At 32.5% G+C, this 144179-nt stretch overlaps 4 protein-coding genes and 1 long non-coding RNA gene across 5 annotated transcripts; 3 read left to right on the plus strand and 2 right to left on the minus strand.

The window, feature by feature from the left end:
- The first annotated feature begins 1885 nt into the window (after positions 1-1885).
- On the plus strand, positions 1886-72227 carry LOC143059117 (von Willebrand factor D and EGF domain-containing protein-like). Its single transcript, XM_076232608.1, has 31 exons — positions 1886-2311; positions 17707-17877; positions 18856-19081; positions 20092-20151; positions 23219-23451; positions 23917-23988; positions 36819-36951; positions 37737-37945; positions 38365-38438; positions 39522-39585; positions 40942-41139; positions 42823-43001; positions 44800-45428; positions 46101-46414; positions 47120-47254; positions 48055-48153; positions 50751-50865; positions 52819-53081; positions 53620-53725; positions 54143-54274; positions 54957-55091; positions 56705-56830; positions 60658-60753; positions 62854-62949; positions 63633-63728; positions 64177-64368; positions 65867-65962; positions 66731-66829; positions 67445-67540; positions 68667-68758; positions 70809-72227. The coding sequence occupies exons 2-31, from the start codon at positions 17857-17859 to the stop codon at positions 70821-70823; spliced, it is 4401 nt and encodes a 1466-aa protein (XP_076088723.1). The 5' UTR covers positions 1886-2311; positions 17707-17856; the 3' UTR covers positions 70824-72227.
- LOC143059119 (uncharacterized) lies at positions 24228-27858 on the minus strand. Its single transcript, XM_076232609.1, has one exon. The coding sequence runs from the start codon at positions 27829-27831 to the stop codon at positions 26140-26142; it is 1692 nt and encodes a 563-aa protein (XP_076088724.1). The 5' UTR covers positions 27832-27858; the 3' UTR covers positions 24228-26139.
- A 16166-nt stretch (positions 72228-88393) lies between the features above and the next one.
- LOC143058138 (von Willebrand factor D and EGF domain-containing protein-like) lies at positions 88394-134709 on the plus strand. The gene is made up of 28 exons (XM_076231600.1): positions 88394-88445; positions 89553-89782; positions 90458-90529; positions 105868-106000; positions 106553-106761; positions 107435-107508; positions 108941-109004; positions 110709-110906; positions 111229-111407; positions 112044-112672; positions 113358-113671; positions 114364-114498; positions 115312-115410; positions 117071-117185; positions 117992-118254; positions 118845-118950; positions 119428-119559; positions 120345-120479; positions 121392-121517; positions 123375-123470; positions 123819-123914; positions 124619-124714; positions 126572-126763; positions 127488-127583; positions 128116-128214; positions 130375-130470; positions 131122-131213; positions 134113-134709. The coding sequence occupies exons 1-28, from the start codon at positions 88394-88396 to the stop codon at positions 134125-134127; spliced, it is 4143 nt and encodes a 1380-aa protein (XP_076087715.1). The 3' UTR covers positions 134128-134709.
- Positions 96928-100536, minus strand: LOC143059120 (uncharacterized). Its single transcript, XM_076232610.1, has one exon. The coding sequence runs from the start codon at positions 100238-100240 to the stop codon at positions 98558-98560; it is 1683 nt and encodes a 560-aa protein (XP_076088725.1). The 5' UTR covers positions 100241-100536; the 3' UTR covers positions 96928-98557.
- Positions 128770-129931, plus strand: LOC143059121 (uncharacterized). Its single transcript, XR_012973391.1, has 2 exons — positions 128770-128938; positions 129403-129931. It is a non-coding gene; the product is annotated as an uncharacterized LOC143059121 (long non-coding RNA).
- Positions 134710-144179: the final 9470 nt, after the last annotated feature.

Raw genomic sequence — 144179 nt, forward strand, 5'->3', positions numbered from 1 at the left:
CTAGTCTCACAGACAGATAGATTGGTTATCCATCGGTCTAGTCTACTCTCAAAGGAGGGGAGTCTACATAACCTAATAATAACTTCACGGTTCAGCTAGCAAGCAAGCTAACCAAAGATATTACCTGTATCTTGACACTCAATGGAATCGGCTGTAAGAGAGAGCAATCATTAGCTAAGCTACTAATAGCTTTAAGACTAGTCGAGTTATTCATCCAACTGCCACAGTTTCTTTCTGTCTTAACTTATATGGGATGGTAAAGTTAGGTTCTATTAGCTATATAGTAACATTGCTTGCCTTCAGCGCTCTGCATACGATTATATATCTCTAAGTTGATACGATTTTCCGGGGCTTGTATTTTCTATCATCATTGCCTTGATAGAGGATTCCTACATGCTATGTCGTAATTACGACATAAATTTTTTTTTTGAATGGCCCTTATCGGCTTCCGTACCAAACAGCAACGAAAACCGTTTCATCGAATTAATAAAAACCCGGGATTATAGTTGAATGACCGTTATGGAATATCCGTTTCACAGATGATAACGAATACGTTCATAAAGTCGTAACTAACATCCCGTCCCCTTTTTATGAATGTGACCTAACGAATTAGACTTTTAATCGGGTACATGAGCAACACGACGGGTGCCACATGTAGAACAGGTATTGTATACCCTTTCGGGGCATCTGAGATCACACTCAGTTTTGGTGGGGCTCGTATTGCTCAACCTTCAGTTTTCTATGTTGTGTTTTGTGTACTTTTGTTTATCTGTTGGTCTTTTTTTCTTATTTAGCCATGACGTTGTCAGTTTATTTTCAACTCAAAAATTTGAATGTCCCTCTTGATATTTCGCCTCTCTTATTAGAAATATGAATGTGCGTTTAGCAATTAGCCAATGTACATCAAAGAGACATTTAGCAATAGATAAGCAGTATATACATTTGCTTTCAAAACACCTTTTTCCAATTCCACTAAAGATCTCTGTCCTCCATTCCAGACCACATTTTACAGATTGTCAAAATTAACACTATAATCTTGTTTTATTACTTGAAATTACTTTTTATAACACATAATAAAACTACAACTAACAAACGATCTGTGAAATGATTAAACACATAACTAACATATATTAAGATAAAAATGTAAATATTAAAAATATCTGTGGTTATTTGACAAGCACCTGGATTTACACCTGTACATCGACATGTACAATGCAAAATATCTACATCACCAATCTTGGAAATTCCAATACAATGCAGATTTAATGATAGAGGCGAAACTCTATATATTTTATTGTAAAATCAGTTTTATAGATAGAAAAGGGGAGGGTGTTCGTCCAATTTGAATATTTGTTTACGATTAGTTGTTAAAAATATAAGAAAAATGGGAAATTTTTTGACCGTGCGATTTTCTCCTTATCAAATAAGGAAGTATATTCCGCCGCGATCGGCGCTTTTCTTACTGAAAATTATTAGCACAAAAATAAACAATAAAAGTAATCAAAGTAACAAAAAATATATTTATAATTTACTTTTATTTCACGTATCATGCAGTTTGGGGAAAGAAAGGGGAATGGAATCCCTTATTTTGAAAAAAAAAAATAATTAAGGAGACCTCTCCGAAAATAACTTATTATAGAGCACCTGTTTTTCCAGGTTGTTATTCCTCTTACTTCTTTTTTAATTTTTTAAATCCACCCGTGCAACCCTCTCAGTTTCCTCAATTTCTTCCTCAACTTGATCATTTGAATTCATTCAGTAAAGCATAAGGTTAATTTTCTGATGAACCAAATAATCTCCGACTCCTCCTCCTATCCGATATGGATACCTGTGAAATTTGGTAATGTATTGGGACATTTAATAAAATGAAATTAGTGCGATGAAAGTGTACGTTGCTGCACCGGTATATTTAAATTACAGATGAGGCATTTGAAATGTTTTTCGTCTGCCCAGCAGACGGTCAATTCGCCAAACATTTGCGAGTGAACTTTGACTAAAATTTTTGAATAAGATGTGTTAGAATTTGTGATAAATAAACAATTTTGGATTCATAACACTAGTATCATCATTCATAATTTGAGAGAGAATTTGCCCTGCCAATAATTCGTGAGAGAACTTTGACTAAAAATTGTTAGCAATTGTGATTATCATACAATTTTACTTGAAAATTTTGAATAAGATGTGTTAGAATTTGTGATAAAATACAATTTTGGATTCATAACGTTGGTATCATCATTCATAATGGAAGTTTATTTACTTTTATACAAGATATCAATAGTGTTTTTAAACTTATGGGAGTTTTACAAGTGCGGTAAGTTTATTTTTAGTTTTGATATATTTGATATGACAATAGTTTGTAATTAGATTTGTTGATATTGTCAAATTCATGTCAACAGTATAGTTTACAGATGATTAAATTGTTTGAACAACGAATTAAAAAAAATGATTTGAATCTACTATTAAAGGTTATGAACTTTTATGTGATTTAATAGAGTAAATATTTATTGAATGTTAAATTTAATATAAATTATGAAATGCATGCAGTAGTTTTTAAACAACTTTTTTTTTAAAACTTGCACTAACGTTTTGTATTATACGCCATGCGTCCATGTGTTTTTATCAAACCTATATCATTTGAGATTGCATGTTTAAAGTGAATTTGACATGTAGTCGAATAGAAGATATGAAAACATAAGCAAATCATGACTGAATTCAGAGCGAGGGACACGTTTTCATTAAAAAAGGAGAAAATGGGAGGGGATATTTTTTATCGTTTTTATCCTGAAAATAAAAATTACAATATTTGAGATGATTTTTTCGGCCGTTTTATTTAACTTGGCTGTAATTCTGACTGCGGGTTATGCATTTATTGTAATTATAAAAAGAAGATGTGGTATGATTGCCAATGAGACAACTCTCCACAAGGGATCAAATGACACAGAAATTAACTGCTATAAGTCAAAGCCCTTTTAGTGTCTTTTTGTTGACTCAATTACTGCAATCGCTGTGTTTGATGTGCATGCTCTTAATGAACCCCAAAATAAAATAAAAAGATTGAATGTTCTTTTTGCTGTATAGAAATAACAACAGTTCTTTTTTCACTTTTGGGCTAAGTAATTATCTTTTCCCAATATAAAACCAATCTCAAAAACGTTATATAAAAAATGCTCAAAAACATTCACAGAAAAAGAAGATAATAGTATAAATATATTAAAAAACGAAATAAATCCACGTTTTTTATAGTGTTCAATACATTTTGTTTATCAGCAAACTTTTGAAATACGAATTGTTAAAAAAGAAGAAAACGTAAATCGCTAATCATTCAAAAAAATTGTGAACAGAATTTGAACAATCTTAAGATTTCGCCTCGCAACTAGTAAAAAGTTGTCGAAACGGTTGCCATGTATGGTTTTTCCTCTAGGGGACTAATTATATATATTATCTAAAGTGAAAACAGGCTGTAAAATGCACTATTTATGCAGACTTGCTGTTTACATTAATTTTATCATGCATATCAGTGTTCCCTTATCGAATATTACATGAAATTATAATAAATTTACACGGAGTTTAAATATAGCGTTTAATTAAAAGTATGTCAGAAAAATGCTCAAATAAATTAGTATGTACAGAGTTTTAAGTGGTTTCATTAAGTACCATTGTTTAGTTGCCAATTTAAGTGGTCGAGTAGCCAATAATTAAGAATTAAATGCTTCTAGTTGAAATATATTGGGGGTGCACATGCTCGAGGCTTTTACGACCCTATAAATTACAAAAACGAAACATTCAATGCCCATTCAATGCTAACAATTACATTTTTATTCTACAACCATGAAATTTAACTGTCAAATTTTCTGTTTGTTTTCCTTATGCATTGATGTGTACGTTGTCGCGGGAAGCGTGCGCTGTTATGGATATTGCATTTTATTTTTTGGTGGGTGAAAAAAAATTCTAGCTTCACCTTAACCCGAATAATCCAGTCGTTATATTTCACTCACTTCGATCGCTACATTAACCTCCGGAGTCGCCGTAATTATTCGAGTTAGCTTCATCTCCTCTTTTTCGACACACAGGCGCTTGGGGAAATGCACTCCCTCCTTATTTATTTTTTTTGGTGTTTAAATTATTACATCATATATACTAAAAAGAATTGAACCACAAACAATATGAAAACGGGGGATAAAAAAATACCTTGGCGTATATGCATAAAACCACTTTAGTTAAGATAACCAATCATTATACTAATATATCGTTGGAAATGTAGAAAAATCCGTCCGTTCGCGGAACAAATCTTAACTTAACGGGTCATGTACTTGTTCTATTATAAAACTCGTGAGGTTATTATATTTCAAATTCACTGTCATTAGGTTTTATCATCAAACTAACGTTTTATGTATGGGTAATTTAAGATATAAAGTTCATAAGAATTTGAATCTTTTAAAAATATGTAAAAGATACAATTCTCTGTTGGACTTGCAAGAGTTTTACGACCTTAATTGGTCTTAAACTTACGGAAGTCAAATACTTGAGGTTCTGTGAACAGCTTTCACATCATCAAAGTAAATATACCCAAGTTGTTTTTCTTATCTTCAAAGATATACAGTGTATACATAATGTTATTGACCTCCATTCAATAATTTCTTAAATCTGAAATACACGAAAATTTGTCTCTTGAAAGTTTGATAAAGTCATAAATATCAAGTAGACGCCAACAACTTTTGAGATAAAAATCCACAATTTTCAAAATGTAAAAAAGGGGGGAGTCGAGAGTTTGACAAAATAAATACAAGGAAAATTTCAAATACTTATTTAAACATACTACTGTTATTCAAGTTACACACACCTTTTTTTTTACTTGACAAGCGATTTATGTTTCAATTCCATTAGGGTAACAACGTAGCGGCTTCTAAGATCCACGCCATGCATTCTCCGCATAAGATATATATGTGTCAGTCAAGCCATATTATAAGAGGTAGCGACAAAGTCTTTTAAAGTAATCGTGCTCTTTCACTATAACTCGATGATTTCAATAATAAGTAATTGTGGTATGATTAACTATCTACCGAGACCAATGGCGTGGATGTAAGCAAGTATAGAATAGAGTACGCCATCAACAAAGACCAAAACCCATACAATATATTGACATGCATTCGTTAATATTATGGTAAACGTTAATTTTGTTTTCTCGACATTTGTTAATTATTTTACAAAGTGAATTTATAATAACCTTATGAGGTCTTGCAATGACGCTGAACACGATTTCATGACTTAATTAATACGATAGTATTTTGCCTTTGGTCCGTTCAAAGTAACTTGTTCATATTCCTGGGTTCACTGATCCTGATCCTAAGGTAAATATTGAGTTTGACACAACTGGTATCTTTGTGCTTTCTTGTTTCTACTTGTTACTGTATTTTCTCTGGGTAATGTCACATTGTATACTTTAGGTTAAATTGTTTAGGCGCAGGATCGGAATTCTTATGCTTAGTGTTTCTTCAGGGCCGTAACTACCTATGAGGCAGTTGCCTCCCCTGAATTTTCTACACCAAAATTTTTTTTGAAGTAATAAAATGAAATATAGACAATATGTACACGAAGAACTTGAATTTATATTATAAACAACAAAAACTTACAGTTTTAACACTGTTATCATGACACGTGACGGTGATATATCTGTCATTTTCCTGATTTTTGATCGAACGTGAACCGTTTCAGTATATTTTTTGTTCGTGTTGCCGTCCGTCTGTTATTCAGTATTTGTACGAGAACACATACGAAACTTTGCTTTTGACAACTTTGAATAAAACTTAACTATTCACATTTATTAGGGGCTCCATTAAGCAGAGGAAGTTCCCTTTGTATTGTGAATCTTTTGAGATCGGAAATTCGTAACAGGCTGAATCAGCTGTTGGGTAATTTTTTAACGTCTCCCTGCCGATCGTACGAGAACATTATGGTCAATACCCCTCCCATTCGTTGAAACAGATACTTTCTAAACTAAGTATATACTAGTTTTGAAAGTCCCTGGTTGTAGTTATATACATGTCTGTTCAGCTTTCAACCATATTGAAATTCCAGGTCCTCGACAAAAAAAAATATCTTGCTTTCTATGATCTTGCTTTATATGTTTTTTTCAACTTACCAGTTTGATTTCTAACAAAAATATCTTTAAATACAGATAACAATTGATTGCATAAAAAATGCTTCCAGGGTCCGGCAATAATGATGTTTCTTAAAGTAAGTAAATCGAAGGAAAACGGGTAATTTTTAGCCATTTAACTGCGAGGAAAAAAATCGGCGGGGGCTGCTCTCCCTATACCCTCTCTTATGGGCCTCAATCGGTGGCCCCCAAACCCCTGCCTCCCCTGAATTCGAACCCTAGTTACGGCCCTGTTCTTGGAATCACCCCGAACTCTTTAAATATTCTCCTATTGTATTCGCTGTTATCTCGTATGTATCTTTCTTTGGTGGTGCTAGAAGTGTCTGGAGATCTATTGGGATGCTACGAATCTTCAGCTGTCTTTTCATTTCTTCTCGTTCTTGGTTGTATCGTGTACAGTTGTGTAGAAAGTGTACATTCGCAGTATGTCGGGCGGGATTGTCCTATCTGATTGCGGAATTTATGTAGTCTATTGTAGCCTGTTTTAATTTGTCTATAACTGGTTTAGAATAAGTGGATTGGTCTTATACCTACCATATGTATTACTAATCAGGCCATAAAAAAGAATAGGTTTGTTTGCCCAAACGTTACCTACCCAGAAAAAAGCTGCCTACTCAAATTTTTTTATTGTCCTGATTTGAAAAAGTTTTTTTTAATCAGATAGGCATGAAGACTAATAAACACCCGATACTTCAATTTCTCATTTTGAAAAAAAAATGCCTACCCACCTACCCAATGTCTCAACCTTTGGGTAGGGTTTGGGCAAACCAAAATATTTTTAATTGTGGCCTCATTTAATTTACGATAGCCTTGATCCTCTGTACCTGGTCGTTACCTCTCTGGTGTGGTCCTTTCAATGTCACAAATGCGAAACAATTATATAAATATTAAATTGTTTGATTTGCAGTTTGTTTATGCATGTTCAGTGTTAACACTTGAATAAAAATGGTCAAACTGTCATTTAGAAGAACATGAATAATCGCCCACTTTAGCTTATCAGATTTATCATCGCGTACGTTTAGGAACAAAAGGAAAATTCGTAGACCTAACATCTATTTAAATCTGGTAAGAAAGTAATTTTACTTCTTACATATAAAAAAAATAAATAATCGAATAAATTAGAGATTTAATTATCTTGATTTGCTGACCGTTATGCGCCATGTTATTTTTCAAAATATTTATTTAGATTGTTGTGCAAGAGTAATATTTTGGTTGGTTGATCTAAATATCCCTAAATGGCCACGTCCACTTGTATTTTTGTCCATCTAATGAGTTAAGCCTTTTTCAACTGATTTTTATAGTTCGTTCTTATGTTGTACTGTTATACCACTGTCCCAGGTTAGGGGGAGGGTTGGGATCCCGCTAACATGTTTAACCCCGCCACATTATTTATGTATGTGCCTGTCCCAAGTCGGGAGCCTGTAATTCAGTGGTTGTTGTTTGTTTATGTGTTACATATTTGTTTTTCGTTCATTTTTTTTTATATAAATAAGGCCGTTATTTTTCTCGTTTGAATTGTTTTACATTGTCTTATCGGGGCCTTTATAGCTGACTGCGGTATGGGCTTTGCTCATTGTTGAAAGCCGTACAGTGACCTATAGTTGTTAATGTCTGTGTCATTTTGCTTTTTTGTGAACAGTTGTCTCATTGGCAATCATATCACATCTTCTTTTTTATATTAGCATACGAATTAAATAAGAGGTCAATGAAGCAGATTAATTACTTAGTGCTTAATGTCCAGTGGCAAATATTAGAGGTGTATATATATAAAACGCAAACTGATATGCTATTATCAAATGATTATATACTTCTTAGAACACAATCTTATATTAAAAATGTAATTATGATTGTTGTATGTTAATTACATTGCTCTAAACAGTGGCGGATCTTGAAATTTTCATAAGTGGGGGCCCACTGACTGACCTAAGAGGGGGCCCGCTCCAGTCACGCTTCAGTGATTCCCTATATAAGCAACCAATTTTTTTCCCAAAAAGGGGGGGGGGGGGCGGGCCCCCCTAAATCCGCCTCTGCTAAACCAGACCGACACACATGCTTTCTCACAAGATACTGTGACAGTTTACAGTGTAATGCGACACCCGACCAGAAGAGAGAAGTCACTTTACTAAACTTTGTGACTACAAACACAATAGTACAATCGATGGGTAAAAAGGCAAATTTTCAAAATGCTAGCTTGAAACTGCCCCTGGTGCAAACCATATAACTCGGTGAAGGTTTTGGTGATGTTGGACTTTACAAAGAAAACTTATCTTGTACCTCAATTATTGCAATTGGCCACAGTTTCTCCGTTTGATGGGTACGAATTCTCGGTTATTAAATTCGTAGTAACGTCGTGTATGAATGGAGACGTTTATTCTAAGCCTTGCTCCTTTAGGAAAGTGCTTCGCTCTCTGAATGTTAAAGAGCCTTGCAAAAAAAAATATCAATGTTTTTGGGTTTTTTTTTTTTTTTTTGCGTTCTCCTTTATGAGTTAACAGGTAACTCAAATTTTGACATAGCCGTACTAGTTTGGCCCTCTTCCATCAACACCCAACCCTTAAAAAAAACCAGCCACAAATCAATAAATCAATAGGAAACACAGTTAATACATAAAAATGATGTAAACATCGGTCTTTTATAGCTGACTATATACGGTATGGTTTTTTTTACAATGTTGAAGGTAGTACGGTTACCTATAATTGACTACTTCCACTTTATCTTTCTCATTGGCAATCATATCTCATCTCCTTATTTTCATTATGATTAAACAAAATATCACTCAAGTCAGCTCATTGGTTGCGGATAACAGACTAACAGACTCAACAATCATTACAGCGGATTCCATTGAGTGTGTAGCAAAAGGTAATATCTTTGGTTAGCTTACTTGTTAGCTGAACCATGAAGTCTTTGTTAGGTAAGGTAAACTACCCTACTTTAAGAATAGAATAGTCCGACAGAAGGCCCATCTATCTGTCTGTTGGACTATGCTACAATGAAAGGAGGGTAGTAAATCAGATCTTCTAATGACTTCACTGTTCAGCTATCAAGCAAGCTAACCAAAGATATTACCTTTTGCTACACACTCAATGGAATCCGCTGTAATCATTCCCGTTTGCTGAAGTGCTGATACCAATCTACTACCGTCGTTTATTTTCACACCGATTTTCCTTTTCATTCATAAATGAGTCCAACTCTTAACGTCTTCATTGACAATCCATTTAAACTTCTCTTTTTTCATTTTTTATTGTTCAAAATTTATCTTGACATATATAACTCTTTATCACGAATCAGTCATTCAAAAACAGATTTTATGTACTTGAAGATTTGGTTATATTTTAATATGTCACTTTTGTTTAGAATTTTGTTTGCATTTGTACTTTATTCGTGTATTTACATTTAAAAAAACTTAAACTTTTATACCATATCTAATGCATCTATATGTGTCGATTTGTGTTCGGAATAATGGCCCCGATAATGAATCCATAAAAATTGACACGTGTTTAATAAACTGTAAATATTCTAGCGTTCACAGATTGAAAGTGTTTAAACGGGTCATTAACTGCGTCGTTAACAGGTTAATTAACTATTAAATCTTCTTTGAACTAGATTTAAATTTGAACATGTTAAAATGTTTGATTAAGACTATAGATATCATCAGTGAAAAAAACCTATTCTGATCAATGCATATATGGTATTTAGCAAAGAAATTGGTATCGGGTCATTTAATAAAGATTTATTCAGATTCATTGATAACTGAGGGTTTAGATGAGTGTCCTTTATTTATGAATCCTTTATTTATCAAGGATTCAATGTATGCCAATTATTCTCTATTCTATTAAACAAAGGCAAACGTAGTTGACCATGTACCCCCTTATCCCTTATGGAGCTACATGTGATAAATGCATAGTATTTTTTTTTCATGTTCAATTCCTAATTTTGTGTAGTTTCGGAAATGTGTGTGATGTATAAAATTAGGACACTATTATTGCTTTAAATACTTATCTTCATCTTAAAAATCATGTGACCTTTAACATGAGCAAAAGCTCCGCTATATTGTTTTCATGACCGTTTGACGGAATTTCGCAGTTCCTGATTGGTACGCGGACCACGGCCCAACTATGTTTCTAAACAGCCCTTCTGACGTCTGAGCAATTTCGGACTATTCAATTCGAGTGCATGCCAACCCAAGCAATGGTTTGAATTAAATTATTTGCTTAATGTTGATAAGAATGCAAGTGAAACCATAGTTTAATTAACAAATGTATACAATGGGGAAAGAAACCTGCAAGTTTTTTCCTGACTCGCTCACCGATCTCATTGTAAAATACAAAATATAAATTACAAAAAATAGACAAGCACACGGAAATTGATTTATTTTTATTAAAGAACTTGGCAGGACATATTGTATATACATGCTTGAAAAAGTAAGCAAATAAATTTACCTTATTATAACGAGTTTCTCTTTCTTAATTCATCAAGTTTTATTTATGTTTAAAAACGAGAGGGAATTAAATAACATATACACAATTTAGCCATGCAATTCAATAATCCGTCATTTTAGTTTCGTGACCTCGTGGCTTTGATAAAAAGATAAAACATATACCAGTTGTATTTTTTAATGCAACGTGTAACGCTCCTCCAGAATCAAAGGAGAATATGAAATATTATATACACACATTAAAACCAATACTCAGTCAATTAACAACCAGGTTACACGTTACCACGAGGCTCGGGTCAGGAAAGGTCATCTCGATTTACCAAATATTTGAAAGCAATCGCTTTATGCAATCTTGAACATCTCAATACAACCGTATTATCATGGACAGACATGTATAATCTTATATCACTAGAAGAAATTTCACGCATTGAGGTTTTAAAGGGTTAAATTACTTGCCGATTATTACGAAGAAGTCTCTTAATAAGTTTAACCTCTTCTTCGACTTTATGCAGGTGCAAAACTGTTATGTACGTCACTCACAGCGCGTTGAAAAATACTATTGAAAGTTTAAGAAATAATTCCTTCATGTCATGCTCTATGCTCATTTTAACATGGGTAGGCATTATATTTGTCGATATTTTACACTGAGCGTTAGCGAGGTGTAAAATGTGGTCAAATATAATGCCTACCCATGTTAAAATGAGCATAGAGCATGACATGAAGAAAATATTTCGATTCTAATAGGACAAATACCGTATTTTTATAGGTCGAAGCGTACGAAATTACCGTAAAAATGTTTGGCTGTTCTCGTTTCCTCCTCCAGGAGTCTGTGCATTGCATTTCATATTTGATAAGTTTAAAAACTACGATCAGGATAAATATATGTTGTTATATATTATAAGTTTATGTTAGCTGCCTAAATGTATATATTTTAAAGGAAAACGATGGAAATAGCGTTAATTTAAACAGTAAGTTAGTGCGCATGTGTCAAACATATTTTCTGCTCATTAGAACACGGCTTTGTTTTCAAAGCGTAATAAGGACGTCATATTAGAAACGTTATTATATTTCAGGTCAATAGCTTTTGTTTTATTTTTTAACGTTGTTCCCCAATAAATTTCGAACGAGTATTTATGATGCGGTAAAAACAGAATCTTTTGTTTCAAAATTTACATGCAACTTACACATGATGATAAAGTATGGACACTAAACAGCAGATTTGCTATCTTACATTGAGATCGAGCTATTATTCAAGAATATATTATACCCGATATTCGTCTTGACTGCATTAAACTGTTTGTTTTTGCAATATTAAAAAAGTTGGTATAGTCAAGTTCTCCATTATTTTGTTTTTCTAAACTATATTAAAATTGTAAATATTAATTCATTCCAATAACTTTTCCATGTGACCGTTCCATTACACCTCTCCTGGTTTTACCGTTTTCCACTCTGGTATGATAATGAGTGTCAATATCGACTAATTACTTTTCAATGTTTATCTGTGGGTCTGTTTCAACACGTGTATTCCACGTACATATCTGCTTTGTTTTTCTGTTTTTCAAATTATTTGCTGCATTTTACATTGTAGTTCATTGTTCATACATCGCTCATATCTCACTTGAAAACTCGTCATACATTTTGAATATTTAACCAGATTTCAAAAATTGATAAAATATTTAGAGAATTTTACCATGTATCCTATTTATATAAGCAGATGTTGGCCATGTTATTTCTGCCATTGTTTTTGTTTGTTCGGTGTTAAACTCGACCTCTTCGTAATCGTTTTACGTTTGTTTTGGGAGTCATTTTGAAAAATTTTTGAATGCCAAATTCGGTAACATACACTGAGGGTCTGATTGAGGGCATTTCTTTTCTGTATACTTTAATTTTAGGTAATTCTTCAATGTTCTTTATATTTCTACCCACTATTCTATTCTTTTTATATTTTAGAACGCATGCAGTCATTCGCTCTTCTAATTTTTTGCCCTATTTTTTTTTCTCTATTCTTGATCCACCTTTCTGTAGATTTGATCCATTTTATATTCTCTATTTCACAAACCCCATCTACACTCCTCTTTTCTGTAACCCCAATCCAGACATGCTTTTGTCATCAATTCTCGTTGATTTAACCTTTTAAAATACAGATGTATAAATATTATCTTAATGCTGATGGTAAATTAGTGTCTAACGTCCAGTGGCAAATTTGACATGCATATCTGGACAAGGACTTTTAACGGGCTAATTCACAAGGTAGAAATATAGAGGGCATGTCATCCTTTTAGACACTCAGGAGCACAAACTTATGAAGGTGAAAAGCTCCCTCCCCAAAAAACAATAATAAACTTTTATCATCTTTATAGTCTAATAGTGTATTCAGGCGGTGTTCTCTATTAGTTCATTTTTAACCAAAACAAAGTGGAAGAGGGACACAAACAAAGCACCGTTTAATCCCCTGCCTCCCCCGTCTCCTACGCATGTGACAGAAACATAATCGATCCGCAAACAGTCGTGTTAAATAGAATTTTAAAACAACTAAAGATAAGGTGGGATTGCCAATGATAAACTATATCCACCAGAGACCAAAGGACAAGAATATAAACTACTATACAGGACACCGTGCCCACTTTATAAATGAGCAAAACCCCTTATGTAAAGTTAGCTTTAAAAGGTCACAACATGTAGTTAAGATAATATCAATGGCATGATTTATAATAAAATCGAAAAACGGCAAACAGCTACTAACGTGGATCGTTTCTAAATTTACAAGCTCTATAAACAACATCAGTCTTAAATTTAGGCTGATTGCGAATAGCAGAAACTCGTTCAGTCTTATAGTGTAAAGATTGGCGAAAAGTATAACTACATTCTAAATATAAATCTACGATAATCTGTATACATGCTGTATGTGGCGAATAGATTTTAGAGAACAACGGAACAATACAGCAGAAAATGGGTGAAAAAAGGAATAGAGAAAAAAAAAGAATACAAAAATGAAGGACCCCCTTATTGATCCTCAACTATCACTGATATTTTTAACTAAAGGTAAATAACAATTTTATGAGTAAACAAGTTAAGACAAAGACACAGATTATTGTTTGACTTTTCTGACACCAAAAACGTTAAATCTATCATTTAAGAAAAATAATTATATACCATTTACCATCTCGGTGGGGCCTCTAATTTCTTATATCTGACATAATGCCACAATATCTTACATATTTAATAACAGCAAAGATAAAAGTCAATATATCCATTAATATAACACTCATATAATTTGATTTACATTTTACTATGTCACAACATGAACATATCGCAATTAATCTTGATAAAAACTTTCTTGGTGGTATTTGATCTGTTTTCTATAATTATTATACTCAGCATCTACTCGCCGGGATTGAGTTCTACGTAGCTGCTATCAATATCTATGTAACAGCTAGTCTAAAGCTACACGTTCAATAGTCAAAATCTACGTAGCACTACGTAGCCGCTACGATATTGAATGCAACCCAGCTGGTAAATGATAGTTGTATGTGTCCTTGGTTGCGTTCAATATCGTAGCTGCTACGTATAGCGGTACCTATATTTTGGCTATTGAATGTATAGCTATACCCTAGCCGCTTAATAGATCTAGATAGCCTGAAAGTATCATGCTATCTAGCGAATACAAAAAACCCAATCTCATCCCCGTACAGCCGGATAACAGAAACACATGTATGTCCACATAGACATGTACCGTGCAAGGGAGGATCAAGCCACTTTTAAAAAGGGGTTCCAACCCCTGGATAAAAGGGGGGTCCCCTCCCCTTGGCTCCTCCACTGCCATGTTAAAGCAAGTTCATTGTCCCCAAAAAACACTTGAGAACTATTCCTGAAGCAATGCGGAGTGCTGTAGTTGGTGTTGAGAGAGACGCTAAAGTAGCAATTGACCGAATCTCTGAGGACCGAATAGCCATTAAATAAGTGTTTTAGTATACAGAAAGTACGGGAAAAGGTTTTCCTTTAATATAAAAATAGTTCATACCACTTAAATAGCTTTTGAAACTGTAAACCGGTCAATAGTACTTTGAGAATCTCTATTAACCGGTAAACAGTCTTTTTCAGACAATTTCCTCGTAATAGAAATTTTGTTTGTCTGCAATTGTATAGAGAAAATACATAATACAACTTTTTTCAAAATTAAGTACTCTGTTATTATAAATCAAATTTCATTCCAAATTATCTGTTTTAAATTTTAAGTCTGGTATAATTTATTATTATTTTAGGTGTGATTTAAACTTTTCCGACTGTTTACTTTATCTATATCAAATAAAGTGCATATTTTGACGATGAATTTCACCCCAATTGTTATCAATCATAATGAATTGTGTATTGCATAACACATAATTATACATATTTACACTCATAAATACTCTTCGCTCTGTCATTTAATGGATTATGTTGACAAGATAACTTTTTATGAAGTAGCCATTAGTTATAAAGATTAATTGTGCGCAGGTCACGAATTATTTAAATCTTCGTGTCTGTACCTTAAATTACCATGCAGAACCTTTGATCATATAATTACAATGTAACCATCTTAAAAAAATATATAGATATTATGTAAACAAATGTATACCCAAACTGGAAGTGTGGGTGGTAGACTTTAATAACTTGGTAGATCCAGTATGGCTGGTACATTCAATCAGTATGGTAGTATACTGCAATGACCTTCTCCCTCTAGTCCGATATGATAGTATATTGTAATGGCCTTACATTAATAGGGCCGTTAGTTTTCTCGTTTGAATTGTTGTACATTGTCATTTCGGGGCCTTTTATAGCTGACTATGTGGTATGGGCTTTGCTCATTGTTGAAGGCCGTACGATGACCTATAGTTGTCAATTTCTGTGTCATTTTGGACTTTTGTGGAGAGTTGTCTCATTGGCAATCATACCACATAGTCTTGTTTTTATATTGGTTGTACACTGAAATGACCTTGTCCATCCATTATGGTAGTATACTGTAATAACCTTGTCCTTCAAGTATGGTAGTACACTTTGATGACTTTGTCCCTCCAGTATGGTAGTACTCATCAATGACCTTGTCCATCCAGTATGGGTGTTACACTGTAATGACCTTGTCCATTCAGTACGGGGCGAACACCTCAATGACCTTGTCCATCCAGTATTTGGCGTACACTTCGATGACCTTGTATATCCAGTATTGGGCGTACACTTCAATGACATGTCAATCCAGTATGAGCCTGAGTGTAAAACTCTAGATAATGACCTTGTCCATCCAGTATGGATGGTACGCTTCTAGACTATGACCTTGTCCATCCAGTATTGGTGGTACACTTCTATGACCTTGTCCATCCAGTAAGGGTTTTACATAGCAATGACCTTGGCAATCCAGTACATGTGGTAAACTGCGACGACCTTGTCGCTTCAGTCTGGTGGTACATTGCAATGACCTTGACAAACCAGTATGGGTGGTACATTTCAATGACCTTGCCCATTCAGTGTCAATCTAGTCTTGGTGGTACAATAAAGAGCTATACTTCACTAACCCTAAACATTAATCTAACCATACAACTGAAGATTACTGAACAAACAATTTAAAATTATTCCTACAAACCAGAAAGTTAAAGTGTTTGTTGACATTTTATTCCTTACTATTTTGGTCGAGTCGAAATTCAAAACAAAAAAAATAATAAAAAATCTGCATCTTGTATATAAAAATAGCAGTCATATGGAATCATTATTCAGAATAATTGAAAAACATATTGACCATCTATAGGAGTAAAATATAAATAAATCTTAAGAACACTACGTAGCGAATATAAATTTCAATAAGTTAATTATAAATGTAATTAAACAACATTGATTTAAAAGCACAACCTTTCTAAAATGCCATTTATAGATTACAAGGCCAAATATACTACATTTATTTAAATACAACAAATGCATCGGACATTTACTTACTATTTGCAAAACCGTAAAGCTGTCATTCAAAATGTTTGTTGAAATTTACAATGTAAATTGTAATGTTAATTTTGGTAATTAGCGTCACCTTTGAAATTTACATTTGATGAAGATTAATTGCTATAACCCAGCAGTTTCTCCGAGGGATTTATATTTTGTGCATTGGGTTTTATCCAGGTTGAAAAGGGTTCAACATGGGGGAATAATTTAGGTAACAATTATTGGGGGAAAAAAATAGACATTCTAACTTTTAGTACCAATAAGATACTGAGGGACAAAAATAATATTTGGCATCTTTATATAAAATGTACCTAAATACATTTTTAAACTTTTGTCTCAAGCAAATTTGAGGGTCAGTATGGGCAGAGACATATAATATGTTGTATATGTCTGTGGTGTGGGGTTTACAGGGTAAACAAAATAGAGAAAAACAGGCCGGAGATATAAACAATATGGGAACATTGGATGATGCTATGATTATTCAAATGATAGTGAATAATGGGCACAATGTATATATATATAAACTAATAGAGAAAAATGAAAAGACATAATAAGATATACATTGTTGAAGGATACGCCCATCCAGACCCTCACTAAATACTCACACAACTGCATTACACCTCGTTTGTAAATACCGTTGAAAGTTTATTATCATATGGTTTCGATACTTGTTTTCAAGGTAAGCTAGATCAAGTTTATCTTTACAGCCAATTTCAATGAGTGTGTAGCTAAAGGTAATATCTTTGGTTAGCTTGCTTGCTAGATGAACCGTGAAGTCATTGTTAGGTTAGGTGTACTACCCTCCTTTCGAAGTATCCTAGTCTTACAGACAGATAGATTGGTTATCTGTCGGACTATTCTTCTCTTAAAGGAGGATAGTTTACCTTTCTATGTATATTTTATTATGTTTTGTCATTTCATTTTTCTTTATTAGTTTATACCATAGTCTTTCCCGATTCGAAATGGTTTAAGATAACATTTGAATACAACACATCTGATTCAGTAAATCTTATGTTAATTAAGAAAGCGATAAACTTATGATTCATCTTCAATCTGTCAATGATTTTGCAATGTTTCGGGTACGTGGTATATACTTCAGTTTTGATTTGAAAGAGACGTACACTAATCATTTTTCTTTTATTTCTCAATCAAGATAGACCCATGCTCAGAAAAAAGGTATACAGTTATCGACGATTATCGACGATCACCTAACTACAATGCAAAACCTTCCGAACGTCGGCTGTGCGATAATCGAATCAAGCATGGATGGTATCGATTTAAAATTAACGGATCTGATGCAGAAATGCCAACCACATGTATTCCGGTAAGTAAAGGAAACCCTTCTATGTTGGGACAAGAGCAATTTATTTCCTTTCAGCTATAATCCTCATATCGAGGCTCATGCCAAACATCTTAATCATGATTTCTAAAAAGACCATCATCCGAATTTGGTAAAAAAAAATGGAGTAACTAAAATACCGAACTCTGAGGTAAATTTAAAAAAAGAAGAGGTCCACAAAACCAGAAAAAACATTGATTCAAATCTGAAATATTGTCATTCTTAAAAAAAAATCTTCAATAAATACTCTTTCGTGAATAAATAAACCTGACATTTTTGCAGCTTAATGATTTTAGAAAAAGAACACCAAAAATAAATTTTCTTTCTTGACAACAAAAATGTGCATTATTGTTTTCCTGATGACATGGATGATAAGTGGAAATATTTTGTTTTTTTCTGGACAAATAATGATGCCTGCATGATGCTTGGAACTGGAACATCAAATATTGGCATGACTGGACACTTGACAATTGTATCGATTTCATTGTCGTATCATACTTACATTATATTATTCCAAGCTTGGAATCTGCATAAATAAAATCAACCTTTCAAATAATTATATATGAGGGGGGATAGGAGGGGTCATGATCCCGAAATCCCGGGCTTAAAAACACGAAATCCCGAGGTCCCGAATTTAAATAAATAAAAATCCCGGATCCCGAATTTAAATAAATAAAAATCCCGGATCCCGAAATTCGAAATAAAGAATTCCCGGATCCCGAAGGGATAAGTCCCGAAATCCCGAGCTTAAAAACACCCGATCCCGGAGTCCCGATAAAGGTCCTATCCCCCCTCATATATATTAAGCAGCAGATACCTGAATGTCAAATAGACTGACAATCTTCGATTTTGCTTGAACGTGCCAGCTTTTTTAAAATAAGTTTTATTCATTTTAAAAGACTTGAAGTTTGTAAAAACTTTTTTTCACATACAAACTTTAAACCTCTAATAATTTATTTTCAGCACGGTTGTGGAACACGTGCCCCTATTTGGCTCCCTCTACCAGCAGATGGATTACCGTCTCCCGGAAAGAAAATAAGAACGCAAGCATGTGCATCGTTTGAGGTACCAGGGAGGGAATTAGAATGTTGTGGATTAAAATTCCCAGTTACCGTTAAAAACTGTGGAGATTTCTTTGCGTATCGTCTGAGAAGTACAAAAGGATGTGATCTTGCTTACTGTACTAAAGGTACTTACCCAATGAGAAACACACACACGTAAGAATTCCGAAACATACTTTTTGGAAATTGTACATTTGCTCATCGGAAGTTGTTTTAGAAATTCTAATAGAGACTTCCGGTTATCATTTTTGTGATAGAAAATATTTTATAATGTATTGAAGGACGAAAACTGCGATCACAATTCATTTTATTGACATCTCACCCTAAAGAAACAATATTCTGGAATATTATTTCCATTTGGAACTTATAACATGTAGTCTACGTTTCGGAAAATTAAAAACTTAGTCATGTTAGTTGGATTTTGAATTCGGAGAAAAATTTAAGATGGAAAGTCCCTTGCAAATCAATTGTCTAAATCAAAAGCACAAAACACATCAAACAAATGGATAACAACTGTCATATTCCAGACTCGGTACAGGTATTTTTTTTTATGTAGAAAACTGTGGATTAACTGGTTTTAAAGCTAGATAAACCTTCCACTTGTTTAACAGTCACATGCATGCATGGTACTTTTCAGTGAGACCTGTTTAAGCCATCCTAAATACTTCAAACCTGAGTCTACTATCATGACTATAGTCTCAGCCCTAACCGAAATTTGTCTAAATAACTGTTTTTCCTGGAATATTGACAATGATATGTAAAAAACAGACATAATTGGTAAAAATATCAAAACAGGGGTACAGGGTACAGGGCGACAAAGCAGAGATAATTGTGTCAGTTTGTAAAACATCTGCAGAGCGTCATATCATAGCAAAATTGCCCACTAGACATTAAGCAAGCGAAAAAAAGAAAACCAAAAAAAAAACCCTATTAATCTTTTTATGCATTGTATGCATCTGAAGTGCTTCTGTATAAATCTTGACATCTGATTTAAAATTACCTGTGACCTTTAAAAAGGATTGAAACCACTTAAATTGTCTTAAAAGTGGCCTGGTGAACTGAGACTTATTGAATTTTACATCATTTTACTACATTTTTTTGTACATTCCCTCAATGTATTTGAACATTTTTTTTTCAGCGATAAATGTGGTGTGTGAAGTTGGACAGGTTTATCTGCTTCATTTGCAAAAATGTGTTGGTAAGTAATATTAGTACAAAATCCAGTACATGTATTTTGATTGGTTGATTTCTGAGTATAAAAGTCACCAAGGTCCACTCTGGACAGAGCACTGTAAGATAAGGGGGAGCTAACTCATATGTGCTAGAACCAAGGGACAGGGGGTCAGTATATTGCTAGACTTGATGTTCTAATAGGCATAGCTAAAACACAAGGAAGGTTTTTATAATTTAATTACTATAACAATTTAGATGAATGATGATAAAAAATCAATTAGTAAACAATTCCAAATAATAATAATAATCTAATTAAAGTACAAAGTATCAAATCTAAATTTCAAATCCAAAGTAAAACTATTTCTCCTTAAAATGTAAAATATAAAATAAATGCCAAAATTACTAAATATTAAAATGTACTTAATCTCAAATTCAAAAATATAAAAGTCTCAAAATTCAAAAATATAAAAGTCTCAAAATAAAAGTATCTCAAAAGTATTTTCTAAAGTTAAATTCATGAGTCAGAGATAAATTTTGTCTCAACACTACACAGTCAACTGGTAGACTGGTAGACAGTCTTATAGGTCCAGTATAATGACTTGAGTAGTGTGAGGTTACGCTCCTGAAATACTGACTGTTTAAATATTCACTTAAAATAAAAGGCGAGTAAAAAAATACATTTTTGTCTAAACACTACAAAGTCAACTGGTAGACTGATCGACAGTCCTACCGATCCAGTATAATAGACTTAAGCAGTGCGAGTATAGAAATGTATAGGTTTCCGAAAAGGTGACTGCTTTTCCTAAATTTCATAACGCTATTGAGTATACTAAAAACAAATATAAATCAATATGACTCGAAATGTAAATATTACTCTCATTAGTAAAAATAGACTTTAATTAACAAAGCCTAATCCTGTAATGTTTTGATAAAAATCTAAACTTGCAAAGTGACCTGTGTTAATTATACAATTAATTTTTCAAAATAAAGCACTGAGCAAACTGTGACATTTCGAGTACTATTACTAATGCCACAGCATCTATATAGGTAAAACTAAATAAACAAATTAATTACAATTTTTACAAAATACAAACTTAAATTTTCTTTCTTAAAATTAAATAAAACATATTTTTTACCCCAAATAACTCAAACGCAAATATAAGCCAAATAACACACCATGACATAAGTACCAAATAGGGTATTCATTGGTATTTTGATTGTTTAATTTCTGAATCTGAGAACAATAATCATGCTTGAAATTTTTATTACCATAAGTCCAAATATCATAGATACAGAGAAATATTAGGCAATGAGTAATTGACGCAACATATCCACACTGTATCATCTCACTTTCATGTCCATCTGCATCAATTTATCAATGAAATGCTAACAATTTTATTATTCACACAAACAAACATTTTCAACACAAAATGAAAGACACGAAAGATTAACTTACTATTTTATTTTTATGAAATTTTTCAATCCCAAAAAACATATAAATTGCTATTAACAAAATGATTAAAGAATGTGATTGCACTTAATATTTTTTTTATTCTGACTTCAACAGCTCAAGTAGTAGCTTGCCCTCTTAAGCTAACTTGATTCATTTGAAATCTTGCATATACAATGTAAGTAAATAAAAAAAAACATTACTTTTTAACCGGATTTTTGTGACAAAAATGTCGGTTATTGATTTGGGGATGTACGGCGGGCAGTCGGGCGGTCGGCAACCAAATGTTGTCTGTAAATTTACTCATGAACTGTTCAACCAAAGCTTTAAAAATTTTAAAATGTTGTTTCTGACAACAAAATGAAGGTCAAGTTCAATAATGACGATTTTGACTTTTACCGTTCAGGTGTTATGATTCTTGAAAGATTGAAAAATGGCTTTCCTGTCGTGCCTCTGTTCATTTACACATGAACTGTTCAACCAAAGCTTCCCAAATTTTAATATGTTGTTACTGATGACAAAATGGAGGTCAAGTTCAATAATGACGATTTTGACTTTTACCGTTCAGGAGTTATGTACTGTTCAACAAAAGCTTTTCAAATTTTAATATGTTGTTAGGGAGCTACCATTTGATTTTTATGGGGGGGGGGGGGGGCTAGGATGAAAAATTTTGTCCTGCATTTTTTTTTAGTTGTAATCTCTGTCCTGCCTTTTTATTTTTCACTCTATTCGGTCTTGCCTTTTTTTTTTTTTAGTTTATCCTGACTTTCTTTTACCTAAAATGTCATCCTGACTTTTTTTTTTGCAAGTGTCTCATCCCGGAGTGCCTTTTTTTTACTCAAAATTCCTGTCCTGCCTATTTTTTTCAAATTTCATCCTAGCCCCCCATAGAAATCAAATGGTTACTCCCTTACTGATGACAAAATGGAAGTCAAGTTCAATAATGACGATTTTGACTTTTACCGTTCATCAGGAGTTGTAGTTCTTGAAAGATTGAAAAATGGCTTTTCCAGTCGTGTCTGTGCATTTACTCATGAACTGTTCAACCAAAGCTTTTCAAATTTTAATATGTTGTTACTGATGACAAAATGGGGGTCAAGTTCAATAATGTCGATTTTGACTTTTACCGTTCATCAGTTATGGTTCTTGAAAGATCGAAAAATGGCGTTACCATTCATGTTGTTGCATTTACTCATGAACCATTCAACCTAAGCTTTTCAAATTTTAATATGTTGATACTGATGACAAAGCGGATGTCAAATTTGATATTGACGATTTTCACTTTCACGGTTCATCAGTTATGGTTCTTGTAATATTGGCAGGACACAAATAAATGTTAATAAATCTGGTTTGCTGTCATTGTGACAGCCTCTTGTCTCTATTTATATTTAGGCAACAATAAAGAAAGCAATGACAAAGGTCTAAGGTTATAAGTATGAACAGAGAATAAAAAAACCAAATATAATTTCATCAGTAAAGCTAAAGAAAGAAAAAAAAAGGATATTATACAAGCATGTTGCTTAAATTCCTGTTTGATGAAGTTGAAATTTAAGTATTTCCTTATTGTTTAGTCAGAAAATTCTTTAATATTTGAATGGACTTTTGGTATTGTTTGAATTCACATTTTGAGTTATATTTTCAGATGTTGTTGTTGAGATTTCTAAACCAAAGTTACATGTGAAAAAATATCCAGAAAGGGTGTCAGTTGTGTGTTTATTTGATGTGAATAACATCACTGTATCACAACATAAACCAACCTTCTCTGTGACCTGGATCAGGATCAGGAATGGTGTATCTACAGTTATTAAATTCAAATTCCTGTCAGACACTAGGGACCAAGTGGTTCTGGGGAAAGATGTTCTCACAGGGGACTCTGTAAGTATACATACCGAACATTGAATAATTTTATAATAAAATGGAGGCCGAAGATACCAATGAGACATTCAAATCCAGAAATCAATAGAAAAACTGACGACAAAAAAAAAAATGCAACATAGAAAGCCAAATACTTAACAAAACAATTTCCACAAAAAAACTATGGTGAACTCAGGTGCACCAGTAGTGTTGCTCATGCAAATCTGGTACATGTTAAATGGGGGGGATACATTTTCTCATTTAGTTATAAATCTTGTGGCTGAGTATTTATCTAAGAAGTTCATTTACAGTATCACTAGCGTGTCAACACTCACTCAAGAGGTTGTAAGGTCAAACCTGCATGTGGCAAGTGCTTAGTTATATGGCATAAAATTTGGACACCAGTATCATAGATATCCAGAAAAGCAATAAGGTTGACAATTCAATGGTATTTTTAAACTCATTGTATTTTTTTATGCATTTTAGGTTGCATGTGAAGTTATGCCAGTCCATCAGAAACAAAGCAAATCATCAGAGTTACTGTTCTTGGGAATACAGGTAAGAATTGGTGTCAAAGTAGATGAACTGGTAAAATCACATCTTGCATAGAATGTCTTATTACCTAAAAGTTAAGTTTTATCCATCAAGACCTATTTTTGTATTTATAGGGATATATTTTGTACCTTGGAATTAAGATAAACACAAAATTCATTTTGAAGCCATAGTTTATTGGGATAAAAACAAGCTACAAAAACTACCTGTGGCCAAAAATGGTCCAAAACAATTATTAATGATTAAAAAAAACTAAATAAAATGTTGTGTTCTGCATTTACCAGATTTCAAAGGTGTGTCTTCTGAGATGACTGCCACAAAAAATGCAATGAATTGGATTTACATAAAAACAGTCCATTTTTATCAACTATCATCATTGATAATTTTTACGGCAATATTCTTGTACTTTCATTTATAATTTAGTCTTTCATGAACAACACCACCTAGGTAATGTTTGGATGCAGTACGTCCTTGGTTTGTTCCTTGCCCTTGTCAAACCAAAGACTTAAACTAAGTTCTTATCACTTCTTCCTTATAGGTGCAGGGGTGGATCCAGCCATTTTTAAAAGGGGGTTCCCAACCCAGGATAAAATTGGAGGGGAGGTTCTAACAATATGTCCCTATTCAAATGCATTGATCATCCAAAAAAGAGGGGGGTTCCAACCACAGGAACCCTTACCCTGGATCCATCATTGAGGTGCTTGGAATTAAATCATAGACTGATTTACATGATTGAATAGGATCAAGAATAATGACATGAACAATTCGAAGAGATCAAAATCATAACTGATATATATATCTCTGCTACATTCAAGGAAACCACATAATTTGAACAAATTACCATATCAGAAAAAAGTTTTAATAAATGGTAAAAGACCAAATCTTCAAACTAAATTGAATAATAGTACTTGTATAAACCCAAATTTTCATCAGTAATTTATTTACAGCTTAGGTTAGAATGAAAGTAACATGAATGTCAAAGTAGGATCTTCTCTAATATAAATAAAAAAAACAATGTTTGAAAATCAAAAATTAAAACAGCAAAGAATCTTAGTGGGGTTAGACCTGAAAAAAATACCCACAAATATAATCTGGTTACAATATTCCTATGAGCTTTCATATAAATATCTGGTTGGTTGGTTTACTAAGAAACCACCAATTAAGGCTTCCAATCCTATAAATATATTAGGATTTCCTATTTAAAAAAAATAAGCTGCCAAATCTGAGGTGTTTTTTTTTCTTCATTTTACCATATTCCCATCTTCCAAGTAAAGTTGTTGATCAATCTTTTTAAAAAATCTAAATAAATTTGGACAGAGGAATAATGTAGATCAGCTGTATTAATTTTGGACCATACTGTAGAATGCTTAAGGAGGCTTGAGGATACAAAAATTTCAAATAAATTTTCAATATATTTTTGTTATTACAAATTTTTTATCTACACTATTAGTTGTTACTTTATGATATGGTACAAAAATAAACCCCAAAAAATAAATTCCTTTTGCCCCCAGATGACTTATAAAATGTTTATATCATTGAAAAAGCTCCAAATTATCTCCCTTTGGTGCAAAAATGCCATTTTTTTTTGGCATCAATATTGAAATATATCTTTTTTGACTCATCAGTGACCTATATTTTTTTTATTATTTTTTTCAAATAAGCTGTGCTTCAACTAAACAATTGTAAAATTTAAGTGATTTCTATAATTAATTTCTTTTTTTATTTAGATATCATACCTGTAGCCAGGGGTGTTCGGGGGTGTTCGGCCCCCCTGTCAGACCCCCCCTTGAAATCAAATAAGCACTGTTACAGTCAACATTTTGTTCAAATTGTGACTGTTAAAGTCGAGTTCATGAGTCCAATGAAACCCCCTTGGAAATTCATGGCTACGGGCCTGGATATAACCCCTATTTCTCCTATTAGTTCAACAGAAAAAAGTACCTTAACAAAAATGCATGCTTTATTCGAAGGCAGATGGTAAGCTTAAATGAACAAGTGACCCCATTTTTTTAATTTATTTTTTCTAATAAGTATATGATAAAGTTCATTTATTGAGAAAAATTGCAAAATCTTATATTTAAAAAAAAATGGGTTTATACCCATGAACCCCCTTAAAAGGAACTTACACATGTTGGATGAATGCCTTTTGATTTGTTTTTACAAAGAAATATCTACTGTGTGTAATTTACTTAGCCCATCGTTTGTTCCAAAACTAGAACACCCTATTTGTAACTGGCCATCTTGATCTATATTCAGACATAATGGTCTTTCAATACCATGCTTTTCATTCAGACAAGTGACTAGACAACCTTCCATTGATATTATGTGAACAGCATTGCTGTTTCTGTCTGAGACTAAAATTAAACCTTTGGAAGTTGTAACAAGGTCCCGAGGAAAAAAATTATTTTTAGAATTTATGCTAGAATGACTGTTGTATGTCCATTTTAGGTTCCCATGTTTGCCAAGGACAACCACCCTATCTTCCAATGTAACATTATTTGTGATGTCAATAACACATATGTCCTCATTTATATTTGTTGTGATTACAACTGGTAATGTAAATAATCTCTGATTGTTTGAGTCATACTCATAAGTTCTCATATGTCTACAGTTATAGTCATATACAAGTATTCCTCTTCTACTTTCCTCTTTGAGTGGAAAAGTTAGTCCAGCTTCCCTAAATCCAATGAAAATATTTTTGAGAGTTGCATGAATTCCTCTGGCAATAAGTGGTGAGATAGAAGTAAAAGTTTCTATCTTACTGTCAGGTGTAAAAGTTGATAGGCATTTGATTTCTGATGATGTAAGAACTGTGAATAGTAATGTATTGTCTTTTGCTTTTGTCATGTCAACAATATCTACTTTGTCAACCCCTGCTACACTTGTAGTTTCACATTTTGAATTCTTAAGTCTAAATGACTTGATGGTTGATTCTTCGAAAAGACATAAAATATTTGAATTATCTTCAAAAGTTTCAATCTTCCAGATGTCCTCTTCAGACGTAAATGTTTCAGTGACCTTGAACACTGGAATGGTTAATATAGAACCAAACGCTTCTTTGTCATGTTTGTTATCATCGATAATTTTTGCTTCTGAAAATATTGTTTTTTGTTCAGATATTGTATTCACTGGTCTTGTAGGCAAATCATTGTTCAGTTTACCAGAAGCTGTAAAAACAGCCAATGCATTGTGGGATTGGAATGTCTCTTCAATTTGAGCTTTGTTTCTTGTAAGGGCGTCACTTTTTTCTGCAGTTTCCTTCAACTGTCTAGACATTTCTTCCTCCCTTGGCTTCCACAGCTTATCTAACTCTGTGATGAGATTCTCTCTTTGTTTAGTGATGATTTCTTTTAGTTCACTTTCTTTTTTCAAGATCCTTTTTTTTATTTCTGTGTATTGGTCATTTTCGATAGACTTAATCTGTTTCAGTTCTTTTTCAAGGTCAGCATAAAAAGGCAATTCCTGTTGAATTTTATCATCAAACTCTTTCAGTTCTTTTAATTTCCTTTGATACACTTCAGCGATTTTTGTCAGATTATGAGTTCTATGGGACTCTAGTAGACAAACTGCACAAAGCAACACTTTACAATCTTCGCAGTAAATAATGCATTGTTCAGCGTTGTGAATTGAACATTGAATATCTTTCAGGTCCAAATGACGAATAGTTTCACTTGCTCCCAAGTTACTGAATTCTTTCAGATCAAGAACTTGATGAACTTCATTTTTCTTTATTTTTGTGTGAATTTTAATTTTACATCCTTCACACAAAATTAAATCACAATTGACACATTTATATTTTGGTTCATTTGAAGTTTCACAGAATTGACAAACCATGAAGTTCTGAGCCATTTTAATACCAGGTATGAATTGTTTGCTATCAAATGAATACCTTTCAGACTTTGTACCTTACAATCTATACCATTTGATGTAATACAAGGTGAAACAAGTTGGAAAAAATCTTTTTTCCAGTTTCATTTCTCTTTTCCAATAATCTTTTAATTAAGAATTCTTTAATTTTAATCCATATCCTACTAATTGTAGTTGTTTTTGTAACAAACATAAAGTAATTTATAATAACAATAAACTGATATTAAACTGAATTACCCATGGAAAATAAATGAACCAGTCCTAATTTCAAATTTACTTCCTGGCTTAAAATGTATTTATATAACTTCCAGATCAACCAGTTCATAGTTCAGCTATTTATATATTGTTCTGTAGTGAAGTAATTGTGAGATCAGCACAGGAGCATTTTTGTTTATCATATGTAAAAAAATCATTTTAAAATTTTGACATTATTCAGTTTTTATGAATTTATATAAAGAAATCAAAAGTGGACATGGTATATAATAAAAACCAAAAGTATTTATTTTCAAATGTAGAATCATCATTGATTTTCATCATTTGTTTATGTTAAATTTGCACTTTTCAAAAAATTGTGCAGAATTTAATTACTGTAAATTCAGAAATTATTGCAAGCATTTTTTTTTTTTTTGTGATTTTGTCATTTTAGACTCAAATGCGATTTTAATTTTAAATCTGTGGAAATTGAGGAAATTCCTGTTTAATTTATGTAAAAAATTTCAAAATGCTTGTTTAGATTATATTGCGTTTACAACTCTGTTGCATTTTTTGCAATAACAATAACATAGCAATAATTTCTGAATTTAAAGGGATAATTCGCGAATTTTTACTTATCAGCTAATTATGTCCATAATACCATAAAAAACATATTCACCAAGTTTTATCTGGATATGAACAGCAATAAAGGAGAAAATTAAGAATTATTAATTTTATTTCTTCGAACTTCCTGACTTATGTGACGTAGTTTAAGTCTTTAAGCATGCCGGGAGTGGAAATAATCTCATTTTAAATCTTAATCGTTAATCATCTTATAACGCTATTTAAAGTGCATAGACGACGTTTGGTGTAGCTATTAACCAACTAATAATTAAGATGGAACAGCGCTCAGCTTGAAAGTAGAATGTACGATATATATTTTGATATTTTTTGAAATGATTATAGTGATACAAGTAAATCATATAAAATATTTTTTTATGATTTTTTTTTCCGACGGATATTTTGAACTAACATGTATAACTGGTAGTGTTTTAAAAATGCATGTTTGTACTTTTTACCTTTTACGTCAGGCTAGTAAATATGTGCTGCTAGTACATTTGTAGTGTGCAAATACGGCCCCGCAAATACAATGTGTATTGTACTTTGACACATAGTGACTACCTGTTGAATGCGTGGTTAAATTCAAATTAATTAAAAGATTAGCATTTTGTATCGGTTGATCTTTACTCAGTGAATTTAAGCCGTCACGGTTCACTTTTCTAGGTGTGTGAACAACATTTCGTATGAATGATAAACGGGGGAATCTTAATAATTTCCATGAGCTCAGTTTAATTAAATATATTATTGACGCTGAATATTTTTTGTTAAAAAAAAAAAGAAATACTGAATTAATTTAATTGAATAAATTTATGAATAATGATGTCCTTATAAACACGAGTAAATGAATTAAAAATTCTAAATAAGAATCGGTGACCTTGAATTTTTGAAATAGATAGTAATTACCAATTGCAGTTACATAAGTGGGTCGTTCAAAGCGATCTTCTTTTTTTTTTTTAATATTCAGGAAGTAATGTCCTTATCAAAATAATTTAATTCTCACCACGTTCTAATTCTTCAACTATTTGAACGAAAATATAAAAAATGTTGACAGAAAATTTAAAGGTCAACTTTGTCTTACTGGAAGGGAGGGAGAGCTCCAGACGTACTTACTAACAGACAAAGCAGGCTTATGGCTTATCGTCAGTTTGTGTGCTGGGTCAGGAAAGGTCAACCACTTGGCAAGAAACACAGAATAATCCTACCGGCTTGTGTAGTAAACATAATTAGAAAAGAGTTTCCATCGTTGGATGGGGTATACGAATGATCCAAAGAATGTGAAAGTGACACTTCAGACTCTGAATAGTTCTAAAATCATTTAAACGATTTACCAATACAATTTTTCATCGAATGTTTCAGATTCATTTCATTAATTGTGTATTAATAAACCTATTTATGAATTATTTCACTTTGAGGTCTAATTTTATAGATTGCATGTTGTATTAACATGAAGGTTTGGTCTACCACAGTACCACGGAGCGTTGATATGATTTGACCCGAGATCTTCCCGAGATGTTGGTGGGGTTCTTGTTGTGCAACCTAAACCAGTTTTCTATGATGTGTTTTTTATCTCTTTGTTTGTCTTTTGATCGTTTATTGGTTATTTTTTGCTATGACGTTGTCGGTGTGTTTTTTAATAGTACTGAATATGACTATCCGTTTTGGTACCTTCTGCCTTTTTACAAACAAGACCATGAAACTGAATATTGGAAATGTTTCATGCTACTACAAAAGAAAAAGCACTGATGGATTGTCCTAGAAGCATATTTTATGAGAATAATAATGGTCTATAAGCAGTTACATTTATTTCATGTTTGAAGCGGTGCATTTTTTAAAATTTAATTTGACTTTTACCAAGAAATGCATTGTAGCAAAGGGGAAGAGTAATTGTGGTCTAGTGTCAGATACTCGAAAATAATGGAATTTAACAGAAAAGGAAACAAATAACGGACTTTAGCAAAAATGGAGAGGGCTTTTGATACCTTTTCTCCAGACATAAAATCTTTTACAATCAATCATCCTACAACAGCTTAAAAGCTTGAAATGCCAGAGATTTCGCGGGAGTGTTCTCAAAATCTTATATTGATAAAAATGACAACTCCTTTAAATAATTGAATGTACATGTACAGGAAGACAAACGATTACCGCATGTTCTAGAGACATGCCACGAACTATGTATCATCTTCGTGTCATAATTGCGCATGCTTGTCTCTTCACATACAAGTAAACGCAAATTTTCTAATAGGCAAAATATTTCGTAAATTCGCCCGCTCATATCGGAAATAGGACAAGAAAGTATGAAAGATAGTCATCCATAATCTCTCGGTTAAATTCTCTAGGATTTACTCCAAACAATGTTGTAAAATGATGCAGTATGTTTTTTCTTTCTTAAATTATTCATCACAACTCAAGACCGCATAACGTAAATTAAACATTTGCTAAGCAAATAAAACAAGCTGACAAAACATTATGTAAGCTATTGTGTACAAAAGCATTGGCGGATCAAGGGGGAGTGGTTCCGGGTGTTGGAACCCCCGTTTTTTTGGGCCGATCAATGCATTTGAAGTGGGACATATTGTTGGAACCCCCCTTTTTTAATACGGCTGGATCCGCCCCCGAAAAGTAAAATTGAAATTTGAAAAAAAATCATTTTACATGGTACAGTACTAGATAATCTTCTACACATGAATTTTGAAACCGAAGTCAAAATTAATAAATTACGGTCTTATTATTTCTGTCTTTGCACATGTCAGAAACAATCAGCCTGTAGATATAAATTTTAAACTCTTAATTTCATGTTTGGACGGCTTTGTGTATTTCTATCAGGTTAGGGACATACATTGTTAACAGGATGTATAATACACCTGACAGCATTTTCGATGGCACTTTTACCTGTGCACACCTGGGTCAAACAGCTGGGAAGCGATGCATGTACCTGAATTGCGTAATGTCACCAGTTTATTAGCCACTAGAATACCTGAATGTGACACTCTTACATGACCTCTGGCAATAATTCAATAGATCGTCGGTTTTCATATTAGAAGTACCTGAAATGAATAAAATCTATTACATATAAAAGATTTTTTTTTTGGCAAGCATTTCGAAAAGTATAAAGCCGCTACAGATACCTTTTAATCTCATTAAGAATATATTTATGCTTTTACAACTTTCAAATTAGTGTCCTCCCCACTAGATGTGTTCCTATCTATTATCTTGTTATCATAAATTTAGGAAGAAAAAATACTCCTACTACGATTGACCATAAACATTACAAACTTCGCTAGCCAAGCTGTCGACATTTTATATCCCGAAACTGCTCAGCCTTAACTTGTAGGACTATGCAACTGCGTTGACCTAGTAGACAGCTATAAAGCATAACAAGGGGGCGGTAAGATCTATTAAGTTTCCACACGAATCGGGGAAGACATATGCTCCCATCTACCTATCACCTCTTCAACCTTTTATATGGCACAATATGGGAAAGAAAGGGGGGGGGGGGGGGTAAACAGCATCTGTAATTATACTACATGTAAATAAATAAAGTCTTATTCTTAAACCATTATTATATTAAACAAATGACCCTTTAAATGTTTTACGTAATTTTTTATGCATACATAAGTTTTTTTTGCACCTAAAAAATATATACTTGTCACCATCTTACGTTGTTAATTTATCTCAACTTGTACGATTCGCTCGTGTATGTAACAATGTTTTAGATTTTAACGAGAGAAATTTATGTATTACTGAAAAATTATTACACCAGGGTTTTCGATATCACAAACTAGTCAAAACATTTACTAAATTTTATCATCGGTATAAAGACATCATTCGTAAATATAGCTCAACATGCAGACTTCTAATACCTTCAGGTATTTCACATCCAATTTTTTATGGTAATATTCTTTATAAAGCACAAAGGTGTCAGTATTCACCTCAGAAACTTACAAAACCTTTGAATAGACTTATTAAAAAGGGATATAATTACGATACTGTTGTCAAGTCATTAAAGATTGCATATTTTGGCGTTAATATTGAGTCTCTGATAAGGTCTTTGCATCGGAACTAAACACATTTATTCTAAAAACAGTTGTTGGCATGACACGGGTTATGTTCTTCTCATATATGTTATGATGGTATGATACTAAACCCCTAACGGGAAGGATTGTGCCTGATGTTCATATGATGAAATCATAATCTTTCAGTCAGTTTAATTGAGGTCTGGAGCTGGCATGTCAGTTAACTGCTAGTAGTCTGTTGTTATTTATGTATTATTGTCATTTTGTTTATTTTCTTTGGTTACATCTTCTGACATCAGACTCGGATTTCTCTTGAACTGAATTTTAATGTGCGTATTGTTATGCGTTTACTTTACTACATTGGTTAGAGGTATAGGGGGAGGGTTGAGATCTCACAAACATGTTTAACCCCGCCGCATTTTTGCGCCTGTCCCAAGTCAGGAGCCTCTGGCCTTTGTTAGTCTTGTATTATTTTAATTTTAGTTTCTTGTGTACAATTTGGAAATTAGTATGGCGTTCATTATCACTGGACTAGTATATATTTGTTTAGGGGCCAGCTGAAGGACGCCTCCGGGTGCGGGAATTTCTCGCTACATTGAAGACCTGTTGGTGACCCTCTGCTGTTGTTTTTAATTTGGTCGGGTTGTTGTCTCTTTGACACATTCCCCATTTCCATTCTCAATTTTATTCATTGAACTTGTGAATTTACGACAGAAAGACACAGAACAAAACGTCATAATTCAGTTTCGAGTTTATTTTTCTTTAAAGGAGAAAACATAAATTAATTAATTCTTTTTTGGTTTGTTCTTGAAATATTATTTTTAAAGCAAGTTTTAAACAGAATTTATTAAATAAATATCAATGACCTCAAATAATTGTTATAACATCAAAATGCCAAAGTGGCTAGGTACCTTAAATGGCTTCATTGTCCCTAGAAATATATATCCTTTGCATGATTGAAATCACATATCTTTATTAGGGCCCCGCCGACGGCGGGTCGCCCTATAGTGATCAGTCTGTCCGTCCGTCCGTCCGTCCGTCTGTCCGTAACACTTTCGTGTCCGCTCCATATCTAGAGAACCGTTATGATCTCATACTTAATACTTAACATGATTATTAACCAACACCAGAGGGTGTGTCATGTTGTATGTACAACTTCCTAGGTCAAAGGTCAAGGTCAAAAACTTTGGTTTCAGTTGACAACCCCGTGTCCTGTGGTGAAGATCGTGTCCGCTCCATATCTAGATAACCATTATGATTTCAAAGTTTATACTTGACATCCATTTTAACAACCACCAGAGGGTGTGTCATGATGTATGTACAACTTCCTAGGTCAAAGGTCAAGATCAAAAACTTTGGTTTCGAGTTGACAATCCTGTGTCCTGTGGTGAAGATCATGTCCGCTCCATATCTAGATAATCGTTATGATTTCAAAGTATATACTTGTCATACATTTTAACCACCACCAGAGGGCGTGTCATGATGTATGTACAACTTCCTAGGTCAAAGGTCAACGTCAAAAAAACTTTGGTTTCAGTTGACAACCCTGTGTCCTGTGGTGAAGATTGTGTCCGCTCTATATCTTGAGAACCGTTATGATTTCAAATATTATACTTGACATCCATTTTAACCAACACCAGAGGGTGTGTCATGATGTATGTACCACTTCCTAGGTCAAAGGTCTGTCTGTCTGTTGGTCTGTCCATCGCTAACAAATTTGATCCACATTATATTTTGAGAGGACAGCTGTTATTATTTCATACTTTATACCTGACAAACATTTTCAACTTAACATATATATTAACCAACACAAGAGAATGTGTCATAATGTATGCATCCTAGGTCTAAGATCAGTCTGTCGGTCTGTCCATCCGTTCGTTGTTCTTAACAAATTGTGTCCGCTCTACCTCTCGAGAACCATTAATATTTCATACTTTATACTTGGTGGGTCATAATATATTGAAGGCATAATTCTAAAAATATGTGACAAATATCAATTGGGCAGCACCTTTAAACATATTGTTCAAACATCAATCCATATATCCAGAAGTCACCTTAGAGTAGTAAACAATGAGTTCACATCATGCAGTCATATCACTATTATACTATGAAAGTAAGATGAGAATATTTATCAGTTTTAACTTAAAATCTTAGATCAAAATCACACATGAGACTATGTAATAACTTCAAATAATGCTTCATATCAGATTATCCATACAACTTATTTACCCCACGTTATTGACAGCGGGGCCCACAGAGATGGCTCCCATCTCAATGATATCTAGTTTTTAAGGCTCGTAAACAAGTTCATAAACTTAAAATGTAATAAATGTAATAAATAATATAATATTTGAAGATGTTTTTCCTGTATATATTCAACAATGTTTTTGTCTGTGACTTTTTATCCGTGTACTAAACTTCTACTTGTAAACAACAAAAACTGTTACTAATGCATGAATGCAGAAATACTGAACTATATTAATCTGACAATTTCCTTTCAACCAGGCTTGGAACGAAATAGCAATAAAAACATTCATGAGAAAAAAATCATAATTACTATCAAATTTCCATCGAAACAAGATGCTTCAAAATGGTCTGCAGACACTTTCTTGAACTTGTTGTGAGTTGGTTGGTGTTGTGTTAAGGTTAATCATCCACGTCTGGTACAACTCTTTCTTTTTTGCAGGATCTGGGAAAGTGTGTAAGCTTATGCCATGTGAACTCCGAGTGACAATTTGTATCGGAGATGCGGTCAAAATGGCGATAAGTCGAGAAGTGATAGTGGGATTTTAATTTTTATTTTAATCACTTATCTAGAAGAATTGAACAATAATTTTAATGAATATATGATTATTTATATCAAATAAACATAATATAAAATTTTCATTTTTTTGCGAAGTTTCCCTTTAAAGTAATATCTTTGTTTCAAATAAAGAAATATTGGCATATAAGTAAAGTTTTATCCTGTCTAGTAATATAAACAAAATTTAGCATAACATTTCATTGCATATAAGAAAACAACCATCACTGGAAGTTTAACCTATCAAATTTTAACCTTTTTTTCCTGTGTACTTAAGGGGGCTTGCGGGTCTAAATCATTTTTTAAAAATTTAATATAGGATTTCACTATATTTTTCTATAAATGAACTTTATCTTAATAGGAAAATAAAATAAAAAATGGGGTCACCGTTCATGTACGCTCACAATCTGCCTTCGAAAGAAGCATACATTTTTGTTAATGTCCATTTTTTCTGTTGAACTAATAGAAGAAAAAGCGGTAATATCGAAATAAAAAAAAGAACTAAATTACAAAAATCACTTAAATTTTACAGTTGTTTAGTTTATGTACAGCTTATTCGAAAACAACAATAAAAAATATAGGATGAGTTAAAAAAGATATTTCAATTTTAATGCCAAAAAATGTAATTTTTACACCAAAGGGAGATAATTTGGAGCTTTTTCAATGATATCTACATTTTTAGAGTCACCGTTGATTTTTTGGAATGATTTTTGTACCATATGATAAAGTAACAACTACTAAAGGTAATTAATAAAATTTGGAACACCCAAGATATATGGATATATATATTTATGACTCAATTTGTTATTAACTGCATTGATTTCTCAATTTACAGAAAATAAATGAGATGTAGGTGTATGAGACAAAAGCACAACAATTAATTTGACATCTTAATACATAAAGAGCTACATACAAGGGTTATAAAACAGCTTATTGCATCAAGTTAGAGATTTGAATAGAGTATATTGTTGGAAACACCCCCCCCCCCCCCCCCCCCCCCTTTTTTTTACGATCAATATATTTGAATGGGGATATATGGTTTTGACACACTCACACATTTTAACCTAAGTTTGGAACCCCCCTTTTTTTTAAATGGCTGGATCAGCCCTCTAATTTTTTTTATTAACCCTTTAACCCCCAATCCCGCCTGTAGGCGTGATGGCGACAACCATTCTTTGATGGTCCGTATGACCCTCCATACCTTTTTGAAACTGCCCCACCTGAACTGTCATGAATTGCAAATGATCGAAAATGCCTGATTTTCCAAAAATCTCTTGGGGGCGAATGAGTTAACACACTTAAATCTATCAATTAATTTTAAAAACTTTTTTTTATATTAACAGGTGATGGAGACCAATATAGTTTTACAAGAGAATGGACAGCCAGAGACATTAACTTTCGTGTCCACTGTTCCATTTACATGTGAAACAGAGAAGTGTAAACTGGACATGGTGTTAACAGTCAAATATCCAAAAGGTTAGGATCTCTTTTGTCCATTAGAATCATAATAATTTACAAACATACAAATTTATTCTTTACATACAACTTCAAAACATAAAAAAAATTAGAAGTCTTAATGAAAACTATACTTCAATACCATAGGAGGATCCGAGGGGCGCCTTGGGAGACCTGAGCCCCCCTTTCGTGGGAAAAATTTGGTTGATTATATATAGGGAATCACTGAAGCATGACTGGAGCAGCTCCCCCCTTTCCCTTTAGGTCAGTCAGCCGGCCCTTCTTATGAAAAGTTCTGGATCCGCCACTGTAATACACATAGGTACAAGAATGGTCACTTCCCAAACTTCGATAATTAAATCTTAAGCAAACTTTCTTTATATACTGACCTCCAAAACCGGATTACATCTTTTGTGAAAACTTAATATATTTACATATTTCAGAACTCATATGAGAACCTCACATGAATACATATTTTGAATTACATGTATTATAGTATAATAGAAAAACAAAGGATATACATATCCATCCATGACACAGAATCAGAACATTCATAACACAAAAACAACAACACAAAAAGCAAAGGAAGAATATTTTTATTGCTGTTCTTCATCTCACAGTGACAGTGAGACATCAACAGGGAGCCAAAAAAACTCTCACCTTACTGGAAGTTTAAGACGGCACCAACCACCACTCACTGTACATGTACAGACACCTTATCATATTGTTATATTTCTGCATTTTGTGAGTGTTCAAAAAGTTCCAGGATAATAAATCTGTTCACTATATTATTTTTGTAATTCCAGGGAACACACTGTCAAATGTTTTACTATCCCGTTGTATCCTAGAGTTCCGACCTAATGACAGATGTCAAGGTATTGGATGCATCACACAACAGGTCAAGGTTGCAATGACCCCTAACCTTTACACTTTAAATGTCAAGGACATTCATATTTCTGGCTACCTGTATGTGGATGAACAGGTCATGTGGAATCAAGATACTGTACAAGCAAAGGTAAATTAATGTCAAATGTTTTTTCGCAATATGACATTTGAGCTTTATATCAATATTTAGCAGTTTAATAATTTCTATGACCCTTGGTCCTCAGTAGGACACTACAAAATTGGTTTCTCAAGGTCACCTTAACTAAATAGGTTTTTATGCAATATGACCTTTGAACTTTTATCAATTTTTGTCAGTTTTAATAATTTTGATGACCTAATGTTCCTCAGTACATCCAAAATTTGTTTCCCTTCTCTAACATAAGTTTCCCTCTACTAAATTTTATAAAAGTAATCACAATGCATAACCACAAAACTCAGATCGAGGTGTAATTTGAGTGGCGTCACTTTTACCATTATGGAGTTGCATGAATGTTTCTTTAAAATGGAAGGAATGCTGAATAATTGAACAGTTAATATTTTTATTTGTAGATAAAAGTGATAGATCTGCCATCAGCTTCCTGTTACATGACTGCTGGTGTATTTATTTTGTCATTCCAGAACAAGTAAGAAAACCTAAAATGAAATATTTGTTTTATACATCATTGAAAAATTAGTATTCATATGAATAACATGAAATAATTTGCGGTGCAAAGTCATTTAGACTGAAATCAAACAACAGGCAGTTACACAAAAAAGTCATGTTCCGTCTTCAATCTTTGTTTTTATGCCCCACCTACGGTAGTCCGTTCGTCCTGCTTCAGGTTAAAGTTTTTGGTCAAGGTAGTTTTTGATGAAGCCGAAGTCTAATCAACTTGAAACTTAGTACACTTGTTGCTTATGATATGATCTTTCTAATTTTACAGCCAAATTAGACTTTTGACCCCAATTTTACGGTCCACTAAACATAGAAAATGAAAGTGGGAGTTACAGGTTAAAGTTTTTGATGAAATTGAAGTCCAATCAACTTGAAACTTACTACATCTGTTCCCTATAGTATAATCTTTCTAATTTTAATGCCAAATTAGATTTTTATACAGTCCATGGAACATGGAAAATGATAGTGCGAGTGTGGCATCCGTGTACTTTGGACACATTCTTGTTGACATGAATTTTGTCAAGATTTGAATTGCATTAGTTTTATTCTAGTTATCTATCATGAACACCTTTCTTGATTGACAAAACACTTTTACTATAAAAACAAAACAAGCTCTTTATTATAAGTGCATGCTCATTTGCTTGCAGAATACAATTAGTGTTTTCAGACTGACACTCTCCCCCTTTTTAATCCTGAATAGTGGTTCTTAGATATTAGAAGATGTGGTATGAGTGCCAATGAGACAACTCTACATTGATCCAAGTCACAATTTATAAAAGTTAACCATTATAGGTAAAAGTACAGTCTTCAACCAGTGAAAATCAGGTTCCTAACTTAGAACATGTGTATTTAAATGCAGCTGATTTAAACATTTTAATAGGTACCCACCTTCACCCTTACCTGAAACAATAGTGTAACATCACAACATAGAAAGACACATATATGATTTTGGTTTTAACTCTTTAATTTTGGTAGAAAGTTTCAAATAGACTATTTAATAGAAGCGGATATCAATAAATTGTATAATTGCACCCTTTCTTTATGTTTACAGTATGTCTAAATTATCTAGAAGAGGAACATACATCCTTCTGAAGAGCAGAAATAACGAGTTTGAGGTAAGTATATATTTTTTAAGTATTTCGTCCTATTCAAAAAGTCCTGAAATCATTTATTTTTATGCTTCACCTACGATAGTAGAGGGGCATTATGTTTTCTGGTCAGTGCATCTGTTTGTTCGTTTGTTTGCCTATCTGTCCATTCGTTTGTTGGTCTGTCTGTCTGGCTTCAGATTAAAGATTTTGGTCAAGATAGTTTTTGATGAAGTTGAAGTCCAATTAACTTGAAACTCAGTACACATGTTCCCTATGATATGATCTTTCTAATTTTAATTCCAAATTAGAGGTTTAACCCCATTTTCACTGTCCACTGAACATATAAAATGATTGTGTGAGTGGGACATCCGTGTACTGGGGACAAATTCTTGTTTTAATATATTATGTGTATCATTTATATACACCTGAGATTATTTGTGTTTTGAACGAAAAATTCAAACAACCTTTATTACGAAGTATTTCTTTTTTTAGTCCTGATATCTACATGCTGTGGATTTAATTGTTTTGTGGGATAAAAATTTTAATGGATTTCATGAGTACAAGTGAACAATAAACTTATTTACTATAAATGTAAATGCAGACTTTGTAAAAGCCATGAAATCATTTAACCTCCATGAACACGATATGGATTCGCAGTAGGTACTTTCTTTGTAGAAAGAAATCAAAAATATTTGACTGGTTCTGATTGAAAATATGTTCTGTTCTCCACCAAAAATTTGCATGTGTTTTAAATTCTCTTCATTTTACATGTATTGCTTGAAACATTATATTTATATCACACAAGTTGAAGATCTGCACCAATATATGTAATTAAACAGATATATTATGTTATGGATATGTGAAATATCATTCTAGGGACTATTAAATTTCCTGAACTGCTAGGCAAATTTTTCGCAAATACCCCTCCATAACATGATTTATCGGTAATTAGTATATTTTCCCTTTACTGCCTAATATTTTCAAGTATCAACGTACTGGCTGTATCACTGAAAATATTAGGCAATACATTGTGTGACGGCATAATTACCGATATACAGAATAATAGGTAGTTTTGTTTTTGATACTGACTATATCATGTGGAATATCTTTACGGGCTCGTCTAGATATTCCACATGATATAGTCAGTATCAAAAACGAAACTACCTATTATTCTATATATATCTGTTTAATTACTACGATTGGCTTTTGATTTAAACTCTCTGTACTGGTGAAAGGAAATATTTTAGTTTAAGGCAAATTCCACAAGCAGTGGTGAAAAATATGCAAATTTGTTTAAAATGAAAAAAAAGGTTAGAATAAGCGAAAAATACATTGGCTACCAACCAATCAAAATACAGTATTCTTATATATCTTTAACAGATTCAGATACGAGTGACCAGCTGTCCAGATGAAAATTTACTTTGTGTTTGTGGTGCTGCCATCTACTACAAGGAGACAAGACTGATAATAGACAGATGTAGGTCAACTAATAAGGAAGGGGATATATTTATACAATATCGCCCTGCCATGAGGGCTAACATGAAAATATTTGAAGGACGGCATGGGAAATTGATATATGTAAGTATAAGAAAGAAATAAAAAAACAGCCAGTGGTTCTCTCTGGGAACGCATTCTTCCTTCATTAATATAAACCAGTCCACAATATACTGTATATTCTTCATTACTCACTGTTTACCAATTTTCATAGATTTCGTTATACAAGGAAATCACGAATTTAAAAGTTCAACAAATTACATTTTTTCTGAATGGTTATAAGACTTTTGGAAAATTACGAAATCAAATATCAGCAAAAATGCAAATTTTCCTCAATTCACCAAAATGAATCCACAGAAGCCAATGATGCTGAAGGTGACATTAAACACCAAAAATCTATCAAGTAATCAGTCTACATTTTTAAAAGGCTAATAAAAACATGGAGCAAAAACAAGGTAACAATAATCAACATGCAGGATGTTTTGCAAAATATAGACTTGTAGGGCTAAAGTTGAGGCCCCTCATGGGGTTTGTCCAAAGTATAACATAATGTTTTGTCGATATAATTGCATAATCATTAATTTGTTGTTTTAAGGAGGCTCGAGGGTATAAAAATTTCAGAAAAAAATCAAACATTTGTTTTTCATTACAGATTTTATTCATTTCCTTTTGTAGTTGTTACTTCATCATATGGTACAAAAATCATTCAAAACAATCAATGCGTGTTGGCCCCAGATGACTTTTAAAATGTATACATCATTAAAAAAGTTCCAAATTATCTCCCTTTAGTGGAAAAATGCCTTTTTTTGGCTTTAAAATTTGATTATCTTTTTCAACTCATCGGTGACCTATCTCTTTCAATATAATTTCCATATAAGCTGTACTTAAACTAAACTATCGTAAAATTTTTGCGATTTCTGTAATAAATTTCTTTTTTTATTTCGATATAACCTTTATTTCTTCTATTACTTCAACAGAAAAAAAACACCTTTATAAAAATATATGCTTCTTTCGAAGGCAGATTGTGAGCGCAAATGAACGGTGACCCCACTTTTTTATTTTTATTTTTCTATTACCTATAAGATAAAGTTCATTTATAGAAAAATATAGAGAAATCCTATATAAATGATTTAGACCCGCAAACCCCCTTAAGTATCAAATAATCAAAAATACAGTCCTAGATTATCAAATAATCAAATAATCATATATATTTGGTTTGGTAATCAAATGATCACTTTAAAAAAAGCCAAGTAATCACATAATTAAAATTCCATGAGAAGGCTCAAAGTTTACAGAAAAAAGTTTGAAAATGAAAATCTTGTTTATCAAAATAGTATATTTAAGGATGTACTTAGGTGAGGTTAGGGGAAAATTAATAAATCAAGAATTTAAAAATTTATACTTTAAGCTGGTAGAGCATTCTTTAAGGATAAAAATAAGCTAAAAATATTGATAGGTCATGGACCTCCTTTTCGAGGTATTTGAGATTTAAAATATGGCGGGGAAAGGCCGACTCAGACTTTTACCTTATGTTTTGCATTGGTATTAGTGGGGTCTCAAAACAAAAGAAAGAAAATTAAGAATCTTCTAAAATTTTCGTAAATGACCCCACATGAGCTATTAAGTCTTATATGAAAAAATAAATGGGTGTTATGGGGCAAAATATTTTATTTTGTATTGTATGGTAAAACACCAAGGAGTCCGAAAATTTGGCACGAATTCCAAAACCTCACCTAAGTACATCCTTAAACAACTTTTTCTCTTCAGATTGTTTTGGACAATAAAGCTCAGGTACGAATTGACCTTCGACACCAAAGCATGACCTTGACTGTCCAGTCATCAGGATATTTTACAGACAGGATGGATGGATTGTGTGGTCAAATTGGTAATAATACATGGTACCATAGCAACGATGTACAGACAAGTCAGCCTCTTGTTGATTGGAGGTAAGTTACATAGTCTGATCCATATAAGGTGTTGTCATCATTTAATTGTTCTTCTACCATTCCACATACTGTAGAAATGTTTCTTTCCATGGGGTTAAAATAGCAATACAAATGTCAGACATCTTGGATATTTAAAGATCCCATAATTAGCTGTATTGAATGTGCTGGCTTCTATTGAGGAGCATTTGGCCTCTAGATCAAACCAAGCATTTATTTTTTTTGCCCCATTTATTATGCCCCATTTATGTCCAGTATGTTCGTCTGTCCCGCTTCAGGTTAAAGATTTTGGTCGAGGTCGTTCTTGATGAAATCAGAGTTCTGACCCAAATTTCACAGTCCACTGAACATAGAAAATGATATTGCTATTGGGGCATCAGTGTAATATGGACACATTCTTGTTTTTTAATGTTCTGCGTCTTTGCTTAGCATGCTCCAGTTATGTATCAGAAAAGAATTTTGTGAAATTATTCATCTTTTAATGGAATTGATAATAGTATTATTAATTCTGACAGTGGTAACACATGCACCCTTACTGAAAAAATCAGCTGCAAGTCTGCTGCGAACTTGCTGCAGACTTGCAGCTAACATAGAGTCCGTGTTTGCGGCGTGTTTGCTGCAAATACGCTGCAGGTCTGCTGCAAACAATTTACCATGCAAATGAGTGTTTGCCGCAGACCTGCTGCAAACATATTTATGCAAATTAATCTTTCTCCTGCCTGTTTGCTGCAGACCTGCTGCAAACATTTATATGCAAATGAGTGTTTGCCGCAGACCTGCTGCAAACATATTTATGCAAATTAATCTTTCTCCTGCGTGTTTGCTGCAGACCTGCTGCAAACGTTTTTATTCAAATCAATCTGTTATACAATTAACCAATGTCATGTTGTGTACACATCATTTTATCTATATTTCCACAGCAAATTCTTAAAAAGTTTTGTTACATCCATCCATTCATAAATTAATTCAATTAAATTGTACTTTATCATTTGAAAAATTATCATAGCATAAGTTTAAACCTTTTAAATTGTTTAATAAGTTAAATTAATTCCAAGTACGTTCTAAAATGAATTACATGCATGAATCTAAAGTTAAAAAGATTTATTTGAAATTTTCTTTGCGCATGTATATGATTATATATACAGCTATAGTTAAACTAAAATTGTCACAAAATTCAACTAGACTTACATATATTTTGTAAGTTATAATCTCTAAGCATATGAGGGAGTACTGTATATTGCATGGTTACATATTTGAAAATGTATTTAAAACCTCATGCAGATATCTGTGAAGGAAATGAATTTTATAAGTTAACATTCTGTACTTACAAATAATGTCTTTAAAAACTAATCTGATAATTGCCAAACTATAATGCCTCCCTGAACACTAATATATATCATTACACAAACATTACCAACATTTTCAAATTTCAAATCTTTATCTTCCAGGAAGTTACCAATAGGCATGCTCAGTCATTTTATGTAGTTTCTTGCAATGCTCTTGCAAACATATAAAATTGTCAAAGATTCCTGCAATCTAACTGCGAACATCCCTTATATTCTAGTTTTTCCTGCAATCTTACCGCAAACATATTTGTTTCTGCAACCTTGCAGCAAGCTTGCAGCAAAAAGCTGCAATGTTTGCAGGAGGTTTGCAGCTAGCTGCATACATCTGCAAACATTATTCAAAGGGTTCCTGCAAGCATTTTGTTTGCAGCAGACCTGCAGCAAGTTTGTAGCAGATCTGCTGCAAACATTTCAGTTCTGTAAGGGTGGAGATCTTATCGAAAAGTTTTTTTCAGGTTACTTCCAGGTCTTAGTTTGTTTGAGAATTATGAACTTTTATTGATGACCTTGACCCCTGAGATGCCAGAATGTGATTGCTCGCTGTCTTCATATGAGACTTCCTGCCCAAAATCATCTGCTGCAAAACCACAGTTTTTATTTCATCTGAAAGAGACAACATTCTATTGGATAAACAAAACCCAAGGAACCAATCAAATACCAGATTACATGTTTGAAGGAGATTTTGATGATGAAGAAATTGAAACTAAACAGCCTGTTAAGGATGGGCAGCTTGCAAATGACAGTTGTAAAAATATGTTTATGACGTCAGGGATTGCCAAAACTTGCTTAAATAAAATTAGAATTGATATTGATACAGTGATGAATATCTGTGTTGCCTTGGCAACCTCATATCAGAATTCAACATGGATGCCCGAGGTTTTACGTTTGTTAGAAAATTTATGTGAAACACAGTTGAATAAAAGAACAAATTCGACTGATTTGGGAGAACTTGCTGATGTGAATATTGAGGACATTCGTCAAGCAATTCTTTGTCCTGAAGGTTGCTATGGTAATGGCATTTGTATAGAAAATGGCTGTTTTTGTTACCAAGGTTTCTCTGGTATAGAATGTCTCACCAAAACAGGTAAAGTTTTTAAATTGATTTATCTTTTAGATTTAGCATCAAGTATTTTAAAAATGGTAAATTGTCCATTTTAATATTTATTCATCTTTTAAATTTAGCTTCAAGTATTGAAATTAAGATAATTGTCTAGTTCAAACATGGATAATTAATTTTATGATACATGTATATGAATTGTATTTTAAGATTAGCATGTAAAACTAACTTTTACTAGTAAATTGCATTTGACCTAATAGTAACATGTTTCAGAGCTAGGTAAGCAAAAAGTAACAGTAATTAAACTGACTTTTATAAACTTTAGCAAATTTACTTAAGATTTTGTGTTGGTTTTTGTGAGGATTTAAGAAGTCCTTTCTTCAGTTCCACATCTATTTTAATGAAGTACTTCTTGATTAGAACATATGGTACTTATCTTATCTAACTTATTGAAAAAGATTGGGGTAAGATACAAAAGAGATTTTGAAACTCATAAGATGGAAATAAACTGAACAGCTGTAGGACTCCTCCAGGTGCGGGAGTTTCTTGCTGTGCACATTGAAGACCCATTGGTGGCCTTCGGCTGTTTTTTGCTCTATGGTCAGGTTGTTGTCTCTTTGACACATTCCCCATTTCCATTCTCAATTTTATCACTTGCCATTATTAAATAATATTTTGTTGTGAAAATTCCTAACACAGAGGTCACAACAACCACAAGTTCAACTACCATGCCAACGACCTCCAGCACAACAACCTCTACAACTACCAGCACAACATTAGCACTAACAACTACAACAACTGTAACCACAACAACAACAGCTCCACCTACTGTAACCATGACAACAACTCCTTCAACAACCACTTCAACAACAACAACAGAAATGACAACAACAACTGAAGTTCCTGTCTCCATGGTTACCTGTGATACACGATCTTCACATTGTAGTACTGTTCATGTTGATTTGTTACGGTCTGGTGAATTTGTAACAAAATGTAATGTGACGCTAATGCAGGTATTTGATAGTAACATAATTGTAGAGGCTTCAAGGAGTCAGGTCACCACAATAAGCCTTAATGCTATATCTGATAAAAATAGTCACAAAAAAAAAGTAACATAGGTATGTTTGAGTTTGGGAAATTGCACATTAAAAAACTCTTCAGCATGTAGGTCTAGTACAAGTGAGGATTTTAAATCGTGAAATGCATTTAATGTTTGCCACTGGATGTTAAAAACCAATCCAGAAAACTATTCAACAAGAATAATGAGATTGACTTATCTAGTTAACGTGTTTAGGCAATACAACTTGAAACTAAACTTCTGTTGTCAAATTCCTTTTCAATTACTGTAAACTCACAAGTTATTGCATGCATTTATTATTGCAAGTTTGTCATTTTAGACAAACATTTGATTTTAATTTTTGTGATTTTGAGAAAAATCCTGTTCAATGCATATTAACCATTTCAAAATATGAGTTTAAATTATTGCGATTATAACCCTGTTGCATTTTTGGCAATAATAAAAATATAGCAACAATTTCTAAATTTCCAGTAGTTAGTGATGCTATTTGTAAAAACTTGTTATTAGATAGAAATAAAGACACATGTACATGATGTAGTTGAATGCAGAATTATTGCTATTTTTTCATGTATGCTTAAATTGTATGCATTTTAAAATGTTTTATAAGATAGAATTATTATATGATCTTTTAATATTCCAGTTCACACAATATGGCTGGGAACCAGTTGGTGTTGTTTATACAACTTTACTACGTTATGTAGACAGCACAACAGTAGAATGTATGTTACCAATGGTTACCAGAAGTGATGACTTCGTCAACGTGTACAGAGTTCAGGTAAAATTAAAATTGTTTGAAGAATTAAAGAATGACTGTAATATTTTTTCTGTCTGAAAAAATATCACAAAATATATTTAGCACCTGACTGAATGAATAACCAGTTTATTTAAAAGTGTGCATCGATCAAATTGTTTAGGTAATTTCAAATAGACAGAACAAATATAACATTCCTTTTGATTTAATTATAAATTCTATTTTTAAGGAGTATATCATGGCCATGAAAAAAAAGTGTCACATGACAAAATTATGTCTATGAGCTGATAGACAAGAAATCTACAGCTAATCAGAAGAGGTGTTACATTCAAAATTAAACTGTTTTAATAAAACAAAGTGCTGTTGTCAGAGCTGTATCATACATCATGTCAGTACTATAAATTCAGAAATTATTAATTTGATTTTTAAAGAATGAAGAAAAATACATTTTTTTTTTATTTATTTGAGGTTTCAAGATATATGCACCAGAATAATTTTATTATTACACTACTAGTCATATTATTCGCATCACTAAAAATATCACAATAGTTTCTGCATTTACAGCATATACATATAAAAAAGAAGATGTGGTATGATTGCCAATGAGACAACTCTTCACAAGAGACCAAATGACACGGAAATTAACAACTATAGGTGCATGTTAAGTATTACATGTACATACCTTAACACTAACTGAAAAACTTTACTTTGTTTAATGGGGTAAAATTTATCTAAAGGGAGAAAACCCAAATATGTTTACCTGTATGAAACTACATAAAAACAGCTGCATATACTTTGATGATATTTTATATTTCTAATTTAAGATACCAAAAGGTGATGATATGGTTTTGAGTACACAGATAGTTTCTGTTCTTGACAGTCTTTGTCAGATGTGTGATATCTACGGAGGTTGTACGCTGAGAGTGAGTATAGTGTTATACAAAAATCACAGTACAATCTTTTTACACAAATAATAGATAAGATACTGTATTGTGGGTTATTTCCGAGGGTTTAAATTTTCGCTTAGTTTCCTGGATATATTAAAACTGACAATATAAATTCCGCCAATTTTAAAGTACACATGCAAAGTTATTGATAAAAGTTTTGAATCTGCCAAAATATTTCGTATACCTTATTCAATGAAAATCGTGAAATTTTACATCTGCCAAAATAACCGGCTAGACGGTAGTAGGCAAACTATGTATCAAACTGAGAAACTGATTTCTTGGTGAGGCGCAAAACTGAGTGCTGACATTCCCCAGTTTGATTATGTTAAGGTGGTACCCAACACCTTCACTAAAATTAAGTTGGCTCGTTTAATATAATTTCATAAAATTTTGACAAAATATTTTCTTTGACCCTTTGACAAAAATATGAAAATTTAAAAAAATTTGAACCAACCATTTCATCAGAAAATTTCACTGGTTATATAGCAGATTGTCAAACACTAATTTTGATCATTGGGAAGCTCAATATGCCCTTAACCACACAATGTAATTAAAACATTTAGCTGATTTTACAGAGTTATCTCCCTGTAGTGTTAGGTACCACCTTAAATAAGTTTTTTTTTCTTTTTCTTTAAGATTAAGCAAACACTTTTTAGACATTTATAATGAAGGATTTCTCCTCAATATAGATCTAAGATATTTATATCTCACTGTTTTATAGGAGTCAGGGCTATGTTACATTCACCTTGACCTTCCATTAGTTTGTTTCTCCATCAGCCATTCTGTCCGTCTGTTCTTTTGACAAATATTTCTGTCACAATATTCATTTCTCAAATACTGCTGAATAGATAATGACTTTATGTTTGGTCAATATATTGACAGTTGTTCAGATAAGTTATGAACACTCAGAAGAACATTGTAATAAATAAAAAAAATGTTCAAGGGAAACAACTCTTATCTGACATGATAGTTTTGTAAAGTACCATTAGGTCTGAGACCACAGTTATTTTGTAGTGCATTTCTTTTACACAATAAATGAAAATTTGAAAAATCCCACCTGCACTTTCTCAATAATATTTTTACAGTGTGTTGTACTACCTACTTTTGGGACAAATTATATCAAAATTATAGAAAATGTCATCAGCTCGAACTCAAAATATGGACAATTTTATGTTAAGGGAGTACTGAAATCTTGTGCCAGCTTCAAAAATGCTAATTTTTAACCGGATTTTTGTGACAAAAATGTCGGTTATTGATTTGGGGATGTACGGCGGGCGGCCGGGCGGCCGGGCGGGCGGGCGGCAATCAAATGTTGTCTTTGCATTAACTCATGAACCGTTCAACCAAAGCTTTTAAAATTTTAATATGTTGTTACTGACAACTAAATGAAGGTCAAGTTCAATAATGGCGATTTTGACTTTTACCGTTCAGGAGTTATGGTTCTTGAAAGATTGAAAAATGAAGTTTCCAGTCGTGTCCGTGCATTTACGCATGAACTGTTCTACCAAAGCTTCCCAAATTTTAATATGTTGTTTAATACTGATGGCAAAATGGAGGTCAAGTTTAATAATGACGATTTTGACTTTTACCGTTCAGGAGTTATGGTTCTTGAAAGATTGAAAAATGGAGTTTCCAGTCGTGCCCGTGAATTTACGCATGAACTGTTCTACCAAAGCTTCCCAAATTTTAATATGTTGTTACTGATGACAAAATAGAGGTCAACTTCAATAAAGACGATTTTGACTTTTACCGTTCAGGAGTTATGGTTCTTGAAAGATTGAAAAATGGTGTTTCCAGTCGTGTCCGTGCATTTTCTCATGAACCATTCAACCAAAGCTTTTGAAATTTTTATATGTTGTTACTGATGGCAAAATAGAGGTCAAGTTCAATAATGACGATTTTGACTTTTACCGTTCAGGAGTTATGGTTCTTGAAAGATTGTAAAATGGCGTTACCATTCAAGTTGTTGCATTTACTCATGAACCATTCAATCTAAGCTTTTCAAATTTTAATATGTTGATACTGATGACAAAATGGAGGTCAAATTTGATATTGACGATTTTCACTTTCACCATTCATCAGTAATGGTTCTTGTGATATTGCCAGGACACAAATAAATATTAATAAATCCGGTTTGCTGTCGTTGTGACAGCCTCTTGTTAATCTTTTTTTAGCTGGACCAAATCACTACTTCACTTTCAAATTCATGACCCAAATTTTTTAACAGTGTAATTTGATCCCCCTACTTTCTATTTGAGGCATTAAACATGGAGAAATAAATTTGGAAGGGGTAAAAAAAAATTGGCAAGTAACACACTGTCCACACTAGGGACTATATTTGTTGACAATGAAAATCAAAGGACGATTACTGTGTACTCGTACCATTAGGTGTTAACACTTTCAAGGATATTGAAAGCTGGAAAATAATTTTATAAGGCAATTGTTCTAGAAAGTAAATAAATGCAATTGTTTTTTAGTGTACATTATTTTTATTCTTTCCTTTTGGTCATTATAATTATCTTCATTTTGTTCTATTAAATGAAAATAGAAATGATATGAATTTATAATTGTAGACTGGTACCTGTTTCATAGACAGAAGATGTTACAGAGATAAAGATACCAGTCCAAGGAATAACTGTCTACAGTGTCTGGCAAGCAGCAGTAAAAACACATGGTCTTCTAGAACAGGTAGAGTTGGACATATTGAGCAATTATTTACAAACGAAAGTGAACCAACGCCTGGTAAGTCTGTAGTACGGTAGAGTCCATAAAGTGGATACCTCGCCGGGTATGCAGGGTCGTTATGATAAAAAAACATAAAATGTATAGAGTCTTATAACAACAACACTTTAGGGACTGCTGCAGAAAATTTATTGATCGACATGTTTCGGTGCCTATGGCCCCGTCATCAGGATAAAAACAATACATAAAATCATGCTGAAGAACAAAATCGGGTTGTTAAAATTTAAACGTCACAATGTTACAATGGTAGGTAACGTTATTAATAGCAACTGAAACATTTTACAGCATCCTGACGCGATTGGAAGCAGTACCTCTGGCCAAGGGAAGCCAGTCGAAATGGTACGGAATTGCTGATAAAATGTCGTCTATTTTGGGGAAAAAAGTTAAATGAACATTCAGACCACACAACCTATACAGTCTATACACAGCCTGACAACTTATTGTATTATTCTTTCCACGATGCAAGAGGACAAACACATGTTGGCAGAATAATTTTAACAAACATTTTCACAACAAAAACATTTTATTTTAATTTCTTTTTATAGTTTACTTCCATACTTACAATGAACTTTCACTTTCACTTTCAGTTGCTATTAATAACGTTACTTAACATTGTAACATTGTGACGTTTAAATTTTAACAACCCGATTTTGTTCTTCAGCATGATCTTATGTATTGTTTTTATCCTGATGACGGTGCCCTAGGCACCGAAACATGTCGATCAATAAATTTCTGCAGCAGTCCCTAAAGTGTTGTTGTTATAAGACTCTCTACATTGAGCAATTATGTATACATTTTGGCAGAAAAGTGTTGACCCAGGCAGTTGTTGTTACAGCAGAATGCTTTGAGTATGAAGATAAAGGTAGAATCTTTTGTTAGCTTGCTTGTGAGCTGAACCGTGAAGTCATTATTAGGTTAGCTATACTACACTCCTATATTGGTTACCTGTTGGACTAGTTTACTCTTAAAGGAGGGTTGTTTACTTAACCTAATAATGACTTTACGGTATACTACACTCCTTGTGAGCTGAACCGTGAAGTCATTATTAGGTTAGCTATACTACACTCCTTTCAAAGTAGCTAGTCTAGTCCTACATACTATATATTGGTTATCTGTTGGACTAGTCTACTCTTAAGGGAGGGTTGTTTACTTAACCTAATAATGGCTTCACAGTTTAGCTAGCAAACAAGCTAACCAAAGATATATCCTTTACCTGCACAATCAATACCAAATTATACCAAATGGTCATTTAAATTTATTAGTTGAAAAACAAGCTGACAACATCATTACAAAAAAGAAAAAAACAGAATGACAACCAACAGTACACAATACACAACATTGTAAACTAAAGATTGCACAAGTTGCAAATGTGTGAATTTAACCCCATCTCTAGAGTTTAATGCATAGAAATGACAACATAATTCATGTGCACATTATTTAATTTTCCTGAATTTTATCTGAAGGAAAAATTTCTATTAATTCAGTATTGAATAAAATTTGTTCTGAAGGAATGTGTTCTATTCAGCAATCAATTAAATGCAATGGATTCAAATTCTACAATTGAAATTCACCTTGATTACACATAAAGATGTTGACTTTGGATGTTTTTACAAGTTATGATACAAAAACAAAGGATAGGGGATATCCATCCATGACACTAAATCAATATACGCAGAATGAACTTAAATTTGATCTGTTATTCATCATTGTTAACTCACATACCAAAAATCACCCCAATATCTGAAAACGTTTAGAAAAAAGGTCTGTATAATGGTTTGTTGTGGAATGATGGACAAGGGTGAAACTATATGGCACATATTAGTTGCAGGGCCATAAAACACACAAAAAACAAAGGAACTGCACTTCTATTGGTCACTTTTATGTTGATTATATTTTCAGATAATTTTCCTCCAACATTGGAGCGGAACCAGTCAACTATTTCAGTCATTAATGGGGACACAGTAAAGACTAATATCACAGCCAGAGATCCAGAGAACATGGATATCTACTATGGTAGTAATGACGATGGCGCTATGGTCAGTACATCAGGAGAATTCACATGGCATGTCCAGTTATCAGAGTCGACCAAGAGGGACGGAAGATATAATTTTGTGATAAATGTTACCGACAGTTGTGGAGCATCTAGTTCTTTTGTTTTAACAGTGAGTTTTCTTAAGAGTTAGATTTATTATTACTTTGTGAAAAGTATCTTAACTTTTTTGTGAAGTTCGTTTTATAAAATAAGATGGAAGTGTAGTTCGGCATAGCTAAAAATATTTTATTAACCACTCTTAAAGATAATTGTGTTTTTTTTCTGTATTGCCCTTTGATAAGATTTAAACAAAGGAGCTCCCCTTTGTTTTCCAATCCATAGATAATCTGTAAATACTGTAGATTCATTTATCTTCGTGGGTACCAATTTTTCGTGGATAAAAAAAAATTGCATTTTTGTTTTGCAAAAGTCTGCATACATTCCTATAGAAAATTAGTAATTTGTTGAACATTAAGAATTAGAGATTCTTTCTGACCTTGAAATGAATTAATATTGGTATCCAACAAATAATAATCAATATGAGCTACAGTATTCACAAAAAATAAATCAATTGACCTTCTGACCAACAATCAACATAATTTGTATACATAAACAAAGTGTTGTGAAATTTTTGTATTTATGACATTGTATTGATGATTTCATTGTAGGTACTTGTTAAACAGTGTACCTGTCAAAATGGTGGACTTTGTGAAAATCAAGTTGTTACTAAAAATAGAACAGATTATAACTGCAGTTGTTCATCATCTTTCACAGGTAAAGTCACTGAAACGAAGTAATGTGAACCCAATTTTTTATTTTTATGTCCCAACTAGGGGCAGTGTGTTTTTTCAGTCTGTGTGTCCTTCCCTCCTTCTTTCCTGTGTTTATTTTTTTGTTTGTTCATCCGTCCGTCTGTCCTGCTTCAGGTAAAAATTTTGGGTAACAGTAGTTTTTGATGATGAAGTTGAAGTCCAATCAATTTGAAACTTAGTACTTTTATTCCCTATGATATGGTGTTTCTAATTTAAGTGCCAAATTAGGGTTTTTTCGTCCAATTTCACAATCCACTGAATATAGAAAATTATTCATTATTAAATTCTCTTGTAATTTGCCTAGCTTCTCTAATATTCAATGAAGTTAAAATAGCTACACACAATAATATTATAATAATAATACTATTGTTTATTCCAGGGAAATTGTGTGAGACCAAATTAAATGGTTGCCATAGTGACCCATGTTTCACTGGAGTCCATTGTACAGAGACATCTGAATCTTATACATGTGGTAGCTGTCTTGATGGTTATCAAGGTGATGGAGTTAATTGTAAGTACTTGTGGTATGATAGATAGCTTTTATTGGTTGATAAAAGTAAAGTGCTTAGATATAAGAAGTTATGGTATGAGACTATGAGTGCCATTGAGACAACTCTCCATCCAAGTCACAATTTATCAAAGTAAACCATTATAGGTCAAAGAACAGTCTAGATAGGAATGTTTTTTATAAAGAGAAGATATTTCAAGTTGCTAATTAGGTAAATTCTTTTTTTTCTCTTTAAAATTCATGTACTTAATTAGCAATATTAATAGATTGTGTATCAAAGTCCTTCACAAATAATATTGTTTTCAAGTTATAAACCATAACAATTAGATATTTATCTAATATGAACCTTTTTATTGTTCAATAATATTAAAGTCATCTCAATAATTATGATAATTTTACTGAGTATAAATTACAAGCAAAAGATTTTAGAATTTGGATATATTTAAGATAAGCATTAAGCACTGTAAATTATGAAATTATTGTGTGTATTTAAATTATTATTGCAATTTAATTCACTGTCAGGTAAAAATGAGAGATCTAATAAATGCAGTTAAAGAAATTTTTGGAAGGAAAATCACAACTGAAATTATAAAATATGCAAGTTTTATTATTGCAAACCTAATACTTTCACATTCATAAAAACGTTGCTATAATTTCTGATTCTACAATACTTTGTATTTTTCAGGTAGAAAGACTTGTGCCTCACAACCATGTTTTCCTGGTGTAATGTGTAAAGACCTGAGTAGTCCTTATCAAGGCTTTGTCTGTGGTGCTTGTCCCAATTATTACTATGGTAATGGTGAAAAGTGTTATAGAAATGGTAGGTTTAATAGTTACTTCCCTTTATGTTATAGAAATGGTAGGTTTAATAGTTACTTCCCTTTATGTTATAGAAATGGTAGGTTTAATAGTTACTTCCCTTTATGTTATAGAAATGGTAGGTTTAATAGTTACCTCCCTTTATGTTATAGAAATGGTAGGTTTAATAGTTACTTCCCTTTATGTTATAGAAATGGTAGGTTTAATAGTTACTTCCCTTCATGTTATAGAAATGGTAGGTTTAATAGTTACCTCCCTTTATGTTATAGAAATGGTAGGTTAAATAGTTACTTCCCTTTATGTTATAGAAATGGTAGGTTTAATAGTTACTTCCCTTCATGTTATAGAAATGGTAGGTTTAATAGTTACTTCCCTTTATGTTATAGAATGGTAGGTTTAATAGTTACTTCCCTTCATGTTATAGAATGGTAGGTTTAATAGTTACTTCCCTTTATGTTATAGAAATGGTAGGTTTAATAGTTACCTCCCTTCATGTTATAGAAATGGTAGGTTTAATAGTTACCTCCCTTTATGTTATAGAAATGGTAGGTTTAATAGTTACTTCCCTTTATGTTATAGAAATGGTAGGTTTAATAGTTACTTCCCTTTATGTTATAGAAATGGTAGGTTTAATAGTTACTTCCCTTCATGTTATAGAATGGTAGGTTTAATAGTTACTTCCCTTCATGTTATAGAATGGTAGGTTTAATAGTTACTTCCCTTTATGTTATAGAAATGGCAGGTTTAATAGTTACTCCCCTTTATGTTATAGAAATGGTAGGTTTAATAGTTACTTCCCTTTATGTTATAGAAATGGTAGGTTTAATACTTACTTCCCTTTATGTTATAGAAATGGTAGGTTTTATAGTTACTTCCCTTTATGTTATAGAAATGGTAGGTTTAATAGTTACTTACCTTTATGTTATAGAAACGGTAGGTTTAATAGTTACTTCCCTTTATGTTATAGAAACGGTAGGTTTAATAGTTACTTCCCTTTATGTTATAGAAACGGTAGGTTTAATAGTTACTTCCCTTTATGTTATAGAAACGGTAGGTTTAATAGTTACTTCCCTTTATGTTATAGAAATGGTAGGTTTAATAGTTACTTCCCTTTATGTTATAGAAATGGTAGGTTTAATAGTTACTTCCCTTTATGTTATAGAAATGGTAGGTTTTAGAGTTACTCCCCTTTATGTTATAGAAATGGTAGGTTTGAGTGATGATATTTATCCTTCAAGAGTTAAAGATATAACCTGTATAAAATTAAAAGGATGGTGTATGAGTTCTGTAATTTGATTACACTGTCTTCTTGTTTAATAACTTACTAGTGAGATTCCTAGAAAACACACTGCTTTTATACTATGGATTCATCATGTTTGCGATATATCAATTTTTTCGTGGATTTCTTGGATACAGGTTGACCATAAATATAAATGTTATAAAAAGTACATACGGTCTGTAAGCAAAACCACAAAACCAAATATCCATGAAATACGTATTTTTTTCTAAATCCACAAAATCTGGTATACACGAAAAATAATTGATTCCACAAAATTACTATTATTGGCTTCTAGTTTAATGTTTTACTACATTTCTATTTGATTTTGTTTTAAGATGAGAAAGCTTGTGAAAAAACAATGTGCTCAGGCCTTGTTACTTGTGAAGAGAGTTTGAATTACCCTGGATATCGCTGTGGCAACTGTCCCCATGGTTACATAGGCAATGGAACTATGTGTCAAGGTGAGTTCGAATGACCTGCATTTTTTGATTTTCAGCTTTTGTCATATTGATAATTATAATCATCAGAGAGCCACAATGTGAATTTTTTGCAGAAAATCAGATAATCTATTGACATTTTAAAGAATGACTAAAGTAAGCTGGCACCACCAAGCTTACTTTATTCAATCTTAAAAATCACATATTTAAGCACAATTTCACAATCCTGTCTAAGTAGAAGTTATTGGTGACGTCATTTTGTGTGGGGACCGATAATTTTTCCTTAGACATGATTGTGACATTGTGATAAAATAAACAAGTAAAAATTTGAAAATGGTAATTTTTATGTAGTTTTATACTAAATAAGAGTCATGGTTTCACCAGTAAAGATATTTTGCATCTGCATTTTGTTCCTAGTGCATTCCTACTTTTTTCTTTTTGGATAAAAAATGAACTTTGCTTTGCTCATTGTTGAAGGCCGTACAGTGACCTATAGTTGTTAATGTCTGTGTCATTTTGGTCTTTTGTGGATAGTTGTCTCATTGGCAGTCATACCACATCTTCTTTTTTATATTTATACCCCTGCTTTAAAAAAGGGGGGGTATACTGTTTTACCTCTGTCTGTCCGTCCGTCAGTCAGTCCGTCCCATGAAACTTTCGTCACATTTTTCTCAGGAACTACACATCCACCCTTTCTGTAATTTGGTATCAACATTTATATATGAGCCAGTCCATGCGAAAAGGTACAAAAAGTCCTTTTGGTAAACTTTACAGGACACGTTATCAAAGTTTGTTATAGTATTTTTGAAAAACGATTTTATCCGAAAAAAAATTACATTAATGTAAACATTCATAAGATTGTCAATTCTATCCCGAATTTGTCAACTAAAACCGAAAAAGACGTAGAAATATCTGAATTTTTGGTATTTGAGCAAGTGTAAAATCATTTGTTCCCCGGACTAATGCTATACCGACCAGAAACTACAAAAAATTATGACACTACAGAGACAAAAGTCAATAATTTCCGTCAGTTCTACAGGTTTAAAGAAAGAAAGACAACATTAAAACATGAGGGAAAATGCAAATACTATGACATCTTGTGCTTTAGAAATTGAAATTTAAGTTAAGTTAAGTTATTTAATATTATATAAATCAACCTTAGTTGGACGGGATTCGAACCGTTGCCCTGTTTGATTGCATTGATATCCGCATCGTAAGCGAGAGCCTTATCCCCACTGCTACCAGGTTTAACGTTATCAATTGGCAAATCAAGCCATTTAAACTGTACTTTGAAAATGATTGAAATATATGAAATAATTCACTAAAAATCTTGATAAAACTAGGGGGGGGTCTCAACACTCGCAGGTGCGTGAAGCTCACAGCTTGATGATATGAGGGTAAGTAAATGTGTTTTATAAATCACAAGTCTACTACCAATAATTATGCACACTTTTTAGAATTTCGTAAATTTTTCGTTTTTGTACCTTTTCGCATGGACTGGCTCATATAGGTGATATCGGCGAAAGTACCAAGCAAAGCCTATGTATAGTAAAAGAGTGATTTCGCCCTAACTTTTTAAAAAATCAACATATTTTAGATGTGTTTTTAGCAAACTAGATGTTTTGAGAGATGCCGAATCCATTTGAAACTTCAAATCGTTGCTAAAATATTTGGAATATGGACTTTTTGCTGATTGGTGTACGGTTGCTAAGGGGAGAATTTTAGTTGCTAGGGATAATTATATGTCAATATTTGCATTAAATTATAACGTTAGATATGAAGTATTATAAGTATTTCGATATTTCATTGCTTTTTGGCAATTTCGATTTTTTTGTTTTTTTGTGATTTTGAAAATGATATGAGCCAGTCCATGCGAAAAGGTACAAAAAGTCCTTTTGGTAAACTTTACAGGACACGTTATCAAAGTTTGTTATAGTATTTTTGAAAAACGATTTTATCCGAAAAAAAATTACATTAATGTAAACATTCATAAGATTGTCAATTCTATCCCGAATTTGTCAACTAAAACCGAAAAAGACGTAGAAATATCTGAATTTTTGGTATTTGAGCAAGTGTAAAATCATTTGTTCCCCGGACTAATGCTATACCGACCAGAAACTACAAAAAATTATGACACTACAGAGACAAAAGTCAATAATTTCCGTCAGTTCTACAGGTTTAAAGAAAGAAAGACAACATTAAAACATGAGGGAAAATGCAAATACTATGACATCTTGTGCTTTAGAAATTGAAATTTAAGTTAAGTTAAGTTATTTAATATTATATAAATCAACCTTAGTTGGACGGGATTCCAACCGTTGCCCTGTTTGATTGCATTGATATCCGCATCGTAAGCGAGAGCCTTATCCCCACTGCTACCAGGTTTAACGTTATCAATTGGCAAATCAAGCCATTTAAACTGTACTTTGAAAATGATTGAAATATATGAAATAATTCACTAAAAATCTTGATAAAACTAGGGGGGGGTCTCAACACTCGCAGGTGCGTGAAGCTCACAGCTTGATGATATGAGGGTAAGTAAATGTGTTTTATAAATCACAAGTCTACTACCAATAATTATGCACACTTTTTAGAATTTCGTAAATTTTTCGTTTTTGTACCTTTTCGCATGGACTGGCTCATATGTCAGCCATACCGTGTGGTGCGTTTTCAGATTCATCACTTGACAACTTCCTGTTTACCGAACACTTGTCTGATTTTACACATGATAGCCAAGTTGAAAATTTTCGTCACATTTTTCTCAGGAACTACAATACAAGGATTTCTAAAATTTGGTTTCAGGATTTATATAAGTCAGCTATACCGTGTGATGCGTTTTCAGATTCATCAATCGACAACTTCCTGTTTACCGAACACTTGTATGATTTTACACATGATAGCCAAGTTGAAAATTTTCGTCACATTTTTCTCAGGAACTACAATACAAGGATTTCTGAAATTTGGTTTCAGGATTTATATAAGTCAGCTATACCGTGTGATGCGTTTTCAGATTCATCACTCGACTACTTCCTGTTTACCGAACACTTGTATGATTTTACACATGATAACCAAGTTAAAAATTTTCGTCACATTTTTCTCAGGAACTACAATACAAGGATTTCTGAAATTTGGTTTCAGGATTTTTATAAGTCAGCTATACCGTGTGATGCGTTTTCAGATTCATCACTCGACAACTTCCTGTTTACCGAACACTTGCATATTTTTACACTATTAATATTATCCACTTGCGGCGGGGGTATCATCAGTGAGCAGTAGCTCGCAGTTTCACTTGTTTGTTTTAAATAGCTATAGCAAAATGTTTGAAGCACCAGTACAGATATTAACGCCCCAATTGAAAAGTATAATACTGATATCATCATATCTGACAGATTTTATTTCATAGAAAGATTATCCTTTTATTATTTAAATTTTAAGGACCTTAAACATGTTATATACCTTCTTCTTTCAACATTATTCAAAATAATACTATAAATGCAGAAATTTTCGTGGAGGATTTAATTTCGTTTATTTCATGGAATGAATATATCAACGAAATTAAAATTCACGAAAATTTTACCTCCTTATTATATCACTTCCATTTACTGGAAACCACAAAATTAAATTCTTATGAAATTTTATATAGAGACAAAACCACGAAATTTTCACCCAACGGAAATTATTATTTCTACAGTAGGTGGTTTTCAAATATGATTATTAGATCACTCTAAGCATACTAAAGAAATATTTGTGGAAACAAAATTTCAAGATAATTATTTGTAATTTTTAAATTTAATTCAAATGCAAGTCTATTTATAAACTATTCAACTGACACTTTATATTGAAATTTACAGCATTCTGTTTTCCACCATGTAAAGATGGAAATATTTGTACTCAGCCAGGTGTTTGTGGATGTCGTCATGGTTACCAAGGATCAGGATGTAGTCAAGGTATTTCATATAAAATATTGGTGTTAATCTTATGGAGCAAATTGCTGTTAAAAATGTTTTGTTTACTTACTTTTTAGCTCACCTGGCCCGAAAGGGCCAAGTGAGCTTTTCTCATCACTTGGCGTCCGTTGTCGTCTGTCGTCCGTCGTCGTTAACTTTTACAAAAATCTTCTCCTCTGAAACTATTGGGCCAAATTTAACTAAATTTAGCCACAATCATCATTGGGGTATCAAGTTTTAAAAATGTGTCCGGTGACCAAGCCAACCAACCAAGATGGCCGCCATGGCTAAAAATAGAACATAGGGGTAAAATGCAGTTTTGGGCTTATAACTCAAAAACCAAAGCATTAAGAGCAAATAAGACATGGGGGTAAAAGGTTTATCAGGTCAAGATCTATCTACTCTGAAATTTTCGGATGAATCTGACAACCCGTTGTTAGGTTACTGTCCCTGAATTGGTAATTTTAAGGAAATTTTGCCGTTTTTTGTTTTTATCTTGAATATTGTTATAGATAGAGATAAACTGTAAACAGCAATAATGTTCAGCAAATAAGTTAACATAACCTAAATGGTCAGTTGACCCCAATAGTCAATTTTTAACCATTTTTCGTAAATCTTAGTAATCTTTTAGAAAAATCTTCTCTGAAACTACTGGGCCAAATTGAACCAAACTCGGTGACGATCATCATTGGGGTATGTAGTTTTAAAAATGTGTCCGGTGACTCTGCCAACTAACCAAGATGGCCGCCATGGCTAAAAATAGAACCAGGGTAAATTGCAGTTTTTATGCCCCACCTACGATAGTAGAGGGGCATTATGTTTTCTGGTCTGTGCGTCCGTCCGTCCGTCCGTCCGTCTGTCCGTCCGTCTGTCCGTCCGTCTGTCCGTTCGTTCGTCCGTCCGTCCGTCTGTCCCGCTTCAGGTTAAAGTTTTTGGTCAAGGTAGTTTTTGATGAAGTTTAAGTCCAATCGACTTCAAACTTAGTACACATGTCCCCTATGATATGATCTTTCTAATTTTAATGCCAAATTAGAGTTTTTACCCCAATTTCACGGTCCACTGAACATGGAAAATGATAGTGCGAGTGGGGCATTCGTGTACTGAGGACACATTCTTGTTGGCTTATAACTCAAAAACCAAAGCATTTAGAGCAAATCTGACGGGAGGTGAAATTGTTGATCAGGTCAACATCTATCTGCCCTGGAATTTTTAGATGAATTAGATAATTGGTTGTTAGGTTGCTGCCCCTGAATTGGTAATTTTAAGGAAATTTTGCCATTTTTTGTTTTTATCTTGAATATTGTTATAGATAGACATAAACTGTAAACAAAAATAATTTACAGCAAAAAAAGACCTAAAAATAAGTCAACATGACCAAAATGGTCAATTTTCCCCCTAAGGAGTAATTTCCCTTCATAGTCAATTTTTAACAATTTTCATAAAATTTGTAAATTTTCACTAACATTTTCCACTGAAACTACTGGGCTAAGTTCATTATTGATAGAGATAATTGTAAGCAGCAAGAATGTTCAGTAAAGTAAAATCTACAAACACATCACCATCACCAAAATACAATTTTGTCATGAATCCATCTGTGTCTTTTGTTTAATATTCACATAGACCAAGGTGAGCGACACAGGCTCTTTAGAGCCTCTAGTTATGTAATACATGTATTTGTTTATTTCAGTATTTATGAGTAATACCCATTTTATTGGATCTCATGAGTAAAGGTGAACCAGAAATTTAAATATTTAAAGTGGTAAAAAAAAGTAAAATCACAAAAATTCTAAACTATGAGGGAAATTCAAAACAGAAAGTCTCTAATCAAATGGCAAATTCAAATAATATTACACATCAAACAAATGGGCAACAACTGTCATATTCTTGACTTGGTACAGGCATTTTTAAATGTAGAAAATGGTGGATTGAATCTGGTTTTATAGCGCTAAACCTCTCACTTGTATGACAGTCATATCAAATTCCAAGCATGCACTGACTTTAGCAAAATCATGAAATCCAATATCCACAAAAAATACAATATTTACAAGTATGAAACAATTGGTCAACCAAAACTAAAACCTCTCTTTCTTTTACTTCAAGCTATATGTAGAATCCAGTGTCAGAATAGAGGCTTTTGTTACCAACCAGACAAGTGTTTTTGTCCTCCTGGTTATACGGGGCAGTATTGTGAAACAGGTAAAGTTAAAGATTAAACAGTAAATAATAACTTCGGCCATGCTGTCATTTAAATTTCTGGTAAGATTATCGTACTTAGACTCAACATTCAACTGATCAAAATACTGATTTGGTGTTTCAAGCACAGATTTTGTACTACGAGTTCTGAGTATAGTTTTATGACCAAAAGCTTAGGGCACTTAAGTGTATTTCTGCTTAGCATTGCCTGAATAACCATCTGACCAAAATGTACCAATTTAATCTACTGCCTTCAGTTAGCTGTTATTTTATATCTTCAGTAGGAAGATTTCAAGTTGTATATATTTGTGATTTGGAAGAGATTTTTTTTTTGATAAATCTATAAAAATAAATTGAATAATTTATTCTCTTATATGTAAGTTTTATAAAGATTATGGTACATGCATATAGTGTAAACACTTATTTTGTTTATTTTATCAAAACATACTATTGCACAAATAGTGATTTTCAATATCCTATAGTGCTTTAACAATGAGGCTAAGGTCTCTTTATGGTATAAATTGCTAATTAAAGCAGGGGGATTAATTAACAAATGTAAAAATAACTAATGTGTCTTTGTTGAATTTTACAAAGCATTGTTTACATACTAAAGAACTTGATTTAGCATTCTATGAAAGGAAAAAAAGTTTTGGTTTTTGTCTGTCTTCAAATTTTTGTTTTTATAGAGTTATGTCCCCTTGGATGTGCTAATGGTGGATCTTGTCTTGGTAAAAACTTGTGTGTCTGTTTATCTGGCTACAGAGGTCATAGATGTGAAATAGGTAAGTTTCAGGGGCATATAAATAGTGGCCTCTAAGAAAGGATATGGATTAATTATTCAAGGTCACTAAGATAAAGATTACTGCATGCATGTGGATTCATCATTATTTTGCAATACACATTTTCAAGGATTTTGAGGGAATAGATAAACTGTTAAATTAAAAAAAAAAAACAAAAAAAACTGGACAGGTAATGAGGTTACTTTAATTGTCATTCTTAGGAAAATGAGGTATGTTTTCATATTGCAAATTAAATGACACAACTATCCACTAGATTTAAAACTAAGTGGAATAAGTTAATACAGACCTCCTTACAGCCTTCAACAATGAGTGAAAAAAATACCATATAGGAGGCCTCTTGGCATAATTGAACAATTATATGGTAGAGAGGTTTGGACATCCATGTATGAACTCAATATTCCAATTTCTGTATATATTTTTTTCTTCACAGAATCTTGTTCTATCACCTGTCTGAATGGTGGAACTTGTGTTGGATTTAACCGATGTCGGTGTACAGAACAGTTCAAAGGAGTCTTTTGTGAACAAGCTGTGTGTGAACCAGACTGTATTAATGGAGGTGTGTGTGTCCGTCCAGGGGTTTGTTACTGTCCCATGGGATACCATGGCCGTCAGTGTGAAAATGGTTTGTTTTGCTCATTTAACATCTGTTTATTTTGAGTTGATAAATCTCTGCAAACATTAAATGTTAACATTTTTCAGTTAATAAGAGCCGATGAAATTATTTCTAATTTTAATGCCAAATTAGAGTTGACCCTTATTTCACGGTATATGGAACACAGAAAATGATAGTGGGAGTGCGGCATCCATGTACAATGGACACAATCTTGTTAAAAGGATGAAATACAAAAGAACAGGTGAGAAAATTCCAAATGATTGATTGAGTAGGCCTTCAGGCTTTAACTATGGTAGAGCAGCTGAAAATTAGAGCAGAATTATTCAGGTTATAAAAACAGAAGTGCAGAAAAATTAACAAAACCAACTTAGGCCACGGTTTTTTAATTTGTTGGTTTACGGATTTTCTCCATGAAAAAGTCGGGTCGGTCGGTCGGAAAAAAAAAGAAAAAAAAAGATCTTTCAAGACATAAAACTGATATGCAAAATAAATATATATATATTTCACCTTTCTAATAATATGTTTGTCATACTATTTTGTCATCATTCTTAAATTTTAGTTCGATGAAATAGTATTTCTCAGCTGTAATAAACATCGCATGACATTGTCTAATAATTTCCCGTAAAAAAGGGGTGCATGGACATAGACGAAATTAAATCGTCATTTCACAAACAAGAAAAAGAGATTCATGTCGGTAGCTCTTAATTAAAACTTGGTGAATAGTAATTAGCACGAAAACTGATAAAGATAAAAATGTAAAAATGTCGTACGAAAATAAGTTTCAACACGCGTGTCAAAAACGTAATAGACTAGTCCACTGGAAAAACGAGAATATCGGGTTAAATAATAGTTGTCATGCATTCCCGTTTTTTTATCCAAATGGAACATATTTTTTTATTATCTATGAAAACAAGAAAATTTCAAATGATTTGTTAAAATTCAGAACTTTTACTCGGTGTCTTGAACTTCCACCTGTCCACATTTGGACAAGTCTATTTCTATGAGAACAGGCATCTTACGGACTGGTGACAAATAAAGGAAACGAACTTATTGTGTAACTAGTTTTAAACACAGATTTCGTTCCGCAAAATTATTTGCGCAAACAATATTTCAAGGTCATTAATAATTGATTTGTCTATTTTTAGAAACGTAAACTGAAAGTTTCATTTTTTCACAACAGAAAGTGTCATCACTTCTGTATTAAGTGATTTATGCATTTCCTTTCATAAAAAAAGGACATTTTAATTATTTTCAGGGATAATGCATTTGTTAGGGTCGGCGGGAATAAAAAAGCATGAAAAGTCAATTTAATTTTTATTCTGGAAATCGGCAAAATGGGTCGGCGGATCCGTAAACCAACAAATTAAAAAATCCTGGCCTTATTTGTAGAAATTGTTTCCGTCTGGTATTTTTGTGTGGTTTTTTTTATGCATTTATCGATAATAAAATATTTTTACCAATGTCCTTAAAAATCACTGAAACTGACCATTGAAGTTTTGTATTTCAGCATTCTGTTATCCTTCTTGTGAAAATGGTGGTTACTGTATAGCAGGGAACCAGTGTCAGTGTCGCCCAGGGTTTGCAGGATTACAATGTCAGTTAAGTAAGTATTGTAACCATGGTGACTGCTGTTGTAAGGATATTTGGTATGTGTAATCATAGCAAGGTAAACTTATTATAACACGGCTTATAAAAAGTGGAGGTATACTGTTTTACCTCTGTCTGTTCATCTGTTAGTCTTTTCATCAATCTGTTCGTCCGTTGGTCTGTGTGTCCTCCTGTCCCATGAATTTTTTTGTCACATTTCAAGGATTTCTGAAATTTGATTTCAGGGTTTATGTAAGTCAGATATACAGTGTGATGAGTTTCAGATTCATCACGCAACAACTTTCTGTCTACTGAACACTTATATCATGTATATATTTTTACTCTATTAAAATTATCCACTTTTGGTGGGAGTATCATCAGTGAGCAGTAGCTTGCAGTTTCTCTTGTTTTGACAGGATTAATCTTGAATTGATATATTTAAAAAAAGAGTGTGGTTTAATTGCCAATGAGACAACTCTTCGCAAAAGATCAAATGACACAGAAATTAACAACTATTATTAGGTCACCATAAGGCCTTCATCTCATTTTCCTTGTTTCATTATTAAGTATTTGTGATATCTGTAGTAAAACCTTATCTTAAAGACTTTCAACATGAAATTCAATCATAATAAGGAAAGAAGGTGTGCTCTTGTTTTTGCCATTTAAAGTAACTACTAAATGTGAAGGTACTTTTTTTCGAAAAATCACGAAAAATAAGTTCCTGAGAAACAAAATTACTTTTACAGTATTTGTGATCATCGTATTTTATAAATTTATCTTATAGAATATTGCTTGAAAAATATGTGTCAGAATGGTGGCCGATGTGTTGGACCTGGAGCATGTGTTTGCAGGGCAGGATGGGAAGGCAAATATTGCAGACGACGTAAGTTTTTATGAATCGTGTAATTTTCATTTCATAGATATCAAAATATGATGAAATTCTTTGTATCTCTACAATACGACAAGAAAAAATTTAATATGAAAATATAGAAAGCGTTCATCACCACAGAAACATGATAAATGTTAAAGTTCCCATGTTCTGCGTCGTAAAATAATTGAATTTCAGGCAGCTCATAAAAGAAAATTTTAGAGGCAATTAATGGTCAATTTGATATTATTTCACCATTTTAAAATATAATAATCCAAGTGAAGACCGAAAACAGAACGATAATATTAATAAATTTCATTTGGACCAGTAATATATTCATTAAGATAAGTTTTCTTCCATCTTACCAATTTATAGTCTATTTCTATACAAGAAGATCTGTTAGAGAACTGCTGACATTCTCTGGTGGAGATCCAGTTGTCTCATTGGCAATCAAACCACATTTGGATGTTATTAATTCAAAGAATTTAGCACAAATAAATTTGTTAATAGTAATTAAGAAAAGGATTATTATGATGATATTTAAAGTAAGACAGTGACTTGCCTAAAGAATTCCAAGATAATAAACTAAACCTGAGAAATGAAAAATTGTAGATTCAAATTTTATTTCAGCTACATGTCATCTTGGTTGTCAAAATGGTGGTTATTGTTATTTACCTAATAGATGTCGCTGTCCACTTGAGTACTGGGGACCGTTTTGTCAATTTCGTAAGTAAAAGGCAGATGGTAAAAAATTATAAGTAACTTTATAATTTTATAAAACAAAACTTGATCAGGGAATGCAAGCCTCAAATAAAACATTAGTTTCCCATAATTCATGAACAAATCTCCTACAAACCTCAAGTCAAAATTAATCAGGTATTCAACATCATTTATACATGTTAGGTTGCTGTCTTAAAGATTTTAACTTTACCTCTCCTTTATGCTAAGGTATGTGAATGCCAAAACTCTTGAGTATTATAAATCCCTCCCTCCCCTCCTGCCTAAAAAAAAAGAATTCAGGATTAACACTTACAAGGGGACAAAGTCCTTTATTACGGTAGAAAGAAAAAGAAAGAAATCCAAAAAAAAATCTAATGTTTAAAAATTTTAAGAATTTCCTGCCAAAAAAATCATTCTACTAATGAACTCAAAATTGTTAACTTCTTTTTTTCAGGCTTTTTCATTTCCCCCATTTGGCATTTGTGCAGAAATCTACTTCCTTCTTCAGGTCTCATTTGTTATGAGACTTTCATTAAAATATATCTGTCTAGCAAAATATAGGGAGGAACAAAATATTTTTTTTTTATATGAAAAAACAATACCTGATGATAATGTTTCTTTGTTTACATTGAATATGACATCATAACTTAAATAATGTCACTCATTACTTAAATAATGTCACATATAAAATCCCCAACAACAGAAGAAAAAAATACTGAAACGTAACAGTATTTCTGTTTCTTTTTTGACAGATTTTGAAGTTATATAATATGTTTGAATTAAAAAAAAAATTCATATGGACTTCGTCCCCTTTCACAGGTAATGCTTGCCTCATATTAATTAGAAAGAAAAAAATTCAGGGTGTTGGAATGTTATTTTACTAATTCAAGAATTTTGGATTCATTGCTTTTATTTTTGCAATAATTAAGATAGACAATTAATGAGTATTTTTTCAGGATCCTGGGATGAACATTTTAATATTTCAAGAATAATTTGAGATTCAGCATTTATTTGTCTGGGAATATTGAGCTCAAATAAATAATTTCTGAAATAAAAAAGTGTCTCTTTTGCTCAAACTTTTATTTCAACATAATGATGTTTTAAAGTCAGTAAACTTTGTATCTACTTTTAGCCTCATGTTACCCTCCATGTGGATATGGCAGTCTGTGCACCTCAACAAACTATTGCACATGTCGTAAATATTATACAGGAAAATATTGTAGAGTAAGTATTTGGGAGTCAGAGTTTAGTATTTGTTAGGGATGGCATCGAGTTCTGAGTACTCGTATACTGGATTGGAAGGCTGAGTACTCGAGTACAGTTTTAGTACTTGGATACTCGTTTGCCTGTCATACATCTTGAGATATTTCTCTTCACATTTTCACTCACTTTAGTTCCGTTGAAATATCCCCTTTTAACACTAAATAAAATCAGTTAACAACAAAAATATGTTTATCCTGATAATACTATTTTTATGCCCCACCTACGATAGTAGAGGGGCATAATGTTTTCTGGTCTGTGCGTCCGTTCGTCCGTCTGTTCGTTCGTCCGTCTGTCCGTTCGTTCGTCCGTCCGTCCGTTTGTTTGTCCGTCTGTCCCGCTTCAGGTTAAAGTTTTTGGTCAAGGTAGTTTTTGATGAAGTTGAAGTCCAATCGACTTCAAACTTATTATACATGTTCCCTATGATATGATCTTTTTAATTTTAATGCCAAATTAGAGGGTTTACCCCAATTTCACGGTCCACTGAACATAGAAAATGATAGTGCGAGTGGGGCATTCTTGTACTGGGGACACATTCTTGTTTTTATAGTAGTACCAGCAACGTCCTTTCCTTCCGAGGGAATGTTTTCATTTGCACTTCTTGTAACAAAAATTGAAAGACAAACAGTCTTTCGTCTGAAATTGTTGACCAGATGCATATTTCTAAACAAGAATAAAATCAAAGTGACCTGCGGTGAACCCTCTGCAACTGATTAGAGACATTTTAACAGTCTTTGGACGCGGATTAACACTTTCATGGATTAATAATTAACTCATCACAAGCTGTAAAAACTTACCTTTGTTTGTTAATCAGACTTGTATGTAAATGTGATTGGTATGATATGTACATTGAATTAATTTAATTACTCTGTATTTGAAACTTAACTATAATGGTTTATTTTTTACAATTTAAAGATAGGAGAAAGTACGAGAGCGGCATTCAAACCCAAAAAGTAGAAAATAAACGAACAACGTCATGGCTAAAAAAAATTCAAAATATGACAAACGAGATAGTGCAAAAAAAAAAAAAAAACACAGAAAAAGATAAGACTGAGCAACTCGAATAAGATCAAGTAATTTGAAGTCCAATATTGTTGTTGACAAATAAATGGACAAGTTAGTCGTATAATCAAAAATACCAACTCATCAGGAACAGATGATACATAAATTGTCTACTTTGTCAGACTTTATATGCAAATATTTTTGAGTTTATTGGAATTGGGTTCATGAACACATACACAAACAATAATTGCTATTATGATAGGTTGTTAATAGAAACAGCGACTGGTAATTCATTGTTAAATTGACACAACAAACAGAGGATAAAGCTGTGTTTTTAGTATGTTTGTCTTTCGTTAATATGTTTATGAAAGTTAATAACAAAAACACTGCATCCCGCCTAAAATCTTAACTTTTCAATAAACGTATAAGTTTCATCCAGGTACTTGCGAGTACTTGAGTATCATGACCGAGTATCTGAGTATTAAATTTCAGATCTTTTGACATCCCTTAAGTATTTGGGAGTCAGAGTTAGTATTTATAAAAGATGCAAAAGTTTTATTGTTTTAAGTAAATTTTTGGAGTCTTTGAGCTGATATTTATGAAAGCTGGAAAAGATTATGTGAGTTTCGACCAGAGTTAAAGGAGGTAGACCTAGGTTAAGGGAATTAACTCTAAAAATCAGTACGTTTGTGTTAACCATTTTCATAAATATATTCTAAGCTTCTAGGTTAAATAAATTATTTCCAATCTATTTCAGGTTAATGCCTAAAATACATTGATGAAACTTGTCTTTTACAAACACATAACTGATTTAAAGAGTTATCTCCCTCAACATAGATCTACTTCCTTGTCTCATTGGCAATCATACCGCATCTTCTTATTTTTATATTGTGTGCATAGAAATAACATCATACATTTCTTAACTATCAAATCAATTACCAACTGGTATACAAAATCTTCTTATTTTTTCATTAACATTTTCATTTTAATTTCTTCTTTATTTTCATTTCAGAGACGAAAAAGATGAAGTAGCATTCTTATTACCAAGAATTCCAAAACATTCCAGAGTAAACTACATTATGAGAAGCATGAAAATATGAGACAGTTTATATTCTAAGTGACAGAGCCAAGCTTGTATGTCTGTTGGATAATACTCCTGTCGATATTGAAAGTTATGCAGAAGAATTATTTGCTAGTTTGACCATATTGAATGTGTTGGTAAATCGATGCCAAAATGTAAACCTTATACATATCTTGTTTTAAATATTTTTGTCCAAACTGTAATAATTATTATTATAGCTATTTTGTGTAATTTTACTTTGATATTTTTTTTGTGATCATTCTTCATATCATGCTACTCTCTTGAGATGGAAGATAATTGTTGGAAAGTAAAGGTGCATGATGATGTGACATTTTCAATATAAACATCAACAATTTCATATTAGGAAAAATAGCGATAACAGATAAATGGTCTTTCATGTCACCATTCGATGCGACTGTAGCTTTGAAACACGCTCTAATTAAAAAAAATATCAATGATCATTAAAAATATATTCCAGCTCCAAATAAAGAAGGATGTACTGGTCAATAACATATCTCTGTCCCATTTTTCAGCATTTGCAATTCAAAGCCTGTTTTTCTATGGCTACAATCTTTATCTGAAAGTGGCCGATAGACGTATTTACACTTGTATGCAAATTTGTCCTCCATTACATATAATCACACAGGTTCCTGTAAACTTTGACATCATAATTCAAAACATTTGATGTCATAACTAAAAGTGATTGTTGCTTGACGTCAAAAGGTTATTCGGAGGTGATATAATATAAGGTCATTTAGAGGCAAAATACATCTAAATACCAAAAGTGTAAATACGTTTATCAATAAAAATGTCTATGTCAATAACACATCTCAGCTGTCCCATTTTCAACACATTTACAATTTATAACTTCTCATTTTATGTACTTATTTATTGATCATTTGTGTCAACTAGTCATATTCTTTTACTTATAAAACCATAAAATTCAGAATAAGTCTTATTTCCATTGTAAATAAAATACTGTGTGAATGATTTTCATATAATAAGACTTAGGAGGGGCAGGGTTCCTAGGCCCCATTTATAGAGCTACATTTATGGTTAATGCATAGACTTGTGTAGTCCAACTTACCAAGGGGCTAGCCCCCGCCTCACTTTCAAAATCCTGAATCTCTTGATGTGTACCTAGCCTGTTTGAAATATAAACACTTCATTTAAAACAGTAAAAAAATGAAAATCTGTGATAATTCATGTACAGGAGTTACTATGTATAATATACATATATATATGATATTTCAAATTTCCTTATTATATTTGTATTCAATAGTTGATACTTATTTTTACTATGAAAAAGTATGTCAAATTTGTATTTATTAAATAAATTTGTAAAAATGCCATGTCTGTTCATTGAAATTAGTTTGGATTCAGATATTTGACTTTGAATGCAATTAAAAGTTAAAAAAAATATAATGCCATACTTAGGGGCATTTCGTCTCTGCATCCTTTCATGCATTCCTCTGTCCATTTGTTTCTTCTGTCTGCCCCACTTCAGGTTAAAGTTTTTGGACAAGATAGTTTTGGATGAAGTTTAATTCTAATCAACTTGAAACTTGATACACATGTTCCCTATGATATGATCATTCTAATTTTAATGACAAATAAGAGTTTAAATTCCAATTTCACGGTCCACTGAACATAGAAAATGATAATGCGAGTGAATCTGATTTATAATAGCTAGGATTTTCCATGGTTTAATATAAATAGGAGTTTTGATATGATTACCAATGAGACAACTGTTTATCCAGCAAAATTCAAATGCAGTTGTTGTGAATTCTTGAATTGGCATCTGCAAGCAATTTCAAAATATTTTGAAAGGAAAATCACAGTTCTGGAATAATGAATGCAATTTGTTATTATTTTTGCTTTGTCAAATTGTGGTAAACCAATTTACTGGTCTTCACAGAGTTCGACTCATTCACCAAACAATGTAGATGCCACTTCCATATTACCCAAGATTTTTTTCAATTCCTCTGTTTATTTTAAGTAGTTCTGTTGGATTTGGTATTGGTATAAACTCATCCTTTCTTAGTCTCTTGTTAAAAAAAGGAGAGGGACAAAAGATACCAGAGGGAGAGTCAAACTCATAGATTGAAAATAAACTGACAACACCATGGCTAAAAATAAAATAAACAGACAAATTGTAGTATAGTAGAGTAAGTAGACACAACATAGAAAACTAAAGACTAAGCAACACGTGTACGAATCCCCCCAAAAACTGTTTGCTCATCCCTCTTTTTCTGTTGTTTTTGAGTTATTATGTGTTTGTGTTTAGATTTGTCTCCTAGACTATATTTCTGCTTTCAATAATAGGGATTTGGATTTTAAAGTTTTCTATCATGTTCTTGACCTCATGGCAGTGACTTATTGTATATTAAATTGAACTTCACTATAATGTTATGCAATAATGTTAAAACTTTGACCTACTGAAAATAAAAGGATATTTCAAATATCTCAAAAATAAAGAAAAAGAATTAAATAAAATGAGACTCAATAACTATCCTTGGTTTATTGCATTTGATGAATATAAAAAAAAATGAGATTTGGTCTGATTGTAATGGGGTCACTATCAATCAGAGACAGAAGGACAATATTGCCTTCAAATATAAGCCACTTTCATGTCTGCCAATTTAAAAAAATCCCAATGGGTGTTTAGGTGTTCAACCAGTTTTCAAGGGTTTCAATTTTCGCAGTGTTATGCGCAACAAAACATTTTTTTGTTACACTTAAATTATAATGCAAGCTAAATTGAGTGTGCTTGCATGGGATACATTTGACCCAATTGAAGGCATGATAGTAAATAATAGGATGAAGATAAGAAATAAAAGCGATGGTAATGTATCATAATTTGTATTTATGTTGTGTGTTGTATTCCTCCTAGGTTTCTGTTAACTGTGTTCTAGTCTTTTTCTGAATGATTTTTCTATTCTACTCTATTCTGGCTCAAAAGAGTCATTTTGATATTTTTTTACGGAGTATATAATGAAACATTTGCTATACTCCACGGGATCTGAATTGGATGATATTGTCGAAATGCGCATCTGGTGCAAGAAAATTGGTACCGTTAATTTTATTACACTTTTCACTTATTATATTATTGATATAATACTTATTTTTATAATGCACTTGAATGATAACTTAAAACTCACTGATGACAAAAGCTCAGTATATAAGATAACTTTTTTAACCAGTGGAACATATTTCACAGACGAGGAACTTATTTCACCAGGTGAGGAACAAATCTCACAAACCAAGAACTTATTTCACAAGGTAAGGCACAAATCTCATAAACCTGGAACTAATTTCACCAAGTAAGGAACAATTTTCACTAACCCGGTACTTATATCACCAGGTAAAGTGTGGAACTTATTTCATAGAGATGGAACAAATTATATATAAATCATCTGTAAAAAAAGTTCTCCCAGAACATATTTCCTGTGATATTAGTTCCACTGGAACTTTTATCACAGGAACAAATTTTGGCTCATATTTGCATGCACTGTTTTGTATATGACTACAAACTTTTTGAGGTTGTATAATGTTCTCATTGTCCAAAGACATTTGTTTTAAAGACTTGAGTATAAGTGTATGGATATCTATGAAAAAGAATTATATCAACTTATTTTGTCATAATTTGCCTATTTTAAATCAATTAAGTTATACATTTACATTATTTTATCATAGAAGAACAAATGAACCTCCAGAGACAGCTCAGCTACACATTTGTACCTTGGAGATAGCTATACTATAAAATTGAGAAAGGAAATGGGGAATGTGTCAAAGCGACAACAACCCGACCATAGAGCAAACAACAGCCGAAGGCCACCAATGGGTCTTCACTGTAGCGAGAAACTCCCGCACCCGTCACTGAGGCGTCCTTCAGCTGGCCCCTTAAAAAATATATATACTACAGTCATAATGAACGTCATACTAAACTCTGAATTATACACAAGAAACTAAAATTAAAAATCATACAAGACTAACAAAGGCCAGAGGCTCCTGACTTGGGACAGGCACAAAATTGCGGCGGTGTTAAACATATTTATGAGATCTCAACCCCCCTATACGTCTAGCCAATGTAGAAAAGTAAACGCATAACAATACGCACATTAAAATTCAGTTCAAGAGAAGTCCGAGTCCGATGTCAGAAGATGTAACAAAAGAAAATAAATAAAATGACAATAATTCATAAATACAGAAAAGCTTATTCCAGTAAATAAGTGTTGTATATACAGAAAGTGCAGGAAAATGTTTGCTTAACAAACAAAATAGTTATTAACACGTAAATAGTTTTTGACACTATAAAAAGGTAAAGAGTATGTTTTCCAGGATAATGTTTGCTTCCAGTATAAAGTTTAGACCTCATAAATAGTTTTAGAAACTATAACTGAACTGGTAACTATGGTATTTATTTTACAGGAAAATGTTTTCCTCTAGAAAATAGTTCATAGCATGCATGCACATGTGGAGAGTTGTCTTATTGGCAATCATTCTACCTCTTCTTTTTTTTTTATACATAAATAGCTTTTGAAATTGTAAACCGGTTATAAAGTACTTTTTACGGGAAAATTCTTACTTCCAGTAAATAGTTCGTATCTAGTACATAGACTTGTGACCGGTAAATAGTCTTTTTTGGACATTTTCCTCATAATAGAAATTTTATTTGTCTACAATTGTATAGAGAAAATACATAATAAAACACTTTTTTTTTAAATTAAGTACTCTGTTATTATAAATCAAATTTCATTCCAAATTATCTGTTTTAAATTTTAAGTCTGATATAATTTATTATTATTTTAGATGCATGTGATTTAAACTTTTCCGACTGTTTACTCTATCTGTATCAAATAAAGTGCATATTTTGACGATGAATTTCACCCCAATTGTTATCAATCATAATGAATTGTGTATTGCATAACACATAATTATACATATGTATACTCAAAAATACTCTTCGCTCTGTCATTTAATGGATTATGTTGACAAGATAACTTTTTATGAAGTAGCCATTAGTTATAAAGATTAATTGTGCGCAGGTCACGAATATTTAAATCTTCGTGTCTGTACCTTAAATCACCATGCACAACCTTTGATCATAAATAAAATTTTACAATGTAAAAATCTTTTAAAAAATATGGATATTATGTAAACAAATGTATACCCAAACTCGAAGTATGGGTGGTAGACTGTAATAACTTGGTCGATCCAGTTTGGGTGGTAGACTGTAATAACTTGGTCGATCCAGTTTGGGTGGTAGACTGTAATAACTTGGTCGATCCAGTTTGGGTGGTACATTCATCCAGTATGATAGTATATACTACAATGACCTTTTCCCTCTAGTCCGGTATGATAGTATATTGTAATGGCCTTACATAAATAAGGATGTTAGTTTTCTCGTTTGAATTGTTTAACATCGTCATTTCGGGGCCTTTTATAGCTGACTATGCGGTATGGGCTTTGCTCGTTGTTGAAGGCCGTACGATGACATAGACTATAGTTGTTAATTTCTGTGTCATGTTGGTCTCTTGTGGAGAAGTGTCTCATTGGCAATCATACCAAATAGTCTTGTTTTTATATTGTCCATCCAGTATGGTTGTACACTGTAATGACCTTATCCATCCATTATGATGGTTTATTGTAATAACCTTGTCCTTCAAGTATGGTAGTACACTTTAATGACCTTGTCCATCCAGTATAGTAGTCCACCTCAATGACCGTGTCCATCCAGTATGGGTGTTACACTGAAATGACCTTGTCCATCCAGTATGGTAGTCCACCTCAATGACCGTGTCCATCCAGTATGGGTGTTACACTGAAATGACCTTGTCCATCCAGTATAGTAGTATACTGTAATGACCTTGTCCATCCAGTATGGGTAGCACACTGTAATGACTTTGTCCATCTAGTATGGTAGTATAATGTACTAACCTTGTCCTTCAAGTATGGTAGTACACTTCGATGACCTTGTTCAATATTATGAGTGATACAATTCGAAAACCTTGTCCATTCAGTATGAATGTAACACTCTTATGACCTTGCCCATCCAGTATGGATGGTACGCTAACGCTTTTAGACTATGACCCTGTCCATCTAGTATTGGTGGTACACTTCTATGACCTTGTCCATCCAGTATGGGTTGTACATAGCAATGACATTGACAATCCAGTACATGTGGTAAACTGCAACGACCTTGTCGCTTTAGTCTGATGGTACATCGCAATGACCTTGACAAACCAGTGTGGGTGTTACACTTCAATGACCTTGCCCATTTAGTGGCCATCTAGTCTTGGTGGTACAATAAAGAGCTATATTTAACTAACCCTAAACATTAACCTAACCATACAACTGAAGATTACTGAACAAACAATTTGAAATTATACCTTTAAGACAAACCAGAAAGTAAAAGTGTTTGTCGACATTTCTATTAATTTGTTCCTGACTATTTTGGTCGAGTCGAAATTCAAGACAACAAAATTAAAAAAATCTGTAATGTATATAAAAATAGCAGTCATATGGAATCATTATTCAGAATATTTGAAAAAACATATTGACCATCTATAGGAGTAAAATATAAATCTGAAGAACACTACGGAGCGAATATAAATTTCAATAAATTAATTATAAATGTAATTAAACGACATTGATTTATAAGCACAACCTTTCTAAAATGGCATTTATAGATTACAAGACCAAATATACTACATTTATTTAAATACAACAAATGCATCGGACATTTACTTACTATTTGCAAAACCGTATAGCTGTCATTCAAAATGTTTGTTGAAATTTACAATGTAAATTGTAATGTTAATTTTGGTAATTAGCGTCACCTTTGAAATTTACATTTGATGAAGATTAATTGCTATAACCCAGCAGTTTCTCCGAGGGATTTATGGGGCGGGGGGGGGGGCAAGGGGTTTAACTGTTATGCTGTTATGGGGCAATTTAATTCTTTGTTATCTGTTATTTTGAAAATATAATATTTGCTGTTAGCTGTTATTGTCTTATTCATTGTTAGCTGTTATTGGGCTTTTAGTTTTTTTTTTTTTGTTATATGTTATTGTGATAATGTATTTGCTGTTAACTGTTATTGAAAATTGAAATGTTAGCATTTTTTTGACAGCCAATATTCGGTAGAAATTGAAGATCATTGGACATTGGGGTCTAGCACTAGTAATATGTTGGTCCCGTATTCGGAGAAGGATTCCATTAACATATACCCATTACAGAAGTGAGGTCCAGGACAATTCCAGTATATCTTATGATTATCCTTTGTAATAAATTCCATTTTTTTTTGGAACATGCATTTAGAATATCTTATTTTTTTGTATGAGGATAATGTTCCTTGTTTCCCGTACCAAAATATTAAATCAGAACAATTATTAATATGACAAAAAGGAAAACATATGGCCAGGAATATCTGACAATATTCTCAATTAAGGACTAGGTCCTTACAACCAGTTAACCTTTTATATAATATGGTACATTGACTCAGCTCTGTGATTCTTTCCAAAGCAGAACCAAACAATTGTACAATGAAAGTTCCAACCATGTACTATGTCCCGAAGCAGCACATTGCTCATTACAAACAAAGATTTATTTCGTCTTCAAGCCATTGCTCCCCTACTAAACTGTGTATTCTACTTTATACTAGTACACTTGGTCCAATCAATAGCCTGATAAAAAAATGTTCAAATTGAGCCTTTGAAAATAATGGAATAAATTACTTTTGGAGTGTCAAAATTGGTTCGAGGTACTTGATAAATTGCATGCTTATAATTGGTGCTTTTGATTTTCTACCCTATATACTGACCACTTTGCCTCGTAGTCTTATTAAGAAAAATTCACACACCTCATTAAATGGGCCTTTAGAAAAAGTCAGAATGCGAATATATATATTCAAACTCTTTTAGGTCATTTTTTAGTAGCAACAAACACAAGAACTATGTGATGAATACCATAAAAGCCCTTGAATTTTTACTAGATATCATTTTTGTCTCTTTGACATATTCCTCATTTCCATTCTCAATATTATTACACACTATTTAAATTACAAGCATGTGTGAGTTTCTATGATAACTGTATAAAAATAAATGCTGAAAAAAAGTATTCTATAACAAACAAACAGCTACGCCATAAGCGCATGATACGCCCGTCGCCCTTTTTGAAATATTCGATAACTTCTTTATGTTATATCAGATATTTATAAAAATTGAATGGATGCTTTAGTCAATATATATAAACAATACACCAAAGTTTCATGCGAACTGCTGAAAACGTTTTTGAGTTATTGACCGAAAACGGGAAAATACCACCTTTTTTAATGAATAAAACCCAATAACATAAAATCTAAATAGAAAGGGCGCTTACAACAATAGCTATAAACAATTCAGCAAAGTTTCATGAGAACTGCTGAAAACGTTTTTGTGTTAATATCAGAAAACTGGAAAATCCCCCCTTTTTCATTAACAAAACCCCTTAACTCGGAAACATAAAATCTAAAATTTATAAAAATTGAAAGGGAGCTCATATCAATAGATAGTAACAATTCACCAAAATTCCTTGCAAATTTGTGAAAGGATTTTTGAGATATTATCAGAAAACTTTTATTTTTATCACCATTTTTATTGAATAAAACCCCATTTACTCAGAAACTTAAAATCTGAAATTTATGAAATATGAAGGGGACCCCACGTCAATAGATATAAACAATTTCCAAAAGTTTTATGCGAATTGGTTAAAGAGTGCTGAAGTTAATATTCGACATGTTGACGACAGACGGACAACAGTATTCCATAATACGTCCTGTAAACGAGCGTATAAAAATATATTGAGTAGTAAACACATTTCAGATACATAATTTTAAAAACATGTTCATAGAAAATGGAATTCATTACAAAGGATTATACCCGTAATAAGAAATACTGGATTTGTCAAGGTACCGACTTATTTTAATATTTCATTTACTGTTAGCTGTTTTTGTCCATTTTAATTCCTTGTTATCTGTTATAAGCCAAATCAATTTGCTGTTTTGCTGTTTTGCTGTTATTGGGACCCCCCTTGCCCCCCCCTCGTTTATATTTTGTGCATTTGGTTTTATCAAGGTGAAAGGGGTACAACATGGGGAGACATCATATTGCAAGTCAGTCTTAAGCATAAGGGTCAGTATGGGGTTACAGAATAGAAAAAAATCGAACTTTGAATTTCTACAGAAAAATGGGTAAATCTAATAAAGAATGGCGAAAATGAAAGGCCGGAAATTAAAAAAAAATATATTGGAAAATTGGATGCTTTATTCAAAGGATAGGAATAATGGGCACTAGTAAAACAATGGCTTATATTAAATAAAATATGCAGAGCTATAAAAGGACAGCAGACCACCCAGACCTTCACTAAATAATCAAATATACAGCTGAATGCTCACAACTACATTACACTTCGTTTGTAAATACCGTTGAAATTTATTATCATATGGATTCGACAAATGTTTCCAGGGTTAGCTAGAACAAGTTAACCGTAGTATCTCTTTTGAAGACGAGACGTTCGTTTGGCGCAAATACATTTTTAAACCCTTGTATCTATTGTATCTATGATGAGTTTATTTACACCACTGGGTCGATGCCACTGCTGGTGGAGTTTTTTTTCCCCGAGGGTATCACATGGCCCAGTAGTCAGCACTTCTGTGTTGACATAAATTATCATTGATATGGTCATAATTATGAATTAACTGCCGTTTAAAACACTTTACCTTAGTAATAGATTATCTTGACTGTAAATGGCAAAACCTATACAATTTTTTAGTCCTCAATGCTCTTCTACTTCGTTCTTTATTTGGCAATTGCCTTTTAAACTTTTTTTTTATTAAACGTCATTGATGAGGCTTTTATAGACGAAACGCGCCGCGCGTCTGGCCCGAATACAAATTTGCAATCCTGATGATCTATTATGACGGTTTAATTAATGATGTCTTATGTACTATTATATATATTTGTTGTCCGGCTTGGTGGAATATGTTAATATAAAAATTCTGTCTTTCGCAATTAATAAATATAGGATGATGTGGTGTGAGTGCCAATGAGACAACTCTCCATCCAAATAACAATTTTAAAAAAGTAAACCATTATAGGTCAATGTACGGCCTTCAACATGGAGCCTTGGCTCTCACCGAACAACAAGCTATAAAGGGCCCCAAAATTACTAGTGTAAAACCATCCAAACGGGAAAACCAACGGTCTATATATATATATATAGCTAATCTATATAAAAAACGAGAAATTAAACATGTTTTTGGATAAAATTTGAATATAACACACGGCGTATCGTGCGTTAATACGAAAGCGATAAAGTTACTAGTATGATGCAATATATAATTACATTCATCTTTACTCGGCCAATTGATTTAGATATAGGAAGATGTGGCGAATGTTATTAGAATGAAATTCAAAACAGTGTGGCTGTGTTCATTGATTGACACATTAAATTCATCCATTGACTGGGACAATTTAGGTGAACGTTTGTATGTAACGACCACTGCTCACTTTGTACTTTTTAAAGAAACTTAAACTATGGGGTCACCAAAGGTCCTCAACACCTTAATAAAGTAATTCGGAAAAAAAATCAGGAATAACACGATGTTTTGATTTATATCAATTGTATAAATCAAAACATAAAGGTTATTCCTGATTAATTTTTCGAATTATTTTATAAATAAAGGCGTTAAATACCTTAGGTGACCCCACAGTTTAAATGTCTATCGTAGGTACGTCGTGAACAGTGGTCGTTACAGACACACGTTCACGTAAATTGTCCCAGTCAATGGATGAATTTAATGTGTCAATCAATGGCCACAGCCACACTGTTTTGAATTTCATTCTATATGTGGTATTTTATATATTTTGAAAGAGACACTAATCATTTTTCTTTTATTTATCAATCAAGATAGACCCATGCTCAGAAAAAAGGTATGCAGTTATCGACGATTATCGACGATCACCTAACTACAATGCAAGACCTTCCGAACGTCGGCTGTGCGATAATCGGATCAAGCATGGATGGTATCGATTTAAAATTAACGGATCTGATGCAGAAAGGCCAACAACATGCATTCCGGTAAGTAAAGGAAACCTTCTATGTTGGAATATGAGTAATTAATATAGTTTCAGCTATAATTATCAATTCGAGGTCCATTCCGAACACTTTAAAATATGTCTAAGATTATACCAACGTCCTCATTGTGAATTTTTTTTTAAAATCTGATGTTAATTTAAAAAATATTAGATCTCGAAAACCAAACTTAAAAATCTGCATCTATAGTGTAAGCAACCAAATCAGACATCGGACTTCTTTTAAACTGAGTTTTACTGTGCGTATTGTTGTTTGTTTGTTTTTTCTATTTCATGGTTAGAGGTATAGGGGGAGGGTTGAGATCTAAAAATAACATATGTTTAACCCCCCGCCGCATTTTTGCGCCTTTCCTAAGCCAGGAGACTCTGGCCTTTGTTATTCTTGTATGATTTTTAATTTTAGTTTCTTGTGTATATTTCGGAGTTTAGTATGACGTCCATTATTACTGAACTAGTATACATATTTTTTAAGGGACCAGCTGAAGGACTCCTCCGGGTGCGGGAGTTTCTCACTACATTGAAGACCCATTGGTGGCCTTCGGTTCAAAGTTTTTGTCTGCTCTATGGTCGGGTTGTTGTCGCTTTGACACATTCCCCATTTCCTTTCTCAATTTTATTTTGTGGGTGGATAAGTAGTTATGAAATCTGTTTCCTTTTTTGGTCAGAACAATAATACCTTCAAGCAACTGTAACGTGTAACCGGGCGGGGACGTTTAGATATTTTTATCCTCGGGTTCGTACCAGTTTCCTGGGATTTGAAAAGCAATTCAAAAAGTTCTATAGTCAATAAAAAGTTTACACTATCACTATCAAATATGAAACAAATACTATACTACATAAAACGAATTTCAACACCTATCAACTTAACCCGAACTTGTTGAATTGAAAACTGTTTAAAACCCTTTCAGTCCAATACTGTTTAAAACCAACTGTTTGAAACTATAGTCTAAAACCTAAATGTATCGAACTGGTTTGAAACATAAATGTATGAAACTGGTCTGAAACATAAATGTATGAAACTGGTCTGAAACATAAATGTATGGAACGGGTCTGAAACATAAATGTATGAAACTGGTCTGACGGTTTGGAACTATTGTCTGAAACCTGAATGTTTGGAACTGGTCTGAAACATAAATGTTTGGAACTGGTCTGAAACCTAAATGTTTGGAACTAGTCTGAAACCTAAATGTTTGGAACTAGTCTGAGACCTAAATGTTTGGAACTGGTCTGAAACCGAAATGTTTCAGTGGAACTAGTTTGAAACCTAAATGTTTGGAACTAGTCTGAGACTTAAATTGTGGAACTGGTCTGAAACCGAAATGTTTGGAACTAGTTTGAAACCTAAATGTTTGGAACTAGTCCGAGATCTAAATGTTTGGAACTGGTCTGAAACCGAAATGTTTGGAACAAGTTTGAAACCGAAATGTATCAAACGGGCTGAAACCTGAATAAAACGAATGTATGGAAACTATTCAAACTGTTGTAAACTTTCGACGTATGAAACTTTATTAAAATATATTTATATAACTGTTGGAACAGGGTAGCACTACGGTATGGTTTAACAGCAAACACTCACTGCAATAGTGAGAGATGTGGAACGCAAAACCTTAGCACTAACCCTGTTTATACAACTTCTACGGAACCGAAACTATTTATATTTTCTCAACAGGTTTCAAACACTCCACTTTGTTTGACAAATCCTGCTTCTCGTCTTCAAATATTAACGGTCCTACCTTTCTAGTCTTCTTCTATTTTTTTTTCTTTTTTTTTTCTTTTTCTTTTATAGCACTCAGATTGTTGTTGACTTTATAGAAAAAATAACGATTATATGTAAAACAATAGCACACAATTTAACAAAACAAAATATAAAAAAGTAGCAGGTTATAAAAGATTTGAGTTTAGTTTAGCTGTGCATACATATGCTAAGAAAGAAGTCAAAGGATAGAGTCAAAAATAGATTACAACTTAAATGTAATAAAATTCCTATAGCAAAAACACATTTAAAACATCATTTCAATCACCTATATTAAGGTCGATCCTGATGTTGTTTTTTTGTCAACTTTCTCATCATTGTGCTTTTTTTTATTTAAATTTTATTTTTAACAAAAAGAAACTACTGTACAATATTATTTAATTGTTTGTATAAAAGTTCATCTTTATAATATTTTAACATAAGTATTTCTGATAAGTGTTCTTCTACTGGCATATATCTACAAGCCCAAATACTATGAACATATCCATAAATATACGGAAACAAGTCTATATCAATATTAAACAGTATACATGTATTTGTATTCATACTAAAATTTTGATATTTTTTTTTTATTTTGTATAATACTACAAACTAAGGTTCTGAAATATGTCAAAGTTACACATTTTGTAAATAGATGTTCTAATGTCTCAACATGTTCATTACAATAGCTACATTTATATGTTTGCCTGTAAAACTTTCTCCTAGAGAGCCACGCTCCTGTTGGCAATATCATATGTACAACTTTATAAATGAAATCTCGTATATACATATTGTTTACCCTTTGTAAGTTAATCCATATATATATGTTGGAAATTTACATTTGGGTATAATATTTCAATCTTGTTTATAACATTGTTAAATTCTAACAGCTGTAAATAAACGTCTTTAAAACTTTTCTTATTAAGTATAATATTACTTTGATATTTAAGATATATGCATTTTAATCTTTCATATTTCCCTATAGTGACCACAGAATGTCTATACATATTTTCTGCTAATTTTGGAAGTATGGTTCTTGTAGTGATTCCTATGAAATAAATGAATATTGATGTCCATACAGATGAATTTCCAGTTAAAACTTGAGTTATTCTATATAAAAGTAAGGCTTCACATTTCAGTTTAATGTCAGGAACCTGTTGTCCACCATCTTTATATTGTTTGGTAATTGTTGTTCTGTTTAACATCTCAATGTTGTCCCAGAAAAAATCATAAATCACTTTATTTATTTTCTTTATATAAAATTCACTAGGTGGATATATTCTTGCAGTATACAAGAATTTACTAATTATATAAGTGTTTAAAACTTCTTCTATCAACGTCTCCGATAAGAATGACAATTTACACTGAATAGCTACCCACTATTTATACTTCTAACGCAGACCTCGAAGAGAGCACCCTAGCAACAACTGTACAGGTAAAGCGTCTGATAGCAACCAAGGATAAAGGGATGATTTTAGATACAGATTTCAACGATAAAAAGATGATTTTGGAAACTAATAGAGATATCGGAAAATATATGACTGTAGAACTATTATTATATTCTTAAACAGTAAATTCGTAACACAACTGTGACATACTTTATAAATTGACAGGAATTGACACTCGAAAATCGTATCGACTTTATTGTCGTATTATTCCAAGCTTTATGGAATCATAAAATCAAACTTTCAAATATTAGACAACAGATAACTGTATATCAAATATACTATCTCAGATTTTTATTCATTTTAAAAAACATAAAATAAGACGAAGTTTGTAACCCAAACTTTCAACTTCTAATAATTTATTTTCAGCACGGTTGTGGAACACGTGCCCCTATTTGGCTTCCTCTGTCAGCAGATGGATTATCTTCTCCCGGAAAAAAAATAAGAACACAAGCATGCGCATCGTTTGAGGTACCAGGAAGGCAATTAGAATGTTGTGGACCGGCTAAAATTTCCAGTTACCGTTAAAAACTGTGGTGATTTCTTTGCGTATCGTCTGCGAAGTTCAAAAGGATGTGATCTTGCATACTGTACTAAAGGTACTTACTCGAATACTAGGTAAAATGAGATACACAGAATTCCGAAACATCGTTTCCCCATAGAAGTCATAGAAGATCATAGAAATGTTCAAAATAGAGATCAATAGACGTTTAATATTTTTCGGAAATTGTACAATTGCTCGTCGGAAGTTGTTTTAGAAATTCTAATAGAGACTTCCGGTTATCAGTTTTGTGATAGAAAAAAGTAAACGCACAAAAATTCTGAACTCAGAGGAGTATGCTAATTGGAAAGTCCATAATCACATGGCAAAATCAAATGACAAAACACATAAAAAACGAATGGACAAGAACTGTCATATATACCAGACTTGGTACAGGCATATTTTGTTGAATCACAGGAGTTTGAAACCCTATCAACGGGGTAAAAATGAATCCGGGTCTGTTCGCGCCCAATCACGTTCGCACCCTTCCACATTCGCCCCCATTCACTTTCGCACCCCACATGTTCGCACCCTTGTTTTGCGAAAAGTTCGTTCGCACCCCACACGTTCGCACCCAATTTTACCGATTTTTTGGAGGTGTATTGGTATAAATATATATGCCATTGTTTCTAAATAATTCGAGATACTGACAAGTTTTTTTGTGTCATGACAAGTTTATAAAAAAAAAAGACCTTGTTATTAAGTCGGATTATGTTATTCTGGCAACAACTATTTCAATTGTGTGTTGAATAATTCTTAATCGTGTTTTGGTTAGTGTATTGAAATAATTTGTTTTTCACTGTTTCTAGTCAATTAAGTGCGAATCTGACAACATGTTGAACAACTGGTATGCATGGTAAGTGTATTGCTATAATTAATATTTATTTTATTAGTATTTACATCAAAGCAAAATTTTTAAAACAACAATCATGATTTATAAACAACAGTAAACAATAACACCAAATTAGGCTGTTTATAAATACCAATTAGCAATAATCATACATAATCAACATTTAATAATTAATCATCAGATTGATAAAAAAAAAAATCTATTCAATAAATTCTCAAATTTTTTATAAAAAATAGAATACAATTATTTGTTATATTCATATGAATAATTTCTAACAATTTAACTTAAATTTTATTAAAAATTGGGCGCGAACATGTAGGGTGCGAACGGACGTGGGGGGCGAAAATGTGAGGTGCGAACGTGTAGGGTGCAAAACTATATTGGGCGCGAACGGACCTGATACCGGTAAAAATATACCAAACTCGACTATCACAATAGAGCTTCTCTCTGTGAGAGAAGCACCAGGAATGCTACGTATTTTCCAACTTTTTTAAAAAGATGCGTTTTGATTGGAATAAACGCTATCCGTTAATTATTAAACCAGAGACATATATAATAATTGTATTGTATTATATGTCTCTGATTAAACATAGTTTTACTTCAATTAACCATTTAAACTTCTTTGCGGGTCACTAATTCTTCATTAACAGCTTACTTTTACGTCCATGCAGGCCTTCAGAATTTCTGTAAACAAACAGACATAATTGGTAAAAATGTCAAAAAAAGGGTACAGCAGTGACGGCCAGAAATTCGTCACACAATTACTAATGATGGGATATTTCAAGTAATTCAACTTGTATGAAACAAATCCCCTTTTTGTTCAGATACACATGTATACAAATGAATGTACAACTTCAAACTAAAATAGCAGATGCTTTACGATAGCATTTAGATCATGTAGATTCTCAATGGCGGATTTAGGCCCCCCCTTGTTGTGGAAAAATTTGGGTGCTAATATAGGGAATCACCGAAGTGTGACTGGAGTGAGCACCCTCACAGGCAGTCAGTGGGCCCCCACTTAGTCTTATGAAAATTTCTGGATTGGTCACTGATCCTGGATCTTAGCTGAGACTACTGTAACATAGTTACAGTTGTCTCAGCTCTTAGACAAAGTGGAGATAATTGTGTCAGTTTGTTAAATATCTGCAGATCATCCTTTCAAAACAAAATTTGCCCTTAGACATTAGGCAAGCCAAAAAAAAATAAGGTGGAATATACAACAGGTCTATTAGTATTAATCTTTTTACTTCTGCTGAAATAGTACTATATAAATTGTATGTATCTGAAGTGCTTCTCTGTAAACCTTGCAACCTGACATCTGATTTAAAATTACCTGTGACATTTAAAAAGGATTGAAACCACTTAGGCAGCAACCATTTGATTTTCGGGGGGGGGCTATGGTTTTTTTTGGAAAAAAAAGTTTGTTTCCAGTTTTTGGAGAAAAAAATATTGTTTGTTTCACCCTCACCTGCCACTATATGTAATGCTAAAATTGAAAGAAAAAAATTGTTTTCGACTTGTCGTGAAAAAAATAGATTGTTTTTCGCCGCAGGCGAAAAAAAACCCATAGCCCCCCCCCCCCGAAAATCAAATGGTTGCTGCCTTAAATTGTCTTAAAAGTGGTCTGGTGAACTGTAGTCTGTATCCCGGCTGTTATTGAAATTTTTGACAATATTTGTAAATTCCGATGTCATACTGAATGTTTTACGGAGGGGACCAACCTAGGTGAACTGAGGCTTATTGAATTTCACATCATTTTACCACAATCCCTCAATGTATTTTAACATGTTGTTTTATATTTTTTCAGCGATAAATGTGGTGTGTGAAGTTGGACAAGTTTATGTGCTTCATTTGCAAATGTGTTGGTAAGTAATGTCAGTACAAAAATTTTTCTTGAAAAATCTAGTATCTTTAGATTGGTTGATTTCTGAGTCTAAGTGCCAAATCCAGTATTTAGATTGGTTGATTTCTGAGTCTAAGTGCCAAATCCAGTATTTAGATTGGTTGATTTCTGAGTCTAAGTGCCAAATCCAGTATTTAGATTGGTTGATTTCTGAGTCTAAGTGCCAAATCCAGTATTTAGATTGGTTGATTTCTGAGTCTAAGTGCCAAATCCAGTATTTAGATTGGTTGATTTCTGAGTCTAAGTGCCAAATCCAGTATATTGATTGGTTGAATTCTGAGTCTAAGTGCCAAATCCAGTAATTAGATTAGTTGATTTCTGAGTCTAAGTTCCATTTCCAGTATATTGATTGGTTGATTTCTGAGTTTTAGTACAATACATGTAATGTACAGGAAATTTTTATGACCACATGTCCAGATACTGAAAAATGTTAGTCCTTATTTGCTGAAATTGCATGAATATCTAAGAGTCTCAGTAATTGTTTAGTGCAAATAATTCTGAATTCCCTTATGAATTTAGCAAATTAACAAATGATTAACCTATTTGTTGTTATTTCTAAAAAAAATTATCTCAGTAACAAGTTAAGCTACATATAATAAGAAAGATAATTTATTTATAATTGATTTAAATTTATAGCTTTGAACATGTTGAAAAAGACATGCAAAAAAATTTGTTAAAATTAGGTACTAGGCATACAATTTTGTATAGCTGAAGTGTGTTTACTCTACAAATCTGACTCAGCACCAACGGTGTAAGGAAAGGGAAAAAAAAGTTAAAAAAGTCGAAATAAAGTACGAAGTTGAAGAGCAATTTTTTCTTCTGTTTGACAAATTAATGGAAAATAATGGAGAAAAACATAATAAAAGACAAAAATAGGGCTGAAAATTAAAGATTCGGAAATATTGGTGTGCTGAAATACAAAGAACACAGAACAATTTCCAAATGAATACAAAGTAATCAAAGGACCCCCATCGTAACTCTCAAAAAAGGTAGCAGAACTTTTAATCAAATAATTAAGCAATAGTAGTTATTTAAGCACATATTCTAAGATATATTTATAATTTTTCAGATGTTGTTGAGATTTCTAAACCAAAGTTACATGTGAAAAAATATCCAGATAGGGTGTCAGTTGTGTGTTTATTTGATGTGAATAACATCACTGTATCACAACATAAACCAACCTTCTCTGTGACCTGGATCAGGATCAGGAATGGTGTATCTACAGTTATTAAATTCAAATTCCTATCAGACACAAGAGACCAAGTGGTTTTGGGAAAAGATGTTCTCACAGGGGACTCTGTAAGTATATATACCAAACATTGAATACTTAGTCCCCTTACAACAAAGTTGAAAGGGAGTCCCGGGACTTTAGGTTTGCACTCTGTCTGTCCTTCCCTCAGTCTGACAAATCAGTTTTCAACACTTTTTCTCTTCATGCTTGTTTTATAATAAAAATGAGATCGAAGATACCAAAAAGACTTTCAAACTCATAAATCAAACATTGTCAAAAGAAAATCTGAGGACAATGCCATTGCCATTGCAAAAAAATTTGAATCAATGAAAAGATGAAGAAATCAACAAAAAAAATGCAACTTAGAAAACCAAATATTGAACAAAACAATTTCCACAAAAAAACGATGGTCAGCTCAGGTGCACAAGTAGTGTTTCTCATGCAAGTACAAATCTGGTACATGCCAAAAAGGGGGGAGAGTGGTTGGTAACTTTCTCATTTAGTTATACATCTTTATTTTTAAGACTGGTGGCTGAGTTATCTAAATGAGTTCGTTAACATTACCAATAGCCTGTCAACAGTCACTCAGAGGTTATGATGTAAAACCTGCATGTGGCAAGTGCATAGTTATATATATGGCAATAAATTTGGACACCAGTATCATAGATATCCAAAAAAAAGCAATAAGGTTGATAATTCAATGGTATTTTAAAACTCATTGTAATATTCTTTATGCATTTTAGGTTGCATGTGAAATTATGCCTGTCCATCAGAAACAAAGCAAATCTTCAGAGTTACTGTTCTTGGGAATACAGGTAAGAATTGGGGCCAGATCAATATGTTTCAGTAGAACCTATGTCTCTCACCATTAAGGGGTTATGTCCCTTTGTAAATAGAAATATTTCTGAATTTGTCATATGTACGTTTATTTTCTTTGGTTACATCTTCTGACATCAGACTGGGATTTCTCTTGAACTGAATTTTAATGTGCGTATTGTTATGCGTTTACTTTAGTACATTGGTTAGAGGTATAGGGGGAGGGTTGAGATCTCACAAACATGTTTAACCCCGCCTCATTTTTGCGCCTGTCCCAAGTCAGGAGCCTCTGGCCTTTGTTAGTCTTGTATTATTTTAATTTTAGTTTCTTGTGTACAATTTGGAAATTAGTATGGCGTTCATTATCACTGGACTAGTATATATTTGTTTAGGGGCCAGCTGAAGGACGCCTCCGGGTGCGGGAATTTCTCGCTACATTGAAGACCTGTTGGTGACCCTCTGCTGTTGTTTTTTATTTGGTCGGGTTGTTGTCTCTTTGACACATTCCCCATTTCCATTCTCAATTTTATGTTGTACAAGCAGGGACATTTGTCTTTTATTTCAATTTTATTGGAGCATCAAAAATTTATTTTTTATTCTTCCAATTTTATTTTCATTCCTCAATAATAACCTTTAGTTTTATGAAGCTTTTCTGTAGTTTTCATGTGTCTTGTTTTGTTGTAACATTGTAAAGGAAAGCAAGTCCAGTCATGAATATTACATTTATTGGTATCAAAAATATAATTAAGGAATGCCTTGATGTATTCTAATATGAAACATACATGTAATCAGTGTTCTCCCCTGGCCGTTTTAGCATTGCGGTACCGCGACGCTATATTTTCTTCCCGTGACGCTATAATAATTTCAGCGATGCTATAATTATTTTCAGGATGTTATTTTTCTCGTTTCTTTATGGCAAAGCCATGTCCTAAATTTTGAACTTTATTCTAATTACCGCTTATGATCATAAAAAATATATTACCTTTAATTGTAATCCCTTCAAGTCGGACAATAGAGGCAATTTAGAGTGGTTTGGAAGCTGTCACTTGTGACATGATTGATACCACGTGGTCTGCAATCAGAAATTTCGACAAGGAGAATGTAATCAGAAAATCATAAACAAAAAATTCGAAATATATGTTTGCAAAATAAAAATTCAGGAAACAAACAATTTTTCTCTTTTTAAAAAGAGGTTGAGTCGTATCTTTTTATGACTTTCAAAATATTAGTACTTTCTTTTTCTTCCCATGTAAATCGAGAGTGAAAATTTTGATATTGAGCTGAATAAGTTTTGTACTTTCTTTAGAAAGTTATCATAATTGTCTTTAGGTTATGTTTCATCCATTTAATGCATTAAAAACGCCATATTCATTCCAAATCTCTTGTCAAACATTGTTTATTTTCGTATTTTTTATTGCTATCGGCGGCCATTGATTATTTTAGTGTAAACTACTTATCGGAAACAGACCAGATATGACAAAAATCTGCATTTTAGGTTAATAACTACATATAATTGCACAAATGGCACAGTAGACAGAAAACAATGATACCTAAGCATTAACAGACTATTTGTTAAATAACTTTGTTGAAAATAAATATTATTTCGATAAAAAGAAACAACTGGGACTATTTCATTGAGTACCATTAACCAATATATTTAATGGACATGATAAAGAACAAGTTTTTTAATTTAAATGTTATTGCTATATGATACTTTCTCTTCCCGTTTTGTTTGTTTGTAAGAACCAGTGTTTTTTCCTACATATTGAGTGCAATGTATCTATACTAAACCATTCATTCATTTAGCTGGGTAGATAGGGTAACTAAAACATAATATATTTTTAGTTGGCCCAAGAGGAAAAAAAATAATTCTGGAACTATAAATGAATATAGAAAACATAAACTGAAAAATCTGGTATCATGGTTAGTTTAATTGTATTCTCAGTAATGAATTCAACAAAATAGACACAAAGAATAGGGTGGAATAAAATATTTTATTCAACAAATAAGGGCCAATAGCATACAAACAATATAATAAATTTTGTAATAAACAATAACGTATATAACATAAAGGAAATAGAGCATTACCATGACGCGACAAATTACATTGAAAAAATTACGCCAAATGTGATGCTATCCAAAATTTCTGGGGAGAACACTGAATTGTAATGTAATTTTTTTTATTTCCATTTAGTAATGAATCTTTAGTGTGTATTTGTGAGCCAAAATTTGTTCCTGTGAAGAAAGTTCCAGTGGAACTAATTTCACAGGAAATATGTTCTGGGAGAACTTTTTTCACAGACAATTTCTATATAATTTGTTCCATCTCATGAAATAAGTTCCACACTTTACTTGGTGAAATAAGTTCTGGGTTGGTGAAATTTGTTCCTTACCTAGTGAAATAAGTTCCATGTTTGTGAGATTTGTTCCTTACCTGGTGGAATAAGTTCTGGATTTGTGAAATTGGTTCCTCACCTGGTGAAACAAGTTCCTAGTCTGTGAAATATGTTCCACTGGTTAAACAAGTTTTCTTATATACTGAGCACTTGTCATCAGTGAGTTTAAAGTGATTATAAAAAACATGTATTATATTGCATAATGTAATAAAAAAAAGTGTAAACATCCAATTGGATCATGTGGAGAAAAGAAAAAGTTTAATATTAACATTCTCAAGTAATAATACTAAAAATGGCACTTATGAGCCAGGAAAGAGTAGAATAAGAAATAATAATAAAAGTCATTCCGAAAAAAAGTATTATAGTTGAAGATGAATATTTGTACTTTTTTGAAAAGGACAAAGTGGCTGATCAATTATATTAAAAGACATAAAGAAACAAAATACACGCTCTTTAAAAACTGTGCAATGACCATAGCTAAGTACATGTATGATTAGAACACCAATGACAGATCATCAGGAAACAAGGAGGTTGAATACCACATAAAGGATCAAACATAGATACATTATCAGCGCTTTTATTTCTTATCTTTATCCTAAAGTCATTCGTTCAATTGCAAATGTACCCCATGCAAGCACAGAACTTATTTTCTGTGAAATAGGTTCGAGCAGAAGATTTTCATTGATTTCTATAAAATACCTTCGTTTAAAACTAATATCACAAGAACTTATTTCACTTTTATTTTAAATTTTAATATTGGAACAAAATTCATGGTGCTGTGATTTTTGTTCCGGAACTTATTTCCCATCTAGTTAAAAAATTAGTTCCAGAACAAATTTTATAGTACTGGAACATATTTTCTGTGACATAAGTTCCGGTGGAACATATTTCCTATGAAATTTGTTCCGGTGGAACAAATGTCACGCCGGAACAAATTTTTTGTTACATATTTCCTCAAGTACAAGCTTGTATCTATAATAAATTTAATTGTTAGACCACTGGCACATCTGTAGATGAAAGATTTTTTGTGTAATTCAAACATAAATACAAATATCAATTTTTAAAATGATAAAAAATTCAAGTCTGTAATACATTGTAATACGGTACATATGTCTGTAATAATATAAAGATCTCAAAGTGGATGAAGTGGTAAAATAGCATTTTGTATAGAATGTCTAGTTACCAGTTAGTATAAGTTAAGTGTTATCCATCAAGACCTATATTTGTATCTAGGGATACCTTAAAATTAGAACAAACACTTATTTCATTTTGAAGCCGTAGTTTATTGGGATAAAATCAAGCTACAAAAACTACATTGCAAAAAATGGGCCAAAACAATTATTAATGATTAAAAGACTAAATAAAATGATGTGTTCTGCATTTACCAGATTTCACAGGTATGACTGCCACAGAAAAAAAGACAATGAATAGGATTTACATGAAAACAGTCCAATTCTACCAGCTCTCATCATTTATAACTTTTCCTGCAATATTCTTATACTTTCATTTTTATGCAGTTAAGCTGCATTATGCGAACACACTAGATTTGTGTTCTTCCTAATAAATGCTGAAATACTTGCCATTGTTATTATCTAGCTCGCTACTATGTTATATATAACTAATTGAACACTTTTTTAATACTTTTTATTCTGGATTGCAAAAAATATGACCAGAAAAACCTTAAATGATCGTCGATTTATCCAAAAGTTTTGAAGTTACACATAGGAAGTAGTGCTTATTAAGAACCCTTGTGTAGTTCATTGTGACTTGTACTTTCGGCCAAGATGTCAAAGAACAATTGTATGAAATATTTAATCACCGAAAATCTCTTCAGACAAGTAGTTTAGATTTCCCAAATGGCAAAAGTCGTAGGAATATTGTTTGTCATCAATACGTAGTACAACTACGTCAGTAGTCTATTATATAATAAGTTCAACTGTTCATGCTGTTGGCGGCAATTTCAAATTAGAAAAAGAAATTTTCGTATCTTTTCAATTTGGAGGCAGGTGTGCAAATTAGCAGTGGTCCGAGGTCCGCGACCTTCCACTTTTGCAAGCGGAATTTCGCCTAGGATAGTTGGTTACTAGCTACGCCCGACGTAGTCACCTTCCACTTGAAAGAAAATAAGAGTTAACTTTGCAAACCTTTTCACCAGTCTCCAATTAAACGAGCTAAAAACTTATTTTTATCATTATTATTCATGACAGCGATGTTCGTTTTGTTCAATCGCTAGCTTTATACAGAAAATCGCCGACAAATATTGTATAAATTCGAGTAAAATCGTATCTGATTGACAAAAACAACATTGTAAAAACATAACAATGGCGGCCGTGAAGACTAAATTTTACAATATCGGATCCGATCCCGGATAAGGGTAATTCCGGGTTTGGCGATCAATTACGCAGGTGAAAAAAAATACATCTATGCATGGTAAATGAATATAAACACGAGAATTGTAAACCAAAAGATATATATAAAAGAAAGAAAAAGCAGAAAAATATTTTATGCAGAAACTCAAAATTCTTTTTGACAAACTTTAATTTAAAAATCCAATACAACGTGACAGCTGGGAACAGTATATCTAACAATATACATGTTCATGGTCACAGTCTAAATTTTCTTTATCAGTGATAAATGATGATAATGCATGTGAGATGCTTTTAAAGTGTAAACATAGTACTGCAATTTCGAAGGATTATTTTTTTATCTCAATTTTGAAGGGTCAATTAAAGTAGCTGAAAGTTTCTTTATTTTCACAAATAATGCAACTATATTATATATACCTGAATGTAAGTAAATCATATGATATATAGGTGACATCCTTTGGGCCACTCCAGCCCCTCCTGTTTAATAACTTGGAAACGGTCGAGCTCCCCACCCCTAAACCATATGAGGAGCAGATCCAGGATTTTAGGTTAGGAGGGGCGCTAACTTAAATTTTCTCCGAGCAGAGCGAGGCTAAAAAAATATTGAGGTAAAATTATCGGAATATTCTTTTAAGCTGAGAACAATTGCACCCATGTTTTGCAAATTTAAGGGGGCTGCACGCCCCCCCCCCCCCCGACTGAATCCGCCCCTGCATATATTCAAGTATAGGACAATATAATAAATAAAATGAAATATAGGGGGAGTCCATGGAGTTACCCCACCCTCCTGTTTGAGAACTTGGAAACGGTCGAGATCCACACCCTTTAACCATATATATTCATGTTTGTGACAATATGAAAAATCAAATGAAATATAGGAAGAGTCCCTGGGGGTCACCCCAACCCTCCTGTTTTAGAATTTAAAAATGGTCGAGATCCCCAACCTTAAACCATATATATTCATGTATGGGACAATATAACAAATCAGATTAAATATAGAGGGAGTCCCTTGGGTCACCCCACCCCTCCTGTTTGAGAATTTGAAACCCGTTGAGATCCCCAACCCTTAACCATATATATTCATGTACGGGACAATATAACAATTCAAATGAAAGATAGGGGGAGTCCCTGGGGTCACTGTACAACCTCCTGTTTGAGAACTTGGAAATGGTCAAGATCCTCACCCCTAAACCATATATACTCGTGTATGGGACAATATAACAAATCAAATGAAATATAGGGGAAGTCCCTGTGGTCACCCCAACCCTCCTGTTTGAGAACTTGGAAACGGTAGAGATCCCCACCCCAAAACAATATATATTCATGTATGGGCCAATATAACTTATTAAATGAAATACAGGGGGAGTCCCTGGGGTCACCCTACCCCTCCTGTTTGAGAACTTAGAAACCAATGAGACCCCCCCCCCCCCCCATAACCATATATATTCATGTATGGGACAATATAACAAATAAAATGAAATGTAGGGGAAGTCCCTAGGGTCACCCTACCCCCAGTAGCGGATCCAGAATTTTCATAAGTGGGGGCCCACTGACCATCCTAAGAGGGGACCCGCTCCAGTCACGCTTCAGTGATTCCCTATATAAGCAACTATTTTTTCCCCAACAGGGGGGGGGGGGGGCGCACTCCCCTTAATCCTCTGCCTACCCCTACATGTTTGAGAACTTGGTTTTTGGTTAACTGCCTTCAGCGCTTACAGCGCTTTGATTAATTTACTCTTTCATGAACCACACCACCTAGGTAATGTTTGGGTGCAGCTAAGGTCCTTGGTTTGTTCCTTGCCCTTGTCAAACCAAAGACTTAAACTAAGTTATCATCACTTCTTCCTTATAGGTGCAGGGGTGGATCCAGCTATTTTCAAAAGGGGGTCCCACTATATGTCCCCATTTAAATGCATTGATCATCCAAAAAAGGGGGTTCCAAACAAGGGAACCCTCACACTGGATCCATCACTGAGGTGCTAGGAATAAAATTGTAGACTGATTGACATGATTGAATAGGATCCAGAATAATAACATATACAATTCTAAGAGATCTGCTTCCAAAATCTAAACTGATATATCTCTCAATCATTCAAGGAAACTACATATTTTGACCATAGAACCATATTTTTAGAAAAAGTTTTAATAAAGGTAAAAGACCAAATCTGCAAACTAAATTGAAACATGTAAACCCAAATTTTCATACGTAATTTATGCACAGCTTAGGTGCGAATGAAAGTAACCTGAATATAGATGTGTCAAAGTATGATCTTCTCTAATATAAATAAAAAAAAAATAAAATTTGATACAACAAAGTATCTTAGTTTGGTTAGACATGAAAAAAATATCCACAAATATAATCTGGTTACAATATTCCTCTGAGCTTTCATATAAATGTCTGGTTGGTTGGTTTATTAAGAAACCACCAATTAAGGCTTCCAATCCTATAAATATATTAGGATTTCCTATTTAAAAAAAATAAGCTGCTAAATCTGAGGTGGTTTTTTTTCTTCATTATACCATATTCCCATCTTCCAAGTAAAGTTGTTGTTCAATCTTTTTAAAAAATCTAAATAAATTTGGACAGAGGAATAATGTAGATCAGCTGTATGAATTTTGGATCATACTGTAGAATGCTTAAGGAGGCTTGAGGATACAAAAATTTCAGCAAAATTTTCAATATATTTTTTTTCATTACAATTTTTTTTATCTACACTAATAGTTGTTACTTTATATGATATGGTACGAAAATAACCCCCAAAAAATAAATTTGTTTTGTTCCCAGATGACTTATAAAATGTTTATATCATTGAAAAAGCTCCAAATTATCTCCCTTTGGTGCAAAAATGCCATTTTTTTTGCATTAAAATTGAAATATATATATCTTTTTTAACTCATCAGTGACCTAAATTTTGAATTATTTTTTTTCAAATAAGCTGTACTTCAACTAAACAATTGTAAAATTTAAGTGATTTCTGTAATTAATTTCTTTTTTTATTTAGATATATAGCCTCTATTTCTCCTATTAGTTCAACAGAAATAAAGTACCTTAACAAAAATGCAAGCTTTATTCAAAGGCAGATAGTGAGCTTTAATGAACGGTGACACCATTTTTTCAATTTTTTTTTCTAATAAGTATATGATAAAGTTCATCTATTGAAAAAAATAGCAAAATCTTATATTTAAAAAAAAATGGGTTTATACCAATGAGCCCCCTTAAAAGGAGCTTTCACATGTTGGATGAATGCCTTTTGATTAATGTTTTTTACAAAGAAATATCTACTGTGTGTAATTTACTCTTTCCATCTTTTGTTCCAATTCTAGAACACCCGATTTGTAACTGGCCATCTTGATTTATAATTAGACATAAGGGTTTTTCAATACCATGACTTTCATTCAGACTAGTGACTAGACAACCTTCCATAGATAACATGTGAACAGCATTGCTGTCAGGGTCTGAGACTAAAATTAAACCTTTGGAAGTTGTAACAAGGTCCTGAGGATTGAAATTATATGTAGAATTTATGCTAAAATGACCGTTGTATGTCCATTTTAAGTTCCCATGTTTTCCTAGGACAACCACCCTACCTTCCCATTGCTTATTATTTGTACTGTCAATAACACAGATGTCCTCATTTATATTAGTTGTGATAACCTCTGGTAAAGAAAATAGTCTATGATTGTTTGAGTCATACTCATATGTTCTCATATGTCTACAGTTATAGTCATATACAAGTATGCCTCTTCTACTTTCCTCTTGGAGTGGAAACATATTACCATTATCCTTAAATCCTATGAGAATGTTTTTGTTAGTTGCATGAATTCCTCTGGCATAAAGTGGTGATATAGAGGTAAATGTTTCAATCTTACTGTCGGGTGTGAAAGTTGATAGGCATTTGATTTCTGATGATTTGAAAATAGTGAATAGTAATATATTGTCTTTTGCTTTTGTCATGTCAACAATGTCAGCTTTGTCAACCCCTGCTATACTTGTAGTTTCACATTTTGAATTCTTAAATTTAAATGACTTGATGGTTGATTCTGTTGTAAAACACAAAATATTTGATTTATCTTCAAAAGTTTCAATCTTCCAGATGCTCTCCTCAGACATAAATGTTTCAGTGACCTTGAACACCGGAATGGTTAATATAGAACCAAACGTTTCTTTGTTATCATCGATAACTTTTGTTTCTGAAAATACTGTTTTTTGTTCAGATATTGTATTAACTGGTCTTGTAGGCAAATCATTGTTCAGTTTACCAGAAGCTGTAAAAACAGCCAATGCACTGTGGGATTGGAAGGTCTCTTCAATTTTAGCTTTGTTTCTTGTAAGGGCGTCACTTTTTTCTGCAGTTTCCTTCAACTGTCTACACATCTCTTCCTCCCTGGGCTTCCACAGCTTATCTAACTCTGTGATGAGATTCTCTCTTTGTTTAGTGATGATTTCCTTAAGCTCACTTTCTTTTTTCAAGATCCTTTGTTTTATTTCTTTGTATTGGTCATTTTCGATAGACTTAATCTGTTTCAGTTCTTTTTCAAGGTCAGCATAAAAAGGCAATTCCTGTTGAATTTTATCATCAAACTCTTTCAGTTCTTTTAATTTCCTTTGATACACTTCAGCGATTTTTGTCAGAGTATGAGTTCTATGGGACTCTAGTAGACAAACTGCACAAAGCAACACTTTACAATCTTCACAGTAAATAATGCATTGTTCAGCATTGTGAACCGAACATTGAATATCTTTTAGGTCCAAATGACGAATAGTTTCACTTGCTCCCAAGTTACTGAATTCTTTTAGATCAAGCACCTGGTGAACTTCAGTTTTCTTTATTTTTGTGTGAATTTTAATTTTACATCCTTCACACAGAATTAAATCACAATTTACACATTTATATTTTGGTTCATTTGAAGTTTCACAGAATTGACAAACCATTAAGTTCTGAGCCATTTTAATACCAGGTATGAATTGTTTGCTATCAAATGAATACCTTTCAGACTTTGTACCTTACAATCTATACCATTTGATGTAATACAAGGTGAAACAAGTTGGAAAAAATCTTTTTTTCCAGTTTCATTTCTCTTTTCCAATAATCTTTTAATTAAGAATTCTTTCTTTTTAATCCATATCCTACAAATTCTAGTTTTTTTTTGTAACAGACTTAAAGTAATTAAGAATAAAAATAAACTGAAATTGAAGTAAATTACCCATTGAAAATAAATGAACCAGTCCTAAGATAAGATTTTCTTCCTGGTTTAAAATGTATTTATAACTTTTTACCTTATCAACCAGTTCATAGTTCAGCTATTTATATATTGTTCTCTGAGATCAGCACAGGAGCATTTTTGTTTATCTTTAATATCATATGTTAAAAAAATCATTTTAAAATTTTGACATTAACACAGCTATATAGATTTTATGAATTTATATAAAGAAATCAAAAGTGGACATGGTATATATAATAAAAACCAAAAGTATTTATTTTAGATGTAAAATCATCATTGATTTTTTTCCTATTTTTTAAAATGTTAATTTTGCACTTTTCATTTATTGCAATCATTTATTATTGTGATTTTGTCATTATAGACTAAAATGCGATTTTAATTTTAAATCTGTGATATTGAGGAAATTCCTGTTCAATTCATGTAAAAAATTTCAAAATGATTATAGCGTTTACAACTAACAATAACATAGCAATAATTTCTGAATTTACAGTAATATCTTTGTTTCAAATAAAGAAATATTGGCATAAGTAAAGTTTTATCCTGTCTAAGTAATATAGACAAAATTTCAAATAACATTTAATTGCATATAAGAAAACCATCCCTGGAAGTTTAATTTATCAAATTTTAACCGATTTTACCTGTGTACTATTTAAGGGGGCTTGAGGGTCTAAATCATTTTTCATCACTTGGCGTCCGTCGTTGTCCGTCGTCTGTCGTCGTCTGTCGTTGTAAAATATTTCAAGAATCTTCTCCTCTGAAACTACTAGGCCAAATACTTCCAAACTTAAACTGAATGTTCCTTAGGGTATCTAGTTTATAAATTGTATCCGAAGTTTTGATCTATCAACAAACATGGTCGCCATTGCTAAAAATAGAACATAGGGGTCAAATGCAGTTTTTGGCTTATATCTCAAAAACGAAAGCATTTAGAGCAAATCTGACATGGGGTAAAAATATTCATTAGGTCAAGATCTATCAGCCCTGAAATTTTCAGATGAATCAAACAACCCATTGTTGGGTTGCTGCCACTTAATTGGTAATTTTAAGGAAATTTTGCAGTTTTTGGTCATTATCTTGAATATTATTATAGATAAAGATAAACTGTAAACAGCAAAAATGATCAGCAAAGTAAGATCTACAAATAAGTTAATATGACCAAAATTGTCAATTGACCCCTTAAGGGGTTATTGTCCTTTAATGACAATTTTTCACAATTTGTTCATCATATTTGCTAACTTTAAAAAATCTTCTCCTCTAAAACTACTCAACCAAATTCAACCAAACTTCAACTAAATGATCAGTAGGGTGTATAAAATAAAGTTTGTGTTTTATTTTCTATTTCGTCAAAAAACATGGCCGTCATGGCTAAAAATAGAACACAGGGTAAAATGCAGTTTTTCAAGAATCTTCTCCTCTGAAACAACTAGGCCAAATACTTCCAAACTTTAACTGAATGTTCCTTAGAGTATCTAGTTTATAAATTATATCCGAAGTTTTGATCTATCAACAAACATGGTCGCCATTGCTAAAAATAGAACATAGGGGTCAAATGCAGTTTTTGGCTTATATCTCAAAAACTAAATCAGTAAGAGCAAAAGTGACAGGGAGTCAAAGTGATGAAAAGGTCAAGATCTATCTGCTATGTAATTTTCAGGCTAATTGAACAACACCTATTGTTGGGTAAATGTCAGATATAGTTATTTTTTTAGGAAATTTTACAGGTTTTGAATTATTATCTTTAAAATTATAGTAGATAGAAAGAAAGTTTAAATAAGAAAAATTTTCAGCTAAGTAAGATCTGCAAATAAGATATAATGACCAAAATTGTAAATTGACCCCTTAAGGAGTTATTGGCCTTTTAAGACAATTTAAACAATTTGTTCAGCATATTTGTTAACTTTCAAAAATCTTCTTCTCTGAAAGTACTGAACCAATTGCAGGTAAACTTATGCTAAATGATTCTAAGGGTATCTTGTAAAAAACATGGCCGCCATGGCTAAAAATAGAACATAGGTTGAAATGCAGTTTTTGGCTTGTATTTCAAAAACTAAAGCATTTAGAGCAAATATGTTGAGGAGTTTAAGTGTTTATTAGGTCAAGATCTATCAGCCCTGAAATTTTCAGACAAATCGATACTCATTGTGGGGTCGTTGCCACTTAATTGGTAATTTTAAGCAAATTTTGCAGTTTTTGGTTATTATCTTGAATATTATTATAGATAGAGATATACTGTAAACAACAAAAATGTTTATCAAAGTCAGATCTACAAATAAGTTTAATGACTAAAATGCCAGTTGACGCCTTAAGGAGTAATTGCCCTTTAATGATAATTTTACACAATTTTTCATCGTTTGCTAACTTAAAAAAATCTTTTTCTCTTAAACTACTGAACCAATTTCATGAACATATGGTATATATACCAATACACATAATTAACAGCGCCTGGTGTCCAATTTCACTTTAACTTAAAACTTAACAATCCTTAGGGTAACTTGTATTAATTTGTGTTTTTTATACCCCCCAAAAAAACAAAGTTTTGGGGAAGTATATAGGAATCACCCTGTCCGTCCGTCTGTCTGTCCATATGTCTCATAAACGCAACTCCTTAATGGATGGACCAATATTAATGAAACTTCACACAGTTGTAGTACACAACCTGAGGATGTGCATGAAGGAAGATATTTCTGGTAAGATTTTTTTCAAGGGAGATAGGCACAACTCCTCCTAAATGACTACCAATATTAATTAAACTTTACACAGATCCAGTACATGACCAGAGAATGTGCATAAAGGAAGATATTCTTGGTCTGAAATATTTGAAGGGAGATAATTAACTTAATTTATATAGATTTAGTTATTTTTTTGGTTTCTACACACTGACTTTAAATATGCAAAGAGAGATAACTCTAATTATTATTAATTTTAAATGTTCTTTCATTTCCTTTTACTTCAAGAAAAATAGCCAATGTTGCTAGGGGTAAAATGCATTATTTTTGCCTGTGAAGAAAATATGACAGATACAAAGAATGTTTGAATGGCATATTTTAGCACACACTGAAAAGCAAAAATAATCATTGATAGATATAGGAAGATGTGGTGTGAGTGCCAATGAGACAACTCTCCATACAAATAACAATTCAAAAAGTAAACCATTATAGGTTAAAGTACGGCCTTCAACACAGAGCCTTGGCTGATGATTTAAACAAAAAAATTGAAGGTGAGCGATTCAGGCTCTTGAGAGCCTCTTGTTTAAATTTAATATAGGATTTCCCTATATTTTTCTATAAATGAACTTTAATCTTAATAGAAAGACGAAATCAAAAATGGGGTCACCGTTCATTTACGCTTACAATCTGCCTTCGAAAGAAGCATACAATGTACAGCTTCTTTGAAAACAACAATAAAAAATATAGGTCACCGATGAGTTAAAAAAGATATTTCAATTTAAATGCCAAAAAATGGCATTTTTACACCAAAGGGAGATAATTTGGAGCTTTTTCAATCATGTCTACATTTTTAAAGTCACCTTTGATTTTTTGGAATGATTTTTGTACCATATGATAAAGTTACAACTACTAAAGGTAATTAATAAAATTTGGAACACCCAAGATATATAGATATATATTTATGACTCAATTTGTTATTAACTGCAATGATTTCTCAATTTACAGGAAATAAATGAGGTGTAGGTACATGTGAAAAAAACAATGAGACAAAAGCACAACAATTAATTTGACATCTTAATACATTAGACATAAAGAGCTACATTTAAACAAGGGTTATAAAACAGCTTATTGCATCAACTTTGCCTTAGAGATTTGAATAGAGTAAATTGTTGGAACACCACCCCCTTTTTGTTAGATGAATACATTTGAATAGGGATATATGGTTGGAACCCTTGTTTTATCCGTAGTTGGGACCCCCCCCCTGGATCAGCTCCCTAATTTTTAATTTTTTTTTAGTAATACACTTATTATAGGACAGCAAAAATGAAAATGTTTTGGTCGTATATTGGTATCACGTTGGCGTTGTCGTCGTCGTCGTCGTCCGAAGACATTTGGTTTTCGCAATCTCACTTTAGTAAATAGAAATCTATGAAATGTAAACACAAGGTTTATGACCATGAAAGGAAGGTTGGGATTGTTTTGGGAGTTTTGGTCCCAACAGTTTAGGAATTAAGGGCCAAAAACAGGTCCCAAAATAAGTATTTTTCTTGGTTTTTGCACAATAACTTTAGTATAAGTTAATAGAAATCTATGAAATTTTAACACAAGGTTTATGACCACAAAAGAAAGGTTGTGATTGATTTCGGGAGTTTTGGTCCCAATGAATTAGGGTCCAAAAGGGTCCAAAATTAAACTTAGTTTGATTTCATCAAAAAATGAATTATTGGGGTTCTTTGATATGCAAAATCTAACCGTGTATTCAGATTCTTAATTTTTGGTCCTGTTTTCAAATTGGTCTACATTAAGGTGCAAAGAGTCCAAAATTAAACTTAGCTTGATTTTAACAAAAATTGAATTCTTGGGGTTCTTTGATATGCTGAATCTAAACATGTACTTAGATTTTTTATTATGGGCCCAGTTTTCAAGTTGGTCCAAATCGGGGTCCAAAATTATTATATTAAGTATTATGCAATAGCAAGAAATTTTCAATTGCACAGTATTCAGTAATAGCAAGAAACCTTCAATTGCACAGTATTGTGCAATAGCAAGAAATCTTCAATTGCACAGTATTGTGCAATAGCATGAAATCTTCAATCGCACAGTATTGCGCAATAGCAAGAAATTTTCAATTGCACAGTTTTGCGCAATAGCAAGAAATTTTCAATTGCACAGTATTGTCCCATTTTCAAATTGGTCTACATTAAGGTCCAAAGGGTCAAAAATTGAATATATGGGGTTCTTCAGTATGCTGAATCTAACCATGTATTTAGATTTAGATTTTTAATATTTTGGCCTGGTTATCAAATTGGTCCACATTGAGGTCTAAAGGGTCTAAAATTGAACATTATTTGATTTCATCAAAAATTGAATTCTTGGGGTTCTATGATATGCTGAATCTATAACCATGTATTTAGATTTTGGATATTGGACCATAAAAGGTAAATGTCTAATTTAAATTTTTTTAGTTTTTAAGTTTAAGTTCTTACACCACATTCATTCTGTGTCAGAAACCTATGTTGTGTCATCTATTTAATCACAATCCAAATTCAGAGCTGTATCAAGCTTAAATGTTTTGTCCATACTTGCCCCAACTGTTCAGGGTTCGACCTCTGCGGTTGTATAAAGCTGCGCCCTGCGGAGCATCTGATCTGACAATTAATTATAAAGACTTTTTTTATATTAATAGGTGATGGAGACGAATATAGTTTTACAAGAGAATGGACAGCCAGAGACATTAACATTTGTGTCAACAGTTCCATTAACATGTGAAACAGAGAAGTGTAAGCTAGACATGGTTCTAACAGTCAAATATCCAAAAGGTTAGGATCTCTTTTGTCCATTTGAATCATAATAACTTACAAATACATATTTATTCTTTATATACAACTTCAAAACATTAAAAAAAACAGAATTCTTTATTAAAATTATACTCCAATATGCATACGTACAACAAACTTCGATAATTTAATCTTGTGCAAACTTTCTTAATATACTGCCTGCCAAAACTGGATACAACTATTGTGAAAACACAATAGAATACATAACATATTTCAAAACTCATACACGACCCGCACATAAATATATATTTTGAGTATAATAGAAAAACAAAGGATAAGGCGGCATATCCATCTATGACATTCACAAAAAAAAAACTCAAAAAGCAAAGGAATAACGTTCTTATTACTGTTCTTCATCTAACAGTAACAGTAAGACTTCAACAGGGAGCCAAAAAAGCTCTGACCTCACTACAAGTTAAAGACGGCCCCACACCACCAGTATAGACAACTTATCATATTGTGTTATTTTTGCATTTGTAATTCAAAAAGTTCCATGAATAATTAAACTGTTCGCTATTCTTTTTGTAATTCCAGGGAACACACTGTCCAATGTTTTACTATCCCGTTGTCTCCTAGATTTCCGACCTAATGACAGATGTCAAGGTATTGGATGCATCACACAACAGGTCAAGGTTGCAATGACCCCTAACCTTTACACTTTAAATGTCAAGGACATTCATATTTCTGGCTATCTGTATGTGGATGAACAGGTTATGTGGAATCAAGACACTGTACAGGCAAAGGTATACCAGTGTCAAAGTTTTTTGAGGCAATATGACATTTGAACTATATATATTTTTATAAAAAAAAGAAGATGTGATATGATTGCCAATGGGACAACTCACCACAAGAGACATAAATGACACAGAAATTAACAACTATAGGTCACCTTAAGGTCTTCAACAATGAGCAAAGCCCATACCGCTTAGTCAGCTATAAAAGGCCTCGAAATGACAATGTAAAACAATTCAAACGAGAAAACTAATGACTTTATGTATGTTAAAAAAATGAACAAAAAACAAATATGTAACACATAAACAAACGACAAGCACTGAATTACAGGCTCCTGACTTAAGACTGGCATATACATACATAATGTGGCGGGATTAAACAATGTTAGTGGGATCCCAACCCTCTCCCTAACCTGGGACAATGGTATAACAGTACAACATAAGAACGACCTGTATATAAATCAGTTGAAAAAGGCTTAACTCATCAGATGGACAAAAATACAAGTGGACTTGACCTAAGTTAGATATAAGAAAATTCATTACTTATAAATATTATTTAGTCTTGTATATACATGTATTTGTATTAATGTGTTTATGTCTCTGTCATACGTTTTAAAGGGTCTAGGTGTCAAAACAGAAGGCTTTTCTTGAGTAAGGTTATGACAGTTTGTTGCTTTATTTGTAGATAAAAGTGATAGATTTGCCATCAGCTTCCTGTTACATGACTGCTGGGGTATTTATTTTGTCATTTCAGAACAAGTAAGTAAACACAAACTCAAATATTTGTTTTATATAATACATGATTTTTTTATGATCAAAATTTATGCATATGAATGAATAGAAAATATTATGGGGACGAAGTCCCCTATTACAGTAGAAAATTCAATAAAAAAAAAAAAAAAAAAAAAAAAATCGGGAAAATTTCCCTAATTTTTCATTGTACTAATGAACTCAAAATCGTTCAATTTTTTTTTTGTCGTTTTTTTTAATTTCCGGATCTGCGCAGAACACATAACTCTACTTCCTTCTTCCGGTCTTGTTGTCGTGAGACTTTGATTAGTCTAGTAAAATATAGGAACTCAAGGAACACAATACCAATATTTCATTTTTAATCATTTGTCTTTGGTATGAATAAACGTTACCTGATGCATTGAGTTTCTTTGTTTACATTGAACATGACGTCATAACTTAAATAACGTCACAAGTAAAATCCCTAACAACAGAAACAAAATCGGAAACGTTACGGTATTTCCGTTTCTTTTTTTAACAAATATTTAAGTTACAAAAAAAATAATTTAAACAAACTTCGTCCCCATTCACAGGTAATGCCTGCCTCATATTAAAGCTACAAAGTTATTGAGATGGAAATCAAACAACCCATTCAAAACAGATGGTACATGTTCCGTCTTCAATGTTTGTATTTAACATAAATTTTGTCAAGATTTGAACTGCCTTAAAGTTTTATTCTAGTTATTTATCATCATGAACACTCAATTTCTTGATTGACAAAACACTTTTACTTTAAAACAAAACAAGCTCCTTAGTATTGGTGCACTCTCAGTGTTTTCAGACTGAAACTCTCCCCCTTTTTAATCCTGGCCTTGCGGTCATAAAACTTTCGAGCACAATTTTTGTACTCAGACTCGAGAATCAACCAATCAAAATGCTTGATTTCATGTTTCGAGCATGATTTTTGTGCTCCGAGCACTGAGCAAAGTTTTATGACTTCAACCCCTGATTAGTGGTACTTATATATAAGAAGATGTGGTATGAGTGCCAATGAGACAACTCTCCATCGAACCAAGTCACAATTTATAAAAGTTATCAATTATAGGTAAAAGTACAGTCTTCAACCACTGAACATCAGGTTCCTAACTTAATAATTTGCAATAAAATGCAGGGAGTTTAAACATTTTAATAGGTACCAACCTTTACCCATAGGCAGGTCCATGGGGGCCTGCACCCCACCCCCCTTTTGTGGGAAACATTATATAGGGCATCACTGATATATGCCCCCCCTATGAAAATGTCTGGATCCGCCACTGCTTACCTGTAACATAACAACATAGAAAGACACATATCTGATTTTGATTTTAACTCTTTATTTTGGTAGAAAGTTTGAAATAGCCTTATGTAATAGAAGTGGATATCCATGATACTGTATCATTTTGATCTTTCTTTATATTTACAGTATGTCTAAGTTATCTAGAAGAGGAACATACATCCTTCTGAAGAGCAGAAATAATGAGTTTGAGGTAAAATTATATTTTTTAAGTATTTCGTCTACAGAGTAACCTGTGTCAAATCTGACACACTGCAGGACCAGAAAAACATGTTGTATTAAGCAGGGTGTTAGAATACAGACAGGCATATTTTCTGACCATAAAAATTAAAGCAGGATTTTGGAATACTCAAGTTTCGTATTAGGCAGGTTACACTGTAAAACAAAAAGTCATTGAATTGTTTAATTTTTATGCCCCATTTATGTGCATTATGTTTTCTGGTCTGTGCGTCTGTCAGTCGAACTCGTCCGTACGTCCGTCCCGCTTCAGGTTAAAGTTTTTGGACTAGGTAGTTTTTGATGGAGATGAAGTCCAATCAACATGAAACTTAGTGCACATGTTCCTTATGATATGATCTTTCTAATTTTAATGCCAAATAAGAGTTTCGACCCCAATTTCACGGTCCACTGAACATAGAAAATGATAGTGCGAGTGGGGCATCCCTGTACTTGGGACACATTATATTTTTTTAGTATTTCGTCTACAGTGTTACCTGTGTTATCCGACACACTAGGACCCGAAAATATGTCTTATTAAGCAGGGTGTCAGAATACTCAGTTTTTTTCAACAAACTAGGATAGGCATATTTTCGGACCATGGAAATTTGTCGGTTAAAGCAGGATTTTGGAAAAATCAGGTTTCGGAATAGGCAGGTTATACTGTAAAACAAAAAATCATGAAATTGTTTAATTTTTATATATATTTATGTGTATCATTTATATACATCTGAAAAAATATTTTGTGTTTTGAACAAAACAATGCCATCCAGTTTTATCACAAACAATGTAGAAATATTTTTCTTTTTAGGAATAATGTTTCTACCTGCTGTGTATTTAATTGTTTTGTGGGATACAAATTTTCATGGATTTCATGAGTATGGGTGAACAATAAACTTATTTACTTTGAATGTAAATGCAGACCTTGGTCAAAACATGTAACCCATTAACCTTCCATGAAAATGAAACAGATCCCCAGTATGCACTTACTTTGTAGACAGAAATTAGAAGATATTTGATTGTTTCTAATATAAAAGAAGTTCTGGTTTCCACCACCAAAGAATAGATTGTGTTTTAAGTTCTCAACTTTTGACATGTATTGCTTTGAACATTTCAGTGATTGGACAAAAGTGAGTTCCCACTCAAAAAAAAGTTTTATCATTTCAATTAAAAATTATATATTTCATTTTTTTCACCAAAGTTTTTTTAAGAGCGATTTTCATAAAATAGATACCATAAGAAAGATGTAGAAATTTGTGAAGTTTAATTGTTTATTTGGCCATAATTTCCTTGAGGAATGTTTTCATTTTCTGATGGGTTAAACACAAATGCATTTTTTTTAGTTTTTTGGAGTATATGCATTTCACACAAGTTAATCAAAACAAATCTTTGTTTTCGTCTGTAACAGATTCAGATACATGTAAACAGTTGTGATTATAACCCTGTCACATTTTTCTTAATAATAAAAACATTGCAATAATTTCTGAATTTACAGTAAATGTCTTGTTGCAAAATGTACATAGCTGACTATGCGGTTTGGGCTTTGTGCATTGTTAAAGGCTGTACGGTGACCTATAGTTGTTAATTTCTGTGTCATTTGGTCTCTTGTGGAGAGTTGTCTCATTGGCAATCATACCACATCTTTTTTTTTATATATATATATTCTTGTTTCAAAAAACAGATCCAGATACGAGTGACCAGCTGCCCAGATGAAAATTTACTCTGTGTGTGTGGTGCTGCCATCTACTACAAGGAGACGAGACTTATCATTGACAGATGTAGGTCAACTAATAAGGAAGGGGACATATTTATACAGTATCGCCCTGCCATGAGGGCTAATATGAAGATATTTGAAGGGCGACATGGGAAATTGATATATGTAAGTTTGAATTGAATTTAAAAAGTCTGAATAGTCAGTGGCTATCTGGGAACACATTTTTCCTCCAACAAGTTAAATTGACCACAGCATTAAAGCCAATAATGCTAAAAACGGTATGAAACACCAAAAATCTATCTAGCAATCAACTAAAATATCTAGAAATCTTATAAAAAACAGCAAACACCAAAAACAATGTTACTAAAATAAACATTCAGGATGTTTTGCAAAATATAGACTTGTAGGACTAAAATTTGCAGAAAAAAGTTTAAAAATTAAAATCTTATTTATCAAAATAGTATTTTTAAGCAAATTTTCTCAACAGATTGTTTTGGACAATAAAGCTCAGGTACGAATTGACCTTCGACACCAAAGTATGACCTTGACTGTACAGTCATCAGGATATTTTACAGACAGGATGGATGGATTGTGTGGTCAGATTGGTAATAATACATGGTACCATAGTAACAATGTACAAACAAGTCAGCCTCTTGTTGATTGGAGGTAAGTTACAGAGTCAGATCAATATAAGGTGTTGCCATCATTGTACGTCTGCCATTCCTAATATGTTATATACATGTATAATAGTCTAGAAGGGGTTTACAGAATAGATAGTAATGAGCCTATACTGCAGAAAACAATTGGCTCTGTCTGCCGTTCCTAATATGTTATATACATGTAAAAGGGTCTAGAAGGGGTTTACAGAATAGATAGTAATGAGCCTATACTGCAGAAAACAATTGGCTCTGTCTGCCATTCCTAATATGTTATATACATGTATAAGGGTCTTGAAGGGGTTTACAGAATAGATAGTAATGAGCCTATCCTGCAGAAAACAATTGGCTCTGTCTGCAATACATTGTCAGATATTTTGGATATTTGTATAACTAGCTATCAAATCACCTTTGTATTTGCATTGAATGTATGTTGGTCTATATTGAGGAGCTCATGGGCTCTCAATACTTAACAGATCAAACAAAACAATTGAAAATTTGTATTTGTGGCATTTCTGTATTACAAGCATGCTGCAGTTATGCATTATGACAGAATTTATGAAATTGTTCTTCTTTAGAACAAGTTGATATTAGTATTAATGGTTTTTACAGTAGAAACAACTGAAGATCTTATTTTTTTTGTAAGGTTACTTCCAGGTCTTAGTTTGTTTGAGAATTATGAACTCTTATTGATGACCTTGACCCCTCAGATGCCAGAATGTGACTGTTCCCTGTCATCATATGAGACTTCCTGCCCAAAATCATCTGCTGCAAAACCACAGTTTCTATTTCATCTCAAAGAGACCACATTCTATTGGATAAACAAAACTCAAGGAACCAATCAAATACCAGATTACATGTTTGAAGGAGATTTTGATGATGAAGAAATTGAAACTAAACAGCCTGTTAAGGATGGGCAGCTTGCTAACGACAGCTGTAAAAATATGTTTATGACGTCAGGGATTGCCAAAACTTGCTTAAATAAAATAAGAATTGATATTGACACAGTGATGAATATCTGTGTTGCCCTGGCAACCTCATATCAAAATTCAACATGGATGCCCGAGGTTTTACGTCTGTTAGAAAATTTATGTGAAACACAATTGAATAAAAGATCAAATTCAACTGATTTGGGAGAACTTGCTGATGTGAATATTGAGGACATTAGTCAAGCAATTCTTTGTCCTGAAGGTTGCTATGGTAATGGCATTTGTATAGAAAATGGCTGTTTTTGTTACCAAGGATTCTCTGGTATTGAATGTCTCACCAAAACAGGTAAAGTTTTTTTTATAATAATTCATCTTTTAGATTTAGTAATGTTTAGCATCAAGTATTTTAAAAATGGTAAATTGTCCATTTTAATATTTATTCATCTTTTAAATTTAGCTTCAAGTATTGAAATTAAGATAATTGTCTAGTTCAAACATGGATAATTAATTTTATGATACATGTATATGAATTGTATTTTAAGATTAGCATGTAAAACTAACTTTTACTAGTAAATTGCATTTGACCTAATAGTAACATGTTTCAGAGCTAGGTAAGCAAAAAGTAACAGTAATTAAACTGACTTTTATAAACTTTAGCAAATTTACTTAAGATTTTGTGTTGGTTTTTGTGAGGATTTAAGAAGTCCTTTCTTCAGTTCCACATCTATTTTAATGAAGTACTTCTTGATTAGAACATATGATGCTTATCTTATCTAACTTATTGAAAAAGATCGGGGTAAGATACAAAAGAGACATTGAAACTCATAAGATGGAAATAAACTCAACAGCTGAAGGACTCCTCCAGGTGCGGGAGTTTCTTGCTGTGCACATTGAAGACCCATTGGTGGCCTTCGGCTGTTTTTTGCTCTATGGTCAGGTTGTTGTCTCTTTGACACATTCCCCATTTCCATTCTCAATTTTATCACTTGCCATTATTAAATAATATTTTGTTGTGAAAATTCCTAACACAGAAGTCACAACAACCACAAGTTCAACTACCATGCCAACGACCTCCAGCACAACAACCTCTACAACTACCAGCACAACATTAGCACCAACAACTACAACAACTGTAACCACAACAACAACAGCTCCTCCTACTGTAACCATGACAACAACTCCTTCAACAACCACTTCAACAACAACAACAGAAATGACAACAACAACTGAAGTTCCTGTCTCCATGGTTACGTGTGATACACGATCTTCACATTGTAGTACTGTTCATGTTGATTTGTTACGGTCAGGTGAATTTGTAACAAAATGTAATGTGACGCTTATGCAGGTATTTGATAGTAACATTATTGAGTCAGGTCACCACAATAAGCCTTAATGCTATATCTGGTAAAAATAGTCACAAAAAAAAAGTAACATAGGTATGTTTGAGTTTGGGAAATTGCACATTAAAAAACTCTTCAGCATGTAGGTCTAGTACAAGTGAGGATTTTAAATCGTGAAATGCATTTAATGTTTGCCACTGGATGTTAAAAACCAATCCAGAAAACTATTCAACAAGAATAATGAGATTGACTTATCTAGTTAACGTGTTGTAGGCAATACAACTTGAAACTAAACTTCTGTTGTCAAATTCCTTTTCAATTACTGTAAACTCACAAGTTATTGCATGCATTTATTATTGCAAGTTTGTCATTTTAGACAAACATTTGATTTTAATTTTTGTGATTTTGAGAAAAATCCTGTTCAATGCATATTAACCATTTCAAAATATGAGTTTAAATTATTGCAATTATAACCCTGTTGCATTTTTGGCAATAATAAAAATATAGCAACAATTTCTAAATTTCCAGTAGTTAGTGATGCTATTTGTAAAAACTTGTTATTAGATAGAAATAAAGACACATGTACATGATGTAGTTGAATGCAGAATTATTGCTATTTTTTCATGTATGCTTAAATTGTATGCATTTTAAAATGTTTTATAAGATAGAATTATTATATGATCTTTTAATATTCCAGTTCACACAATATGGCTGGGAACCAGTTGGTGTTGTTTATACAACTTTACTACGTTATGTAGACAGCACAACAGTAGAATGTATGTTACCAATAGTTACCAGAAGTGATGACTTCGTCAACGTGTACAGAGTTCAGGTAAAATTAAAATTGTTTGAAGAATTAAAGAATGACTGTAATATTTTTTCTGTCCGAAAAAATAACATCAAAAATATTTAGCACCTGACTGAATGAATAACCAGTTTATTTAAAAGTGTGCATCAATCACATTTTTTAGGTAATTTCAAATAGACAGAATAAATATAACATTCCTTTTGATTTAATTCTAAATTCTATTTTTAAGGAGTATATCATGGCCATGAAAAAAAAGTGGTCACATGACAAAATTATGTCTATGAGCTGATAGACAAGAAATCTACAGCTAATCAGAAGAAGTGTTACATCCAAAATTAAACTGTTTTAATAAAACAAAGTGCTGTTGTCAGAGCTGTATCATACATCATGTTAGTTTTAAATATATATACTATAAATTCAGAAATTATTAATTTGATTTTTAAAGAATGAAGAAAAATACATTTTTTTTTATTTATTTGAGGTTTCAAGATATATGCACCAGAATAATTTTATTATTACATTACTAGTCATATTATTCGCATTACTAAAAATATCACAATAGTTTCTGCATTTACAGCATATACATATAAAAGAGAAGATGTGGTATGATTGCCAATGAGACAACTCTTCACAAGAGACCAAATGACACGGAAATTAACAACTATAGGTGCATGTTAAGTATTACATGTACATACCTTAACACTAACTGAAAAACTTTACTTTGTTTAATGGGGTAAAATTTATCTAAAGGGAGAAAACCCAAATATGTTTACCTGTATGAAACTACATAAAAACAGCTGCATATACTTTGATGATATTTTATATTTCTAATTTAAGATACCAAAAGGTGATGATATGGTTTTGAGTACACAGATAGTTGCTGTTCTTGACAGTCTTTGTCAGATGTGTGATATCTACGGAGGTTGTACGCTGAGAGTGAGTATAGTGTTATACAGAAATCACAGTACAATCTTTTTACACAAATAATAGATAAGATACTGTATTGTGGGTTATTTCCGAGGGTTTAAATTTTCGCTTAGTTTCCTGGATATATCAAAACTGACAATATAAATTCCGCCAATTTTAAAGTACACATGCAAAGTTATTGATAAAAGTTTTGAATCTGCCAAAATATTTCGTATACCTTATTCAATGAAAATCGTGAAATTTTACATCTGCCAAAATAACCGGCTAGACGGTAGTAGGCAAATTATGTATCAAACTGAGAAACTGATTTCTTGGTGAGGCGCAAAACTGAGTGCTGACATTCCCCAGTTTGATTATGTTAAGGTGGTACCCAACACCTTCACTAAAATTAAGTTGGCTCGTTTAATATAATTTCATAAAATTTTGACAAAATATTTTCTTTGACCCTTTGACAAAAATATGAAAATTTAAAAAAAATTTGAACCAACCATTTCATCAGAAAATTACACTGGTTATATAGCAGATTGTCAAACACTAATTTTGATCATTGGGAAGCTCAATATGCCCTTAACCACACAATGTAATTAAAACATTTAGCTGATTTTACAGAGTTATCTCCCTGTAGTGTTAGGTACCACCTTAAATAGTTTTTTTTTTCTTTTTCTTTAAGATTAAGCAAACACTTTTTAGACATTTATAATGAAGGATTTCTCCTCAATATAGATGTAAGATATTTATAATCTCACTGTTTTATAGGAGTCAGGGCTATGTTACATTCACCTTGACCTTCCATTAGTTTGTTTCTCCATCAGCCATTCTGTCCGTCTGTTCTTTTGACAAATATTTCTGTCACAAAATTCATTTCTCAAATACTGCTGAATAGATAATGACTTTATGTTTGGTCAATATATTGACAGTTGTTCAGATAAGTTATGAACACTCAGAAGAACATTGTAATAAATAAAAAAAAATGTTCAAGGGAAACAAATCTTATCTGACATGATAGTTTTGTAAAGTACCATTAGGTCTGAGACCACAGTTATTTTGTAGTGCATTTCTGTAATACAAAAAATGAAAATTTAAAAAATCTCACCTGCGCTTTCTCAATAATATTTTTACAGTGTGTTGTACTACGTACTTTTGGGACAAATTATATCAAAATTATAGAAAATGTCATCAGCTCGAACTCAAAATATGGACAATTTTATGTTAAGGGGGTACTGAAATCTTTTGCCAGCTTCCAAAATGCTAATTTTTTACCTTTTTTTAGCTGGACCAAATCACTACTTCACTTTCAAATTCATGACTCAAATTTTTTAACAATGTAATTTGATCCCCATACTTGCTATTTGAGGCATAGAACATGAACAAATAGATTTGGAAGGGGTAAAAAAAAAATTGGCAAGTAACACACTGTCCACACTAGGGACGATATTTGTTGACAATGAAAATCAAAGGACGATTACTGTGTACTCGGACCATTAGGTGTTAACACTTTCAAGGATATTAAAAGCTGGAAAATAATTTTATATAGCAAATGTTCTAGAAAGTAAATAAATGCAATTGTTTTAAGTGTACATTATTTTTATTCTTTCCTTTTGGTCATTATAATTATCTTCATTTTGTTCTATTAAATGAAAATAGAAATGATATGAATTTATAATTGTAGACTGGTACCTGTTTCATAGACAGAAGATGTTACAGAGATAAAGATACCAGTCCAAGGAATAACTGTCTACAGTGTCTGGCAAGCAACAGTAAAAACACATGGTCTTCTAGAACAGGTAAAGTTGGACATTATTGAGCATTTATGTATACATTTTGGCAGAAAAGTGTTGACCCAGGCAGTTGTTGTTACAGCAGAATGCATTGAGTATGAAGATAAAGGTAGAATCTTTTGTTAGCTTGCTTGTGAGCTGAACCGTGAAGTCATTATTAGGTTAGCTATACTACACTCCTTTCAAAGTAGCTAGTCTAGTCCTACATACCATATATTGGTTATCTGTTGGACTAGTCTACTCTTAAAGGAGGGTTGTTTACTTAACCTAATAATGACTTCACAGTTCAGCTAGCAAACAAGCTAACCAAAGATATATCCTTTACCTGCACAATCAATGAATTCTGCTGTAAAGAGAGGCAAATTATACCAAATGGTCATTTAGATTTATTAGTTAAAAAACAAACTTACAACATCATTGCAAAAAAGAAAAAGACAGAATGACAACCAACAGTACACAAAACACAACATTGAAAACTAAAGATTGAGCAAGTTGTAAATGTGTGAATTTAAACCTATCTCTAGAATTTTATGCATAGAAATGACAACATAATCCATGTGCACATTATTTGATTTTGCTGAATTTTATCTGAGGGAAAATTTTCTATTAATTCAGTATTGAATAAAACCTAATGGAATCAAATTCTACAATTTAAATTCACCTTTATTACACACAAAACTAGTTCTTTGGATGTTTTTACAAGTTATATAAGAAAAACTCAAAATCAGTGCATCCACAGCAACAACAAAAAACACACAAAAACTAAGGAACAGCACTTTTCTTGGCTACATTTATGTTGATTATATTTTCAGACAATTTTCCTCCAACGGTGGATCGGAACCAGTCCACTATTTCAGTCATTAATGGGGACACAGTAAAGACTACTATCACAGCCAGAGATCCAGAGAACATGGATATCTACTATGGTAGTAATGACGAGGGTGCTATGGTTTCTACTTCAGGAGAATTCACTTGGAATGTCCAGTTATCAGAACCAACCAAGAGGGATGGACGATATAATTTTGTGATAAATGTTACCGACAGCTGTGGAGCATCTAGTACTTTTGTATTAACAGTGAGTATTCTTAAGAAAGTCGATTAAAACCTCTAATGAAAGAGATTGAGAAAGAATTGTATTTTCATGAATAATTTTGTTCCGTGGAATTGCCATAGTTTGCATACAAGCATTCTGTAAATTCAGAAATTATAGCATGCATTTATTATTGAGATTTTGTCATTTTAGACAAAAATGCGATATTAGTATTTGGGATATTGTCAAAAATCCTGTTTAATTCAGTTTAAATTATTGCGATTACAACCCTGTCGCAATAATAAACACATTGCAATAATAAACACATTGCAATAATAAACACATTGCAATAATTTCTGTATTTACAGTATACAAAATTAGTACTTTGTGTTTTACCTTTAGCCTTGAAAACCATGACAAAAATGTTATCCCACAAATAATAATGAATTAAAAATATTTTTAATCTAATATTTCATGGATTTAAAAGAATTACGGAAAAGATCCTTACTACAAAAATTGAATTCAACTGCTATACAACATGCAATCAAATACTGAAAAAAAATATTGTATAAAAAGAATTTGATGATGAATTTCCTCTTTGAAAATTATACAATTGTATAAATCATTTATTATAGGTACTTGTAAAACAGTGTACCTGTCAAAATGGTGGACTTTGTGAGAATCAAGTTGTGACTAATAATAGAACAGATTATAACTGTAGTTGTTCATCATCTTTCACAGGTAAAGTCACAACAATAAAATTATTATCATTTGTATGCCCCACCTAGCGATATTGTGTTTTTTGGGCTGTGGTTCTGTCCCTTGGTTCATTTGTTTGTTTGTATGTTAGTTTTCCCTCTTCAGGTTAAAGTTTTTGGTCAAGGTTGTTTTTCATCAGGTTCAAATCCATTTACCTTGAAACTTAGTATACACATATTCCCTATGATATGATCATTCTAATTTAAATGCCAAATTAGAAATTTTACCCCATTTTCACGGGCCACTGAACATAGAAAATGCCAAATTAGAGATTTTACCCCATTATTGTTGACTGAACATAGAAATTGCCAAATATAGGTCTTTTCCCTGATTTCATAATCTACTGAACATAAAAAATTTTTTTTTTTAAATTCTCTTGTAATTTTCTGCCTTCTTATCTAATATTCAGTGAAGTTGAAATGTCTATGCAGAGTTATAATACCATACTGTTTTTTCCAGGGAAATTATGTGAGACTAAAGTAAATGGTTGCCATAGTGATCCATGTTTCCCAGGAGTCCATTGTACAGAGACTTCTGAATCTTATACCTGTGGTAGTTGTCTTGATGGTTACCAAGGTGATGGAGTAAATTGTAAGTACTTGTAGTATGATAGATAGCTTTTAGTGGTTGATAAAACTTTTAAAAAGTGTTTGCTTAGATGGTAATGTTTTTTAAAAGAGAATGTTTTAAGTTGCTAATTAGCTCAATTCTTTTTTGTCTCTTTAAAATTCATGCACTGAATGAATATTAATAGATTGTGTATCAAAGTCCTTCACAAATAATATTGTTTTCAAGTTATAAACCATTACAATTAGATATCTATCTTAATATGAACCTTTTTATTGTTCAATGATATTAAAGACATTTCAATAGTTTTACGGAGTATAAATTACAAGCAAACGATTTTAGAATTTAGATATATTTTAGATAAGCATTAAGTACTGTAAATTATGAAATTAATGTGTGCATTTATTATTGCAAATCACTGTGAGATCACTCAGGTAATAATGAAAGATCTAATAAATGCAGTTGAAGAAATTTTTGGAAGGAAAATGACATTGAAATTATAAAATATGCAAGTTTTATTATTGCAAACCTGATACTTTCATATTCAACGATAAAAATATTGCAATAATTTCTGAATGTACAATACTTTATATTTTCAGATAGAAAGACTTGTGCTTCACAGCCATGTTTGTACTTTTCAGGTAGAAAGACTTTTGCTTCACAGCCATGTTTGTACTTTTCAGGTAGAAAGACTTGTGCTTCACAGCCATGTTTGTACTTTTCAGGAAGAAAGACTTGTGCTTCACATCCATGTTTGTACTTTTCAGGTAGAAAGACTTGTGCCTCACAACCATGTTTGTACTTTTCAGGTAAAAAGACTTGTGCCTCACAACCATGTTTCCCTGGTGTAATGTGTAAAGACCTGAGCAGTCCTTATCAAGGCTTTGTCTGTGGTGCTTGTCCAAAATATTACTATGGTAATGGTGAAAAGTGTTATAGAAATGGTAGGTTTTAGAGTTACTCCCCTTTATGTTATAGAAATGGTAGGTTTTAGAGTTACTCCCCTTTATGTTATAGAAATGGTAGGTTTTAGAGTTACTCCCCTTTATGTTATAGAAATGGCTAGTTTGAGTGATGATATTTATCCTTCAAGAGTTAAAGATATAACCTGTATAAAATTATTAGGATGGTGTATGTGTTCTGGAAATTGATTACACTGTTTTCTTTTTTAATTGTATATAAAATATTTTTTTGATTTAATATAAACTAAAATTAAGAATGAAAATGGGCAATGTGTCAAAGAGTCAACAACTTGACCATAGAGCAGACATTAGACGAAGGCCACACATGGGTCTTCAATGCAGCCAGAAACTACCACTGCAGATTCCTAGAAAACACACCGCTTTTATACTATGGATTAATTGTGTTTGTGATATATCAATTTTTTCATGGATTTCTTGGATATAGGTTAACAATAAATATAAATGTTTAAGGTGGTTTAATTTTCATCAAATTTTTACAAAATATTTAATTTGATCTTTTGACCAAAATATAAAAATTTCAAAATATTAGAACCAACCATATCATCATATAAATTTCATAGGTTTAATAGCAGTTTGACAAACACTTATTTCGATCATTGAGAAGCTTCATATTTTCTTAACAATAGAACGTTACTAAAATGTATTGCTGAATTTTACAGAGTTATGTCCCTGTAGTGTTAGGTACCACCTTAATGAAGTACAAATTGTCAGTGCAAAACCACAAAACCCACGAAATATATATTTTTTCTAAATCAACAAAATCTGGTATACTCAAAAAATAATTGATTCAACAAAATAACTACTTTGGCAAAAATTATGGCTTCTAGTTTATTGTTTTACTGAAGCTTCAATTCTATTTGATTTTGTTTTAAGATGAGAAAGCTTGTGAAAGAACAATGTGCTCAGATCTTGTTTCTTGTGAAGAAAGTTTGGATTATCCTGGATATCACTGTGGTGACTGTCCACATGGTTACATAGGCAATGGTACTCTGTGTCAAGGTGAGTTTGAATGACTGTAATTTTTGGATTTTCAGGTTTTTTCTCACTGACATTATTTTAAATAAAAGCCTTGAGACACAATATGAATCTTTTGCAGATAATATAGTTATTGCAAGTTTTTAGGTCTTGTCCCCAACCCTTAGACAGTTTTACACTTGACACAAGTAAACTTGATGCATGATGCGCCCTCACACATAATGAAATCACAGAGAACTTCTCCTCAGACTTCATTGTGACATTGGGATTAATTATGGTCGTGCCTCAAGCCATAATTAAAAAATTTCAGACCTACTGAGCAATAAGTCAATTGGCTTGTGATAAAATAAAAAAATTGAGAAGTTTTCCTGAAAATGGTAATTTGTAAGTAGTTTTAGAAGATCTAGAAATGAGCCCAAGTATCATCTGAATTTTTGATTGTTACATATCTTTTGAAATTTTTTTTTTTATACTGAATATGCCATTTTGTATTGAATAACAAGACATTAAAAACACCAGTGCAAAAATGAAAGACTTATTGAAAGGTATTGAAACTGATATCTGACAGATATTATTCCATAGGGTTGTTATATTTTAATTGTTTGAATTCAAAGCACCTTAACCCTTTCAACGCTACACAAAAAAATAGAAAAATGGCTGCTACTGCTGCATTTTTTTTGTGTTCATTCATTAGAACAGTATTTTCCTTTTCAGACTGCTGTATCTTTTTTATTATATGAGATACAGAGAAAGTTATTGCATGAAAAATGCTCAGGAGAGCATGAACTGTAATGTTAGGCAATTATTTTAGTGAAATTTTTATCAGGTTACCTGCATTTTCAGGTAATTAACAGGTAAAAGGGGTAATTTATTACATTTGTGTTGAATTTTTAATAAAAACTACGTTTAGTCTTCATTTATTTTGTTGCCATATATAAATAAAGAAGACACCAGTTGCTCGATTCTGTAGTGTATTGCACCAAACACAGCGTATAATGTATTTGTGGCACAAATAAATAGCTCCGTCCTAAAAAAATTCAGTCAACCTCCGTATTCCCCCTTTTTCTACGTCTCGTAATGGCCGATCAAATCATATTTCCAACACAAATAAAATGGAATAAACACATTGAGATAACAAGAAACCTTTAAACTAATCCTCGTTGTTAGTTTCCCCATAGAAATGCTGAAATTTTTCCATATTTACAGCTTCGTTTCCGATTTCTGCCATTTGCATTTGTCAAAATTTTTGTTTTTATTTTCCTTCTATTTTCCTTCTACTCAGACTACTGCATGATTTTACTATAAAAATTGCCAGGATTTCAAGCGCAAATGAGACCTTGTATATCCTAGATTCAAACGAGGAAAAATTAGAGAGAACTCGAATGACACCGAATGGTTTAAGAGTCCTAATGAAAAATCCATTTTCATCGCAGCATATGCCGCGAATAGCAGTGACGAACGCCGTACGTCATCGCGGCATATGCCAAACTGGTCGAGGAATGTTAATATTACGTACAGAATTATGAGGATTTGCTCAGCTTTATCTATGAAAGAAAAAAATATGAAGAAAACTTAATTACTGTGGATTCATTTATTTTCATTGGTACCAATTTTCGTGGATTGATTAAAACTTGCATATTTGTGGAAATTTAATTTCGTTGTTTTGGCAAATCTGCATACATTCCATTAGAAAATCTGCATTTCATTATTAAACGTTTAAATTTGTGGTTCTGCTGTACCCACGAAATCCATGAAAATTGGTATCCAACTAAAATTAATGAAACCACAGTACAAGATTATTTAATGTCATTTTTAAATTTATTTCAAATGCAAATATATTTACACAACTATTCAACTGATGCTTTATATTGAAATTTACAGCATTCTGTTTCCCTCCATGTAAAGATGGAAAGATTTGCACTCAGCCAGGTGTTTGTGGATGTCGTCATGGTTACCAAGGACCAGGATGTAGTCAAGGTATTTAATATTAAAATATTAGTTTTAATCTTTTGAAGCAAATTGCTGTTAAAAATGTTTGTTAATACTTAGCTCTTATGTTAAAGTATTTCTTTATTACATTATTTAATGAGAGATACAAATTTTAGTGGATTTCATGGGTAAAGTTGAACCAGCCATTTGAATATTAGACAAGTACCAAACTTTAGCAAAACCATAAAAATGTATCCACGAAAACACAATTTTCCTAAATTCATGAAATTAAACCTCCAAAAATGAATCCATAGTATTTACAAGTATAAATGGTTTTTAAATTTTACAATTGGTTGATCAAAACTATAAGCTCTCTTTCTTTAATTTTACTTCTAGCTATATGTAGTATCCAGTGTCAGAATGAAGGCTTCTGTTACCAACCAGACAAGTGTTTTTGTCCCCCTGGATACACTGGCCAGTATTGCGAAACAGGTACTTAAACAGTAAACAATAACTTATGGCCTTAAGCTTGCCATCATAAAAAATTTTGGTATGATTTTTGTACTCTGAGTGAGACTCAACATCAACTGATCAAAATACTGATTTGGTGTTTTGAGCTCAGATTTTGTAATACAAGTTCTGAGTATAGTTTAATCACCAATAGCTATGGGCATTTAACTATATTTTTGCTTACCATGGCCTGAATAACCATCTGACCAAAATGTACCAATTTAATCTTAGACTAATGCCTTCAGTTTGCTTTTAATCAATATTTACACTAGGAAGATTTCAAGTTGTTTATATTTGTGATTTGGAACAGAATTATTTTAATCTATAAAAATAAATGGAATAATTTATTCTTTTAAATGTAAGTTTAATAAAAAATATGGTACATGCATATAGTTTAAACACTTATTTCTTTTAATTTTATCAAAACATACAATTGCACAAATAGTGAATTTCAATATCCTATAGTGCTTTAACAGTGAGGCTAAGGTCTCTTTATATCATAAATTGCTAATAAGAGCAGGGGGATTAATTAGCAAATTTTAAAAATAACGAATGTGTCTTTGTTGCATTTTACAAAGTATTGTTAACATACCAAAGAACTTGGTTAAGCATTCTATGAGAGGAAAACAAGTTTTGGTTTTTGTCTGTCTTTTAAATTTTAATTATTTTTTTTAATGTTTTTAAAGAGTTATGTCCCCTTGGATGTGCTAATGGTGGATCCTGTCTTGGTAAAAACTTATGTGCCTGTTTATCTGGCTACAGAGGTCATAGATGTGAAATAGGTGAGTTTAAGTGGCATGTAAATAGTGGCCTCAGAAAGGATATGGATAAATTCAAGGTCACTTAGTTAATGATTACTGCATGCATGTGAATTCCTCGTTATTTTGTGATAACAATTTTTATGCCCCACCTACGATAGTAGAGGGGCATTATGTTTTCTGGTCTGTTCATCCGTTCGTCCGTCCGTTCGTTCGTCCGTCTGTCCCGCTTCAGATTAAAGTTTTTGGTCAAGGTAGTTTTTGATGAAGTTGAAGTCCAATCGACTTCAAACTTAGTACACATGTTCCCTATGATATGATCTTTCTAGTTTTAATGCCAAATTAGAGATTTTGCCCCAATATCACGGTCCACTGAACATAGAAAATGATAGTGCAAGTGGGGCATTCGTGTACTGAGGACACATTCTTGTTTTTAAATTTTGTGTGAATACATATAAAACAACAAATTAAAAAGTTAAATGTAGTACAAAAAAAACCACTGAACAGGTAATGTACCCCGTAGGTACTCGCCTATTAGTCGATCCGACTATAAGTCGGATGCCCTTTTCAGCTTCAAATTCTGAGGATTTAGTCTTGACCCTCGTATAAGTCGGACAAAATTTGGACATTTTTTTTGCAGCTGACAGTTACTGAACGCCGGTAAAACCAATGCAAATGCAGGAATTACATTCATTTTCTGCATGAATGTTTGTTTGGTTTGAATTTAGTTGATGTTGATTATGATAATTTATATAGCTGTTAATAATAAAGATGTATTTATTCCTGTTGTTTTGTTCACTGTTTGATTACAGATTAGCCATGTGTTGTTTACGTAATGCATCAATGATTTTGTAGGGTATGACTAACAACCTATTGTTTGAGAAAAGCGAACATAAACCAATATGAACCTGAAAAAATTTAAAGTCAATCAATATTTTTCACAGCACACATAACTCAGTGTTAAAAGAGCATGTACACTTCATAATTCTTATTATATTGTGATGATTAAAGGATTAAAAAAATTAAGTGAAGCTAATCAACTTTATATTAAAATAACTTCCATCTCATTAGTGTCATCTGTTCACTTATCACTGATATTTTTCACACCTTTAGTGAATACAACTCTTTGTCTCTTAATTAGGGGTTTTCAATGGATTATATTAGCTTGCCAATCAATTTTTTAATCTTTTTGTTTACCTGAGACATTTTAATGAATAATATTTTGATCTTGGGAATGAATCTTAAAATTATTTTTGATTATTGTATGATTTATAAGTATTAAATTGATATCATGATATCACAATAATGACACAATAACTCCGCTGAATACATCCTTTTACATAGTTGGTACATTGTTATCTCGTTTTCATTTTTGGTTCTTGGCTCTTTCTTTTGGGTTTATGCACAAACCATTTGACCATGAAAATCAATACACAAACCGGAAATAGTCGGAAATTCAACACAAATTGACAGAAAAAAAGTTAACAGAGAACAAATAAAACACAAAGACAGTATTGTAGTCATTTATTTTCAACAAAAACTTTGTATTCAAGGATTTATGTAGGTTTGGCAATCACCAACGTAGTTTTGACCAGGAAATTCACTCCTGACCACTTTTCTCAAGCTTGGTTTTTTCCTCTGGTCTCGGAATCTCGCTTATAAGTCGGTACCCCTCTCTGGATTCTGAATTTTACTCCCAAACTTCCGACTTATAAGCGAGTATCTACGGTATTAAGAAGCAGCCAGAAATTGTCATTTTTATGATTGCAAATCAAATGAGACATTACTATCTGCTAGATTTAAAATGAAGTGGTAGGAAGCAATTATAGGCCTCCATAAAACCTTCATTGTCAATTTCTGTATATATTTTTTTCTTCACAGAATCTTGTTCTATCACATGTCTTAATGGTGGAACTTGTGTTGGATTCAACCGATGTAGGTGTACAGAACAGTTCAAAGGAATCTTTTGTGAACAAGCTGTGTGTGAACCAGACTGTATTAATGGAGGTGTGTGTGTCCGTCCAGGGGTTTGTTACTGTCCCATGGGATACCATGGACGTCAGTGTGAAAATGGTTTGTTTTGCTCATTTAACATATGTTTAATTGAATTGATAAATTTAGAGCTGCAAACATTGAATAAAAACTAAATGTTAACATTTTTTTCAGTTATTAAGAGCCAATGAATCAATTGTTCAAAGGATGAAACAAAAAACGAATAATACAGATAAATCGAACAAATTTAATGAAAAAAGAAATATTCAAGGACAAAAAAAGATCATAAAGTAGTTATTTGTTACTGGAAAACACTTAACTCTTTGAAAACGTAATGATAGATAACAAAAACACTGACCCCCAATAATTCAGTCTGTTCCAGTGACCTACTGTACATGTCCCACTAGCTCACAAGGACATGAGCACCTAAAAATGTCTCACAAATCAAGGATTTTGATTGGCGCTGTCTGGATTAGAGAACCAATGAGCAGGTAGCTTAATGTTATCATGATAGGTAAATCCTGTGCAAATTCGAAATGATTGATTGACAAGTTTTGATTGACTAGGCTTTCAGGCCTTGATGTAACCATGGTACATGTAGAGCAGCTGAAAATAAACGCTGAATTATTTTGGTTATAAAAACACAAGTACAGACAGATCAACCGAAACAAATTTTTTTTTTACTAGTATTTTTGTGTGGTTTTTTTTATGCATTAATAGCTTAATAGTTTATTTTTACCAATGTCCTAACAGTCAGGTATCCTAAAAAATTACTGAAACTGACCATTGAAGTTTTGTATTTCAGCATTCTGTTATCCTTCTTGTGAAAATGGTGGTTACTGTGTAGCAGGGAACCAGTGTCAGTGTCGCCCAGGGTTTGCAGGATTACAATGTCAGTTAAGTAAGTATTGTAACCATGGTGATGGCTGTTGCTAGTAGGAGGATAACTACTGAGCGTGTGTCCAAGCTAGAACTATCTTATCTAAAATATGATTTGGAGTGTAGAGTGACATCCATTTTCACTGAGCAAGTACCCAGTACCCGTACATATTTTTGTTAAGGGGCCAGCTGAAGCCTCAGGGTACAGAATTTATTATAGCTTTTGTTGTTTTCGGATCTTTGGTCTTGGTTTTGCCTCTTTGAATCGTTTTCCCATTTCTATTATTAATTTGATATTTGGTATATGTAAACATTGCAGAGTATACATGTCCTTCTCACAGGAGCCATCTAAAAAAACGTCATGGTTAAGATTTTAGGTTTTAAGTAATACCTGACATTATCTTTTAGCCTGATCTATAAAGACTTTGAACATAAAATTCAATCATGATTAGCATGGTAATTGAAACCTTAAAACATGTTAACTTTTAATAGTTTGATATTAGTTTACCATTAGTAATGACATATTTATGATCATTGCACTTTTTATCATACAGAATATTGCTTAAAAAATATGTGTCAGAATGGTGGGCGATGTGTTGGACCTGGAGCTTGTGTTTGTAGGGCAGGATGGGAAGGCAAATATTGCAGACGACGTAAGTTTTTATTAATGATTTAATTTTCAATTTCATAGATTATGAAATATGAATTAAATTATTTCTATCCCCACAATACAACTAGATAAAAATTCATATGAAAATATAGAGAGCGTTCTTTAGCACACAGAAAAAAAAAGTTCATTAGTTCTGCATAGTAAAACAATTAAATTTGAATTCCATTTGGTTTTAAAAATGGACTTTTAGGCAGCTCATATGATAAATTCCTTGGAGGCCATTAATGGTCAATTTGATATCATTTAGTTGTCTTGAAATGGGATAATCCAAGTGAAGACTAAAGACAGAAAAATCGTAATATATAAATTGCCATTTGGACCAGAGTGGATTGTTCATTAAGACCATTTTTCTTCCATCATACCAATTTATAGTCGATTTCTATACAAGAAGATCTGTTAGAGAATTGCTGACATAACATATGCCATATGCTCTCTGGAGGAGAGTTGCATCATTGGCAATCAAACCACATTTTGATGTTAATAATGTAGGGTTTGAAATGAAAATGGCCTAAACGTCTTGAAAAATTGGTTTATTGATACAGTCTAGTCACCTAATTTCGTGGATACATAAGTTCGTGGACTTCCGGAAATCCTAAATATCTCGCATGCGTGTTATTGTTATGACGTCATCAATGGCATGATTTGATTGCTATAGGATATCCCTACAACAACAACTTACAAAAATGAATCGCGACGTTTCAAGCAAGGTAAGACTTATTACTTATTTATTTAATAAACAAAATGGCTGATTTTACTTATTTCTTTATTTGTCTTATTTCCAACGACCTCAATAACTTTATTCCCAAGCTATAATCCCAAATCCACGTGTTGTCTGATTACGCTACTTTCTAATGAACAATATCACATGATAAACAAGGAGATTCCCTGTCAGCCAAAAAAATCTATGAAACGCAATCAGTGTCATATTCTTATATGTTTTAGATGAATTTTAACAATAAAAGATGACTTTTGGTTAATCAAATGAACTTCAAAAAGGAGTTATTTAGCACAATTCTTGTACATTAAGTTCAACTAACGTCGATAACTGAGTTTTAAAGAAGATTTGTATAAACAGTTTTAACTAATGGTGTATTTATTTGTTTTGTTTGAAAAAAAAATAGAAGATTTTTGTATCACAAAATAATTAATTTTCATTTTTTATTATTTACAGGTTCAACTTAAATGGCAGAAAAATAAGCTGAAAGAAACTGAAAATAGCAATTATGATATATACATTTGTAAATTATTGGACTGTGTTTTCAGTTTTATTTATATTTACCATTTACTATTGACAGTTCTGTATTAACAGTTGGACTACTTTTGAGTAGTGAACATTTGCTTGATTTTAATAAATGTGAACTTTATCTTCTGGGGGGGGGGAAATAATCATGATTCCAAAGGGAAAAAATAACTAAACTGTAGCCTAAGATTATTTTTTTTTATAATTAATGGGAAGTAAAATTACTTTTAAATCTGTTACTTATAATTATTTTAATAATATTTAAAAAGTTGAAAAAAAATTCATTTTTTTGGTGTTTCAATTTTTTTAATTTTTTTAAAGATTTTCAGGCTCAATAAAATAAAATTAAATACTTTGTCTTTAAACAATGTTTTATTTAGTTTCACTGATCTGAAAATGTACAAAAATATGCTTGTATGAAATTACAATTATATGCTCACCACTGGGCTTCCATACTGTGTGTTCTTCTTGTGTTATTTTTAGAACGAACTTTTTCCACGAAAATAGGTGACGTACTTGGCATCATATGCCGATTTGTGTACACTAGAAATGTAGGTCATATAAAAAAACTAGCTAACGGTAAGAATCAAATTAACTTGTATTATTTTAATGAAGTTCTAAGGTAACATTATCGACATATAAAACAAATTGATGTTTTTTAGTTTTACCGCATTCCGTGTGAATAGTCTTATATCCACGAATACAGGTGACACTACCGTACAGTTATTAATTAAAACAATTCAGCACAAATGAATTTGTTACAAGTGATGAAGATAAGAATATTATAATGATATTTAAAGAAAGACAGTGACTTGCCTAAAGCATTCCAAGATAATAAACTAAACCTGAGAAATGGAACTTATTTTGAAATATCAAATATTGAAGTTTCAAATTTTATTTCAGCTACATGTCATCTTGGTTGTCAAAACGGTGGTTATTGTTATTTACCCAATAGATGTCGCTGTCCACCTGAGTACTGGGGACCGTTTTGTCAATTTCGTAAGTAAATATGACGAAAAAGTTAGATTATCTCCCCATTGATATAAAATGTTGAGAGAAAAACAGTCATCTTACATAAATCACCTAAGTCACCAACATTGGCTAGCACTCAGGTTTTTATTTGGAAAGCAATTTCCCACTAAAAATGAATGTTACTGTATTCAGTCATAAAAACTTAGTCTGCCAAACCTACTAATTTTAATTTTTAATTTTAATTGTCAATTTTTAAATGCTATAAAGCGTAAGTTTATAAAACCCTCCAGCAATAACAATGTATACAAATGGCAGTTAAAGTTCATTCATTAATCAAGACTCATTATATGCTGCTGTATTCTTTACCCTTAATTCCAAGAAGAGTAAAGAGAGGGACAGAAGTTCCTTTATACAGGGATGTTTGAATTCAGCCTTTATTTTTGCTGGGAATTTTCTACATTTTGTGTCCAATTTTACACTAATTTGAACTTGGGAATTGAGAAATGATTATTTTGGATCAGGGAAACAGTGTTTAATTTTTGGGGAATTTTCAATTTATGGGAATATTGAACTCTTCTATTTAAATAAATAATTTCTCAATTTAACAATTGCCTCTTTCACTCAAACTTTCACTCCCACATAACACTGTTAAAATTCGGTATTTGTATCTATTTTTAGCATCATGTTACCCTCCATGTGGATATGGCAGTCTGTGTACGTCAACAAACTATTGCACATGTCGTAAATATTATACAGGAAAATATTGTAGAGTAAGTATTTGGGAATCAGAGTTAATATTAATGAAAGATGCTAAAGTTCATGTGAGATTATACCAGAGTTTATTAGGGTTCGTAGTGGTTAAGTAGAAGTTATCCCTTTGAAAGTCTTACAGACTTCATTACTTTCAGTAGTAGTACACAGGTAAAATAGCTACGGACGTTTTAAAATCCGTAATACGTCCGTATTATACGGCACGTCTACGGACGAATAGTACCACGGACGTAAAACGTCCGTTGCTTTCCATCCGTAAAACGTCCGTAATACGGATATTTAGTACCACGTCCGTATTTACGGACGTTTAGTACCACGTCCGTAATACGGATGTTTTGTACCACGGACGTATAACGTCTATTATAATTATGCATTATAATATATATATATTATAGTATATAACACACTTATTGTAGTATATATAACACACTTATTATAGTAAATACATGTAGTATAGTTTGATTTTTATGTTACAGTTGCATTGTATTGCTGAAACTTTTGATGGAACTGTCAATGATAAAATGCTATACTTTTTTTTAAGGTGATGATACTTTTTATTTGCATTTCCTTATATCATGTATATAGTCTCCTAGTGTTCTATCTAGAAAAAATATTCTGATGCAATACACATACAAGGATTTTGTCATAGAACTTTCTGTCATACCTGCATACAGTGACTTGTTGTTTAACAAGTTGAATATTGATGATATCTTTTTAAACATTTTACATGATATTTCAAGAGTAAATCAACAATAATCAGAAGTAGACAATAGACCTACAGCAAAAGGCCCTGTACTGTTATTTTCTGTCTTGCCTAAAAATACTTTAAATAGCACCCCTTTCTTCCCATAGTACCGATTTCATAAATGCTTGCTTGAAACACAAATAAAATAGAAGCAGGTAATTTGCTCTTCATGATTCCACACCAAAGGAGGATAAATGTATGATAACATTTTACTGGCATTATTCTACATACATTGATTCTGAGACTACTCTAACATATACATTCAAAGGGCTTTAATATATTAAAGGGCGGGTATAAGGGACGAAGGAACACCATGTGACTATTGCATTGGTTGTTGTGATTAAAACACGATAAGAGTGTTTCCTTCCCCCTGCATCTTATGATCCTCATTGAACAGTAGAAACTACTTCAGACATTAAACATTACAATCTGAAACTTTTCAGGTACTTTCTATATGCTCATGTGCAATTTCTTGTTAGCATAGTTTTGTACTTGGACAGATAATCAGAATGATCAACAATCAGGTATATTAGACAACATTCAGGTCTATTGCCATTGGTGAAACCTGGTATGAGGTAATTTTAATTAAGCCTTGTACAATATATACATAGACTACAGTCATTTTTGTTCAAGCATTGCAAGAGGTTAAATGTTAGATGTTTTATATCGTTTTAACTGCTTTTATGGCAATTATTTAACCATCCATCATTAGCATGATTAGTTGGTTGTTTGAAAGACTGAAAGACACCAAGCAGGGGCAGATCCAGCCATTTTAAAAAGGGTGGGGGGGTCCAACTATATGTCCCAATTCAAATGCATTGCTCGGCCAAAAAAAAAGGGGGGAGGGGTTCCAACCCCCAGACCCCCTTGATCTGCCACTGCCAAGCACTCTTTGTATTTATAATTCAACTTAATTGTAATTACAACCTTTAGAAAAAAATATAGAAAGATTTTTTTCAATTTCTTTTTCAATTAGGTCAAATAAAAAAATATCTGTGTTCATGCTATTCAGCTATTACATCTTTGAAAAAATAGGATAGGTAGGGATTTTTTTTTTATTTTACATTTTACATATTTTTCATTGACTCTTTGGGCTGATGGGAGAGAAATTCTGACATTAACAGTGCTTATTGATAATCGGGACGCTATTTCTAGGCTTAAAATATAGGGTAGTTGCGAATGGATGTTCATAATGAACAAAAGTTAATTATTTCAATAATAAAAAATTATATTAGTACATGTATGTCATGTATGTACTCATATTATGCAAATATTTAAAGTTATAGCCTTGAAGCAGAGATTCACTATACATATGTATGTCTGGCATGCAGAATGTTAAAAGCAAGTTAAGAATTTTACTTTATACATGTATAAGCAGTCGTGGGTATATCATGCATGATACTTTTACATCTTTGAATATGATACAGCCGTAATACGGATGTTGTAGAAACGTCCGTAATACGTATGTTTAAGATACGTCCGTGAAACGGACAATCCGTTTTACGTCAGTTTTTACACGTACGTTTTACGGATGTATTTTTACAGACGTTTTACGGACGTAACCGTTTCATCCGTAATACATCCGTATTACGGATGTTTTACGGACGTTTATTACCACGGCCGTGAAACGTCCGTAGCTATTTTACCTGTGTAGTAGACTGAAAAAGATTAGGGGGGAGGGGGGTGAAAATGAAAAGCAAAATTAATTTAATAGTCTCCCTAAATTTGGTGATTGTTCCTTTCTCGTTTTTCAGAAATGTGTACTTTGGTTTTATTATTTTTTGTGGGATACAAACTTTTTCCCAATATTATAGTTTTTGGTGAACCATCAATGAAATGATAAATGATGAAAAAGAATTGTATGAGCTTGTATGCAGGCTTTCAAAATCATGATCATATCAATCATCCTTGAACGTGTACATTTTTCATATATCCGGAAAAATCTGTGGCCACGAACAAATTTGATAAAAGGTGGAATAGGGTATAAGTCACTGAGACAGCAATTATACAACATCAAGAAAACGAGAAAATGTCTTTTACTAATTAAAGATATCTTGCCAACTGAAAGTACAAAGAAGTGAATTATGTGACAGTTTTTTTTTAAGGAAATTATTTAATCTTTTTAACTACATCTTTTATTTTTTACATTACAGAGGCGAAAAAGATAAAGTAGCGACCTTATTACCAAGAATTCCAAAACATTCCAGATTAATCTACATTATGGGAGGCATGAAAAATATGTGTCAGACTTTTACTTTAAGTGACAGACAGAGCCAAGCGCGTTTATCTGCTGGTTAATACTCTGGTTGCATTGACAATTTGGCAGAATAGTTATTATGCTGGTTTAACATCATGTGTTTGTAAATCAAAGTCATAAAATATGAATCTTATACATATCTTGTTTTAAATATGTTCATCTGAATTTTAGTTATTATCATATCACAGCTCAAAAAGAGAACAGACACAACATTTGTACAAGGGTGTTAAACTTCAAGTGATTATTTTGAGTATCATGTATTATTTGATTTTTCTACCATATAAAACATTTATGTACTTATTTATTTAAACATTTTTTTCAACTAGTCATATTCTTTTACTTATAACCGTACAATTCAGTATAAGTCTTATGTCCATCGTAGATATAAAACTGTGTGAGCCATTTTCATATAACAATGTTTGTGCTAAGCAGAAGTTGATTTAGGAGGGGTAGGGTTCCCAGGCCTCAATTAAGGAGCTACATTTAAGGTTAATGCATAGACTCGTGAAATCCAACTTCTAATGTTGTCTTACCAAGGGGCCAGCTCTCCCCTCAATTTCAAAATCCTGGATCTCTTTATGTGTACCTGCTTGGAATATAAACACTTCATATTTAAAACAGTAAAAAATGAATGAAAATCTGTGATATTTCATGTACAGGTGTTAGTATGTATAGTATATATATGATATTACAAATTTCCTTATTATTTTTGTATTCAATAGTTGATACTTATTTTTACTATGAAAAAGTATGTCAAATTTGTATTTATTAAATAAATTTGTTAAAAAATCAATTGAATACAGTAACAGATTGATTTCGTTGGATATTTGAATCCAAAGCTATTAAGATAAGTTGTTTTTTTATGTTTAGAGTGAATACAATAAGAATATGTAATCCAGTTCATATATGCTTAGGTTTTTCCTGGTTTAATATACTTAATAATTATGGTATGATTGCCAATGAGACAACTATTTACTAAAATTCAAATGAAGTTGTTATGAATATTTGACATCTGCCAAAAACATGAATTTATAGTTTGCTGCTTAGTGTGAGTCAAGGCTCCGTGTTGAAGGCTGTACATTGACCTATAATGGTTTCCTTTTATAAATTGTTACTTGAATGGAGAGTTGTCTCATTGGCACTCATACCAATCTATATATATTTAGACTAATTTATTTTTGCCTGGTCAGTATGTTGAAATGTTTACTAGTCTTCACAAGTGCCTCATGTGGTAGAGTTTGACTTATTCATAAACTATCCCATTGAATTTGGTATTCAAACATGCACTCTCTTTCTTAATTTCTTGTTAGCTTATACCATTTATTCTGTTTTGTTTGAGTTATTATGTGTTTGTGTTTGGATTTGTTTCCTATATTTCTGCTTTCAATATTGAGGAATTGAATTTTGAAGTTTTCTGTTTTGTTCTTGACCTCATGGCAGTGACTTATTGTATATTAAGTTGAACTTCACTATAATGTTATGCAATCATTTTAAATCTTTGACTTACCAAAATGAAGTTGATATTTCAAATATCTCAAACATTAAAAAATTGAGCAATAAATCAAATTAGACTATCACTATCAATTAGAGACTAAAGGACAATATTGTCAACTAGCATAAGTCACTTTCATACCTGCCAACTTTTTAAAATCCCTGTGGGTGTTTAATTGCTCAAAAAGTTATCAAGGATATCACTTGTTGCAGTGTTTGCATGCACTGTTTTTATACGACTGCAAAACTTTTGAGGTCATATGATATGAGATCGTCAGGGAATCATCTTCCAAAGACATTTGGTTTCCAGACGAGTATAAGTGTATTGATATCTATGAAATTGTAGCACAAGGTTCCATACCACAAAAGGAAAGTTTGGATATATTGGACCATAATAGAAAAGTCCAATTTCAAAATATTCAGATCTTTGACCACATACATTCTGTGTCAGAAACCTATGCTGTGTCAAATATTTAATCACAATTTAAATTCAGAGCTGTATTAAGCCTGAATGTGATATCCAAATTTGCCCAAACTGTTCATGGTTTTAATTCTGTGATCCTATCAAGCTAGCCCAGTAGAGCATTTTTTTACTCTAGAAATTATATAGTTTCTTTTTTTTCTCATGGTAAACTGATGAGCTAATAAGCCTAACTTAGGTACACGATTTTTGTACTCGCTTTATTGTGTAGAAAAGAAGATGCATGTAGTCAGAATACTAGAAAAATCTTTCTTATGTTGTAGGAGTTACTGAATGGTGACCGTACATGTCTTCAAAGATGAGCAAAACCCATATCATAATCATAGAAAACTATAAAAGAATTATTTGATCTTATTTAGTCATAATTTGGATATTTAAATCAGTAAAGTCAGGAAATTATAGTAGTACAAAAGAACTTCTGATACTCTGAGAAATGTATATGGGCATGAAATAAAATTAAAAAGCAATTCAGTTTTGGTACATATCTGTTGCTGTCAGTTTGTTTTCGACTTACAAGTTTGAACATCCCTTGGGTATATTTAGCCTCTCTTTAGAGACAGATAATCTACACATTTGTCCCCCTTGATTCAACAATGATATACATTTGGAGATAGCTATTATACACATATGTCCGTCTGTAGACAGCTATGCTACACATTTTCCTTCAGGAGACAGATTTACTTCACATTTGTACCTATGGAAACAGCTTTAATACCTTGGACTATTATACTATAAGTCCCAGTTTAATACACATATTTGTCTGAAAGTCTCTATGATACACATTTCCCCTCCATGCAGAGACAGATGTACTACACATTTGTACCTCTGGAGACAGCTTTGATACACATATGTACATCTGTAGACAACTTTGCTTCACATATGTCCGTCTGGAGACAGCTTTGATACACATTTTCTTTCAAGAGACAGATATGCTACATTTTTGTACCTCTGGAGACAACTTTGCTACACATATGTTCGTCTTAAGACAGCCTTGCTACACATTTTCTTTCAAGAGACAGATATGCTACAGTTGTGTCCGTATGGAGACAGCTTTGCTACACATTTTCTTTCAAGAGACAGATATGCTACAGTTGTGTCCGTATGGAGACAGCTTTGCTACACATTTTCTTTCAAGAGACAGATATGCTACAGTTGTGTCCGTATGGAGACAGCTTTGCTACACATTTTCTTTCAAGAGACAGCTTTGCTACACATTTTCTTTCAAGAGACAGATATGCTACAGTTGTGTCCGTTTGGAGACAACTTTGCTACACATATATCCGTCGTAAGACAGCTTTGCTACACATTTTCTTTATGGAGACAGAAATGCTACAGTTATGTCCGTCTGGAGACAGCTTTGCAACACATTTTCTTTCAAGAGACATATATGCTACAGTTGTGTCCTTCTGGCGACAACTTTGCTACACATATGTACGTCTGGAGACAGCTTTACTGGACCTCTGACAAAAATGTGAAATCTTATTTATGCAATTGTGAAATTTTTATAAAGGTAATTGATATTCACTACTGAATTTACTATAATTACATGATTGATGATTGCTTAAATCTGAGACTACTATAACACGTTATAGTAGTCTCAGCTTAAATTAAAGTTCAGTGGCTGAAATTATGAATGAGAGTGTTTATATACGTGAACTAAACATTATAGAAGATAATATTGAATTGAATATGGAAACTGATGCACCAATTACATTTGCTGAAGTAAAACTGGTCATTTCAAACCTTAAAGTAAACAAATCAGCAGACCCAGATATAATTGTGAATGAAATACTCAAACACTCACAACCTGTGATAATTAATTCTATTGTAAAAGTTTTTAATTTGATTTTAAAGACAGGTAATTATCCAGATTCTTGGAAATTATCTTTCATGATCCCTTTACATAAAAAAGGTGACAAGTTAGACCCTAATAATTATAGAGGCATTTCTCTTATAAGTAATCTACCAAAATTTTTTAATGCCATATTAAATAATAGGCTAATCAAGATTGTTGACAAACAATTAAGTGATTGTCAGTTTGGTTTCAGAGAAAATCACAGAACAGCTGATAGCATCTTTTTATTAAAGTCCTTGATTAATAAATATTTACATAAAGAGAAAAAAAAGATATATGCCTGCTTCATAGATCTGAAAAAGGCTTTTGATTCAGTATGGAGAACTGCTTTACTTTATAAATTATGTAAAATGGGAGTTGGCAAGTCTTTTTATAGAGTTATAAAACAACAATACTTAAATACTAAATCATCTTTAAAATATAAAGATTATGTATCAGAATATTTTAATATTGCTAGAGGGGTTAAACAGGGAGACACACTAAGTCCCACTTTATTTAATGTCTTTATAAATGATATTGTAAAAAATTTTGAGGGAAATGATTCAAGTCCCCTTAAGCTTATAAATAGTAAGGTAGGATGCCTTCTTTTTGCGGATGATCTTTTAATCCTGTCAGAATCAAAAGAGGGTCTACAAAACAGTTTAAATAACGTTAAATTATATTGTAACAAATGGCAACTCTCTTTGAATACAAACAAAACTAAATCCATGATTTTTAGTCAGTCAAAACATAAAAGTGAAACATCACATATTTACTATGAGAATAAAGCCATAGAGAGTGTAACAGAATATTTTTTGGGAATGTTGATAAAATGTAATGGAAATTTATCACAAAGTACTTTAGAGCTGACAAAAAAAGCAAAAAAAGTATTTTTTGCAATAAAATCATATACTAAATCATTGAATAATCTACCTATAAAAGTAGCAAATAATCTTTTTGATTCTTTAGTAAAACCAATTATGACCTATAATTCAGAAGTAATATATTTGGATACATATATTTCTTTTCATCGAGCAAAAAGCAGAACCTTAACTTCAGGAAAAGAAATTAATCAACTTGATTTTATAGACAAAACCCCCATAGAAAATATGCATCTTAAATTTTGTAAATCTACTCTAGGGATAAGAAAAAATGCATCCAATTTAGGAGCAAGAGTTGAATTAGGAAGATTGCCTATAGAATGTTTTATTAAAACACAAACCCTTTTATATTTAGCTAGACTATATAATAATAATATTAATCCATTGTTAAAGGAAGCTTTTTCTCTAGCACAGTCTCTAGATTTGACAGGAACTTACTCATGGTATACATATGCTAAAAATATTGTTAAAGAGACTAAAGTTGACCTTAATATTCTTTCTACTTGTAAGGACATAAAAGATGTAAATAAAATAAAAAACGATATAAAGTTAAAAATGAAAAATATATATGAAGATTTAATTCAAAATAAATTTCAAAACATCAATGATAAAAGTAAATTTTTTCTCTATAAAAAACTTAAAACAGATTACAAACTAGAATATTATCTAAATACATCTAATTTTCAGATAAGGAGATTAATCACTAAATTTAGAATAAGTGATCACTCCCTCTTGATTGAAAAGGGGAGATATTTTAAAATCCCAAGAGAGGAACGTCTTTGCCATAAATGTAAAATACTAGAGGATGAGAAACATTTTTTACTATATTGTGAGTATAATAAAACTCTAAGAAATGACTTTTTTCATCACATATGTACAGAAAATAATAACTTTAATAATTTAAACGAAGAAGAAAAAATTCATTATTTACTAAATCCATCATCGCCTTTACAAACAAATAAGTTAGGATCCTTCTTGAAAAAGTCATTAGAACTGAGGGCAGGGGACTCTTAACAACTTGTTTGTTGTTATAAATTTTAATGCTGTTGATATTTTGTATGTTTAATATGTATGTATATATGTTTATTGTGTTTATTGTATTAATATATGTTGGTCACAAACTGTAAAGTTTATATGACAATAAAATATTTGATTTGATTTGATTTGATTATTGTGAAATAATGATACTGTCTCGTTTCAATTTTGGCATTAATAAAAACCTCGCAATAGTTTTAAAGTTGGCCCCTATTTACAATACTTTCATTTGAGAGTATCTGGATGGGGTTTACACAATAGAGAATAATGGACTAAAAATACAAAAAAGGGCACACACAATGAAGAAAAAGGTGCCAAAACTATCTAATATTCATAATATTTGCCCTTTATTCAGCACCGTTTTATTTGTAAGAAATTTCCATTGAACGAAAAATATTTAAGTATGGAGATGTTATATGATCGCCAAAAAGACAACTATTCAAAGTTCAAATGAAGTTGATGTAAGCATATAGAATTGATTGCAATTTTAGATTTTTCACGAGCTTGGCAATGAACGTAATCCATCGATTACATTTCCAGGAGATCCGATGGGTAATAAGTCTGCCCTGGGAGACTGGAGTGAAGATTGACGAGATACTACCTTTTAGACACCATTTATAATTCTGTGGAAGATTTGTATTTTTACCTTTTGACTACGGTCTATATCAATACAGCCGGGGTGTGCGCCCTATCATATCGTAAGAATATCATTTTTTTTATTAAACACGTCAAAAAGATTTTCTTTGCTCGCTGTAGCTGCTATACATAAACTAGAGGACCACAAGAGCCTGTATCGATCACCTGACTCTATTTGGGTTTTTGAAATCATATAAAAAAAAATCAAATTTGGCTACAAAGTAACAACACTTGGCCAGCACCTCATAAAGGAAAGGAACATTCTCTAGAAAAAGACTTTTGTATGCATTTCCCATAGGGTCCTTTGTTAAACTACGTCCCCCGCTGGCGGCCATCTTGAATGATGAATCGGCTACAAAGTAACAACACTTGGTCAACACCTCATAAGGAACATTCTTGCTATGTTTGATTTCATTCCATTCAGTGGTTCTCTAAAAGAAGTCATTTGTATGCATTTCTCATAGGATCCTATGTTAAACTAAGTCCCCCGCTAGCGTCCATCTTGGATGATGGATCGGCTAAAAAGTAACTACACTTGGTCAGCACCTCATAACTTGAGGAACATTCTTGCTATGTTTGGTTTCATTCCATTCAGTTGTTCTCTAAAAGAAGTCATTTGTATGCATTTCCCTTTAGGGTCCTATGTAAAACTAAGTCCCCGTTGGCGGCCATTTTGGATGATGGATCGGCTACAAAGTAACAACACTTGGTCAGCACCTCATAAGGAACATTCATATCATGTTTGGTTTCATTCCATTCAGTGGTTATCTAAAAGAAGTCATTTGTATGCATTTCCCATAGGGTCCTATGTTAAACTAAGTCCCCCGCTGGCGGCCATCTTGAATGATGAATCGGCTACAAAGTAACAACACTTGGTCAACACCTCATAAGGAACATTCTTGCTATGTTTGATTTCATTCCATTCAGTGGTTCTCTAAAAGAAGTCATTTGTATGCATTTCTCATAGGGTCCTATGTTAAACTAAGTCCCTCGCTAGCGGCCATCTTGGATGATGGATCGGCTAAAAAGTAACTACACTTGGTCAGCACCTCATAACTTGAGAAACATTCTTGCTATGTTTGGTTTCATTCCATTCGGTTGTTCTCTAAAAGAAGTCATTTGTATGCATTTCCCTTTAGGGTCCTATGTAAAACTAAGTCCCCGTTGGCGGCCATTTTGGATGATGGATCGGCTACAAAGTAACAACACTTGGTCAGCACCTCATAAGGAACATTCATATCATGTTTGGTTTCATTCCATTCAGTGGTTATCTAAAAGAAGTCATTTGTATGCATTTCCCATAGGGTCCTATGTTAAACTAAGTCCCCCGCTGGCGGCCATCTTGGATGATGGATCGGCTACAAAGTAACAACACTTGGTCAGCACCTCATAAGGAACATTCATGTCATGTTTGGTTTCATTCCATTCAGTGGTTCTCTAAAAGAGGTCATTTGTATGCATTTCCCATAGGATTCTATGTTAAACTAAGTCCACCGCTGGCGGCCATCTTGGATGATGGATCGGCTACAAAGTAACAACTCTTGGTCAACACCTCATAAGGAACATTCATATCATGTTTGGTTTCATTCCATTTAGTGGTTTTCTAGAAGAAGTTCAAAATATAAAATGTTAACGACGACGACGGACGACGGACGCCATATGATGAGATAAGCTCACTTGGCCCGAAGGGCCAGGTGAGCTAAAAAAGAAGATGTAGTATGGTTGTCAATGAGACAACTGTCCACAAGAGACCAAAATGACACAGAATTTAACAACTATAGCTAGGTCACCATACGGCCTTCAACAATGAGCAAAGCCGATACCGCATAGTCAGCTATAAAAGGCTCCGAAATAACAATGTAAAACAATTCAAACGAGAAAACTAACGGCCTTATGTACAAAAAAAATGAACGTAAAAGAAATATGTAACACATTATAAAACAAACGACAACCATTGAGTTACAGACTCCTGATAATAAGACCTACAAATTCTGGAGTACCCTTTATGTTCTATATTCATCTATTAACCCTTACAACATCTTACGACTTTTCTTCGTGTGCAGTTTATTAAATACAGAAATCGACATAAACAAACATTAAGTACATGACTTTTCTAATCGGATTAAAATGAACACACATCATTAACAGAATACAAGTAAATCTGTTTTTAATATCGTAAAAGCGAACGCCTGACATTTTCTGACTTATGTTAATATATGCAAATGCATTAACATTATTGTGTCAGAAAACGTGTAAACATACATTTATACTATTGATATTGAAGATCTGTCTTGAATAGATATAAAAGATGTGGTACATGTATAAATGCCAATGAGACAACTCTCCATACAAGTCACAATTTGAATAGTAAACCATTATATGAATGTTTGTTTTGGGGTCAAATACAGCGAGAAACATACTAGTCACCCATTTCGTGATTGTATATAGTAGATATAAGAAGATGTGGTATGAGTGCCAATGAGACTACTCTCCATCGAAGTCACAGGATAGATACAAGCAACCGAGCAGCCAGTCACACGACATGTACAAGCAAACAAGAAGATCGTCACATGACATATACAAGCGACTAAAAAGCTAGTCACATGACATAAACTAGCGACTCAGCAGCCAATCAAATGACATATACCAGCGACTAAACAGTCAGTCACATGACATATACAAGTGACTAAGCAGCTAGTCACATGACATACACATGCAAACCAACAGCAAGTTACAGGACATATACAATCGACTAAGCGACTAAGCAGCCAGTCACATGACATATATAAGCGACTAAGCAGCCAGTCACATTACCTATACAAGCAACCAAGCAGCCAGTCACATGACATGTACTAGCGATTAAGCAGCCGGTCACATGACATATACAAGCAACTAAGCAGCAAGTCACATGACATATACAAGCGACTAAGCAGCCACCAACATGACATATACAAGCGACTAAGCAGCCAGTATCAAGACATATACAATTAAGCGACTAAGCAGCCAGTCACCTGACTTATTTACTTCACTTGTACTCGCAGAATCGATATTGAAACTTCACAGCTGAACTTGAATGTAAAATAGGCTAGATTATTAACTCGAATATTTTCAACATTTGTATATTTATCTGCAATGATTGATAATGATTTTTGTAAGGCATGAAAGGCACCCACAACAAAAATTATTCATTTTCGAAAGTCATAGGTTGTTTCAACTTCCGACATAATTTGAAAATAATTTCTCTTATTTTTTTATAACTTTTGTAATAAATCAAGTCAGTATTGAGCGGTGTGATACGTACGAGGAATAAAGTTCACAAGACCTAGTGCTTTAAAAAAATAACCTTGACAAGGCTATAAATTGAATTCGTCTGAAGCGCTCATCTGGATTTACCTCCATCATGAACGCTCAAAGACGAAAATCTGTTCAAAAGAACACTGGCTCTTTTAAAATGTTACGAATAATTGTCTGTTGCAGATCTAGAAGTAGGGCTTGGGCTCGGGTGGGAGAGGGGCGTACTAAATGTAAGAACCCTTTCAACTCCCTCAGGCAAAGTTGGCTTTACATGAATTTAGCTATTTCTTTCAGGTATTTTTGACATATAG

Source organism: Mytilus galloprovincialis, chromosome 14 (genome assembly GCF_965363235.1).
Source record: "Mytilus galloprovincialis chromosome 14, xbMytGall1.hap1.1, whole genome shotgun sequence".
Taxonomy (NCBI): domain Eukaryota; kingdom Metazoa; phylum Mollusca; class Bivalvia; order Mytilida; family Mytilidae; genus Mytilus; species Mytilus galloprovincialis.

Bases quoted from the DNA above. Each gene is read 5' to 3' on its own strand.
- LOC143059119 (XM_076232609.1), bottom strand. From the start codon at position 27,831: ATGGCTCAGAACTTCATGGTTTGTCAATTCTGTGAAACTTCAAATGAA.
- LOC143058138 (XM_076231600.1), top strand. From the start codon at position 88,394: ATGTGGTGTGTGAAGTTGGACAAGTTTATGTGCTTCATTTGCAAATGT. The intron at 88,446-89,552 runs GTAAGTAATGTC...ATAATTTTTCAG, and splicing joins CTTCATTTGCAAATGTGTTG to ATGTTGTTGAGATTTCTAAA. The intron at 119,560-120,344 runs GTAAGTACTTGT...TGTACTTTTCAG, and splicing joins CCAAGGTGATGGAGTAAATT to GTAAAAAGACTTGTGCCTCA.
- LOC143059120 (XM_076232610.1), bottom strand. From the start codon at position 100,240: ATGGCTCAGAACTTAATGGTTTGTCAATTCTGTGAAACTTCAAATGAA.
- LOC143059117 (XM_076232608.1), top strand. From the start codon at position 17,857: ATGCCAACCACATGTATTCCG. The intron at 23,989-36,818 runs GTAAGAATTGGT...TTATATTAACAG, and splicing joins TACTGTTCTTGGGAATACAG to GTGATGGAGACCAATATAGT. The intron at 63,729-64,176 runs GTAAGTTTCAGG...TTTTCTTCACAG, and splicing joins AGGTCATAGATGTGAAATAG to AATCTTGTTCTATCACCTGT.